Below are 144,179 nucleotides of genomic sequence, written 5' to 3' on the forward strand. Positions count from 1 at the left end.
GGAGGTGAAAGGTCCTCTGTAACATCTCAATATACTGTACATCACACTACAAGGATAAGACCTAACACAGCGTCCCACAGCCAAAAAGCGCTGCGGGAAAACCCTCGGCGGCAACACATCAGTTTTTCCTGCAGCGCTTTTTTCAGAAACTCCACAGAGGTTTGCGCTGAGGACTTTCTGTTTCCATTATACCTATACTGCAACACTACACACTCATACATATACATTCATATATACTAACATACACACACATATATATATATATATATATATATATATATATATATATATATAATTAGCATATACACATTTATGTACATTCATATACCATATATACTATATATACTCACATATATACATACACTCACACATTATTATAGCATACTGTATATACACACACATACCTGTATACAAACATACAGTCCTCACACAGTATACAAGTCACATGCTTTAACCCTTAAGTACTATCATGGTGTCTATCATAGTGATATGTGTATGGTAGTGGTGTATGATAGACACCATGATAGGACTTAATGGTTAAACAAATGTACACATATACATATTAAACATTACATTTTACTAAAAAAAAAGGAAAAAATATACTCACATTTGTGGATCATTGCAGCAGCACACTCCTCTGTCCCCACACGGGCCGATGTAAGCGATGACTCACTGCTGGGAGGGGGAGGGGAAGGAAGTCCGGGCTGCAGAGAGATCGCTTCTAAAGATTGCAGGGACAGCTGCAGCCCCTGGTGTGCTCCGTCCTCCGAATATATACTTTCCTTATATTAATAGGGAAAATATAGCACCGGCAGGAGGCCTCTCTGTGTAAGTGTCGGGGCCCTGGGAAACTGGCAGCCGGGCATCTTTAGTAATTACAGCGCTGCCGGCAGCCTGGGGCCCCGAGCTTACTGATCCGGCCCCTGCCACTATCAGTGCTCAGTTTATCAATGCAAATGCATTGGACAGGGGCCTGAACCTGCCCCTGACATCCCGATCGGGCCCCTGACCAGTGCTTCTGCATTGACGAAATGAGCACTGTCAGTCCAGGCTGGGGCCTACCGGGGGATTCCCCGGTACCCCGGCGGGCCAGTCCGACCCTGGGTTTCATTATGCTGTCTGATTATTGGAAAAAGTGGATACTTGCTGCATTTGTCTAGGCCAGGGGTGCCCAATACGTCCATCGCGATCTACCGGTCAATCGCAATGGACGTATGGGTCGATCGCAGCATGCAGCCAGGGATCCCGGGTGTCTGCTTGTTCACAGTGCAGGCTGAGAGTTGACTCTCAGCCTGCGCTGCGAACAAGCGCTCCGGGCACTTGCAGGCCACTCTTAGGGATGGAGGGGGCTCTCTCAGTACAGCGTAATAGGTGCTGCTGTGAAGAAGGGCGTCCATGACTGACTGTCAGAAACTCCCTTCTGACTGTAAAGAGCTACGGTACCGGGACCGATAGCGCTTTACCCAGGGCACAGATTGGGAAAGTCGATAGTGTGCTGAATTCAGCGCACTGTCGGCTTTCCAGCAGCATATAGAACTGCCTGTGCCCAATCTGATGAAAGGTCCTCATTAAATAAATATGATTGCAGTTCACAAGTAGGACACCAGATGTCAGTACAAAGCACAGCTGCACATGAGGAGAAGGCAATGCTATTGTAGTTTGTAGTGAAATGTGAACAATTGCAAAGTAAATATAAACTAAACCAGTATTTTCACACTGTGTTTGCAGTGTATGTTTATTGAATGACCGTATATAAAACAGACCCATAGGCTCCAATGATAGTGATGGACAATGTTCATTTGGAGTCAGGGGCACACGGCTAATGAGGCGAGGTGAGGTGGCCGCCTCAGACGGCACTTTTGGAGGGGCAGCAAAACTGAGCGGACCTCTCCTCGGCTGGCTTAGACCTCTGTGTCTCAGTGTAAGCAGCGATGATAAGATGTCATCACGCCTCCTGCACTGAGATGCAGACGTCTTATGCACGGCCGGGTGGAGAAGAGGCGGCAGCAGCAGCTCCATCAGCTCCATTTTGGGATTACAGGTAGGTGAGTGAGGATACTTTTTTTTTTAATAGGCCGCTACCTGGAGCGGCCTCCCCAGCAGGTATCGGCCTATTTACCTACTTCCCTGGGCCTGCTCATGGCCGCCCCCTGCTTCCCTTTCTGCTATAGGATGCAGAAGAGGGGAGCAGAAGCAGCTATGAGCAGGCCTGGGCCGCAAACCGCAACTACCGCTATTATTATACTATTATACTCGGGGGTCCACGTGATGTCTGAGTCATTACCATAAAGGCCCAAAGCCTGCTAGGAGTAACAATGGATCCAGGAGAGGTGAGTTAGGAACAGTGTTTATTATGTTTCTTCACCTCTCCTGGGTCTCTGATTATTATACTTGGGGGTCTGAAAAGATCCCAAAGTATAATAATAGTTCAGGAGTGGGCTAATATGGGGCATAATAGAGGTTGAGTGGGGTATAATGGAGGTGGCAGGGTATTCAGTCTGGAGAGGGAAGGTGTATTTCGATCATCCGCCTCATGCAGCAGAGAGGCTAGGTTCACCACTGTTTGGCGTGTGTTTTGTGTTATTCACTGGGGTTTCCATTCTGTTTGTTGCATAGAATAATGTAACAGACTCAATATATGTCTTGTTAATGACCTATTGGGTGCTGTGCTGCACCAGGACCGATTCTGGCTTTTCTGCTGTCCACTCAGCACTGAAGCTGCCTGAATGTCAGGACCCAGGAGCTTTGGCAAATGGGCCTCATGGTGTCACAGGCCCTGATACGGTGGTTTTTTCAATGGTGGTTATTGTGTTTATTATTGGCATGGTTGTTTTTTTGGTACTATTCCGTTATCGGGCCAGCAGCAGCGCAGTTCAGCAGCAGCTTTCGGGACAGCAGTTCAGCAGCGGGAATTACAATGACATCCGAGGACTGCTGGCCCGATGCTTGTGCCCAGTAACCAGTACATCGATGACCCCCCTCCCCCATCCTTCTCCTCCTGCCAGTGCTGCCCCCCAGCTCTCCTTACATCTTCCCCGTACCCTCTCCCCGCCACACGACTAGGCCTCACCTCAGCGCTAGTACCGAGACCGAAAGGAAAGACACCGGGGCTCAATCCAGGCCCTGACAAGAAACACGCCGACTATAGGAACGGTGAGCTACAGCGAGCCGGAGGGACAAACTTTCTGCAGCGTCCGGCGGCTATCTAGTAGCATTCATTGCTCAAGATTTACGGTGAGGCCTATTACAGGGAGAGGGTACGGGGCAGATGTAAGAAGAGCTGGGGGGCAGCACTGGAAGGAAGAGGAGGATGAGGGCATCGATCGATGTACTGCCTACTACACACAAGCACGGCCTCTATCATCGGGCCAGCATCGGCTTAGTCATGTGGCGGGGAGAGGGTACGGGGTAGATGTAAGGAGAGCTGGGGGGCAGCACTGGAAGGAGGAGGAGATGGAGGGGGGGTCATTGATGTACTGGCTACTGGGCACAAGCATCGGGCCAGCAGTCCTCGGATGTCATTGTAATTCCCGCTGCTGAACTGAACTGCTGTCCCGAAAGCTGGTGCTGAAATGCGCTGCTGCTGGCCCGATAACGGAATAGTACCGTTTTTTTTTGTGTTTTCCTCCCTATTTTATATTCCCAGTGGTCTTACCTGTGTGGAGGTCATCCTTGGGTCAGCTGTGTCGAGGCAGGAGAAGGTTCTGAAGGTTTCTTGAAGTCCGCCCAGCAGCAGAAGTCATCAGGTGATTGGTCAGCTGTGTCACTAAGGCACGAGCAGGTTCTGTGGTAATCTGCCTAGCAACAAATTCATCAGCTGATTGGACCGTTGGCTTCAGCGATGGGAAATTTGAACTTAAAAAGGAGCCCTCTTTAAGGTGTTCGTAGCAGTTTACCAGGATTCCCGATGGAGCAGCAAGACGCTCACGGGCAGTCACTTTGCAAATCCATTCAAGTGAATGAGTTTGAAAATTGACTGCTGGGTTTCTGTCTCCTGTCCAGTTTCTCGGGCAGAAGACGGAAACCTGCAAAGCGGAGACCGGGCGCAGGTGTGAACCCGCCCCACCCTCAGTCAGATAAAGAGAAACCATCAAAAACAACTGAGAAAAAGAGAAAATAAAATGCTTACAGTATCGTGAGCAGTTTGGAATAACTCATGTGTGTTATGTGTGGAATAACTCATGGAATAACTCCCTGCCTTGCACACTAGAAGTAGCCATGGACGCGGCTAACTATCCTGAGAGGGCGCAAACACCGCCAGAAAAATAACTCACCTATTAGAGAAACAGAAAACTGACTTGTTTCATATTAGAAGGGAGTCAGAGACAGCTTGAGTGAACTCAGTGACCGCTAAGGCCTCAGCAGTCCCTGACATCAGGCTGAAGTCCAGGAGAGGTGAGTAACATTTTTTATGTTTGATCACTTCTCCTGGGCCTCTGCTTATTATAGTCTGGTGTCTGAAGAGATCTCAGAGTATAATAATAGTAGTGTTGTGTTCGCCCAACCAAAACTGTCAGTGCCATCCCCTCAGGGACTCTGCAATTAGCTGCCTGATTGCAGTACAGTCTATGGAGTCATCGGCTTCCAGCTCTTTACAAAGTGCAGAAAACAGCTGATCAGTGGCGGTACAACTATAACATAGTACCATGCTGCAACTGCGTTTATTGACAGCCAATATCATTGTATCCATCCACTTTCTGAACCGTAGCTGTTCTTTATGACAATTCTTCATGGTTACATATGTGGGGAGTCGTGGTTGGGTATTATCACAGTGGGCCCAACTGGAGACATGTTCAACTATTAGTTTTGGTCAAATATGGTTGCAGTTGGCTACTGTTGTGATGACATGAGCAGTGTCGGTCACAATTCATGTAGATGTGGACTTTTTGATCCTGCTGAAGAGCACTGGTAACTGGTGAGTATAATTTTTTTTAAAAAAAAATTTCACTTCCCTTGGTCTATTTAAAATATAAAACTTTTGTCTGGACAACATCTTTAACGGATTATTAGAGCAAAGGGGGTCAAATCTAACACGGTAGTCTTGACAAGGCCCTCGCCTCCATCGTAGGTCCATACATTACATTCCGATTCTTGTGTCCAACAACACATAAGCCTGGCTGGGATTTCCAGTGGTTGGAATGAAACTTTATCATCACCTGATAACATTGGCACAATTTGTAAATGTAAATGTCACTGAGTGACGACTGCCAGATAAATGGCGTACAATCAGCATTAGTCTCATTGCCACATTATATAAGGTCTCTTGGGCCAGCATTTAAGAATTCAGGGACATTTATCCCTTTAAAAATATCCATCCTGTATTTTACATCCTTTGTCATCAGCAGGATCTTTGCCTATTCTGTGTATAGCATTGCTCTTCTGTTTTATCGCTCTCATTGATTATGTGATACATCGAGAACTTAGTGGAGTGCGGTAAATGCATTCATTGATGGATACATTACCCTCGTAATGAGAGTCACTGCTTTTACTTCCTTTAAGTTGCAGCTCATGAAAAATGTAATCTTTCACATACAAGGAAAATGGTAAACTTTGATGACACTGCATTACAAATATGGCAGAGAGCTAGTAAATAAAACTAGATTTCACTAAAGAAGTTCACTGTTGTCAACCGATCAGAGTATCTACAGAATCAGTCTGTCTCCTATGTATATCTTCTCATCTTTCTATCTAATATGTATCTATCAGCAAACTGTGTATTGCCTATCTATCTATGTAAGATGGGGAAACAGAATTGTTCTGAGCCGGGTTCGACCTGCCTATTCCAAATTGTTTGGTTTTAAATGAATCCAAATAAATGGTGATTCAGTTTGGATTAACTAGAATGGTTACCGTGACATATATTGAGTATTGAGAATACAAATATACATGTTTGTGAGTCACTGTGATCAGCGGATATCACCTGACAGCTCCTCAGCCAATCATCAGTGGTAGATGGATACCTTGCGGTGTGATGTCATTTACACAGGGCCGCCATCAGGAATTTTGGGGCCCCATACAGCCTAAGTGTCTGGGCCCCCCCTCCCGCTGCCGCCACTTTAAAACTACTTTATTTTGCGACATACCAATTCTTTATTACATTTACCTTTATTTAGCAGCTTTACAAGGCTTAATCAGGCCCCAGTTCCCTCTCAGCAGTGCCGCACACCCGATGCCCCAACAATCCCCCTTCCCCGCCCCCCGTCCACCTTCTAACATCTTTCCACTGCCCCCTGTACCCATACCTCCCAACTTTTGAAGAACCACCCACCGTTATGTTGACTCCACCCATTCTCATTAATTTTTCATGTGCCCGCACACAGTATCATCCTCCTACAGTCACCCGTACATTATATGTCCCCCCTCTATCTCTCCCCCAGCTTCATATACACCCTTCATCTGCCCCCAGTTTCATGTCCCCCCTCCATCTCTGCCCCCAGATTCATGTCCGCCCATCCATTTCTGCCCCCAGTTTCATGTTTCCCCCCTCCATCTCTGCCCCCAGATTCATGTCCCCTCCATCTCTGCCCCCAGATTCATGTCCCCTCCATCTCTGCCCCCAGTTTCATGTCCCCTCCATCTCTACCCCCAGATTCATGCCCTCCATCTCTGCCCCCATATACATGTCCCCTCCATCTCTGCCCCCATAGTCATGTCCCCTCCATCTCTGCCCCCATATTCATGTCCCCTCCATCTCTGCCCCCATATTCATGTCCCCTCCATCTCTGCCCCCATATTCATGTCCCCTCCATCTCTGCCCCCATATTCATGTCCCCTCCATCTCTGCCCCCATATTCATGTCCCCTCCATCTCTGCCCCCAGTGTCATGCCGTCCTCTCCATCTCTGCCCCCATATTCATGTCCCTCCATCTCTGCCCCCATATTCATGTCCCCTCCATCTCTGCCCCATATTCATGTCCCTCCATCTCTGCCCCCATTGTCATGTCGTCCTCTCCATCTCTGCCCCATATTCATGTCCCCTCCATCTCTGCCCCCATTGTCATGCCGTCCTCTCCATCTCTGCCCCCAGTGTCATGCCGTCCTCTCTCTGCCCCCAGTTTCACGTTCCACATTACACTAACTGACTTACCTTCTCCTTCGTTCCCTCGTAGCTCTCTGCGCGCCTCTCTCTCACTGGCGCACAGTTATAGACGCGATGTGACATCATCACATCGCGTCTACAAGCCAGTAGCGGAGGCGGCGAAGCGAGGAGCTGACACAGGTCAGTTCCTCGCTTCAGCCGCATATGTGACAGCGAGAGAGGCGCGCAGTGGCGAAGCAAGGAGCTGACCTGTGTCAGCTCCTCGCTTCGCCGCCGGCTACTGGCTTGTAGACGTGATGGCTGAAGCGGGGAGCTGACCTGTGTCAGCTCCTCGCTTCGCCGCTGCCGCCGGCTACTGGCTTTTAGACGCGATGTGATCACATCGCGTCTACAAGCCAGTAGCAGCGGCGGCGAAGCGAGGAGCTGACACAGGTCAGCTCCTCGCTTCTGCCGCATATGTGTCAGGGAGAGAGGCGCGCAGCGGCGAAGCGAGAAGCTGACCTGTGTCAGCTCCTTGCTTCAGCCGCGTATGTCTTCCACTCAGATCTGCGTCCTCTGGATGCAGATCTGAGTTGAAATAGGACATACACAATGACTGCTATGGGCGCCAGGGGGCCGGCACACGGTGGCGGGCCAAAACCGGGCCCCCTCATTTTTCAATTTGGCCGGGCCCCTGATGCCAGTACCAATAGTACTGGCCTATCGGCGGCCCTGCATTTACAGTATATAAGGTGCTGTGGGCTGGAATAAGAGGCATTTGAGTGATGGTGGAAGTTGGGGATCAATGTGTTATTCATCACTACTAGATCTGAAGCAAATACTCCATTTTCTCTGTGCAGCAAAGCTTGCAATAAACTAGAGAATCTTAGGGAGGGTTCACACGGTGTAACGTGCCGCGTGATGTGGCACGTCTACGCCGCGGGACCCTTTGCAGGTCGTACACGCTTCCATTGATTTCAATGGGAGCGGGAATCGTATGCGCCGCGCTAGTTTGCGGCCGTAATGTTGCGGCCGCATAATCACGGCCGCAAACTAGCGCGGCGCATACAATCCCCGCTCCCATTGAAATCAATGGGAGCGTGTACGGCCCGCAAAGGGTCCCGTGGCGTAGACGTGCCACATCACGCGGCACGCTACACTGTGTGAACCCTCCCTTAGGGGTAGAAGAGTTAGAACAAAGTTTATTCAGATTCAATCAACTGAAGGCAGATTGTGATACAAATGATAGATCAGAGTGAGGGAGATTGTCTCTGCTGTGTAAGCCAGACTGCCACCACTTAGCCAAATATGTCCTGTGGCCTGGTCCATCACATTCCCGTATAGCACTGCTGGCATAAGAAAATAAAAAAAATAATTTCACATCTTCTCTACTAAAGGGATCATTTTTGGTGGCTCACAATGAAAAATTTGTCTCCCAAATAACAAGCCTGTAGCACAGTCATCCAAATTTGGCTATTTATTCTACAAAACCATTGCTTTTTGTAATATAACCACCATGTGTGCCTAAGAAACCATGGGCAAACATCTTTCCTGATGTAAAGGGTAATAACTGGAGCATTTTCAATATTACAAAATGTAAAAGCGAGGTGCACAGGGCAGCATACTAAAGAGAAAGAGCGCCAGTGGGTGTTTGAAAAGCAGATTTTGCTGGAATAGTTTTCAGTTGTCATGTCTTATTTGTAGAGCTCCTAAAAGTGAGCATTTTGACTCCACAACTATTTCACAGATTTTATTAACATTGGCATGTGTTAAATGAAAAATTGCGAAAAAATCACTTTGTCCACAAATTTTTAATATTCACAAGGTTAAGGAGAAAAAGTAGCACACACTTTGTTACATAATTGCTCCTGAACATGACAATACCCCATATGTGTAATCTGCCTATGACAGGGCTTCAGAATGGAAAGAGTGCTATTTGGATTTTGATGGAATAGTTTTTGGGTGCCATGTTGCATTTGCAGAGCCCCTAGAGTACCAATCCAATAGAATACCCCCAAAAGTGACCCTATTTTGGAAACTACACCCCTCACAGAATTTATTAAGGGGTATATTACAAAATATGACCTAAAAGAAATGTGCAGTGCACAGAATGAAAATTTAAATCTTTAAAGGGGCTCTATCACTGGGAAAAGTCATTTTTAACTAATCACATGCTTGCATAGCCTTTTGAAATGCTATTCCACACCTACCTTTAGTATGTAAATTGCCTCAGTGGTTTCTGAATAAGTCCGTTTTTATTCATATGCTAATGAGCCTCCAGCCAGCTTAGGAAGTTCCCAGCAGCCTCCTCTCTTCTATTATCTCCTATATGTGTGAGGCAAACAGGAAGCTGAGTCATCAACAGCAGCAGTCTCCCATAGGAAACAACAAGAGAGGTGTGCACGATGTACCGTGCACCAGACTAATTAGCATATGAATAAAAACGGACTTATTCAGAAACCACTGAGGCAATCTACATACTAAAGGTAGGTGTGGAATAGCCTTTCTAAAGGCTATGCAAGGATGTGATTAGTTAAAAATGACTTTTCCTAGTGATAGAGCCCCTTTAAGTGTTTGTTATTTTTAATCACTTCCACGGGTCTCTACTTATTATACTCTGGGGTCTGAGGAGACGTCAGAGTATAACAATAGGACCGAAGTGGAGGGCAGTACCTCACAAATATTCATCGCATTTGGGGTTCACCTGAAGCATAATATACTGTGTGGGGGCCACTATGGAGCACATTATATTGTGTGGGGGCCACTTTGAAGCATATTATACTGTGTGGGGGCCACTATGGAGCACATTATACTGTGTGGGGGCCACTATAGAGCATATTATACTGTGTGGGAGCCACTTTGAAGCACATTATACTGTGTGGGGGCCACTATGGAGCACATTATACAGTGTGGGGGCCACTATGGAGCACATTATACTGTGTGGGGGCCACTATGGAGCACATTATACGCTGTGGGGGCCACTATGGAGCACATTATACTGTGTGGGGGCCACTATGGGGTATATTATACTGTGTGGGGGCCACTTTGAAGCATATTATACTGTGTGGGGGCCACTTTGAAGCACATTATACTGTGTGGGGGCCACTATGAAGCACATTATACTATGTGGGGGCCACTATGGAGCACATTATACTGTGTGGGGGCCACTTTGAAGCATATTATACTGTGTGTGAGCCACTTTGAAGCATATTATACTGTGTGGGGGCCACTGTTTAGAATATTATACTGTGTGGGGGCCACTGTGGAGCATATTACACTGTGTGGGGCTCCTTTACTATTCACATCACACATGATCTGTTTTATAGCAACCATGCTCTATTGCAGACTGTAATGACATTGCATGGTGATTATAAAACAGATACTGTGCAATGTAAATAGTGAAGGAGTTGCAAAAGCACCACAGTATCTTCAAACAGTTGATTAGCAGGGGCCCTGGTTGTTGGACCCTTACTGACTTCATAAATCTCTCGGACCCTGCAGATCCGCTGTTTCTCACAGTACATAGCTGCTCACTCACCATATATTTGATAACTGCTGTTGTGGGTACTAAAGTTGTATCCCTTTCAAGTATCTGAAATACCGCTGACTGTCACTATCAAGATTTCGCTGTACGAAGGTGGTAGGAGACACCAGACAAAAGTTTGCTTCGGGGCCCACAAGACTTTAGATACACCTCTGATCAAAATGTTTTACATCCCCCAAATTGGTCTTGGTAAAAACTAAAAACAAAAGGCCTGTCCGTACATGGAAATATAAACAGATAATAGGTGAAAAAAATTCTTATTTCTTTTGAATGTATTCATATTAAAACACAATACAAATTATATAAATATAGTATCACCTTAGGTAATGTGCCATTTTTACCATACAGTGAAATATGTAAAATTAAACCCAGTCCATTCAGAAATAATAATAAGCGCTGCCCATATCCATTTATCCACCCTTCGTTGTCCTTCCTATCAGTTTTACTATACTTCAATGATATTTGTCAGCCACTTGAGGGCAATAGTGTTCCACATATGCAAGATGTGAAGCTATTTGAGTGAGTTTGCTTTTCTGCAGAACATTGCACATTTATTCAGTTATTTTTATTCACAGGAGATATGCCTTATAATGTGGGAAATAGGAGCTATACAGGACGTGCAAATCTTATGTTCCACTTTAAACACAGTTTAACAGTTTCTATCGTATTAACTTGCATAAATTGAGCAGCCTTGTAAATACATTTCATTACTCTTGTAGTGTTCCTGAATTTCAGAGCTGCATTAGAAGAATATATCTACTAGCATTATGGTACTAGTTAGGCTGCTTTTACACTGTGTTGTTACGTCCATTATTCTGATCTATCATAGAATGACAGGATTGACAGCTACAGAAGAATCACAGCCTGCGTCAGTCGCCATTCACCATTCCATACCGATGACCTATCTAATGCAGAGGTCCTATTAGATGAGGAGCAGATTGCACACACTTCTCATTCCAATAGCGGCTTCTGGTACCTGGTACTGCTGGAATAGTTTACGGGGTCTGGGCGTCAGGTCCCCATACCATAGTGATGACCCATCTTGTGGATAGGCCACCAGTATGGAAAGTCTTTTTGGGGATGGAAAACCCCTTCTAAAGTATATTAAAAACTGTCATTCAGGATAACAGTAAGTAATGCAATGTATTTACATTTACTCCTTTATAGCTAGATAAATTCTATATGGAAATTTTATTAAAAGGTGACCAGCTCTGCTGCATGAGATAATGCTATATAATATAATATAGCATGGCAAGGGCATGTATTCTCTTCAATTTTATTAAAGGGAGTCCGTCACTGAATATCTGGGATCCACTTGAATAAGGCAAACTCCACTTAAAGGGGCCATGTTCCAAAAATTAACTGCAAGTACATCCACAGCAGTGCTAAATATTCACTGTTCTCTTGTGCAGCCTTTGCTTGGCTTCATTTTACTTGCTGCTCCTTGTATCATTGTTGCTTACATGTGAATATGTGGACAAACTACATTTCCCATGATTCATCTGCCTGCTCTCACTCTGTATACCATTCCTTTCTCTCCTGTGTCTCACTTCTTCAGTTCGTGCAGCATTGCTCTCCTGCATATCTGACCAGGCAATAAATAACACCCACGAGTGGCTTAAAGAGGCAAGAAGTTCACGTTCCGCTGCTGTGATGTTTCATTTGCTGGCTGAGCTGCTCAATAGGATGGGGGCTTGTGAACAAAACGTCACAGCTGTGGTTAAAGACCTGGAAATAAATCAGATACACAGTGACGAACTGAAAAATAATATATACTAAGAATTGTATGGATGTAATTATATTGAAGTGTATTCATGTATCCTGTTATTTGGACAGTAACTGAATAACCCTTTCATGCCAAAAAATCAGCGCACAACTTTTTGATCCAAAAATATTATATAAAATTAAGAAATATCTGTTTGATATTTCAAAACTAATTTTTTTTTTTTTTTTTTTTTTCTGGTGAGTTTTTAGCAGCAATCACAAAGTCCAGTTATAGTTATAGATGAATACGTCGGCATGTCCTTTCATTCTCAGTCCAGTATAGAGTTAAACACCATTTGTTCTCGAGTGCTGTATAGGACTGTAAGATGAGGAATAGTCATTAGTTGCATAGCAACAAAGATTGTGCACACATTTATCTTCTTGCATTAGAAATCTGATACAATAAAATCAATTAAAATAATTTACAAAGCTGAAGATCCATTTGTAGAAAAGTTTACTAGTACCGTATATACTGTAAATAGAATATCCATCAAAGGCTTCTATGGGGCCTGCTAGCTGAGGCTTGTCTCTATTTATAACATTGAGGGTGGCCTAGTAATGTTCGGGGATAATTGAGAGAAATATAGGGACAAGTGGTCAATTTTTAAGTCTCTGAAAGAAAAGAAAGAAAAACAGGGGGCACTCAGCAGAGAGTTATATCATAAAACTGAATTATTCTTCCATTTGTCCATAAAAACATTCTCAAAAAACATAGTAGAGAATAGATGCACAAAACAGGCCAGGCAACGAACGTTTCGTGCCAGACTGCACTTTTTCAAGCCTTACTTATTAGAGATGAGCGAACACTAAAATGTTCGAGGTTCGAAATTCGATTAGAACAGCCGCTCACTGTTCGAGTGTTCGAATGGGTTTCGAACCCCATTATAGTCTATGGGGAACATAAACTCGTTAAGGGGGAAACCCAAATTCGTGTCTGGAGGGTCACCAAGTCCACTATGACACCCCAGGAAATGATACCAACACCCTGGAATGACACTGGGACAGCAGGGGAAGCATGTCTGGGGGCATAAAAGTCACTTTATTTCATGGAAATCCCTGTCAGTTTGCGATTTTCGCAAGCTAACTTTTCCCCATAGAAATGCATTGGCCAGTGCTGATTGGCCAGAGTATGGAACTCGACCAATCAGCGCTGGCTCTGCTGGAGGAGGCGGAGTCTAAGATCGCTCCACACCAGTCTCCATTCAGGTCCGACCTTAGACTCCGCCTCCTCCGGCAGAGCCAGCGCTGATTGGCCGAAGGCTGGCCAATGCATTCCTATGCGAATGCAGAGACTTAGCAGTGCTGAGTCAGTTTTGCTCAACTACACATCTGATGCACACTCGGCACTGCTACATCAGATGTAGCAATCTGATGTAGCAGAGCCGAGGGTGCACTAGAACCCCTGTGCAAACTCAGTTCACGCTAATAGAATGCATTGGCCAGCGCTGATTGGCCAATGCATTCTATTAGCCCGATGAAGTAGAGCTGAATGTGTGTGTTAAGCACACACATTCAGCACTGCTTCATCACGCCAATACAATGCATTAGCCAGTGCTGATTGGCCAGAGTACGGAATTCGGCCAATCAGCGCTGGCTCTGCCGGAGGAGGCGGAGTCTAAGGTCGGACCTGAATGGAGACTGGTGTGGAGCGATCTTAGACTCCGCCTCCTCCAGCAGAGCCAGCGCTGATTGGCCGAATTCCGTACTCTGGCCAATCAGCGCTGGCCAATGCATTCTATTAGCCCGATGAAGTAGAGCTGAATGTGTGTGCTTAGCACACACATTCAGCTCTACTTCATCGGGCTAATAGAATGCATTGGCCAATCAGCGCTGGCCAATGCATTCTATTAGCTTGATGAAGCAGAGTGTGCACAAGGGTTCAAGCGCACCCTCGGCTCTGATGTAGCAGAGCCGAGGGTGCACAAGGGTTCAAGTGCACCCTCGGCTCTCCTACATCAGAGCCGAGGGTGCGCTTGAACCCTTGTGCAGCCTCGGCTCTGCTACATCAGAGCCGAGGGTGCGCTTGAACCCTTGTGCACACTCTGCTTCATCAAGCTAATAGAATGCATTGGCCAGCACTGATTGGCCAGAGTACGGAATTCGGCCAATCAGCGCTGGCCAATGCATCCCTATGGGAAAAAGTTTATCTCACAAAAATCACAATTACACACCCGATAGAGCCCCAAAAAGTTATTTTTAATAACATTCCCCCCTAAATAAAGGTTATCCCTAGCTATCCCTGCCTGTACAGCTATCCCTGTCTCATAGTCACAAAGTTCACATTCTCATATGACCCGGATTTGAAATCCACTATTCGTCTAAAATGGAGGTCACCTGATTTCGGCAGCCAATGACTTTTTCCAATTTTTTTCAATGCCCCCAGTGTCGTAGTTCCTGTCCCACCTCCCCTGCGCTGTTATTGGTGCAAAAAAGGCGCCAGGGAAGGTGGGAGGGGAATCGAATTTTGGCGCACTTTACCACGCGGTGTTCGATTCGATTCGAACATGGCGAACACCCTGATATCCGATCGAACATGTGTTCGATAGAACACTGTTCGCTCATCTCTATTACTTATGTATAGGTTAGGGCTTATCTGCAGAAAAATTCACCACCAGAGTGTAATAAGTCTACGGCTGAGCATACACAATAGATGGTCAAGTTAGCATAATGATCATCTGGCCATCATGTATTTCTACCGGGCCCCATGTACACTACACTACACTACAGTCATCTAACTACAGCATCTATGGCAACCCAGAGATGATTGACTATGGCTAGGGAATTACTTGAAAAATAACCAAAACCTACTGTCAATCTGCTTTACCCGATGGGATTTTATGCATATTGTTTATTTCAGTTCGGTTATTACAGTATTACCAAACTTCTACCAGCAGTTTAGTTTGGAACAAGCTGGAACTGTTAGGCCGCATTCACACGGTGTAACGTGCCGCGTGATGTGGCACGTGTATGCCGCGGGACGCTTTGCATGCCGTACACGCTCCCATTAATTTCAATGGGAGCGGGGATCGTATGCGCCACGCTAGTTTGCGGCCGTGCATTTATTCACGCGGCACGTTACACCGTGTGAACGAGGCCTTATACTCAGTTCTCTTCACAGCCCAGAGTATAACTAATGGTGCCCATGGAAGGTGAGCAAACATAAAAAAACAGTGTTAGGGTGAGTTCACACTGAGTATACGCCAGCTTATTCTGAACGTAAAACATGTTCAGAATCAGCGGCGTATAAAGCAGTTCCCATTTATTTCTATGGGAGCCGGCATATGAGCGCTCCCCATAGAAATGAATGGGCTGCTTTTTTCACTACGAGCACTCTCATTGAAGTGAATGGAAAGTGCCCGCGTGTACGGCTTGGCATGAGCAGAGCTTGCCGTACACGCGAGCACTTTCCATTCACTTCAATGAGAGTGCTCGTAGTGAAAAAAGCAGCCCATTCATTTCTATGGGGAGCGCTCATATGCCGGCTCCCATAGAAATAAATGGGAACTGCTTTATACGCCGCTGATTCTGAACGTGTTTTACGTTCAGAATAAGCTGGCGTATACTCAGTGTGAACTCACCCTTACTCACAACCTCTGGGCTCTGGCCAAGGTAGTCCATCCTCTTCAATGACGTCACGGCCATTGAGGTCTGTGATTGGTCCTCAGTAGTCACATGACTTCACAGGCAGTCCCTGAAGAGGACCAGGAGTACCACTGGATAGGTTGTAATGCTTTTTAAGTTTGCTCACCTCCGCTAATTATATTCCTTGGTCTGAATAGCAGCTCCCCACCTGTAGGCTCCCCATGCCTCACAATATTAATCAACTGTATGCCAATACCGTTGATTATGAGGTTGGATTATAAAGGTGCAATGGGCCCCAGGCTACAACCCGTGTCTCCTTTAACAAAAAAAAAACATGGCAGGGCACGCACCCAAAACGTCTCTCTAAAAGTTACAGAACTTTATTGAATCTTCATTAAAACATCGACAAACAGTGACGGAGGAATGCCAAAAAACGAAGCCGTGACCATCGTTTCATGCCATCAAGGCACTTTATCAAGCTTCCTCTGAGCCTCTCCTTGCATGTGTGACATCGGTCACCTCCCTTGGGCATGCATGGCTCACTACTTAACTAAGATTCCCAACAGGGGAGGTGACCGCTCTCCTTTTATAATCTGTCCCCGAATTTGGCCTAAAATAATCATCATTAAACGTAGTCTAGCTAAAATGCCCAATTAATCACGGTTCCATATTTGTCCACAGACACCACTCCAGAAGCCACAAACCATACACCATATATCACAACCACAAACCGTATTCATGTAGGTATTTGAAAGTTTATTATATAAATGTCTGCATTTTCTTTAGAAGATTACAAAACAGATTAAGAGAAATGTACAAGCAAGGAATACCATTAAGAATCGATCATAGTGGATACATAGTAACTGTTAAATTTATTTCAAGGAAGGTGGCGAGAGATATTCTTACATTAATTTTACTATGACATTGTATTTCAGTTTACTGCAATGGAAGCATTGAGAAGCATCTTCCAAAAAAAAAAAAAAAGATGGCAAAGGGAGAAAATTCAGGATTCTACTTCAAGTATCATAATTGTACTGACATGCCATGCAAAGTCTAATATAAAGAATGATTGTACATAACTGTAGAAAAATATTCTCTATGATTTGTATTAAAAAAAAAAAGTTACACAGCCCCTCCCACCAGAGATACAGTAACTGCAAAATAATTACATCCCTTTGTGTACAATGTCCCTTTATTCTGTGTTGGAGTAAAGTCATAATGCACATCATTTTCATGAGAAAACTCATCCGTTATACAACACAGTCTTATCCTGAATGACCCCCTTACAAGGCTTCTGCTTTGAGAAAATAATGAAAACGGAAAAATTCTATTAAAAAAAAAAGTCATATTGATGGGTTTAAAAAAAGCTATTTTAAAGTAGCCCTCTGATTTACAAAAAATTTCACAACAAATTTCGAATGCATAATTAAATTGCTTGGCGTCGCCCTCTTTTTTTTGGTGCTGTTCCTTTCATTCCCAGTTCTGTAAAATGGCCACCAGCCTGTCAGAATAGTCAATGCACACTGTTCTATGGTAGTCTGAGACAGCCCCCCTACCCCCCTCTTGACTGGTTCATTCAAGAATAGGGGGAAGAAGTGTCATAAAATTCCAAAGCACAGTGGGCGAAGTTTATCAAAGTATTCATGCCAGTTTTCTACCACAAGGTTCTTTGCACTAAAAATAGTGCCACTGTCAGTTTTGCAATTTGCTCACCCGTTTTGAAAAAAAAAATGGGCAGAGAGGGGAAGGCATCAAAGTAGACTGGGTATGGTTTGGCCCAAAAGATATACTATAACTTGTGCAAGAAATTGGTGCATATTTCAATTCTGGCTCAGAATGATTAAAAGGCCCTTAAAATAGTCTCAGGAAATGTCATCAGTACATCACCAGATGGGGTCCGACACCCAGGGACCTCACATAGATCAGAGGTTTTGACAGGCTCCAGCTGCTAGACGTTACAACACTGAACAGAGAGCATGGGCAGGCTCTCTCATCCTATGCCCTCCTCCACAACCACTGCTATACAGTGGACTGGGCTGCAGCATTGCTCCTATTTCTGCACATACGCTGCATCTACCGTTGTAACTTCCAGAGCCCAGAAGCCTGCAAAACAGCTGATCTGTGTGGGGGCCAGGTGTTGGACCCCTTTAATAATTCTGGCACATCTGCAGCCAATGCCCACAATATTAAGGCTGGTGCGCAATGTGCCAGTCTTACTGAAATTTCCCCAGTGCTCAGAATAGACTCTCCTCCTAGAGGAAGCAGCTGAAGTGCTATGGAGGTTTGGGGGGTTGGCATTTCAAGCCACTGAAATAGGATTCAGAGGATTGCGAGCAGCGCTGGGATATGGAGGAACTGCACAAAATACAATGAAAGAGATGACACCAGGTATTTTACATCTGTAATAAGTTTTTATTGCGAAATTAGTGAAACCAGAGGTTCGCTTTAAGTGCAAAACTGGAAGGAGGGGAAAGGAAAAAGCAATGGCAGGAAGACTCTTCACCACTGCATTAGATTTACTGGAGTTTAAGCAGCCGGGCTTAAGTATGCTGCTAAATAAATTAGATTACATCTCGGAATATCATCCGCTGACCGCCCCCCACTATGCCATCAGACCACAGTTCAGATATAACTCATTCTAAAGGCTTTGTGAGATCGGCATCTTTCATTATTTAAGAAAAAAAAAATATATATCTATATATATTTAAAAAAAAAAAAAAAAAAATCAATGACTGCTTATGTGGTCTATTGCTTACTTATGGTACTATGCAAAGGTGCAGTAGGACACAACATCTCTCTTGCTACTTTTAGGGTAGACAAGCTGTGGACACCCTGCACACTCAGTGGCTAAATATGAACCTTTTCTATTGGTTTATTTTACTAGCATTGCTCATGTATACAGAAGACGTGGATTACCCCTATGGCAGCCTGCACGGGAATTCTCACATCACAGATGTTATAAATAGCCTACAAGAACAGACCCAGCTCCTGTCATATGAAGCTTTGATCATTCCCTGCTAACACAACTGAGACACAGCATGGTTAAATCTGGATGCCCATTCATGTTATCTGCACGAGACTAAACGCAGAGAGTAGGGGGCGATGATAAGCCAAAGCTTTATGACACTGAAACCCAATATGTACAAATATAGAACTATAAAAAGGCAGTAAAGCATGAACTTAACAGGATAATGACAGACGCTGGCGATTCATGGCGTGCACACCAATCCACACCACTGACTGCCATTTCTCTAGAGGAGCAGGCTCATATTCTCCTGGAATTGTTGGATCATGTTACATTCAGATGCAGTGACATCCAAGTACACACCGTCACGCCAGTGGACCAGTGCACCTTCTCAGAACGTACAGGAATACATCTTGAAATCAATACAAGGCATAAGAAAAACTGAATAGAAAAAAAAAAAAAAAAAAAAAAAAAGGTAAATCAGAGCACAATAAGAAAAACAGGCAACAAATGAAACACAGAAAATGGCCATGAAATAAACTGAAACGTTTGCATGGCACAAAGTACAAGGATTTAAGGAACACAGCTTTGAAATCACGTAAGTGCTCAAAATAAAGAGTGTATCTACAACTCGCTGAGATGGGCGACTAAAAACTCTCCCTATAAAAAAAAAATATGGGTTGCCATTGTTTCAGTGTATTCTTCATGCTAGGGAGGAGGAAAGTCTTATTGCTCCGCTCTTTTGGAGGACCAGTCTTTTCACTTGTATCATATACTACAGACTGGTCATTCGAGTCAGTAAGGTAGAAGGCTTGCCATCAACAATGTAAGGAGAAAACAGACAAAAAGCAGCAGCATTGATGGTGAGCCGGCAGAGAGAAGGTGCCTGCCGGAGTGTCTCTTTTTGATATGTGCTATCTCTGTTGGCTTGGTTTTGTGCTGTGGATCTTCAGCTCTAACACTCTGTAGACATACGAGTTTGTGTTCACAGGGCGGTGGAGGTAATTTTCTTTATACCTCTTCTTTGAGCGAGAGTGGAACGGCCAACAGGTTCCAGCACTGGAGACAATGGATTGAGGTTCAAAGCAGAGTAGGTTGCAGCCATGGCTCCCTAAAGTGGAACAAAGAGCATATTAATAAAAACACACATGAAGAAACAGACACTACACATGTAGTGAGAGGTATGACCTGAAAAGAGAATCAGTAACATTATTATATATTACACTCTCTTTGCGTGCTAGCGCAGACTAGAGTGTGGAGGTTAAGTCTATGTACTAACACAGGCTTCAGCATGTACCCATGAAGGTATGTGAATTAATGGCCACAATATGCCTATAATAAGTCTGTCTGCCACAGAGTTGGGTCTTCCAGGTACATGCACATTTTTACATTGACGTAAACCTTGACTGTACTGCAGATAGACCAACTTCTAGTGCAAGTGCAGTGAAGCCAAGTTATAGTGCCCCAGACATACTGGAAACATACACATGTACCAGGAGCAACAAGAAGAGTCAGATGAGAATTTATTTGGTGGTTTTTTTTTTTTTTTTGTTGTAATGCTCCTGGGGTAGACAGGCCTACCATGGTATATTAAACCACCAGAACATACTGGCATGCTTGTGGTTTGGTGTTGTAAATTCTCCTCACATATATCTTTAAAGGCATATCCACCTTGCACATACACAGTACACTCAAAAACAAAAAATAAAACCAACCTGTGTAAGGACCAGACCTCAATGGCATATTAGCACCCATAATAGGGCTGCAGTACAAGAGACAGACATATAGCAGAGATATTTCCAGTAAGGTGTCCTTTTCCCATTATTTATTTACTATAGCATTTAGCACATAGACAGCACATGACAAAGATTAACACTGCAGTGCAGCAGGAGAGCATGAAGTCATTTCTAGGAGAATCTGCACTGCAGGATGTTTTGTCCTGTTCATCAGCCCATGTACAATGATGAGAGCACAGCTGGGACTTCTCCGCATTCACATTTACAGCTCTCTGCCATAATGAGACAGTGCTACATCGCAAGATTAAAACAGCTGCTTATTCTCAGTGTTGGGGTGCGGCAGCCATCTTACCCTGTTCTCAGTTGGTGGGGTGATGAATTTGGAGAGCAGTGTCAGATGTTCACAAGAACATGAAGATCCCTCTGTAGCGGTCACAGATATGAAAACCTAGTTTTGTCTAAACTTTCTTCTGAAGCTAGCACTGCTACCATCACTATTTCTAGAGAAATCACTTGTTGAAAATACCCTCGAGATTGGAATATTTGTATGCAGCTGCATATAAATAACTCCATCTCAGTTGTGTTTTCTGGTAATAATACCGGTAGAACTACACTTCGTCAGATGCTAGCTGATAATCTCCTCTTTCTGTATTTTACCCTGAGCAGCTATATAGATTGCGAGGCTGATGCACCAATACCAGAGCCATAGTATTCTCCTGTCCCAATTCTTATTAGCTGGCCAGCTTCCAGCTCTCCAAAAGGACTAAATGCATTGGGTAAAATACAAGGAAAGGGTCATCGAAACATAATATTTCCCAATTTTCAAATTACTAGCAAATTAGCTCAAATTTCCTCATCTGGTCATAGCCATCAGTCATTGATATATATATATAAAGCCTGGGCACTCTTGAATGGAAATCCTGTTATTAACACTGCTCTTCAGGATCAGAGGACCTAACCAAAAACGAATTGCATATACCGTGCAGAAATCCTCATAAATCTAATAGAACGCTATACATATGGACTTCTTTACCTTTACTAGGTGAGGAGCGTCCTGGCGGTTGAGCTGGAACTGAGGCAGCTGGTCACAGTGCACTATCCAGGGATGCTTTAGTACCTGGGCTGCTGTTAATCTTTGATGTGGATCCACATGAAGCATTTTTGACACCAAATCCTATCAAAACAAAGCAATCTTCTGGTTAATCATTCACATTTTCAGTAAGTGAGGTCAGGTAATCAGACAGTTACAGAATAATTTCATCACGTTACAGAATGGACTTCCATTTCAGTGAGGGATGCTGTCTATGTGTAAAGGGTATCTCAGCAGACTGACTGCTGTTAAAGTGCCCGACATTGAATCCTGAAAATAATGTTACCAGCCTGAAAAATGTACGAATAGTGAAGTCTGAGAAACTCCTTGTGCCTTCCTTGCAGAGTTGTATGCAAGCAATAGACCAATGCAGATTGGATGCTAACTTATACTGCAGCAATTCTTGGAACATACTTGGTTTCTTTGCTGAGAAACAACTGATGTAGGGATTCATACAAACTATACTCCCTCTAGCACAGGGGTAGGGAACCTTTGGCTCTCCAACTGCTGTGAAACTACAACTCCCAGCATGCTCCATTCACTTCCATGGGAGTTCCCAGAACAGCAGAGCCAGTATGTATGCTGGGAGTTGTAGTTTTGCAACAGCTGGAGAGCCGTACATTCCCTACCCCTGCTCTAGCAAGACAAAAAAACATCTCTCTAGTGCAAATTATAGGTATTTACCCTCAATGTTCCACCCATTATACAAACCAGAGTCACACCCATCTATAGACAGCACTGGTTCAGAGTTTTCGCTTTTCAGCAATACATGGCTGGCTCAGTGACAGAAATAAAGCAGTCTATGGATTGCACAGAATATGCCATGGGGGACTGTAAAATGTCCTGCTCTATTCTTAGATCTTTCCAGCTGATAATCGGAGCATTTACTACAATATTATTATAGTTTGATAGACAGTCCCTTTTGCTGTTCCTACACTGGAGTCCATTCGCTGTGACCACTCCATTCTTCTAAATGAGTGTATAGCAGTAATATGTGAAGCCAGCATGATACTTTCTGATCCCATTTGGAGAGAAAACAAAAAACACCACATAGAAAGAAATATACAGTATCTACTACTCAGAACATATTGATTTACAATAAGGGAGGAACAGTCAACAGACCTTAGCTATATCAGAAACGGAATTCCAGTAACCACCACTTAGAGAGAACTTTCCACTACCTATTCTTGCTAATATTTCTTCAGGAGTATCGTCAGGTCCATTTGCGAATGGCGTGTATCTGAAAATTAATACACAGAGTATATTAAAGTATATTGTTAAAGGATTATCTTATCTTATATTAAAGGAGCACTAAACACAAAAACTGTAGAAACTGTAGAAAAACTTAGCACTTCATCTCCTCCTTTCTCTTGGTTTCATTTTGTGTCACATTGCAATTAAGAATGAGAATTATAATACAGAAATCTACTGTGTGTCCCTGGAGCTCAGTCATGGCTCCACTTCACACTGTACTGTGTCTGGCTGCAGCTGAAACTTCCTTCCTCTACAGAGTTTGCAGTGGGACATAAGGCTCATTGAGCTCCAGCATATTGGGTAAGACCCACTCACTCAACTCATCATACAACAGATAAGCAATAGATTAACCCCTGTGATCTCTGTAAGGAGGAAAAGGTCGCGGAAACTTTTTCTGCTTTGTGAAAATTCTGCGCAGCATCGGCATTTCGTCGCGGCATCCCGCTCCCGATTAAGCCCGAATGAATGGACCTAATCAGGAGCGTGTCTCGAGCCGCGGACGCCGCAGCTGAATCAGCTGCAGAATCTGTGGCAAGATAGGGCATCTTGCTTCTTTTTTCCACTACTAGCTAGCAGAAAAAAAAGTGCGAGCGGTTTCCATTGAAGTCAATGGGAGCCGTTTTTTACAGGTGGACTTTGAGGCAGATTTCGCGTCAAAATCCACCTGCAAAAAAACTCTGTGTGAACTAGCCCTTAGTTTTCTACTGGACTGTTTCAGTAATAAAATGAAAATTCAGGAGACTGACAACTGATGAGGGTAAGATTATTTACTGATTACTCTTATCATTTATGGACCCTTTGTAAAGGGAATGTAAATTATACTGATAACCTATCCTTAGTATAGGTCATCAATATCACATCAGTGGGTGTTTGAGGGTGTCTAACACGTGGAACCCCCCTTAGCCCATGGATTAGTTGCTCTCACCAGCCACATTACAAAGATGAAAGTCGATGGCTTTTTTTCTTTTCTTTGCTATGGCAGCTCAGTTTTTGCTCACCTGTGTAGGAGGTGAGCTGTAGTAACTCAGTAACTCAGCACAACCATTACACAAAGAACAGTGTCTCTGTTCTCCATATAGTATCTGTTGATAGCTTATAGGCAAGGGTCTTGGGTGCCAGATACCTACTAATCTGATACTGATGATTTATTTTAAGGTACCGCTTCATGGTTAAAATGGGCTCAAAACTTTAACTATCTGTGTATGAAAATAACATTGCTAAGTAAACCACTGCTAACTGAATAAAATATACACACACATACACGCAAACATACACACACACACATACATACATATACACATACACATAAATACACTCACTTACCCAGTAAGCATAGTATAGAGGAGAACTCCCAGGCTCCAAATATCACATGCAGCATCATAACCCTGACGCTTTAAAACCTGAAAAAAAAAAAAAAAAAAAAAAAAAGTACAATTGTGTATGAACAAATACATTAAACAATGATTTACTGTAAGTATTTCATCTACTGTGCATATTGTGCAAGTATAATAACATCATCACATAGGAAGAAAGCAAGAAGCACAAAATAAAGCAATTCAATTCCTCCCTTGCTGAAGGCTCTTAAAATGAGAAATGTAATGTTAACAGATTAGTGCATTTCTGTATGGTAACTGCTTTGTGACATCACCTTCTAAATGGCCCTTTTGGGCACTTTTGACCAGCTGCTCCTCTAGTGACTTCTGCTTTACAACAGACTGCTGGAAGCTGATCATAAATAGAGATGAATAATAATATGGATCAGTATGTATTTCCTTGCTTTTCATCTCACTACAGATGCACTACATGGTGATCAAGCATTAATCGCTATGAGCACATGTATAAAAAAAAAATAATAATTTTACAACCCCCCCCCCCCAAAAAAAAAAAAAAAAAAAAAAATTATATATATATATATATATATATATATATATATATATATATATATTTATATATTTATACAGTATATATAGTTTTGCATGAATATGTACACACTGCTACTCCGCTATAAGATTTGTATCTATCTTGTGAGCTGCTATTGCTGATCTTGCCCACTGTGTTGTGAGCTGCTGTAGATGATCTTCCCTCTATAAGGTGCTGGCTGTGAGTTGCACATTGTAATAGTAGATGGCTGTGTGCTACAATAAACTAGACAACCTTCTAATACTCTACTGCAATGCTGAGAGTTGCTGTAGATCACCATCCCTCTATACTGTGCTGTGAGCTACTGTAGATCTCATCCTATGACATGCTGGTTGTGAGCTGTTATGTTTCGTAGAAGACCAACGATCTGCTCAGTGATTGGGTGGAAACTTCCCAAAAAAGGTCAACTTGTACACCTTATGACTGATGTGAGGATGGGTTTAACACAGAAGTTTTCATAAAACACCACTGCAGCTTTCATGTAGTCTTTTAAGCTACGGCTCTAGAGGTCCTCTTGGGAAAAATTTATACTGTGCGGGGCCACTATGGACAATTTAATACTGTGTGTGGGCCAATGTGGAGTATATTATACCGTGTGTGGGGCCACTGCCACTGTGGAGCATATTATGCTGTGTGGGGCCCAGTCACTATTCATATCATCTGTTTTATAGCAGCTGTGCACCATTAATACAGACTGTAATTAAATTGCACGATCATTATGAAACAGATACTGTGCAATGTAAACAGTGAAGGGGTCATGGCTCAAGTACCACAGAACATTCAAACAGCTGATCAGCAGGGATTCCTGGGTGTTGGACTCCTATTGATCTCATAGACTGTTTGGACCCCACAGATCAGATGTTTCCCAGAACACGCAGTTTCCAGTATTGTTTACATGTCAGGCGCTGATCACTCAGCATATTCTTGATAACTGCAGTTTTGGGTGCTATAGTTGTATCCCCTTCAAGTATCTGAAATACCTCTGAAGAACCAATAACTGTTACTATCAAGAATACGCTGTAGGGAGGGAGTGGTGTGTGCCGTTCAAAGTTTGCACCAAGACAGCGATATCTAAAGAGATTCAAATTTCAAGAGGAAAACCCAGTTTGATTCAGGTGTTCTCGTGATGGACTCCCTTTGGAAAAAAGGGAAAAAAAAAGTAGCTTTTCGCCCCAATCAGCATAAAATCTCTAGGGCAAGGTTTGCTTTGAAAATGTCAAGCTTTCACACTGTTGCAGTTTGGTTAAACTGAATGGCAGTATGTTACTTTAACACACAACAAAGTCTGTAAAACAGTAAATGGAGAACACTGCGCTCCCGACACTTCAAGCTGAGAATCTGTTAACCAGCTGTGTACGCTGAACTGTGGAGTCAACACATGGCAAGGTCCCTGAGGTGTTTCTTAGAGGACTGACGTGCAGCATGTAATTTAGAAGGTCAGCAAATACAGAGCCAACACTAACAGAAAGAACCGCTTCAGCTACAAGTAATTTCTTATGTGTATTTGTCGTGGAGGTGATTTAAAGACACATATCACTAAAATTGTTGAAGTTGCAGTCTTAAGGAAGACCCATTACAGTATGACCCCATGTGTTCCTGCATTAGGAGTGCAAAAACCAGTTTATCTGCATGTCTCTTATACATAATGGATCACTCCTTGGGTGGGTTGCAGAGTTACTGTACATTCCAAGAATATGACTCAAGATAACTTTGTAGCTAAGAAAGTAAAACCTATAATACAAAGCCACAGGACTGTATATGATATACTGATCATATAGAGACAAGAATAGAGATTTCTTGAAAAAAAAGATAACACCTAGACTTTTACCTCAGGAGCAACAAAGTTAGCCGTGTAACAAGGAGTCATCAGCAAGCCATTTTCTGCCCTGAGTTGCTTTGCAAACCCAAAGTCACAGATTCTAATAGACTCCGGATTTCCAGACTCATCCACATAAAGAATATTGCTGGGTTTTAAATCTCTATGGACCACCTGCAAAACACAAAGTGTGCACTGTAAGAACTTACCGTACCTTATAAGATATATTACCTTAAACTATAAAAACACTCACCAAGTCTAGAACATAAGAGACTGTGGTATAAGGATGAATGAAATAATGTACAGCTACACAAATAGGCTAATATGGAGGACATTTACATTGTATTACAGATACACGTTTGTAGAACTGCATAACATGACTAAGTCATTCACTAAAGCTACAGTGCCTACAAGTAGTATTCACCCCCCTGCAGATTTAACAGGTTTACACATTCTGAAGTAACTTGGCATTGTGACATTTGGACTGTAGATCAGCCTGGAAGTGTGAAATGCACTGCAGAAAAAAGAATGTTATTTCTTTGTTAATTTTTTTTTTTAAATTGTGAAAAGTTTATTCAGAGGGTCATTTATTATTCAACCCCTCAAACCACCAGAATTCTGTTTGGTTCCCCTAAAGTATTAAGAAGTAGTTCAGGCACAAAGAACAATGAGCTTCACATGTTTGGATTAATTATCTCTTTTTCCAGCCTTTTCTGACTATTTAAGACCCTCCCCAAACTTGTGAACAGCACTCATACATGGTTAACATGGGAAAGACAAAGGAGCATTCCAAGGCCATCAGAGACAAGATCGTGGAGGGTCACAAGGCTGGCAAGGGGTACAAAACCCTTTCAAAGGAGTTGGGCCTACCTGTCTCCACTGTTGGGAGCATCATTCGGAAGTGGAAAGCTTATGGAACTACGGTTAGCCTTCCACGGCCTGGACAGCCTTTCAAAGTTTCCTCCCGTGCCGAGGCCAGGCTTGTCCGAAGAGTCAAGGCTAACCCAAGGACAACAAGGAAGGAGCTCTGGGAAGATCTCATGGCAGTGGGGACATTGGTTTCAGTCAATAACATAAGTAACGTACTCCACCGCAATGGTCTCCGTTCCAGACGAGCCAGTAAGGTACCTTTACTTTCAAAGCGTCATGTCAAGGCTCGTCTACAGTTTGCTCATGATCACTTGGAGGACTCTGAGACAGACTGGTTCAAGGTTCTCTGGTCTGATGAGACCAAGATCGAGATCTTTGGTGCCAACCACACACGTGACGTTTGGAGACTGGATGGCACTGCATACGACCCCAAGAATACTATCCCTACAGTCAAGCATGGTGGTGGCTTCATCATGCTGTGGGACTGCTTCTCAGCCAAGGGGCCTGGCCATCTGGTCCGTATCCATGGGAAGATGGATAGCACGGCCTACCTGGAGATTTTGGCCAAGAACCTCCACTCCTCCATCAAGGATCTTAAGATGGGTCGTCATTTCATGTTCCAACAAGACAACGACCCAAAGCACACAGCCAAGAAAACCAAGGCCTGGTTCAAGAGGGAAAAAATCAAGGTGTTGCAGTGACCTAGTCAGTCTACTGACCTTAACCCAATTGAAAACTTGTGGAAGGAGCTCAAGATTAAAGTCCACATGAGACACCCAAAGAACCTAGATAACTTGAAGAAGATCTGCATGGAGGAGTGGGCCAAGATAACTCCAGAGACCTGTGCCGGCCTGATCAGGTCTTATAAAAGACGATTATTAGCTGTAATTGCAAACAAGGGTTATTCCACAAAATATTAAACCTAGGGGTTGAATAATAATTGACCCACACTTTTATGTTTAAAATTTATTAAAATTTAACAGAGCAACATAACTTTTTGGTTTGTAAGATTTATGCATCTGTTAATAAATCCTGCTCTTGTTTGAAGTTTGAAGGCTCTAACTTATTTGCATCTTATCAAACCTGCTAAATCGGCAGGGGGTTGAATACTACTTGTAGGCACTGTATGTTCACATCTGTCCTGAACCGTCAAATTGCTGGATGAAAAAGTGCTGTGAACCCGACTTTTTCGTTTACGATTTCAATTTAACACCCCCCCCCCCCCCAAAAAAAAACAAAACAAAACAAAAAAAAAAAACACATAACAACACTACTCAACATATTCCATTCCCCCTACGCCCAAACAGCAGCACAAGATGGGGTATTCCTGCCCCTGTGTACTGTTAGGACAGGTGGAACTTTTAATAAACTAACAAGTTGCCCTCCCATAAAAGGCCCAGGAGACCTCCCCCTCCCTGTGTTTTTTTCTGTCCTGTTACCAGGACAGGTGGAGGGAGAGGTCTCCTCTCCCATCTGAATTAGGTTGGCCTCCGCTCCCCTTTTGGACTTACCTGGGGTAGTGGAGGTCGCCTTCTGGGGGAGTGCAGGGTCGGTCCCGCGCTGTCGGCTCCATCCTGTGCTCTCCGGCGCCGCTCCCAGCCGCCTAGGAACATATCTTCCTTCTGGCGGAGTGGGGAACCTTGCGCCTCTGTCTTGCCGGGCGCGGACACTGTGTGTGCGCCGCGGCCTTCCGGCACCTACCGCGCATGCGCGGGGGCCCGAATCGCGCATGCGCAGCTTTCCGTCCGGCGCATGCGCACCAGAGTTTCAGCGCGCCGGACGGGGATTTTAAAAGCCCATGGAGATGGGCTCGTTAGGGGGATGTTTTCCCCAGCTAAAGAGGCCAGGAAGGCTCTCTTTATTAGGTAGGGAAGCCCAGAGTGCCCCCTTTTTTTGTATGGCTTAGGCGGAAGTGGCAGGGGACGTGGTTAAGACTAGCCCCCCCCCCCCTCCGCCCTATTTAGAGCTGGCTTGCCCATTGTAGTTTGCCTGTCAGCTCGTGCTTACAGGTTGCTACTGCTCTTGGGCAACCAGAAAAGCAGTTAGTCAGAACCCTTGTCAAGAGATTCCTGAAGGAATAAGGTGATGTATTCCCCCTAGTGGGGCCTCAGGGTAAAGCAGAAGGTAAGAGATTAATTGATGGTATATCTCTCCTTAGATGTCGTCTTCCTCCTCTGTACCAGAAAATCCTAGGAGGAAAGCTCCTGCCAAACGCCGCCACCTAGCCTGCATCAAGTGCGAGGTGCCTCTTCCGGACGGCTATGCATATCAGTGCTGCCGTGGGTGCCGTGGCCCCCCGTCAGAGGACACGTCCGTCCGAGATGTAGTTGGCTGGGTGAGAGAGTTTGTGGAGGAGTCAATGAGGGAGATGAAAGTTTCAATCTCCCAACTATCTAAAAAGCCTCGCTTGGAGTCATCCCCTACTTCTCTCCCCCCTATGGAGGCTCTACAGATCCTAGATGAGGTTTCCTCTGAAGAGGACATCTTGGAACCCGTTAAACCTGTCTTTTCAGTAGACAGAATGCCCAAACTACTAAAAGTTGTACGGGCCAAAGAAGTGGGAGAAGCTACTGAGGAGGCTCCATCTACCTCCCTTAAGTCTTTTAAGGCCAATGCTGAGATGGTTAAGAGGATGGAAGCTGAATGGAGGTTTCCGGAACGTCCATTCAACGCTTCCAGGCGTTTCAGGGCGCTGTTTCCCTTAGCTGAAGCCCAGTCCAGCTCATGGGGCCCTCCGCCTAAAGTTGATATAGCGGTCTCTAAGCTATCTAAGCGCACCGTGGTACCAGCGGAGGATGGTTCGAACCTCCAGGATGTGATGGACCGCAGGGCGGAGGGGTCCCTTAGGCGCATCTATGCCTCCTCTGCAGCGCAGGCCTCGGTGGGCATTGCGGCTAGTGAGGTAGTCACCAGGCTGCGGGCGGAGGTCTCGAATCTTGAAAGAGACATCGACTCAGGTGTCCACAGAGACGATCTGCTGACAGCCATGACGAGCATCAGTCTAATGTCCGACTACCTCTCTGAGGCGGCTTTCTACCAGGTCAAGCTGGCAGCAAGGGCTATGGCTTTGTCTACTGCCGCGAGGCGTCCCCTCTGGCTCAAGCCCTGGAGGGCAGACAATGCCTCAAAGTTTAATTTGTGCGCCTTACCATTTGAGCCGGGCAGATTATTCGGAAGTGAACTCGACTGCATAATGGAGGGGCTGGCCGACTCGAAGGGCAAGAGCCTCCCCCAGTCTGCAGGGTCCAGGCAACGGTCCTTTCGGGGCTATGCGGCCTCCAGAAGCATTTCAAGAGGCCAATTTCGGAGGCGCCCTGGTGGCCAACCAAGAGGCAGTCGAGGTTCCTCCCGTGGAGGTGAAAAAAGATCCACCTTCTGACTATTACGATCCCCTCGCCTGCAGGGCCGTGGTGGGGGGTCGCCTTTCTTTACATCTAGCCGCTTGGCATCAATATATCCAAGATCCATGGGTTCTCCAACTTATACAGGATGGCTACAAAATAAGCTTTTTTTCCCCCCCTCCAGACAGATACAGAGGACCCGCCCTCTTCAGGGCACCAAGCAGCTTCATCTTCAAAGATCCGTGCAAGAGTATGTGGACAAGGCTGCATTGGAACCAGTCCCTCTAGACGAGCAGGGTCAAGGCGTCTATTTGCCCGTATTTCTGGTGCCAAAGTCGACCGGAGGGTGGCGCATGATTATCGACCTAAGGTATGTAAATCAATTCATCTGCAAGGTCCGGTTCCGGATAGAGACCATAAGGTCGGTTCTCCCTTTTTTGCAGCCAGGAGATCTATTCGTCACCTTGGATCTGAGGGACGCATACCTCCACATTCCCATTTATGCTCCGCACAGGAAGTATCTAAGAATTGCCATACATCTAAACGGAAGATTACATCACTTTCAGTTTACGGCTCTCCCGTTCGGTATATCTTCGGCCCCCCACACCTTTACAAATGTAGTGGCTCCGGTCGTAGCCGCCCTGCGCCTCCAGGGGATATTTATTGTCCCGTATCTAGAAGACTGGCTATTAAAGGCCCAGTCAAGAGAGGCTCTTGCCACACAGTTGGGTACCACAGTGGCATTCATAAGCGAGCTGGGCTGGCTGGTAAACTGGCAGAAGTCAGTAGTGGTTCCATCAACCCGGATTCAGTTCCTGGGCTTCAATTTGGATTCTCTCAGTATGATGATCTCCCTGCCCTCTCCTCGAAAGGAGAAGATTGGTCAAGCGGTCCACCACCTATCCCGAACCAGGAAGGTTACAATCAGGACAGCTATGAAGGTCCTAGGACTTATGTCCGCGGCCATCGAGGCAGTTCCCTGGGCACTATGGCATATGCGCCCTTTACAGCTCGAGATCCTGAGAGAATGGAACCACAGTCCTTCTGGACTTCAGAAGCCTATCCAGTTATCCATCAGTACCCGTCGATCACTGGAATGGTGGTCCCAACTCAAGGACGGGAGGTCCACGGTCCAGACTTCCTGGACCCTGTTGACCACAGATGCCTCCCTCACAGGTTGGGGAGCACATCTGGGGGAGACCCTGATACGAGGAACCTGGAGCCAAGAGGAGAGAACTCGCTCCACCAACTGGCGAGAGCTTACCGCAATATATCTGGCACTTCAGAATCTGACTCCCCATGTGCAGGGGAAGGCGGTCAGAGTGAGAACAGACAACATAACGGCCGTGCAGTATGTCAATAAACAGGGAGGCACCAGGTCTCCCTCCCTGATGCGGGTGACCAACCAAATTTTTTTCCTGAGCAGAAAGGAACTTATCCCGGTTGTCAGCGGTGCATATCAAGGGCCACCTCAATGTCCTGGCGGATCAGCTAAGCAGGGGCCTAGTAACAACAGCTGAGTGGTCCCTGAGCCAAAAGATCTTCCAACAACTCACCAAGATGTGGGGTCTACCCGAGGTGGATCTGATGGCCACCCAACACAACGCCAAGGTGGGAGTCTTTTGCTCCCTATATCGGGACGGCAATCCCTTGGCGATCGATGCCCTGTCAATACCCTGGAGCTTCAAACTAGAATACGTTTTCCCTCCGATTCCGATGATTCCCAGGGTATTGGCAAAACTCAGGCAGGAACAGACGTCGGCCATTGTCATCATGCCGTTCTGGCCAAAAAGGGCATGGTTTACCCACCTCATGTTAATGAGTCGAGGGACCTACTGGAGGCTTCCGCGTGTCCAAAACCTGGTAACTCTAAACAGTCAGCTCTGCCAGGATCTGGACAGGTTCAACCTCACTGCCTGGAGGTTGACCGCACCATACGTGGAGACAGAGGATTGTCCCAGGCCGTCTTAAGGACGTTGGCCCACTCTAGAGCGGATTCAACCAATCGCAGTTACCAGAGGATTGCTCAGGTATTTAAGGACTGGGGGGCCAGGAGACAGTGTGACACATCATCCATTGAGGCAGTCCTGGAGTTCTTACAGGAAGGATTGGACAAGGGATTGTCCCCAGCCACCTTAAGGGTGCAAGGGGGCACTATCCGCTCTATTAGGGACCAGATTATCTCAGAATCCTCTCATAAGGCAATTCCAGAAAGGGGCCTCTAGGCTCCGATTCCCGGTACGGCCCCCGGCTCCCCAATGGGACCTAGCTGCGGTCCTACAAGGGCTATGTGCCCCGCCATTTGAGCCCTTGACAGAGGTAGAGTTCAAATACCTCTCTTGTAAGGTAACCTTTTTGCTGGCAATCACATCGGCCAAGCGAGTAGGGGAGCTTCAGGCCCTGGCGGCCTCAGAACCATATAAAACCTTTTTCCCGGACAGAGTCCAGCTCAGATTTATCCAAGGATTTCTGCCGAAGGTTCCCACGATGGAAAATATTAACCAAACAATAACCTTACCAGCGTTCTTCCCCTCTCCCTCCTCCGAGTGGGAGGAGAGAATGCACAGCCTGGATCTTGTGCGAACACTGCGGATATACTTAGATCAGACGAGCCCATTCCGCAGAGCAGATAATTTGCTCATTAATTTCTTTGGTCACAACAGGGGAAGGAAAGCATCTAAAACCACACTATCGAGGTGGATTAAAGAAGCCCAGGGTCTGCCGGTCCCGGAGTTTTTGCGTGCCCATGCTACTAGGGCAGTAGCCGCGTCTTGGGCAGAGAGACAATCCCTCTCGGTGGACCAAATCTGTGAGGCTGCATCTTGGTCTTCACACTTAACTTTTGCAAGGCACTACAGACTGGACTTGCACACCACTAAAGCAAAATCCTTTGGTTACTCGATCCTGTCCTCTGCTTGCCAGGATCGCCCTCCCTAGAAGGGGTATTACTCGTTAAATCCCCATCTTGTGCTGCTGTTTGGGCGTAGGGGGAATGGAAGATTATGTAGATAATCTGTTTTCCCTTAGCCCAAACAGCAGTACAAAGCTCCCTCCCTTCTGACTTATGTTGATTATACACGGTTATATTCTGTATGATGCTTGGAGACTAACACAGGGAGGGGGAGGTCTCCTGGGCCTTTTATGGGAGGGCAACTTGTTAGTTTATTAAAAGTTCCACCTGTCCTAACAGTACACAGGGGCAGGAATACCCCATCTTGTGCTGCAGTTTGGGCTAAGGGAAAACAGATTATCTAAATAATCTTCCATTATAGTCAGTGGGATTCCTTGATCTCTGTTCATTTTTGGGAACCGTTGTTGTTAGTTTGTCCTCATTCAGACCAGAAGAATGGAGATCAAAGTGCAGATGAGAAAATAATGTCAGTGATGTAATCTTCTATCCATTGTCTACACCTTCTGGTCGAAAACGAAAAACCTTTGGGCAAACGTATTGTCTTTGTATTTGGGAGTCCGTATGATAGCTCTGCAACCTGGCCAGACAGCAAGTCTACTATCTAATAACTTAGAGCATCATGTTTACCCATGATGCTTCAAAGGGAAGCTGTAAAATAAATTTTGGACACTAAACCACCCACAAGTCTTTATATTAAATCTCCCCATACAAAAAGTATAAATTAAAACCGCCCTCTCAGGAGTGGGGACTTCTTTAAAAGTTAATGTTTACTGATAAATAATTTTTTAGTGGCATTTTTCCTACATATGAGTGCTATGCCTGCAGACCTTTTGATAAATGAGCTCTAGAGTAATGAAAAAGTAAGGGGGCGTTCACACTACCGTCGGTGTCCGACAGCTAGTGTCTGCTGCTAATGTCCGTAAAAAATCTTGCGCGGACATTAGCATCGGACACTAGCTGTGTCCGTGACATTTTGCATTCATTTAAACGGACATCGGGTGCGTCCTTTTACATTCCGTGTCTGTCCTTAACTGTCCGTTCCCAAAGATGTCCGACTTTTCAAGTGGACAGCAAAAACCTACATGTCGGGTTTTGCTGTCCGCTTGAAAAGACGGACATCTTTGGGAACGGACAGTTAAGGACAGACACGAACTGTAAAACAATGCACCCGATGTCCGTTTAAATGAATGCAAAATGTCACGGACACAGCTAGTGTCCGACGCTAATGTCCGCGCAAGATTTTTCGCGGACACTAGCTGTCGGACACCGACGGTAGTTTGAACGCTCTGTAACAGTGCAAGCAGGGAATTGTATCACTCCAGTCTAAACCTTAACATTGAAGTCTTATGCTAATGAGGCAGTTGGTGCACTGGGGGTGGACCTACAGCCCTGGGAGCAGTGTCCTTGCTGGTCAAGTGGGATGAGAGATGCCACAGCAAATGGGGAGGGAGAGAGGAGAGAGAATCAACTCTTACTGCATGGAGTGGTGCAGACAGAAAATGGCAGGTGTCTGAGTAACAAGGGCTGCAGTGTCAGGGCCGAAGGCCTACCCCAAAACAGCCTCCTTTGCATAATAAATCAAAATTGTTTTATTTTCCAAATCTACAAACAAAACATAACAGAGGTATAGTATTTATCACTATAATGTGCTCCGTAACACGGTGACCAATGAACATGTTTGGCGGAGGTGATAAACTCCCTATCAAAGCAATCATTACAGTCTCCGAAGAATCACTACAATTAGATTTCTATTCCTTACCCATTGTGAATGGAGGTATTCAACGGTTTTGGTTATAGTGTGCAGCACGGCACTTGCTTCCCTTTCTGAGAAGAACTTCTGTCGTAGGATTTTGTCTAAAAGTTCCCCTCCTTTCATTAGTTCAGTTACTAAATATACATACTTCCCATCATCATACACCTGAAACACATAAGACAATAATACATTATTGTTCACACTACCATTCATAAAAACATGTGCTGCAAAAGTAGCATAGTGGGGTAGGTGCAATCTATCAGACTTTCCATATAGTCTGACAGCAGCTAGTCTATTTCTCCTTTATTAAACAGATATGTAGACAGAGGATACTTTCTCAAACTCAACATGGAGAAAACAGAGTTTATCATCTTCAGCCCACCCTGTATGGCCCCACCACCTGACCCATCTATCAAAGTTAATGGAACCACAATAACCCCTGTCCCACAGGCCCGATGCCTTGGGGTAACCCTGGACTCTGAACTATCCTTCAAGCCACATATTCAAACCCTCAACACCTCCTGCCGCCTCCAACTCAAGAACATCCACTGAATTCGCCCCTTCCTCACCCAGGAAACTACCAAGATGCTCATCCAGGCCCTCATAATCTCCCGCTTAGACTACTGCAACACCCTTCTCCATGGACTCCCAGCCAACACCCTCGCCCCCCTCCAGTCCACCCTAAACTGCGCTGCTCGCTTAATCCACATCACCCCCCGATCTTCATCAGCTGCTCCCCTCTGCCAGTCCCTCCACTGGTTACCCATAGCCCAGCGAATTGAGTTCAAGCTACTAACACTAACATACAAAGCCATCCACACCCTGTCCCCTCCATATATCTCTGACCTCATCTCCCGCTACCTGCCCACACGTAACCTCAGATCCTCCAATGACCTCCTACTCTGCTCTGCTCTCATCCACTCCTCACACAACCGTCTCCAAGATTTCTCCCGTGCATCCCCCATACTCTGGAACTCCTTACCACGACACATAAGACTGACCCCCACAATCACAGGATTCAAGAAGGCGCTGAAGACTCATCTATTCAGGAAGGCCTACAACCTCCAATAACACTATCACCGCACTGCCATCTGTACAGTCTCCCCCTCTCCTTCTGTCTCTACCCCCTTCCCTCATAGATTGTAAGCCCTCGCGGGCAGGGCCCTCTACCCCACTGTGCCAGTCAGTCATTGTTAGTATTATATCTACCTGTATATTCTGTGTATTGTATGTAACCCCCAAATGTAAAGCACCATGGAATTAATGGTGCTATATAAATAAATAATAATAATAATAATAATAATTAATCTCACCCATTACCCTACTTTCTTATTGTGGGGCAGAATAATATACACAAACCCCCATGTTTGGATACAAAAACTAAGAGTGGTGTGACAGGCTTCACAAATAGTTTACACGTTGTTAGGGTGAAGAACAATGACAATGCTACTACCAAATCTGGTCTTATATAATTCAATGTACACTGAAATTATACAAATCTGAGGCTGACAGGGGTTAAAATAGCGTCAAATATTTCTCTCCTGAACCATAACGTTACAATAGAAAATAATCTTTGGTTATGTAAACCTATTTGTTTTGTGTGGGCATAAATAATAAAAGCCACCTACTAGTAAATTCTGTGCTACAGAAATAAATATACAATGAAAAAGAGCGCACCATTGTATAACGAAATCCTACAGAGATTCACTTACATCTTTCAATGTGATAATGTTCGGATGCTGTCCATAACGTAGCAAAATCTCAATTTCTTCTGTTGGATCTCGCTTGCTCTTATCGATAATCTTTGAGATAAATAGAAAAAAAACTTAAATAAAAAAAAAAAACCCTCAAAAAACAAAAATCCCCAACTTTTGTTTCTAGTATCTAATAATGCTTGTTCCCAAGTAATGTGACAATAAAGGGAGTATTGCCATTTTGTTAAAGTGATGGCACATTGCTCTGGTATGGCACACTGTCAGGATCTGTGGAGAGCCAATTTCTGGTACTCCACGATCATGAGAATGAAGTACTAATGTAGCACTGTGTCCCCGAGGCTGTTGTGTGGGTGCGGTTTGTACCCACACAACAACCTCATTCAAATAGTCTATGAACAGTCAGGTAGTCAGGGCACCAATGTGCAGCAAACCTGAGGGGCCAATTCACGTGGTGGAAAATTAAAAGGACATATACTTCAGACTCCTCTTCATTTGCTCACCTCCAGCATTCCTATCAAAAACAATGAGGGCTAGAATCTGCTGCTAACTTCTCAAAATCACCTAATCCACCTCAAAATCAGCGCCAGATTCTGCTGTGTGAGAGGATTTCAGAGCCACACACAAGCCCTGTGAACCACTTCATGCTTAGAATTGTCAGGGATCCCAGAACTCAAACCACAAGAGAACATAATGTAACAACACATCCTATGGATATATTATCATGGCTTAATATTTTAGTTTTGAGGCACCCACATAAGACGAGAACAGCACTATATGTGATACTGATCACACATCATATGGCGCTCACCATATGAAAACTCATCCAACCTGAAGAGGCAAATGGTAACTTTTCGTTTCAGGTCAGCACCACCCTGACATGTAAACCTAATGGCTTCATTATTCACATAACTGCCACACTGCAGGGAGGTTACAGAGGTTATCCAAGATTAAAAAACATGGCAGCTTTTTCCAGAAAGAACTCCACTTTCTCTTTGCAGACAGTGACATCATGTCTTTTGCATGACCAAAAGATGCAATGTCATTGACAAAGAGGAGGACGTTGGTCTTTCCATGCTTTCTACTCCATGATAGCCGTCACCAGTTTGGTATATATGTATAGGGCTTTGCATTTGGGCACATGAACTTCCAGCAACACCCTCTTGCATCTCATATGGTAAAGCAACAGGTTCCTGCTTGAGGTCCCTTGAAAGGAGTGGCCACGACTAGTTTATTGCTAAAGTTGACGGCTAGGAAAAACACAAGTGGTCACATACAGCGAGGAACTGGTAGGTGGCAATGCTGTTATAACATCCTAGCACCGTCTGATAGGTTTTTGGTGGTAATACACTTTTTGCATGGCTGATTTTTGATTTATTGCTCTTTATTGTGTTGAGGTGTCAGCTAAGCCTATTTGCGAAACAGGAACTGCTTAAAGAGGACAAGCTCATTAAATACATAAAAATTAATCTACAGCCATATACCATGTTGCTGGTATATGCCCACGTTGTATTATTAGTAACTTACCTTTACTGCATACTCCATATTGGTGGCCTTATGAATGCACCTTTTACATATGGAGTAAGAGCCAACCCCAATATCTTCCTTCAACTCATAACCGTCAGTAAACTGGATGCTATTTCTGTGAAGCTGAAATATAAAATATCAATATTAATAATCCTCATAAAACACTGGCAACAGCAATGTAACCTGAGCACTCTACAGACAACATAACCGCTGGTCATACAGCATAGGACACAACATTATAGAAACCCTACAGTTTGATTCAGGCAATTGAAATGGACATTAAAAATTGTATAGATGACTAAACTGTATTACACTCACAAGACCTATATCTCACAGAGGCTATGGATCAATTATTATAGAAAGGAATCTAGGTAGCAGTGGACAGAGCTGGACAAATCCCAAAAGCCTAGACCATACAGACGGTAAAGAAGCAATCTACTAGTTTTAGATTTAATTCAATATGTAACCATTTCCTATCATTCAGTCGAGCAACTTGTTTAGTTGTTTCTACCTGAATGCTTCTTTTCAGAATCACTTTGATAAAGACAAGATAAAATGTATAGGAGTTAAAGGGGTTGCCCACAAAGTAAAGTATGAAGGACCCCTCTCATGCTCCACACGTGGGTGGGGCTGGGGGAATCGGAACGTCAGGCATAGACAGTGAAACAAACCCTTTAATGCACAGGTAGCTAACATCCTGTATGATGGGCTGTACCACACAGACCCTCCACAGGGGGAGACAGACGTCTGCCACTAACTATTGATGAACTGATGGTTCCTAGAACACAGTTATAACTCAGCCTTCCCGACCGTACACTTGTAGAATAGTATACAGAGAGAAGGATAACTGCCCTCCCCCTCCCAGCCGGTAGATACAGCACACACCCTACGTGCCTAGTGTTTTTTCAAAAATTATATATATATATATATATATATATATATATATATATATTTTATTTTTATTTTTTTTCCCCTTCTCCAAATTCTGTCTGCATACTGCATGCTTGGTTGTCCACTCAGCATGAACTAGGTTTTCCAAACTGCATATTTGAAAGCATAATGTAGTGTTTACATCCACAGCATGCTGTATTAAGAGAACTACCAGTGGAAATGGAGCAGCTTTTGGGCATTGCACTAAACTTTGCATCAAAAACATAAAAAACAACAACCCTCGACAACTGAATTTTTAAGTCAAGCTGTGAAAAGAACCAATAGGGTGTGAACATGCCCCAACATAGAATTTCAACACTAATTCAATAGATCCATCTATGAGGCTATTCCCTTTTATAGCCGCTATCTAGCTTTGGGATTTGTCGTTCCCGGCTGAGAGGTAAACTACAGACCTGTCATGCATGAAATAAAATATCCAATTTTTTTTCCAGTAGAAAATCTGACATCTGTTTGCTCTAGGAACATTTGCTTATGCTTCACATCCACACACATATGCAGCTATTTTTCTCGCTGACATAACACATTGCTTCGGCAGTTGTGAAGATGCAGAATCATTAATATTTGGTATATTTCCTATCACAACAGTAATAACCTGTTCTGAATTGTAAATCCTTAAGTAGGCAGCTCATTTATTGTGCAGCACAGGGTGTGTGCAGGAGGTGAGGCGTGGGGGCCCACATTCCTGGCTGCAGGTATATCACATCTAACACATTTTTGGGCCGAACTGGAGATCATTCATATTGACACATCATGTTGTTACCAATGTATGTTCAGTGGGGATCTTTCATTTCCCTCAGTTGGATGGCAGAAATGTACCAGCAGTCTCACTATTACTTTCTGAGAAGCTTCATTGTGACTTGCCCATTACAGATTATTTCAGTCTCAGATCTCTGTATCCTATAAATTTGATCTAGAACTTGGTGCAGACTGTTCATGTTTTTTTTCTCCTTTTAACAAGGCCACAGAGGGAAATATAATGAACGCTACTGTGACTTATGTCCTTGATCTTTGTACATCTATTTTCACGACGTTGTTAACAACTTAAAGTTGACATTTGTTTCTTAACTACAAGACCAGGGAAAGATATAGAAAAGCAAATGTAAGAGGGCCTGTCAGGTCTCATGATGTGTCCCTTTTAGTAAATACTTGGATTCCCCATAATATAAGAATTCTGGATCACGCCGCCTTTGCATTGTGCAGTTCTTCTGTTGATAAAACTAAAAATGCTCCAATGAAATAACAGTGTGTGACATTGGCCAATCACATATGACAATATCAATCCATGTACGGACAAAAGGAAATGATAACCAGGTCTGTAGAGTCAGGGCCAATTTAGGGTGGTGTCGAAAAAAACTTACAGACTGTGGCTTCAAAATGAAATAATATTCATTATAATACACGTCAATATTAGATAATTAATCAGATATCTGATTTGTTACATATTTGCTTTCATAAGGATCAATCACTGTCTTGTTAATGAGTTACAGGAACTTTACTGCTTCTCTCTGACGGTGGATTAAGGAGTCGGAGCAGCAGCAGTGTGGGAAAATAGGAGTCAGAATTGGTGGTTTATTCCAACCAGCTCCACTGCCCTGAAGATAACCAATTATTAAAGGGGTTTTCTGAGCTAAAAATATTCATGACTTATCTAAAGGATAGGCTGTCATTACCAGATGGGTGAGGTTACAGCACCTAACACCCATACCGATCAGCTGTTCTCAACAGCTGAAACAGAGAATGGAACAGTACGCAGCTTGCATTCACTTCAACGGGAGCTAAGTTTCAGGGACTCTGTTCCGCCATGATCCATCCATCTATTGTTCATAGCCTATCCTCTAAATAGTCCATCAATTTTTTTTAGTCCAGAAAAACCCTATAATAAGTTCAGATGTTTCTAGGAGGAATAACTGATGAATAGCACAACACAGAGTTGTAAGAAAAGAGGCTCTAAAATTGGCATTTAATGGGGAATACAAGCATTTAATCACAGGACTGGTGATGGGGTCTCGTGGTGGAGAAGGTTCTCGCAATTTTAATACTTATGAAGTGTATCTATAACCAATGATAGGAGTTAAGCCGATCTAGGCAGAAAGCTCTACAAAGCATATGCTTACCGGAACAATGCCATGAACTCCAACTGTTTGTATAGCCTGGTTTTCTTCCTCAGAAGAAATAGCCACAAAGCTAAATCCACGGAAGAGCTGGTGTGCATTGGCACTTGCTGGAATACCAGGAGAGTCTAAAAGCAAAAACGGAGAGTAAGAGCCAGTAGTGAATACAAGTGACATTACGTCAACCTTTGTTTTGTGTAAGTAGATGACATAATTTGATTTTTTTTTTTTTTTTTTTTTTGTATTAAAGAGAAAGAAAAAAAAAGTGAAAATTATGAAAATCATGTGATGTGAATATTACATTCACAAACAACTCAGACAGTTTATGTATCCTGAAATGTCTGGCAGACTTACACTTAACTTGTAGTAACCTTACAACACAATTGTTATACTGATGAATTGTTTTAGAATTGTTCTAATGAATACAAGTATTTACTAAAACAGACAAGTCAAGAGGAGTGACAGGTCCTTAAAATAGACTGTAAATATCACACCATGTCTCGTCATCAATCCAAATCTTCCTTGAACTAGTTATGTTTCAATAGAAATCTACAGTGACAATGATTCACACTCTTTGCAGCTAGACACCGCACAATGGAGGCGAACAAAAAAAAGTCTTACCTTTGGGTGTTTTTGCAGTGAACTCTGGATCAAAGTAAAATGTGTCTTCGGGACCACCTGTGGCTGGCTTGAATGGAGGCTGAATTTCTCTTCTGTACAATTTCTGCAAACAGAAAAGAAAAGCTATTTATATATGCAGGCACACTAGAAGAGGCATGTAAAATACTAAGCCCCTGACTGACTGCATCTATGGGAGATAGTTTAATGCCGCAACACAAAATATTCATGTACTTACATTCCAATCAATAGTTGCAAAGAAAGGATGCCTTTTAATTTCTTCAACACCGTCAGGTCCAGCCCCTGTAAAAGTAATGGTGAAATTATACAGTACTGTAAGCACGACTGTATTAGGCTCTAGTCACCTGAATGATGGTAAATGCAATCACACAGATTTAATAAAGTAAATTCAGGACCCAAGACAAGATACTCAGAAGGAAATTACGAAAAAGGATGCAGCAGAGCACAATCTGAAATGTTTTTACACAAACGCACAAAGCATGGGAAACAAACAAGGAGAAATAGAGCTGATGATACACAAGGAAAACTATGACGTCATCGGCATTACAGAAACCTGGTGGAACGACATGCATGATTGGAACATACAGATGGAAGGATACAACTTATTCAAAAAGAATAGAACTAATAAAAGAGGGGGTGGAGTTGCATTGTATGTTAAAAAAGAACACATCTCCACAGAAATTACAGTTTTACAGAATGATAATCTACTGGAAATTATTTGGGTAGTAATTCAAGGGAAAAACAATGATAAGGACATCATACTAGGCGTTTATTACAGACCACCAGGACAGACAGAAGACATGGATGAGATTTTTTCACAGCAAATGACCACGCTCTCAAAGAAACATGAAATAGTGATCATGGGAGACTTCAATTACCCTGACATTCATTGGGAAACCCATACAGCCAAGAGTAAAGGCTCCATCAAATTTTTATCCTCTCTAGCAGACAACTTCATTGCCCAGCTAGTAGAAGAAAACACGAGAGGAACATCCATTTTGGACCTAGTCCTAACCAACAAAGAGCACATGGTTAAGGGACTACGGGTAGCAGGGACACTGGGATTCAGCGATCATGCCATACTTGAGTTTGGGGTTGCAAGAAGAAGACGACCTGAGAAGACACAGACTTCAATGCTCGACTTTAGCAGGGCAGACTTCAAGAGCCTGAAGGCAAGGGTTAGCAGAATTCCATGGTGCAAAATTCTTAAGCACAAAAATGCACATGAAGGGTGGGAAATCTTCCGTAGGGAAATCATTAAAGCACAGGAACTAACAATACCTAGAAGGAAGAAAAATGGGAAGCACCTAAAAATATCAGGATGGATGACCAAAAAATTACATAACCTGCTAAAAAGGAAAAAGGAAACATACAAAAAGTGGAAGATGGGAACTATACCTAAGGAAGAGTACACAGCAGTCTGCAGACTCTGCAAGACAAGCATCAAAGGAGCTAAGGCTGAACACGAATTGAAGCTTGCAAAAGAGGCAAAGAGTAAGGTAAAAGGATTTTGGGGATATGTTAAAAGCAAAAGAAAAGTGAAGGAGACCATTGGAGTCCTGAAGAATGACAAAGGAGAAACAGTTAACATGGTGGAACAGCAGGTGGAGCTACTAAATTCATATTTTGTATCCGTCTTCTCCCAAGAAACTAATGGAAATATCGACATTAATGGTGATGGAGATGAGGGGAAGGAGGACTCCAAGCTGACTATAAGCGAAGGTCTGGTAAGAGAGCACTTAGCCAAGTTACAGGAAACCAAGTCCCCAGGACCAGATGATTTACACCCTAGAGTCCTGAAAGAGATAGCAGAGGAAATAACAGAACCCCTTGCTATAATCTTCGGTAAGTCATGGGAAACAGGAGTGGTCCCTTTAGATTGGAAAAGGGCAAATGTTGTCCCCATCTACAAAAAGGGGAAAAGGGACGATCCAGGAAATTACAGGCCGGTAAGTCTGACCTCGATAGCAGGAAAAATCTTTGAGCAAATTGTCAAGGAACATTTACTTCGGTACCTGGATGGGAAGGCATTAATTAACCAGAGCCAGCACGGCTTTATGACCAATAAATCTTGTCAGACTAACCTGATTTCCTTCTACAACAAAATCACTGAATGGTTGGACCAAGGGAATGCCGTGGACATAGTATATCTTGACTTCAGTAAGGCATTTGATAAAGTATCACATAACCTTCTTATTGAAAAAATGATTAAGTATGGCTTTGACAAAAAATCAGTTAGGTGGATTCACAACTGGCTTAATGATCGGGCACAACGAGTAATACTAAATGGCTACACATCGAACTGGAAGAAAGTCAAAAGCGGGGTGCCGCAGGGCTCTGTTCTGGGCCCAGTACTTTTTAATATCTTTATAAATGATCTAGACAATGGAATTATTGGGGAACTCATAAAATTTGCAGATGATACGAAGATAGGAGGAATAGCCAACACTAGAGAGGAGAGAGAGTGTATTCAAAAGGACTTAGACACACTGGAACAATGGGCGGAGGCGAACAAAATGGTATTTAACAGGGACAAATGCAAAGTTCTACATCTGGGTAACAGAAATGTAAAAAACATATATAGTATGGGAGGAATAGAACTAAGTGATAGCATAGGGGAAAAGGACTTGGGCATAATAGTAGATCAAAAATTCAACATGAGCCAACAGTGCGGTGCTGCTGCAAAAAAGGCTAATAAAATTCTGGGATGTATTAAGACAAGCATTGAATCTAGATCAGGAGAGGTCATTATTCCGCTGTACTCTTCCCTGGTCAGACCACACCTGGAATACTGTGTACAGTTCTGGGCGCCTCAATTCAAGAAAGACATCGATATATTGGAGCAAGTCCAGAGAAGAGCAACCAAAATGGTGGAAGGTCTGCAAACCATGTCCTATGAGGAGCGGCTAAAAGAACTGGGATTGTTTAGTTTGCAGAAGAGAAGGCTGAGGGGAGATTTAATAGCAGTCTACAAATATCTGAAAGGTAGTCACAGTGCAGAGGGATCTACCCTATTCTCATTAGCACAAGGAAGTACAAGAAGCAATGGGATGAAACTAAAGGGAAAGAGATACAGATTAGACATTAGGAAAAACTTTCTGACAGTGAGGGTAGTGAGAGAGTGGAATAGGCTGCCACGGGAGGTGGTGGGCGCTCCATCAATGGAAATCTTCAAGCGGAATCTGGATAAACATATAGCTGGGATGATTTAGGAAAACCTGCACTCGCAGGGGGTTGGACCCGATGGCCCTTGAGGTCCCTTCCAACTCTACCATAAGATAAGATAAGACATGTTCCATCCCCTCCCCTCCCCCATTTTCACAAATTTCTCAATAGACTGTAGTCTATAAGGTATAGATGAAGATAGGTGCCATCAGAGATAAGCAAGCTGTAAAAAAATGTCTCTTTTGCATTTTGGGTCATGTGAACAGAACCATACTACTACTCTGTAGATCGATATACTATATCGACTCTCAAAATAGCCCATTGTATAAGGAACATTGCAATATACTGCTATACTCATGTATGCATAGAAAAGTGTACTGGTAGGACATAACAGGCCTTTAAAAGAAATGTACTGATACAAATAACCATTACTAAGAAGGATTCCCAGAGATCTTTCTTCTTATAGCTCACCTAATCTGTTGGTAGGGTTTCTCTTAAAAAGCATACGGAGGAGAGACTGAGCTTCTGGAGTTAGAAACTGAGGCATGCCCAGCTTGGCCCTAAAATGGACAAACAAAGCACAGATATAAGATGATGTGACAGCAAAAGAATGTTGAAATATCAGATGTGTTATATTGTAAGTCACTAAACCTTAGATGCACATCTAAATGACTAGGCATTCCTTACTATTCCTCATGGTCTTTATATGCAATGATCTGCTGTATATACATATGCCTACTGCAGCCAGGTCAGTATCCGCAGGGCTGAATCATGCTGGTTATGTACGGCACAAGACTGCTGACCCCAGTGATTGGCTGTAGTAGTCATGTGATTGGCATGATGCCATCTCTGCTGGTGAAAGTAAAGAAAGACCAGCAGGAATTACCAAAGCATCAGAGCAAGTGGGTGGGTAATGGACCAGTCTACCACCCCTCTCCTAAATATCACAGCTTTGTTTTATATCTCCCATTGGTAGATTTGGAGATAATCAACATTGAAGCCTTATGAGGCAGATGGTGCACTGGGGGCTGGCTCTTGTCTCCCTGGAGCAGTGCTCTTGCTACTCAACCCCCTACCATCTTCTGCCTGAGCTGATCCTCCTCATGTCATAAAATCATCTTTCCTACTTGAGCAGGAAAATAAGTTTTGAAAGTCCGCCCCCAGTGCACCAACTGCCTCATTTGAATAAGACTTCAACATTGGTTTTTCTCAATCCACTATAGTAACAAAACAGGAGTATGATGTTTATGATAATGGGGTGTTAACACTTGAATATACTTGGTGGAGATGGCAGATTCACTTTCAAGGGGCTCTATCAGCAAAATTATGCTGTATGAGCCCCACATATGCCTGAATAGCCTTTAAAAGGGCTATTCAGCCACCACTAATCTTATTTTAACCCCCCCCCATATTTTACCTTAAAAACAAATATGAAAATGATACTTCCCGTGCACAGTGGGCGGTCGTGCACTGTCCGACATCATCTGCTGTCACGTCTTCCTCTTCTTTCTTCTTCCAGCGATTCCCTCCTGTCCTGGCTCTTTCCCGCCTTGATCTTCTGTTCTTTCGGCAGGTTTGGTTCAAATCCCGGGCGTGCGCAGTAGCAGGGCCATTTTTGTAGTAGTTTTAAGTTCCCCTTAGAACTATGCAAGCGTGCTGCACATGCGCACCTCGCGAACCTCTTCATTCCGGAAGAACAGAAGATCAAGGCATGGAAAAGCCAGGACAGGAGGGCGTTGCTGGAAGAAGAAAGAAGAGGAAGGCGTGACAACAAGATGACATCGGACAGTGCACGTCCACCCATTTTGCTGATAGAGCCCCTTTAATTCTACAATACAACATTGATCCTGCTCATAAGAGGAAGATCCCAGTAGCAAATATATCAATCAAAAGGTAAATCTTTGCATTAAAATGTCATGTTCTTCTTTTTCAGTGTGAGGACAAGATAGTATAAGAGCACAACCATTAAATTGTATTTAGGAGAATTACATGGCAGGGCGCCATCATTCACCCATTGTTCCGTTTTATTGGAAATATTAAAATAACATTTTTTTTTTTAAAAGAAACTGTAATTAGTGCCGGCGTCCACATGACACACTACTCACTTCAGAATCATGGTCATCGTTTCTTTTCTGTCCTTTCCTTGAAATGGTAAGGTACCCGTCAGCATCTCAAACTGTGGGCGAATGACATAGAGAAACTGTATTAGATGACTGCAATGCTTCTATCTGTAGGGCTTCATGCCGCAGTGGAAAACACTTTCCCTCCTCAATACATTTAGGATAGGACAATTTTCGTGTTCTTTTCCGAGCCCCATTTGACAGTGCACTAAATCGTCTCTGTGCGCGCGGTTTTAATCAGTAGCTGCTCACTGTACATTTACTAGAGTTATTTTTATATCTTCTGGGTGAGCAAGATAAGGAGGTGCAGGCGGTGAGAACAGAACGTAGCCCTGGATACAAAAGAGCACTTGTCCATGAAGGGTCACATGAATGAAATAAATTGTGCATGGCTATAATTTATAGCCAAGATCTTGTAACCTTGAGGTTTAGGACAATAAAGCAGTAGTTTCACCAAGGAGGGGGAACCTCCTCAGGCACATGACACAAGTGAGCTGACCGCCACAGCTGCCATTACTTCATGTTATAATCAAGATCTACATTATAGCCCATTAGTTGTATGGAGAATGGTTATTGTGCTGTCTCAGTCACATGATGGATGTGGTGAACTATAACAGAAAGCCATTTATCTATAGTTAGATCAAGATCCAGTTCTGTCTTGGAGGAAAATGCTGCATTCAATAGTGAATGTACTACTAAGTAAAGCTAGATAGCTAGAAGTCGGACGCTTGACCTGCTATCTGCCATCTGTGCAAATTCTACGATGTATATTTCCTGCAAGGAGAGGGAGGAGAAAGCTTCAGATGTATATCACACATGGTAACAAGGGATAGGGCCTTCTGAAATCCACGGGACTATTGCTTTCTAACCTTACAGCAGACAGCTGAGGTGCACGCATACAGTTATTACTGTCAGGTTCGGTTTAACAAAACCAACTTTATATACCACAGATTCTAATAATGCTTTATTCACATTATCAAGCTGTCTATCAGGTAAGTTTTTCACAGATCCATACATGATACATTTTGTTCACTGACCCATTCATCTCTATGGAGGAACTAGTCCAGACCGGGGAGGCAGACTTGTGAATAACAACAAAACAAAACAATGCACCTAAAAATTCCTACAAGAAGCAACGTGATAAGTTGTGTATTCATATACATAGATATTCACTTCATTGCCTTATATTTACTGTATTTTTTTTTTTCTAGAAAATACTCCGTAAATGCTAAACACTAACCAATGTTGATGATTTGATGCTTGGCAAGTCCTACAGACCCTCTCTCAATCTATGCATCATAAGCAGATGGTTGATACCAGCATGTACACTAAAGGATTTAGGATCATTTCCTCACATACTGTTAATGCCATCTGCAAATTCTTTCATAAAGTTGGAAATGTGTACGTTGGATATAAAACTCATAGATCAATTTAACCACAGACCTGAAAGTTGACATCCTATAGTTAATACCATTACCAGGTTCTACAGGTCTCCGCCAATCTTATGTTTATTAGTAGAGATGAGCGAAGACTATTCAAAACTGCAGTTTCGAATAGCACGCTCCTATAGGAATGAATGGAAGCGGCCGGCACACAGACTTTGCCGGCGGCTGGCCGCTTAACCCTCTGCGTGCCAGCTGCGTCCATTCGTTGCTATGGGTGTGTGCTATTCGAAACGGCAGTTTCGAATAGTGTTCACTCATCTCTATTTATTAGGTTTGGTAGACCCTCTTTAAAGAGCTGTAAAGGAGGAAATGAAGATTGGAAAGGGGAACGTATTCCCTATCCTGTCACTTAGGGTTTTGTGGAGATAAGTGATGTCAAAGTTGTCACGGATTCATTTACCCCAATGAAATAATGCCCTGTCCAGGGTCTAAAATAACAGGGCTTCAAGCAGCCCTATTTTGCACATACAAGGCCCAAGGTTTTGCTGTGAGTGACATTATTATATGAAATTATATTTTAACAAAACATTAATCCACCAGGACTAGTGCTGAGAAAGTTAATAAACACGATATTGTAATGAAAGTATAATGAGTAAAAACACCCACCATGAGGACACCAAAAGACCACCAGTCAGCACTCTGTGTATGGCCCCGTCTATTTACAACCTCAGGCGCCATGTACTCCACTGTCCCGCAGAAAGAGTATGCTTTCTTCTCGTGATCTATAGACTCTTTGCTGAGACCAAAATCTATTAAAATATAAAGACAGATAAAGTTACAAAAATGTTTTTACATTACCAACTGAGAAATAAAAGGTGAAGAGTATTATCAAATAGATCAATCTTTTTTTCAAAATCAAATATATTAATAAATCTTTCTGCTTTTTTTTTTTTTTTTTTCAGAAGCCGAGTCAGAGGGCTGAACATACACTTTAGATTTCGGGCGGCTTCCTGCAACTTCTACATCAACAATACAATAACTCCCAATTAGAAAGAAGCAATATACTAATAAATATATATTTTTTTTAAAAAACCAATAGATTCATTTAATATACCTAAAATGAAAATATTCCAATATAATTCCCTTACCTGTTAACTTGATGTGACCCTCCTCATCAAGCAATATACTAGGAAATAAAAAGACAAAAGCATTTAATAAGATTTTAATTTGCTGTGGAAAAAAAAAAAAAAAAAAAAAAAAAAAAAATCAAGAAACACAATGTGTAAAACCAGGTATCTAGGGCAGGATTTAGATACTGTACAACTGCAGGCGACTTCTCCTCACAACAAACCTATTCTATCCGTCTGCTTGGTAAGATTTATCACAAGGCTACAATAAATCTTGAACAAATAGGTAACAATGGATAGAACAAAAATCAATAGCTTTTACATGAAGAACAACGGGTGACATTGTATGTTTCTTAAAATTTCAGAGACAAAAAAAAGGCCTCTCAAGGCAAAAGGTTCCCGCACCATTAAATCTAGCCATATTACCAAGTACTTACTTTTCTGGCTTAAGGTCCCGATATATTATACCAAGAGTATGAAGATGGTCTAAAGCAAGTGCCAATTCTGCCAGGTAGTATTTCACATCTTCTTCAGTGAACATTACCTGTCAGCAGAAAACATCCATCAGCACAAGCATATATACTGTATGTCCGTCACTATAAAACTCACTGCTGTATACAGGAGTCTGAATAAGGCTCTATTGATATGGAGTGAAACAAGGAGGCAGATCTCTACTTTGCCTACCTGACCCAAACTATCAGTCCTTTACGGCATATTCTAATGCGCAGATGAGCATTTACTTCTCATTCACATGCTTCAGATGGAAAAACTAATATACTGTAGATTTTTGATTAATACTTTCTTCTATGGAAGGGTCTATGTGGGAAGGGCATAGCTAACGGCAAGTTGCCTTGGCAAGATTAGCAGTTTGCGCTTTTTAAGGGGTTGTACAGTTCCTATTTTTATTATTTAATGCTCCTGCAGGGGGTGTAAACATAAGATACGAGTATACCTCTCCCCAGGTCTAGGTTTCCATCACTGGCAGCTCTGTTCAATGTATACAGGTCACATGCCATTTCTGCAAGGGGACCAGCAGAGGCATGTAATCGACTGCAGAGGTCCCCTCGCACAAATGGCATAGGACCTGTATACAATGTACAAAGCCATGGGCGATGAAAGCCGAGGTGTGGGAGAAGCAAGTCTCTGTTTTCTAAGTTAACATCCTCTGCAGCAACAGTATCATTATAGAACATAAAAAGGAATTAGACAACCCCTTTGTCTGAAGTTCTCTTACAATTCTCAATCAGCAGCAGATGTTGGAGGAGATAAGGATCAGAAAGCTGTATTTCATCTACCTGATCCTTTTCTGGGGGAGATAAGACATGTCTGGCAGTGCCTGCACCCCTCTCCCTATTCAGGAAAAGTGCACTGCTTCGCTAAGCGGAGTGTACAAGTGCACGTGGGAAGAGATAGCTGTCGGCTGAACAAGTTTCTGAAGTGTATGGACAGCTTTAGGGATAATGCAGACATTTTAAAGAATAAACACCTTATTCATTGTATATTTACTACATAAAAATAGAATAGATCATTTTAGGAAGAAGAAAAAAAAAATTACCTCTTTGGATAAGCGTGTAAACAAATCCCCACCCCTGAGAAAATCCAAAATTAAGTATAGTTTGCCTTCTGTTTGGAAAGCTGAAATAAAATATTACAAATGATATAAAGATTTTAGAACAAGATAAAAATTTTAAGAGCATACAGTAGGTCATACAAGCTGGTGTGTTATTACACAAATCTTTCCAGAGCATTAAATTACTTTTTTTTTTTTTTGTTGAACATTTAGTAGTGCCTTTGTAAATTAATTTATATTGTGATAATTCTAAATGGTTTCTAAGGCTATGGTTCACATCTGCAGTGGAGTCTCCAATAGGGAATTCCATTGCAGTGTCCACCTGAAGCCAGCTGACAAAAAGTCAGATTTTTAAAGTGAAAGTGCCCGATGAAAAATGTACTGAGAGGGGAATGTGAGCTGCAGGGTGGAGTGTGTCCGTGTCTGTCTGTGTGTGTCCGTGTCTGTCTGCCTGTGTGTGTCCGTGTCCCTCTGCCTGTGTGTGTCCATGTCTGTCTGTCTGTGTGTCTCCGTGTCTGTCTTCCTGTGTGTGTCCGTGTCTGTCTGTCTTCCCGTTTGTGTCCGTGTCTGTCTGTCTGTGTGTGTGTCCGTGTCTGTCTGAGTAATCTAGGGGCAGAGATGGAAGGGGAATGTTATACTAGGGAAGAGATGGCAGATGGAGGGGGGGGGGGGGGACATGAAGTGGGCGCAGATTGAGGGGGGACCAGAAACTGGGGGAGAGATGGAGGGGGGACATGAAATGGGGCAGATGAAGGGAGATATGAAACTGAGGGAGAAATGGAGGGGGGGCATGAAACTGGGGGTAGATGAAGGGGGCACTTAAACTGAGGGACATTAAACTGGGGACAACTGGAGGGGGCATTAAACAGTGGAGGTATCTTGAGGGGGACCTGTCTGCCTCTAGTTGCCCCCAGTTTAATGTCACCCTCCAGCTACCCCTACGGTTTAATGTCTGCTTCCAGCTGCCCGATTTTAATGTTCCCCTCTAGTTGCCCCCAGTTTCATGTCCCGCTTCAGTTGTCATTAATTTATTGCCCCCCCTCCAACTACCCCCACTGTTTAATGTCCCCCTCCAGCTGCTCTAGTTTCATGTCCCCTCTAGTTTCCCCCAATTTAAACTGGGGCACCAGGAGAGGGACTTAATACTGTGGGGCATTTGGAAGGGAACATTATAATGTGGGGACAATATAGTGTACGGGTAACTGTAGGAGGATTATACTTTGTGGGGGCACATGGAAAGATTATTGTGAATGGGTGGAGTCAACATAGAAGTGGGTGGAGCTAAATTTGCCACAGCGCGGCCCTCTAGCATAGTTTCAAATTCTTATGCAATCCCATGGGAAAATTAATTGCCCACCCCTGCTCTATAGCCTCATTAAGAATGCTTATAAAGAATGTGGCCAAATGTATGCCAAATTCTAAACACCTCATAGACCATTTTATCTATTTTCATTCTTTCTTTCTCTCTCTGTATATATAGACATATATGTGAGTGTTATATATTAACTTTAACATTTTAGATACAATTATATACATACACATTTTACATTTAGGGAGAGAAAGAAATAACTACATACATACACAAATAGGTCCCCCCTATGAAAGTGTTCAGTGAGTGGACAGCGCCTCTATAAATAAGACTACATGACGATTTCTGTTACATATCAAGCACCTTCTTATTTTTGTTTTAATGTGGTACATTCCTTCCAGTTTGCAAACAAGCAGTAACCGAAACATAAATGATATTTTATGCAAAGTACCATCTGCATAAAACTGTAATTAAAAAGATGTGAAGGAAAATCTAGGCAGCCTTTATTTCTACTCACAGAACAGCATTCACATTGAAGTGGCAACTGTGTGAAATCTAAGAGGAGTTCAAAGCCTTTATAATGTGAGAGACATAGAAGGTTTGGTTAAGTTACTCTTGCTTAAAAAAAAGGAACAAAAAAAAAAAAAAAAAGTGTACTTCGAGTAAATATCAGACAGAACATGTTCCTGTGGGCTAATAGACGATGATCATTCTAACATTTGCAGAGAGTGTAACTGCTAACAAGCAGCGGAGGGATTATGTGCGAGGAGATGTGACATTCTACCAGCTGGTGCCATTCTATCAGCAGTCACAAATCTATTACTCACCATAGTGCAATTTGACAATAAACGGATGATTAACTTCCACTAAAATATCACGCTCCATTTTTGTTCTGACACGATCTCGAACTGTAGGTTGGAAAAAAAAATAAAATGATGTCAAAGTTTGACTACCACCTCCGCTATTCCACCCAGAAATCTTCTCCACGTAAAATATGTTGTCTAGCAGGCATATAGATCTTATTCTGTCGTCTCATACATAGATCTTTGTGCTTTGACAGGCAAAGTGCCGAGTCAATGATGAACCAACAACATGCCCCTCTCACTTTCTTTGTGTAGGGTGGAATTTATAAAAAATAAAACCTTGAAAAAAACCTGAAATTTAGGAGAGACGTCTTACTGACAGATGCGCAATAAGACAGACTGTGGTTAAATGGGTTCTCCCTCACGCTAGGTTATCACTAGCTTTTGTGTTTCTGTACTTCGGGTCAGCATGGGAACCTGAAACCCATGGACAACACGGGAACCCGAAACCCATGGACAACACAGACACCCTTGCAGGACTTTTATCTCCGTTAATTTTAAGTGGATTTTGTAGCGGAGACTCCAACTCACAAGTGTGAATCCAGCCTTACCCTCAGGATAAGGGATAAATATCTGATAAATATCCAGGCCTCACTGAATTATTGATACATTCATGAAATTACTCTACTGAACCAAGACAGACAACTCACTACAATCGGCTTATTTGTACTTTTTTTTAAGTTTTTTTTTTTTTTGTTAAAATTTCAAAAAACAGGCAAATCTGGTATATCGGGCCCCGCTTTGGATGTACTTTCAGGCTGATTTGCAAATCCATAAAATAAGAATTTCTCAGCATTGCTACACCATTTGCCACCACAAAGTTGTGTTAGGTTTAAAGGACCTACTTGGCACACTTATTGGTTTGGTAGGCATTTAGAACGCAAGAGAGTCCCTTTAATGCGAGTCTATATTTATTATGCAGCAATTTTTGAGTCATCTCTTGAACACTGGTCAGTTCATTACAGTTGTCTATGCTGCATAGTAAACCATGTTCTTTTATTGACAATCCATTATCATTCATGGGTGAAATTTCCAGAATTACTTCCAAGGCTGATAAAGCTGAAATGATGCAACATGCAACGTCAATGCAATAGCGGAGAAAGTCAGCACTACATTCAGTTGTGAGGACTACAATCTTTCATATAAAGGACCAATGAGATTATTTTACTGATGAATCACATCATAGAGATTTTGGAAACTTTCCTGAAGATGACGGCTAATGTGTCGGTGGTTCCACCCAGAGACATATCACATGAATAACACCCAATTTAACATCTAGATAACTAGACGAAAGATTGACCAGCACACAACACATTTCTTGAAAACATGAGGAATTTGGTTTAGAAATTTGCCAGCTAACTTACAGTCATGGTTTCTTAAAGAGGACCTTTCACCTCCTGGGGCACATGCGGTGTAATACACTGCCAGAAAGCCAACAGTGCGCTGTATTCGGCACACTATCTGCTTTCCTGTTCTGTGCCCCCCGATGAAGAGCTATTGGTGCCTGTGCTGTAGCTCTTCACTGTCAGAAGGGCATTTCTGTCAGTCAGTAGCGCCCTTCCTCACAGTAGTGTCCATTGCGCTGTACTGTCAGGGCGGCGAGGAACACCTCCCTCCCCTCCTCATGACAGTACTCGTCCATAGACGAATACTGGGGGTGTGTTCCTCACTGCTCTGTGTCATCTCTGGGCGTTAAGAAATGTTCCCCCTCTCACAGTACAGCGCTATAGACGCTACTGTGAGGAAGGGTGTTCCTGACTGACTGTCAGAAATGCCCTTCTGACAGTGAAGAGCTACAGCACAGGCACCAATAGCTCTTCATCGGGGGGCACAGAACAGGAAAGCAGATAGTGTGCCGAATACAGCGCACTGTCTGCTTTCTAGCAGTGTATTACACTGCATGTGCCCCAGGAGATGAAAGCTCTGCTTTAAACCATAATGTGGGCTACATAGCAGAGGGGCCCCCAAGTTACTACAGTGTGTTATCTGGTGCCACTTGGTGCTGATGGAGGGTATTGAAGGGTTCAGAACTTTGGTCAAAAGATCCTTTGCTAACACTATGTGTTGCATCACCCCACAAGTGCCTTCAGGATTAGCTGATGGAGGTGCAGGTCTGGTGTCACAAGAAACAATATGAAGTTGCTTCCTTCTTTAATACCCTCCATCAACCCCAAGTGGACCAATTCGTTTTTGAGTTTCTTTTGAATCTGCTGAATAGAATTATCCAGTTACAACTCTGACACACAGGTTCAGCAATAGTGGATTTTATAAGGAGTATCTCCAGGAGTATGAAAGGACTTTGACCATTGTAAGATCAAGTTGACACCACATTCCGGATGTTGGGTCTCAGTAGAAAAAGTCTATGAAGAACACTGGCAAAGATCATGAGCATTTTTATTTGTTTATTCAATTTTTTAATTTGGCTGCTACCTTCTAGATTATTCCAACTGGTAGCAGGTGCTAATTTACTTATCCGTCTCAGATCCTGTTCACGTTCGCTAAGCTTTGGCCTCCATGGGGCGCTACACATCATGTTCAGAAATCACATCCTGATGTTGTTCAGTACCCAGACAGAGCACAATGCCCCCTGTAGTCCAAAGCAGAGGCAGCCCTTGACAGGAGCGGGGCTGTAATCTAATATGGGGTTCTTAAAAAGCGGCAATGTACTGTGCAAGGGTCATAAAAGGGGGCAATGTAGTATTTGAGGGACTGTTTAGGGAGTAATATCCTGTGGCGGCCAGTTAAAGGGAATTTTTTCCCTAAAAATTTTGATTGCGGAGCCCCAAAGACAGCTTTGCTTAGGACTCTCAAAATGACTAACACTGTACTGACTTTGGGAAATCAGGGATGATACTGGCACTGCTACCAAATGGTAAATTTAGAAGTATACCAATAAGATGGAGGCAAACCCTGAAATGTCAAAGTCAAAATCCAATATGAGGTGTCCATCCGAACTCTTGCCGACATACTTGTGTACATATATGCCAAATATAATGCAGCAAATATGTGACTATTTCCCATATAGTAGCTTGGGATGATACATCTTGGTGGCTATTAGGTAAGGTGAGGATAATGGGTGTGGGCTGTCAAATTATTTCCATTGGAGTTGTACAGCTCCAACTGGTCAATATAATATGAATTGTAAACTGACTGATAAGTTGTGTTTCCAAGCATTATGGCTATCGTGGAAGTCTAAACTTGTTAAAGGCATCCAGGGTTGTATGAGGAATGAAACAATGACAAGATATATTTACCTTTAAGAGTGGCTTTTTTTAATACTTTCATTGCATATAGTTGCCCAGCATCAGATCCTGAGATTTTTCGCACAAGAAACACCTGCATTAAAAGATATAATACTACGGTTATTAAAAGTAAATAGAAAAGTGCAAAGATTCATTTTCTAATATTGCAAGGCCAAGGCATCGGCCCTTAGGGGACCAGCAGTGCAGTACTTAAGGCTTATTTTATTTGCTGAACTCAACTCTTTTTTTCTGCAGGCAAAAGGTCCATTTCAGTCTTCTTGAGGCATGTAACCACAGCCAGAACTGGTCACAAACGGACTTGAATATATTCCTTGTGTCCTGTTAGCAGACCTAATTTGATATCTGACAACGAACTATTTGTTCTTTGCAAGTCTACAATTATTAAAGTAGAGTCTTGGGAATAGAGGACACATTTTAGCTATAATGCCTACAGCTAATATAATCTGAGATAGACAGATTGACAGACAGAGAGACAGACAGACACGCAGCTTCAAACCTTAACTCATATGTACAGCTTAAAGGGGCTCTATCAGCAAAATCATGCTGATAGAGCCCCACATATGCATGAATAGCCTTTAAAAAGGCTATTCAGGCACCGTAAATGTTATATTAAACTATCCCCCCCCCCCCCCCCGTTTTAAAATAATACCCTAAAACAGAATGTGATAAACTTACCGAATGTGCATGGTGGGCGGGCATTCAGGGTGCGCCATCTTCTTCATCCACGCCTCTTCTTCCTCCGATGTCCTCGGGTCCCGTCTTCCTCCGGCGCTCGCAAACTGACATTGCTTATAAAAAATGGCCTGGGCACATGCGCAGTAGCATGCTGTTTCTACTACGGCTACTGCGCATGCGCCCAGGCCATTTTTTTTAAGCAATGTCAGTTTGCGAGCGCCGGAGGAAGACGGGACCCGAGGACATCGGAGGAAGAGGAGGCGTGGATGAAGAAGATGGCGCGCCCTGAATGCCCGCCCACCGTGCACGTTCGGTAAGTTTATCACATTTGTTTTAGGGTTTTATTTTAAAATGGGGGGGGGGGGTAGTTCAATATAACATTTATGGTGCCTGAATAGCCTTTTTAAAGGCTATTCACGCATATGTGGGGCTCTATCAGCATGATTTTGCTGATAGAGCCCCTTGAAATAGCAAGATAAACTTGACACTTACCTTTCCAAAAGAGCCTTGTCCAAGTACCTTGAGAAGCTCAAACTGTGAGGGGTCAGCTTTCTCATGTCCTTCCTTAACATGGTGCGTAATTGCAATTTCATTTATACTTCCTTCATCCTGTAGAAATAAAACGCACAAAAATCATAAAGATCAAAACAGGAAAATAAAATGTAGCAATACAAACTGCGCATGACTATTCCATATACAATTCCTGAATGATCAAAAAGGACCAGCATTGCATTTATCACCCAAATTATCAATAATATACCATTACAACACTGAAAGGTTTTCCTGACCCAAACTGATTTTTCAGTGGCCAGAGCTGCTGTGCCACCCCTATTACTTGAATAGGAGCAGTGCTGCATGCCCTGCCTGTCCGCTAGCAGTTCCTGGAATCTAGAAGCTGCCCCAACATCTGATCTGTGTGGGGTCCGTGTTTCAGATCTATACAGATCACTATCATGTGGCTAGGTCATCAGTATGAAAAATCGATTTGTGTCAGGGGTGCAACGAATCGTGGATTTTGACAAATGCAACTCAGCACTGTAAAGCCCTTGCACTCTAGGCATAGATTTTGCAATATTTTACAACCTACTTGCAGGATACTGAATGGACAATGGATACCATACATAGTCATCAGAGCTCTGTTCTAGTGAAGAGCATTTCCTGCTGATACATGCAGGAAAATAAAAATAATACTTCCATGGTAATGAGAGTTGACCGTGTACAGCTGTCATTAGAATAATTACACTGCATTTTACTTGTATCAAATTGTCAAAATAATTTTACCAAACTGGCCTCACTATAAATGGCAATTTCCATAGTCTGTCACCATAGTACAGTCTCACATTAACTGGTTATAATACTGGCTTATGTGTAGACATTAAAGGAGATGGTGATTTTGGACCCATATTATGCCCCTACAATAACAATGTACAAGACAGAAACCAGAAATGTCTTGAGCCATCTTAGGTGTTACAGGCCACAAACCTGCATCTGCTCTCCCTAACACTGGAAAATAATGACATGAAGCTCGTGAAGTTTGCATGCTAAAATGAGAACATTATGAGGACCGTCTGCCCAATACTGTGTGCATCCCCCTATATTGAGCAAAACAGCTCCAACCTTTTAAGACATGGACTCCGAGGCTGTCCTGTGGTATATTGAACCACTGCCATACTTGCTAAGTTTTGCTGGTCAAGATCCAGGAGTCCCACTGTTCATATCACTATCCTCCTTTTACTAAACCCAAAACACTTTTGGTGGTGCCAATGATTCACCTGTGGTTCATAACCCTAAAACCATTCCCAACAAGTTTTCAGGGTGATAGAACATTTCCCTAGTGAAAGAAGTCACTGCCATTTGGGAATACTATTGTCATAAAGAGGCGTACTTGGGCGGAAATAATGTTTAGGCAGATGGTACATGTCAAAGTAATCTCCACACACACGACACAAGACCAAAGGTTTCCTGGCAGATATTGCATGAAAAATCACCATTCCGTCACTGACTTGCTTTCTTCTCATAGAGCATCGAGGTGCCATCTCTTCCCCAAGTCAGTGGTGCACACACCATCAGCTGTCTGCCAGACCAGCCCATTGCTCTATAGTCCCTCAATCTTATATGGAGCAGTATCACGTTTTTATTGAGGGTCCAGGATTAACTTTCCAATTCTTGCCATCAAAAACTACCCCGAATCTTTGCCTGAAAGCACAATAACAGGAGGCCGAGATTTAACGGAGTCTGAGATGGTTATATCTTTTAGTCAGCTTACTTTGAGCCAATATTATATCATACCATATTGGTGTATCTAAGTCACGCCCACATGACAAACAAGTTGGAAAATCTTTAGCTCAAACTAAATGCACATAGAAGTGCCAGAAATGCACCACATTTATGTCAGTGTCTCGTCATTGGCAGGTATGTGAAGTCAGTAGGCCAGACTCAGACTCTATTATTCCATAGTCCCACTCAGACTCCTTCATAAATGGCGACCACTCTCATTCAGGAGCAGTAAAAGATTCCTTAACTCAGTGAAAAGCAAATGAGCAACAAACTATACATCTAATTATAATAGAATTAAAGATAATTAAGTCTGAGTCAGGGTCTGTAACTTTTTTCCAACTCCACAAATCAGGAAATAACTGCAATAGAAAATAGGGGCCTGAGGGTCTTGTTAAATTCTCACATTTCCTTAGAACTTTGCATTGGACCATTACTCTGCAATCCCTCTGGAAATGTATGAAGAAACTGACAACCTGGAGTTGCCCCTCCTCCCCCTGAAGGTTTCCTTTTGCACCCCATTATTGTCCAAGTAGTATATATATATATATATATATATATATATATATATATATATATATATATATGATAATGTTCATCTTTCCATGTAGTTCTACATTACCAGGAAGAATAACCAAGGAACAGGCAATATGTTCCACAAATGTGTAATACCGGGGTTTACAAAAACAGACTTGAGAATCTGAGCGTTGACTAATCCTTCTTAAAAGGTTACTGGTACAGAAACCTCAGACTATTAACAATAGCGACAAGATAGTCTTAAAGAACTTTGCCCCAGTGTATCTAAGTGTCTGGATCACGCATTACGATAAAGCCTCCTGTGAATTATACGTCACAGTATAATCAAAGCCTATTCCATTTCCTTCACATTCGTCACGACCTTCAGAACGTATGGCATTACAACACACCATCTGCCAAGAGGAGGTAGAAAAACATAATATCCAAAAAGCGTCTGCTGGGTGTTACCACCTGCTAACCAGGCCAGTTTACAAGTAGCCTGAATGCTAGTATATACACACAGCTGAGAAGCTATATGCCGCAGAGTTCTCCTGAGCCATATATACAGTAACGGGACGCTTTGCTTTTAATCATTGCAGCGTTTGATTATTTTTCTCTCCCGGTGATTTCAGTGGATTATGCGGCACATTGCTTGTGCATGGTCACAGTGTCTAGCTCCATAGTGTCTCTGGCTAGTCGGGTTTCTGATTTAATGAAACATGGAAACCCTGCAGAGCTCAAAAGTTTTACAGTGGGGAAAAAAAGTATTTAGTCTGCCACCAAATGTGCAAGTTCTCACTTAAAAAGATGAGAGGCGCCTGTAAGTGACATCATAGGTAGACCTCACCTATGAGAGACAAAATGAGAAAACAGATCCAGAAAATCACATTGACTGATTTGGAAATTATTTATTTGCAAATTATAGTGAAAAATAAGTATTTGGTCACCTACAAACAAGCTAAATTTTTGGCTCTCACAGGCCTGTATGTATTTGGTCAATAACCAAAGTTCATCTCTCCCCTTGTCGAGTTCATATATATCCAAGTCTTCCCCTCTGGCTTCCTCTATCTTCTGGGGGCCGGTAGCACCTATTCCCACACTTTTTGAGAGGCTTTGTAAGACTAGTGCTGGGATGCAGGCATTGATTTTGGATATATACCGCCTCCTCTCAGACCCCACTCCTCATGTTTTACCAAAACACCTCTATATGTCACGATGGGAGACCTACAGTATCTGGGGGAGCCTATCTTGAGCACTGATTGGTCCCTTATTTGGAACAGGGTGCCTAAGGGCTAGTTCACACGGGGACAAAGAGGCGGATTTTGACGGCGGATTTCGCTCAAAATCAGCCTCATTACAATAGTGGTCTATGTAGACCACTAGCTTTTTTTTTTTTCTGCTAGCAGTTTTTCACCGCTAGCAGAAAAAAGAAGCGACATGACCTTTCTGCCTGAAGAAAGCAATAGAAGTGAAAGGGAGGCGAAAAACACAACGTGTTTTTTGCGGCCCATTCATCTTTCGGGAGGGGAAAACAGCCTGGTGTTTTTTGAAGCGGTTTTTACAAAAAAACGCTCCAAAAGAAGCTCCAAAAAGCGCAGCAAAGTCCAAAAAACGCTTCCTAATTAGGAAGCAGTTTTTTTCAGGACCAAAATAAGCCACACGTAATTTACGTGTGAACTAGTCCTAAGACTTTGGGATGCCTCGTCCACAAGGAGAATTTCTTTAAGATGAAAATGCACTTGTACCACACGCCGGCTCCCCTCCACTCTTTAGACAGGTCAGTCTCGGACTGCTGCTGGCATTGTGGTACCCGTCCTGAGCATAGTTTTCATCTTTTTTGGACCTGCCCTTCTCTTCAGCCTTTTTGGTGCCAGGTCCGTGACATTTTGGAATGAGCATTGGGGGTCAGTCTCACAGGACCTACCTCCTTAATCCCCCCCCCCCCATTAAATTGTGCAAGCATGCATTGCGTCTACTGATACTTCTCCTCACTTCCACTAGGTGTTTGATAGCCAAGCATTGGGATCATCTCCAGATTACATATATCACAATACATTTAACTATCGGGAGTGCAGAGTTCCTTTTAGTGCACATTACCGTAATAGGACCCTACTCAAGCACCTCATAGATACATAGAGTGACACATACATCCATAAATGGTTTTTAGGTTTAAAGGGGTATTCCCATCACGCTTGTTCACCAACCTGTAGGCTCTGTGCTCTCTTCACTTCCTGGTTTTCTCAGCAAATTGGTGGGCGGGGTTTCACTTGCTCTGCTATCTGCTATGTTTGCAGTCAGTAATGAGGGATTGGTTGTAAATGAATTACCACAGTATGAAGCTGATGTAGAGGATGATGTAGCAGAGCTGGATTTGAGTCAGTTTGTAATACATACAGAGGTACCGGACTCCCTATCTCTGCCCTTATCAGCAAAATTCAATTAAACCGGCTGATAAGTGGAAAAGCAGGAGATAAGAGCTCAGAAATCCTGGAGCTCTCACCTCCCCTCCCCTATCTGAGGAGCTCCATTGCTTGCCTGTGGCAGAGACATACACAGCTCAGAGCTGCTCCCAGCACTCAGCCACTCCCTCCCCCCCCTGAGAGCAGACAGCTAAGTCACTTGGGGACTGAGCAGATAAGCTCAGAACAGCCGTGGTCATAGAAACGAATGTAAACAATGAAGTGAATAAATTAAGATAGCGGACAAACAAAGCAATTTTGATAAAGCAATGTATTTAGAAAAAGTTTTATATCCACATAAACTAGCAGTATACACTCACCGGCCACTTTATTAGGTACACCATGCTAGTAACGGGTTGGACCCCCTTTTGCCTTCAGAACTGCCTCAATTCTTCGTGGCATAGATTCAACAAGGTGCTGGAAGCATTCCTCAGAGATTTTGGTCCATATTGACATGATGGCATCACACAGTTGCCGCAGATTTGTCGGCTGCACATCCATGATGCGAATCTCCCGTTCCACCACATCCCAAAGATGCTCTATTGGATTGAGATCTGGTGACTGTGGAGGCCATTGGAGTAGAGTGAACTCATTGTCATGTTCAAGAAACCAGTCTGAGATGATTCCAGCTTTATGACATGGCGCATTATCCTGCTGAAAGTAGCCATCAGATGTTGGGTACATTGTGGTCATAAAGGGATGGACATGGTCAGCAACAATACTCAGGTAGGCTTTGGCTTTGCAACGATGCTCAATTGGTACCAAGGGGCCCAAAGAGTGCCAAGAAAATATTCCCCACACCATGACACCACCACCACCAGCCTGAACCGTTGATACAAGGCAGGATGGATCCATGCTTTCATGTTGACGCCAAATTCTGACCCTACCATCCGAATGTCGCAGCAGAAATCGAGACTCATCAGACCAGGCAACGTTTTTCCAATCTTCAATTGTCCAATTTCGATGAGCTTGTGCAAATTGTAGCCTCAGTTTCCTGTTCTTAGCTGAAAGGAGTGGCACCCGGTGTGGTCTTCTGCTGCTGTAGCCCATCTGCCTCAAAGTTCGACGTACTGTGCGTTCAGAGATGCTCTTCTGGCTACCTTGGTTGTAACGGGTGGCTATTTGAGTCACTGTTGCCTTTCTATCAGCTCGAACCAGTCTGGCCATTCTCCTCTGACCTCTGGCATCAACAACGCATTTCCGCCCACAGAACTGCCGCTCACTGGATGTTTTTTCTTTTTCGGACCGTTCTCTGTAAACCCTAGAGATGGTTGTGCGTGAAAATCCCAGTAGATCAGCAGTTTCTGAAATACTCAGACCAGCCCTTCTGGCACCAACAACCATGCCACGTTCAAAGGCACTCAAATCACCTTTCTTCCCCATACTGATGCTCGGTTTGAACTGCAGGAGATTGTCTTGACCATGTCTACATGCCTAAATGCACTGAGTTGCCGCCATGTGATTGGCTGATTAGAAATTAAGTGTTAACGAGCAGTTGGACAGGTGTACCTAATAAAGTGGCCGGTGAGTGTAGATAGGATCCTAGTTATGGGACAACCCCTTTAATGTTCATGTTTGGGAAAAACACATCACAGAATAGTTCAAAAACCATATAAAACATATTACAATGCTCACCGAGCCCTTAGGGGGCGTTCACACTACCGTCATTGTCCGACAGGTAGTGTCCGTTGCTAGTGTCCGTTCAAAATCTCGCACGGACATTAGGAGCGGACACTAGCTGTGTCCGTGACACTTTTTCATTCATTTAAATGGCGATCGGATGCGTTATTTTGCACTCCGTGCTTGTCCTTAACTGTCCGTTTGTAAAGATGTCCGACTTTTCAAGCGGACAGAAAAAACCTACATGTCGGACATCTTTACAAACAGACAGCTAAGGACAGGCGCAGAGTGCAAAAGAATGCACCCGATCGCCATTTAAATGAATGAAAAGTGTCACGGACATAGCTAGTGTCCGTGCGAGATTTTGAACGGACACTAGGAGCGGACACTACCTGTCGGACAATGTGAACGCTCCCTTACTATTCTTTTATATAGACACTGTTCTATTTCCATATATTGTAATTCTAGTCACAAAGCTTCTGTCAATCTGTGACATATGTAATAATAATAACTTTATATAGCGCCAACATAATCCGCCGCACTTTACAAAGCAATATGTAATATGTGAGTCTATATGAGATGTGCAGAATGATCCTACAAATACTCCCTACTCTACAATTAGCCATATCATTTCCAAGCGGATTTCCTCCAGCGTGCCAGAATGTTTTATTCATCTTACAAGCAATGCTTTTACAGTCAGAGTCACTAGATGCCCATTCATTGTACAATACATCTGATTACTCAGAGCAGGGATGCGGCCCACAAGTTACTATGCCTACCTTTATTTTATTGTATTCTTTGTATGGCAGCATTGTGTTCACAATCTCATTTTAATCTCACAATACCCCCTTGGTGGCCAATATCTATTAGCATGTACCATGCATTGCAGATATAGAATATATTTTCCAGAAAAAGCTTTATTTGATTTTCAAATGCATTTTAATTTTCCTGGAAATGTGGCCAGAAAATACGTAGGCTCATGCAGGTTTGCAAATTCTAATAGGTCATTTGTTGTAGATTTTAGTCTAGGTGCATGGACTGGCAAAGGATACACAAGATTTGTAAGGCGGTGTGTACATCAGCGTAAATTAAGCACATCCTCTAATAGCGAATGGGATAGAGCAGGGGTAGGGAACGTATGGCTCTCCAGCTGTTGCAAAACTACAACTCCCAGCATACAGACTTGCTCTGCTGTTTCTGGAACTCACATGGAAGTGAATGGAGCATGTTGGGAGTTGTAGTCCCACAGCAGCTGGAGAGCCGAAGGTTCCCTACCCCTGGGATAGAGCATGCCAGTCTTGATAAATCACCCCACCCCCATTGGTCCAGTTCAAATAGATATGAGCTGATCTGCAGTACTGGGCCTGGCCACTATATTGAGACTTCCGCTGTCTGCCACCTGCCCCATTCTCTGAGTATCAGCCGCTATCAAGACTGGCATGCTCTATCCCAATCGCCATTAGAGGATGTTCTTAATATATGCTGATATACACACTGCCTTACAAATCTGGTGTATCCTCAGGTTAGAACAACTGATACCAAAGGGTCATCAATAATGCCCAGAAAACCCTTTTAACTACTGAACCACCAAAACACAAGAATGGTCTTCGCTAGTTCCATTTGTCCACCATTTACATTTAGAAATGTAATTTACCTGGTTACACTTGAAGTCAATGTCCCACTGCAGAAGCAGAATGAGAGCTGATCTGCAGTACCTGGTCTGCCACTACACAGAGGATAGCGCAGTCTGCTTCCTGCTCCATTCTCTGTGTATACACTGCTGAGAACATGAGATTGGTGGAAATGTCAGATCCTTAAGATAAGGTATCAATATTTTTAACCCAGAAAACCCCTTTAACAAACTACGAATTCTCATTTATGAACACACTTTGGTGGGCTTTTCAGACTACATCAGTACAGTGCAAAATTCACAAACTGCATTTTCTCTGTGGAAATGTTTTCCACTGATGATCAAATTTTATAAGGAAAAATCACAGCACTGAATGAAGTATACAAAAGCATAAAGCTCCATTCGCATGGCCATGTGCTTTGTCAGTTTGCTAGCCGTGTATTTAGCGCACACCCTTGTATTATCAGTCCTATTCCTGTCCGTTCTGCAGCCCAGGCTTACTACAGGAACTGAATGGGATTATAGTGATAATAAAAGAGTGCAAGGATGAACACAGCAATGCAACCGCACAGAGATCAAACACATAGTACTATATAACAGACCGATAACGTGCATGGTAATGTCAAAGTGCAAAGGGGGGGGGGGGGGATGTGATTACCGATGCACTGCATTCAATCCAAGGAGACTGCTAGGTTTCTTGTGCCAAACCTGCGCCACAACCCCGTCCCATGCCTCCATTGCACAATGTGCATTCTATCTATGTGTCTAGAGTGAGTCAATATATTCATTGTAACGTGCCAAAAACTTATATGGATTTCCGTTCTGGTGATGGGACATCCAGCAGATTTACGAAGAGTCCGGAGCCTATTCCTAAAACCCCGTTTCCCTGCGCCAGTTGGAGCCTTTATTAAGACTGGTGTACAATACGGTCTCTATTTCTCTTAAACAGCGCCATAGAGAAGAATGGAGTGACAGCGAGACGTTGTGACCTGCTGCTCCATCCATATGGAACCTCCATTCCTGTGAATGTTGGGGATCCTAGTGATCAGACCCCCACTGAACTAGTAATTACCTATCTAGCCTGTTCACATGAATACAGAGGGGGCTGATTATGGCGCAGAATACACATCATAATCCACGCCCACACAACGGTGGTCTATGGATGCATGTTGCCGCTAGCGGAAAAGAGAAGCGAGCTGACCTTTCTTCAGGTGGATTCCGCAGCTCGTCGAGCCGTGGCGTCCGCCTCGCTGCAGCAACTTCCAGAATTGGCCCATTCATTTGAGCCTACTCTGGAAGGAAAAGCCGCGACAGTTGTGGCAGACGGATTTTGGCCCGAGAGTGACGCGTCTCCCCGCGTCATCCACCGTGCCAAAATCCACCCTTCTGCTCCCCGTGTGAACGGAGCCAAACAATACCCCTTTTAATTTCACCATCTTCTTTGGAGACCGAAATCAACCAATTATAGTATAGATCTTCAAGAAATATGCCTTATAGGAGGTCTAGAACAAAATAAATACAAACTAACAAAAAAAGGAACAAAAATGTAGGATGTAGAACAAATAGCCTAATATAGTGTAATAAACTTCCAGCATTCAAGAGGACGGATGGCGACATTATCCATGCATGAAGTCACACTGGTGATCTACAAGTCACAAGGACTGATGTGTACTGCGCATACAATTTTACATAACCACAAGAAATTATGACAGCTATGTGCAACTAAAGCAAGAACAAAGCAGTTCATTCCTTGGTATGACCTCAGACTAACTGTGACCAAGACATTGTGACTCTTGACCGCGCGGGTCTTGTGACAGCACTTCCTTCTCTTAACACTGAACCTCTGCATGACATTGCAACTAAACACGTGTTTCCCGAAGCTAAAATTCTTAATTTACACTTAGAATAATTTAACAATGGCATTTCAGACGAGGGAGCAAATTCTGTAGACATTAGAGCCGGTTCAGGCAACTCAAGAGTCAGTTTGACAAAAATATCTGGTAAAAGATTACCTCAGTTCAAGAAATTTACCTCAGACAAAGGTTATCAACTTTTTTTTTTCTTTGTAAACCTGTTCAGAGCAAGTTTAGGAAATATTCACACGCAGGAATTTGGCTTTGATTTTCGCACGTATTCTGCCCTGAAATTGACTTCTATTGTATTCATTGGGATGCAGAGATTGAAGCAGCAGCAGCAGAACCTGCGGTGCGAGAGGGAGGCGTCGCGCTGCAGAATCCGCAACAAGAAAGGGCAAGTAAAGCCAAGAAAAAGAAATGGGAAATACGAAAGAATCTCTAAGGGAGCCTTCACACGGAGTTACGCTCCGCTCATTCTGAACGTAAAACTCGTTCAGAATGAGCTCGTTAAAACCAGCTCCCATTGATTTCTATGGGTGCCGGCATACGAGCGCTTTTTTCCCTATTGCTTTCTTTTTTCCGCTCGTGGTTTTGTGCCGCTCACGGAAAAAAGAAGCAACCTGCCCTTTCTTGTCGCAGAAACCGCACCACGACACCTCCCTCCCGACTAGCCCCATTCATTCTGGACTAATCCGGAGCGGAATGCCGCCACTGGATGCTGGTGCACTGCATCTGAACAGGCCCTTATGCTCCAAAATCATCCTCTGAGGTATAATATGCCTAAAGTTTGGTATAGGTTTGAGGGGTGTGCATAGTCAATCATTCTTATTACCACCAACGGATAATAAAATTGGAATGATTGGAGGTTTCCTATATGGAAATAAGATATGGGAGCTGGAGTGAAGCATAAAAACAAGTCAGCAAGTTTCACTGGTTAGTTTTCAGTGTGAAGCCATATAAAGATGGAAAAGTTATATGATCCGAGTGATTGTGAATGAAGCATGGTGATCAGTAATACACTATCCGGGGCCCATATTCAAAAACTGCCAACTCTGTGGGCTTGTCCGAGGAGAAGGTCAAGATTTGTTGTTTAGGTTAGGTGGGGAGCAGTCAAGAAGTTTGCAGGAGAATAGAATAATGACACTTCAACTGAGATTTTTTTTTTTTTTTTTTTTTGGGGGGGGGGGGTTGGGGAATAAACAAAGAGCATAATTGCAGCAGCACCAGCAAATCTGGGGATTATCCCACAAATTGCACGGCAGAAACCCCTCTCCAGGCAAAAGGGTTTGCAATAGAAAAAACAATCCGGTCTGTCAGCAACTTGTATGGATGGAAATTGTCCTTTTATTGGAAAAAGCAGTACACCACGTATCGGTCCACACTGGCACTTGAGAAACGTCCCAGTGTGGACCGATACGTGGTGTACTGCTTTTTCCAATAAATGGACAATTTCCATCCATACAAGTTGCTGACAGACCGGATTGTGTGTGTGTGTGTATATATATATATATATATATATATATATATATATATATATATATATATATATATATATATATATATATTATGCCACAGTCTGAACTTTTCTTTCAGACAAATATGCAAGAAGGGATAACAGAAACCCCAACACAAGCTTAGGACAGTCGTGTGAATGGTGCCTTTAATAACATGTTTTTGACCACATTATGAACCTTTCATTCCCTCCCAACCCCCCCGATGGAGAAAAATTCTAGGTGTCATTTATTAATAAGGTAAAATGCCAAAATTCCCTGGAAGACTGCCTATAAGATACTACATTGTCCATCCTTACTGCAAGCCAATCATTAAAAAAAAAAAAAAGGTCTCACCAACTTTTCATGTCACGCTGACTTGAAGTCTATTATACCTGCTCAGCCGCATTCTAGAACTAACCTTTGCTCTAGTCGTAAAAGAAAGTGCTGTCTGTATTGGATAAACAAATCAGACAGGAAGACAAGAAAGGTTGGTCTAAGAAAAGCCTATTAAAAGTGTACAAACAACGGGGCAAGTTTATGTTCCAACAACAGCTAGAGCAGTAGTTGGACTCTTCCGACGGGGCCTCCTAATAGTTTGACGCGGCCATTGGTGAAATTCTGTGAATGTCAATCCTGTGAAAGTCAATCCAGTTTCTTTACAATACAATATCTCATTAAGGAGACATCTACTTACAGTACAGTATACAGAGACCTATTAGACTATGCATGCCCTGCTAAGAGTTCTGGAAAATGAATACGCAAATAAGTCTTATGCTGAGTTCACACTGAGTTTTTTGGCAGCAGGATTTTAACGCGGAAGCCGCCTCAAAATCCGCTGCCAAAACAGAATGCCATGGGAGCCACTTGCTTCTTTTGTCCGCTAGCTAGTAGCGGAAGAAAAAAGCGAGATGACCCTTCCTGCCGCAGATTCTAAATCAGCCGCAGCGTCCGCGGCCCAAGGCTCCATCCCGATTAGGCCCATTCATTTGGGCCTAATCTGAAGCGAAATGCCACGATGGGATGCCAGTGGACAGCAAATGCAAATTTCTCCGTCTGAACATACTCTTATGCTACTAAGCTTCAAGAAAAACAAGTATTGACCTATAAGGAGCTACCTGCCAAAAGGTAGCACTAGAGCAAGTTCTCCTTTTCTGCTATGGAGGACTTATTTGCATATTTTTTCACAGTATTCTTAGCAGGGCATGCATGGCTTAGTACAGGGGTTCTCAAACTACAGCCCACAGAGGATATTTTTCCGGCCCGCCGCATGTCGATCGTGCACTAACGAGGAATCCGCTACAGGATGAATATGCACATACAGCTGAAAGCAGTCAGTGTAGGGCACAGTCTGCACGACTGAGTGTGACCTCTGCCCCAACGCAGGCTCGACGACATAAGTCATCAGCTCCGGCAAAAGAAGGAGGAGGATGCACAGCGGCTCTTCATGGATAATATAATAGTGTGTGTGTGTGTGTGTGTAGAACATATAATACTGTGTAGTTTTTTTTTTTTTTTTTTTTTTTTTTTTGGGGGGGGAGGGGTATACTGAGGATTATATAATACTGTGGGGGGGGGGAGCACTGAGGAGCATATAATACAGTGTGTGTGTGTGTGTGTGTGTGTGTGTTACTGAGGAGCATATACTACAGTGGGGGGTGTACAGAGGAGCATATAATACTGTGGGGGGGAGCACTGAGGAGCATATAATACAGAGTGTGTGGGGGGATACTGAAGAGCATATAATATTGTGGGGGGGGCGTACTGAGGAACATATAATACAATGGGGGGTGTATAGAGGCGCATATAATACTGTGGGGGGGGGGGTGTACTGAGGAACATATACTGTGGGGGGAGCCTGCTGTGGAGCATATAATACTGTGGGGGGAGCGTATAATCAATTTTTTTTTAAACTATATTTCGGCCCTCCAATGCTCTAAGGTACAGTGAACTGGCCCTCTATTTAAAAGTTTGAGGACCCCTGGTCTAGTAAGTCCCTGTAAACCATGACATGATTGCTCCCTAGTGACACATAGCACCTCTACTGACCCACATCTAGGACTTCTCACCCAGCTTTCCACAGGTGAGCCTCAAAGCAGCAGTCTGCGGATGGGTCCTTCTTCCATCTGGAGCAGGTAATCTGGCTTGGCATTATTCCCAGATTATGCCACTAGGTTCCCAGAAAATCAGGCACCGATTCATAGGGAGCAATCTAACAAACTGGGCGCTAGATCAAGATTTACATTCTACAAAGGAGGACATATTTGCCTATTTTTATGACAGCTGGGCACAGACATCACATGCAAGAGCCTTGTATTACTATCGCTATTCTACATATAGACTGAGCCTTGCTATCACACCTTGTGAGTGCTCTACATGATAGCATTAAGTGTTATCACATAATACAAAGGATTTTACATAACAGACAGATGTGTCAACACACTCATCATCACACATGCGCCTAAAATGGGACAGACACTTCTATGTATTCCCAGATAACATTATTGTGCTCCAGTGCCGTGCTGTATATTAAAGATAATGGCGCCTCGTCTTAAAGTGTCTTTACTATTATTTTCTTCACAGATCAGGCAACACAAATGGGTTCTGTTACAACACTGTCAACCTGCTAATGATGGGAACAAGTGCAAGTGTATTCCCTTCATAAGAAATGGAAATGGCTGTCACTTCTAAAGCATGAACAGCTCAGCCCCACTTATTTCTGCTCCAGAACGTCCCCGTCCACTAGATGGAGGTGCAACATGTTATAAAGAAAGCTCTATAACCAGGTCACCTATATAGCAGGTATAGTTTCTGCAACAAAACAGCTCTATTATTTTGGTGGTATTGAATTGATGGTAATGGATAAGGCTCTGAAGATTTGGACCTAGTGTGAATATAACCACAGTACCCCTCTATCAATATTTCGGTACCTTCCAGCTTGACTTTTCAGTTATACAATACATAAGGGACAAGTATAAAGAACTTGACAAAAATATCAAGGCAGCAAAAACAGAACACTGAAACAATGGAAAGAAAATTAGCAAAAAAAATGACAAAATCTCTGTAGTGAAATGCTGTAATATACAGTACGCACAACAGTGACAAAAGGTAAACCGCCCAACTGCACAAAATATACGATCTTTTCCTATTACCAGATCAGCAGCTTTGTAAAGGATCTATGCAGAACACAATAGTTATAAATAAGTCTCGGTTCACATCTACATTTGGGATTCCCTCTCCGCCTGAAAAAGGCAAGCAGCACTTTTCTCTCCACATTTTTCATGAGGAAACCATACGGACCCCATTATAGTTCATGTGGTCTGCGGGTTTCTTAAGGTAACTGTTTTTTTTATGCGGATTAGGTTTCCGTTCAGAGGGTCCCCAAGTGAACCTCCTGAACAGAAATCTATGCACAAGTGTGAATCAAGCCCCAGTAATACTAATGTAAAGGGGAGCCCAGCATAACAAGCTAGGCCCACCTGAATGACATTCTGTATTCCCGCTGTGTATTGCTGTTGACGTGATCAAGAAGAGACCTTTTTTGCAAATGAGCGCAGCAATGATGGTATTAATGTTGCACCAAAGAGATAAGAGGAAATGCCCTCGGTGTTCGAGGAGCTCATTTGCGTCGTAAATAAAATCGCGATATCTTGTGAAAAGGTACCAATTCACAAGTGAGAAAATACCATTTGAATCAGGTGACCCTATGTGATCTATCTGCGGGGCTAGGCTGATATGCTGGGTTCTGCTGACGCTGGGTTCACACGAGCGTTCGGCACTCCGTTCTCAGGTTTCCGTCTTCTGCATGCAGAAGACGGAAACCTGTTATGCTGAGTCCGGTTGTGAGTGCCGGTGAGCGTTTTATGCTCTCCGCGGCGAAACAGGTTTTTTTTTAACCGGACACAGAGTACTACATGTCCGACTGTGTCCGGTTTAAAAAGAAAAAATCGGTTTCGCCGCGGAGAGCATAAAATGCTCACCGGCGCTCACAGCTGGACACTTTTCAAACCCATTCAAATTAATGGGTTTAAAAGATGTCTGCAGGTTTCCGTCTCCTGGGAAACCTGCAGAACGGACTCCTGGGCGCAAATGTGAATGACCCTGACAGACTCCTCACTTTAAAGTAGACCACTCTGCTCTTGTGGCATTTCTGTATAGTAAATACTTGAATCCTCCATGTAACAATTCTGTTGGATCTTTTCTTAGCGTTGTATTGTGCTATTTCTCCTAAAAATGTATGAATATGGGCATTACCGTTAACACTACATGGTCTGGCATGGTCACCAATGACTGGACAGTTTTTAGACTGTGTGGGATATACCCAAAATGAAACACCCAGTTAGAGTCCATTCAGATTGTGTTTTTTAAAAAAAAAAAAAAAAAAAAAAAATTATATCCGTTTAACAGATGAAAAAGAAAAAAAAAAACATTAAAAAAAAACAGACAGCCGTCCGATTCCATAAACATCAATGTTATACATACATACTGTACAAATTTCTCATAATATACATACAGGTACTTCAGCTCCTTTACTTATAAGTTTGTGCTGTCTTTTTCAGGGTCCATTCAGATCATGTTTTTTGCATCAATTTAACGTATGCAATGGAAACGGATGACTATCTGTTTGTAGCCATTTGGGTCTGTTTTTTTAATCCGTTGAATTGATGCAAAAAACATGATCATCTGAATGGACCCTGAAAAAGACAGCACAAAGTTATAAGTAAAGATGCTGAAGTACCTGTATGTATATTATGAGAAATATGGATATATCATGGGAAATGCAAGTATTTAGCGAAGTTCCAAATGAACCCTGCCTATATACTTATACGTAGTTAGCGACTGTTAGGTCTCAGATATATGACTGTGAGCTAGCTGTTTTTTTGTTGTGTGTTGTGTTTTTGTCAAGGCTAGCACATGGACCCATTCATTCTATGGCCCCATATTTACAAAACTAAAGACAAGTCCTACTCCCATCCATTTTGCGGACCGTGCTCACTGGCCCTAATGAGTGGCGCTGCGGAAGTACAGTCGGTGCAAGGAGAGATCCGTGTGTCATCCGTGCTGTTCAATCACAGTATGGCGTCACGCACACGTGCATGTCATGCGTATGTCGCCTAAGCCCAGCATTACTGTAGTAGCTTTTAACCATCTCTTACTTTATTGTTCTCATCGAGCTTGTTAAAATTTTATAAAATAGTAGAATGCAGGTAAAATAAAAAAAAAATGCTATTAAACTAAATGTACCTAACTAGAAGTGGCCTTTGTGTTACAGTGACTTCTGTGCACATTTCCACATATATCACACAGCCACCCCTATTATTCTCACGACTCCCAGCCATAGGACAGCAGAAAATAAACTACATGAAACGAAAAATCCTAATATTTCGAGTGCTAGACAAATTCCAGTCACTTGGTTGTCATAGTGACTAAGAACAGTGCTCTGAAAACGAAGGCCTGCCCTTCCTGTGTCAGAATATCTACCGTAACGTCCGAACTTTTACAGATAACCTCTTCTCTGGTGTATCAAGGCGACCATTACTGTACAATAGACTAGTAATAGCATCCAGAAACGCTGCCAAACACAGAGATCAGAGGAACGGGAATGTCTGCAGAAAAGTGGCTCAGAGAGAAGATGGAATACAGGGAATGATCACTAATAACCAGAATACGTGGAGGCCGAGGAAAAATAACCCTACATAAAAATAATCATGATGGAAGTAATGAAGTCTACTGAATACTAAGAGAAAAAAATACAAAAACCCCACAAGCATGAAGGCAGCCGAAGGTTAGTTTCAGACGGGTGAAATACAGACAGTATTTGACAGACTGAAGATCTGCCATGCCGTGAGTCACACGCACGGCAATGGCTCCCAACACGTAAATGTTCAGGAGCAGCTGATCTACAGGGTCCCAGTGCCAGGCCATCAATATTAGAAATTGGATAACCCCTTTAATAAAGTATATTACAAGAAAATTAAAAAAATAAGAAAGAAGTAAAACCGCACTGCAAATATCCCACCACAGTCATATGCAATACATGATGACTGGTTGACACTAGCCCCATGGTGGACCAAAATGACGGGAAGCCAGGCCAATAAAACAGCAAATAGACACGAACATCAATGGACCCAGCTGGCTATAGTGGAATCTGCCGGGTGTCTGCCATTTTAAAACAGAAAGCAGCCGCAGGAAACAAAAAAAAAAAAAAAAAAAGTCCTCCAGCGCAAATGTGAACCCATCCTGAGGGAAGTGATGATAGGCTGCATCAGTGAGCAATGAATGTCACATCACTGCTGCTGGGTCAGCAAGAAAAGACGCACAGGGTGAGTTATGGTTATTTAATAGCTAAATATTAATTCTAACCACATTGCAGTAAGCTGTCCTACATTGTGGTGGACATCCAGTATTGAGGACCGACCATGGCAGGTTCCATTGGATTAATGTATGGACGTATGCGTCACTCTGTTACTACAGGTACAGATACAAATGACATATCTAGTTACATGATACGCCAGCCTCCTGGTGTCCGCATACACGACCAGACTATAATGTGTCTGTTCTTTATGATATTGACTTACATCAGCAATGTAAAATGTATGGTTACTTTCGGGAAGAGACACGAAATGATAGCCCTCTACCTGTAATACCTGATAATTGTATACGCTTGGTGTACTCACCTATTTTCTGGTCTACAGTAAGAAACCTACATATTAAATGCTGCAGTTACATCTGTGGCCAGGTCCCCATCTAAGCAATGCCCAGAATGTGAACCGATGATGCCCAATAAATCATACCAACTACAATACGGTTGTGTAGCCTGCTGTGCCATTTTATCCAGATTTTATGAACGAATCTCTGACACTGGTGTGAACCTAACCCATCGCTGTTACTCCAAAGAACATAACCAATTGTACAGATTATTTCTTTTTACATATACAACACATATAATGTTTTTCAACGTTTAATGACCTGTATAACATGGTTTACGGCGACAAAGTATATTAAAGCAAATTTTATTCACAAAAATAGAATCCCTCTATCATAAGGAAGTCTACTTCCCTCACAACTCAGGTTTAGGTACAGATCAGAGATGCAAGTGGTTGTAGAGCACAACATCAGTCTCAAGGTTCCTACTGCGTATAGTCAGGTGCTTTACAGTACAAATGTATTGGTAATATATCGTAAAGACCTAGGATTTCGGCCATGTGAAATATGCTCCTATGTATAATCAAACATATGAAATGCAGCATGGCCATACATTACACACACCATACATAGAGTACCATTACCATACAGGTATCCTCTAAGACAGCAAGACACCTATTACAATCCTACACTACATAAGGAATGCACACAAATAAAACTAAAGTTCAAGTAGCTGCGGAAACTTTTCCTGAGTAAGAATATACCGTATAACATGTTCCTAACCCAGCCACCACTTACACGCAGAACAAGCAGCAACATGTCACCTTACAGTAAGCACGACCGTCCTTACACACACAAGGAGGGGAGGAGGGATTTACAAAAAAATCTTACCCTTAAAGAACGTATCCGTAGACCCCAGAACTTTAACATGGCCATGAAACCATAATGTTAAGACTGTCCCGCACAGACATCTGACAAGTTAAAGAGGAAGGCCAAACCCCTCAAGTTCTTGCTGCTACCAGCTGTTCCGGCAATTAGAAAATTTCCTGTGAGGGGAGAGTCAGAGATTGCTAGCAAAGGACTCTTGATCCTTTTCCTCTGACAAAGGGAAAAAGAAAAAAAAAAGGCTCAGTGCACAAACTGAGAGATTGCAGGACATGAGATCCAGGCAGGAAGCTTGAATCTTACAATGGCTGACAGCGATATGATCCCACAGATGCTGCTGCTTTGTGGTTTTCAGAGACACGTAAGACAGCTCACTAAGGGCAAACAAACAAGACGTCTTACGCTTAATCACTAAGGAGGTAAATACACGTGTTCCTAAATGCACTCTATTCAGGTCAGCAAAGCGCATCTGCTCCTAGGGTAAAGGGTGATGGTGCGGACAGAGGTCAAGGCTTTGCCCAAGTGCTCCTCTAACTGTATTATCCTACAAAGTGGTCTGGTTAAACATACACTGACTTATATAGAGGATGTGGGATACATGGAAATCCATCTAAAGCACAGTGAGTAATATTCTTGTCTTCTAGACATATTAAGCGCATAGTCTAAGTGAATGGTTTTATTTCTTACTCCACCGCTACCACAAAGTGCATAAATGCAGTCCTGGAGACAACTCAGAATCTGCAAGTCAGACCACTGCTGGCACAAGGGAGCCTGCTGGGAGCAATTACCCAGTAAATAGGGGGCACTGGAGCCCGCATGGAAGCCAGCACAGGAGAAGTGGACCTTTTAAGATGGGGAAGCACTAAACTTAAATTAGAGAGACAGAAAATCTGCTTACAAATTTAGCCTGACACACCCTGACATCGGAGCGGGACGGACACAATGACACGATTACAGGATTCCAGCAAACTAATTGACTTCTACAGCTACATGATCACATAGTACCTACCCGCCCCGACCAAAACTCAGGATGAAATGGCAAGAAAAACACAACATCCAATTAAAGGGACCCCGTCATATTCTACATACAGTCTATCAATGAGGTACAGGTATTCGATATATACTTGAGTATATGACTGCTTAAGAGTCCAGCGGGAGGTCTTACTTAGCAATAGCCCACCATCTCTGTTCAGTCATACAAGGAAACGGTCACCGATTAACACCTCCCACTGGACTCCTAAGAATAGAATGGAAGACATACAAATGCTACTGAGTTTTACTCACATAACTATATATAAATCTTCTCAGCTCTGCCTGCTATAGAACATATTGTTTGACAAGTTTCCTCTAAATTAGCTCCCAGGCATCCTAATTCATGTATAAAATAACAGATACATTATTTTATAAGCAGGGCAATTAAAAATGACATCAGTATTAAAGATCACCAGAAAAGTCCCTATTGAAGTATAACCAGTTAGATAGCTGGGGCTGACATGAATAAAGTACTTGTCAGATATGAGGCGAGATATTCGCCTTTCCCTGATATGCTAATGAGCTATTTGGTGCAATGAGGGTGTCACCATTTCTCACACTGTATGCTTTCCATAAACCAGCACCTCCATCCCTGCTATTATTGACATGTAATGTGCCGTGAGTGGGGAGGTTGTTATTTGGTGCAAGCAGAGCAAAAAGTTATATCCTTGTTGCACCAGTCAGGAAAAAAAAGCCAATATCTTAGCAATGGAGGCACCAATCAAAAAGTAATCAAAAAATAGTATTTTAATCATGTGAACTCCGGCTATCTGGCTTATAGCTCAATAGGGACTGTACTAATGACAGACTCACAACATGTATGGAGATTGGCTGCTACCTACAATTTACAGCAGTAATACATATATATTACTACAGACAGGTGCTAGACAGCAAACATTCAGAGTTAATAGACAGTCTGTAAGGATCTGTCATCACTCTGAACAAGGCTGTTTTAGCATATTTGTATCTTTCCTCATAACTCTACTTTGTGCTGTTCCTCCTGCAATTTCCCCTAGAAATGTTATCAATTGTCAAACTGTCAAAGGGGAGTGTCCCTGCAGTCCTAATAGATTGGACAGGATCAGACTCTGCAAGGACCCAGCTGTTTTCAATTAACTTACAAATTTCTAGTAGGAATAACAGAGGAACAGGGCAAAATACTTATCAAAGTTTGCAAAGTGACCACCCGTGAGCGTCTTTTGCCTCTCCGCGGCAAAAGTTGTTTTTTAAAAAAAAAAAAAAAAAATTTTAAACCGGACACAAAGGCCTGCATGTCCAACTTTGTGTCCGGTTAAAAAAAAAAAAAAAAAAAAAAAAAGGTTTTGCCGCGGAGATGCAGAAGACGTTCATGGGTGGTCATACTGCAAACCCATTCAAGTGAATGGGATTGAAAACTGACCGCCGGGTTTCTGTCTCCTGTCCAGTTTCTCTCGACAGAAGACGGAAACCCAAAAGCGGAGACCGAGTGCAGGTGTGAACCCGCCCTAACTAAGCTTTTGGACAACTTTTGATTTGCTGCCAGTTTTTGTATCATTAATACATTTTCTAATATGCTTTAAGAAAAAAAAAATTTGGCTCTGTTCTGTGAAATCCTGAATTTCCCTTGCTTTTCTATTAGGAGCTTTCCCCTACTTTTCACCGTGTATGGCCATTTATGTAATGAAGGGAAAACGTAGAAACGGGATTCTGGTGTCATACGGGAGAGGATATGCTCATCATTTATAAGGTTGCAGCTGCAAATACTTTTCACATTTTTCCCTGGCTTCTCTATGGTGAGCCTTCTCCTGCTACTCACTGTGTATAATTGAAGAGGAAATTATGGTTGGGGGGAGTCAATTCATAACAGTTCTATCCCATGAATTATAAAATGTAGAATTGTGTTTCTAGTGTCATATGAAGGATTATTTTTATCTGTCACATGACACTAAGATTACAATTCTACCTGTATTTCCAAAGACGACATCAGTTTCAAACATAGTTGGGATCGGGATTTTTATATGCCGTAGAAACCTTATTGCCATATGAATGATACAGTATATGACAGGCTTCTACATTTTAGAATGCCAGAGACATCATTTTTCGAAGTGACTCTTCCCCTCCATTACAACCACAAGCCCATACAGTGACTAGCTGGGTAGAGCACTCAAAAAATGAAGGGAAAGAATAAAGAAACTCAGGATTTCACAGAAAGGAGACAAAGTGTGTTAATAAAGTATAGTACTAGAGATGAGCGAATATGCTCGATCGAATCCCTCGGCCGCATAGCTCCTGGAGCAAAAGCACTTCCAGGCTTCAAATTTTTACTGCCCCTCCCACCTTCCCTGCCGCCGGGAGCTATACGGCCGAGGTATTCGATCAAGCATATTCGCTCATCTCTATATATTACAATTTTTTTTTTTTTTATTGACACAAATATTAGCAGAAAATCAAAAACTTGGAAGGTTTAGTTACACTTTAAAGAGAAACTAAATCTGCCGACCTTCACTATAAAAATCCCCATTCAAAAAAAATAAATAAAAAATCTGCACAACAATCCTTAAAGCAAATTCTTTTCTTTGTGGACATAGCCTTGACAACCCAATATTTGCAACAGGATGTCAGGAGATTTATTTAGACACATTACAAGATGGCAGGATACATAGGTTTCCTCCTTAAAAATAAAACACTGCTTGATGTTCTCACTTAAAGGGAAGCGAGAGCGCTGAATGCCGAATCAGCAGTCTGGAAACAGACCTATTTCTAGTAGTGTCTTAATGGAATAAGCTGTCGTTTGCTAAAGGCCTAATGGCTGCGTATTGATCTGTACCGCTGCATTAGCCACCAATGAGGAGCTTGCTAAAATCCTGACATCAAATGGCCTCCTTCCACCAAACTCACAGAAAAGTAGATAGAAGTTATCTTCCTGAAAACCGACAAAGCAAAAGCCGTAATTCTGTTATATAATCTAAGCAGTAGAGCAGCGAGCTGGAAAACTACGGCTACAACAGGATTACTTGTTATGGGTGATACTATTGTATTCTAAAATTCTTTTGAATAGTTTTCTGATCTTTAAAAACAGGAACTAAAACTATATCATCGAAATCCAAAGGAGAATATTATACCTTGTGGAGAAGGCTTTACGAGAGTCAGAAATGTGTTATTGAGCAGACGTCTTCAGCTCCGTTAGCATTGTGAATTCTGTTATAAGTGGAAGTCAAGGTACATTGCCAGATTGGTAAAAGAAAGCAGCACCTAACAGGCCCCACTTACTGAAAATGGGGTCCAACACTGTTACTGCATGTTGAGCCATTCTTCTATCAATATCACGGTGGCTTCCTATGCCATCTTCAACGGATGTGGCCTATTATATCCTAAAAGTAGATTTACGCAAGTCAATTTCACTTTGGTGTTCGCAGAGATTTTTGTTCTTGTAGCAATACTACTGTGGTTGTGCAACGGTTATGTAACGACATGAGTTACATCACAAAGTACAATAGTACACTGTGCATTTCTGAGCCCCCTGTTTTATCCAGTGTCTTATTTGAAACAAGGAATCGATTTGATACTGAATATATTATTAGGTGGTGTAACCATGCAAAAGAAAAACCCACAGAGATGCCACATTACTGCACGGATACCAATGTTAGACCATTCCTTAGCCTGCTGTGAAGCGTCTCAAGAGATTCTGATGGTTGGAGGCAATGTAACTATTTGGGGCTTCCATGTAGGACTTGTTTAATCACTCTGCAAAGGAAGAACGTACAAGGAGCATGAACTAGAGGAACGTTCATTGTCAAGGCACTGAGCAGGCAACAGGAAGAGATGCCTTCATCCAAAAATAAAACACAAAAACAGACTATATTTTCCCAGTTACTTCCCTGCACAAAACTCAGAGGAAGGGGCTACTACAAGGCAGTATGGCATAAATAGTTGGGTGGAGGGTGCAAGAAAAGTTATTTTATCATGCACATTTAAGGTTTGTTATTTCATTTTCCATCCTCCATTTACTAACATGCACCGCAACTACAAGTATTACATTTTAACATTATATACCGGGGGGCAGATTTACTTTTGAAAATCCACCAACATATTTGGGCAAAAATTGCACTTTTTTGGCTCAAAGGATGCTGTGACCTTGTGTAGATTTAAGTTAAGCTCATGGTCTGGTGAAGGACGCATCTACATTATGATGAGACCTATGCCTCGCCTCTCCTCACACACCAAGACCCAACCCCCACCGACCTGCAGTCAACTGCAATCTGACTATCTGATCCTCAAGGAGTCTCAAGTGTGTACGGAAATCAAGAGGATGAAAGCAGACAAGGCCGGAGGACCTGATGGTTTAAAGAGGACCTTTCACCATTTTGCCCACAGGCAGTTCTATATACTGCCGGAAAGCTGACAGTGCGCTGAGTTCAGCGCACTGTCGGCTTTCCCGATCTGGGCCCAGTGTGAAGAGCTTACGGTCTCGGTACCGTAGCTCTTCTATGGTCAGAAGGGTGTTTCTGACACTCAGTCAGAGACGTCCTTCTTCACAGCACAGCCAATCGCGCTGTACTGTGAGAGCCGGGAGGAACACCCCCTCCATCTGCTCGCAGTACTCGTCCATAGACAAGCATTACCAGGAGCGGGAGGGGGGAGTTCCTCCCGGCTCTCACAGCACAGCGCGATTGGCTGTGCTGTGAAGAAGGACGTCTCTGACTGAGTGTCAGAAACGCCCTTCTGACCATAGAAGAGCTACGGTACCGGACCGTAAGCTCTTCACACTGGGCACAGATCGGGAAAGCCGACAGTGTGCTGAACTCAGGTGAAAGGTCCTCTTTAAGCGCAAGGGTTCTTAAAATGTGCAGTGACCACCTGGGTGGTATTATTACGCACATGTACAATATGAGTCTAAAACTGGGAGTGGTACGTCAACTGTGGAAAACATCTTGTGTGGTACCAGTCCCAAAGAAACCCAACCCAATGGGCTACAATGACTACCGACCTGTAGCACTGACATCCCACCTGATGAAGGTCCTAGAGAAACTGGTCCTGACACACCTACGCCCACTAGTGAGCTTGTCTCTGGACCCCCCCAGTTTGCCTATCGGTCGGGCATTGGGATAGATGACGCCATCATCCACCTTCTTCACAGAGCTCTCTCTCACCTGGAGAAACCCAGGAACACTGTGAGAATAATGTTCTTTGATTTCTCCAGTGTGTTCAACACCATTCAGCCAGAGCTACTGAGGGAGAAGCTGAGCCTTGGTGGAGTGGACCACCACCTGTCCAACTGGATCCTAGACTACCTGACAACCTGCCCTCAGTATGTGAGAGCTCGGGACTGTGTGTCTGACACTGTGATCTGTAGTACGGGGGCACCACAAGGTACAGCTCTTGCCCTATTTCTCTTCACACTGGACACTGCTGACTTTAGGCACAACTCATCCAGCTGTTACTTACAGAAGTACTCCGATGACTCTGCTATAGTAGGCCTTATCACTGATGGTGACGATAGGGGGTACAGAGACAAACTGGGATTTTGTTGAATGGTGCCAACAGAACCAGCTCAGGATTAATGCTGGGAAGACCAAGGAGATGGTGGTGGACTTTAGTAAACGGAGAAGTGCTCTGACCCCGCTGGAGTTCCAAGGAACATGCATTGAGATAGTCAGGACCTATAAGTATCTGGGTGTGCTCCTCCATAATAAATTAGACTGGGCTGATCACCTGGAGGTGCTGCACAGAAATGGCTACAGCAGACTCTACCTGCACAGGAGGCTGAGGGTCTTCGGAGTCCAGGGGCCACTTCTTAGGGCCTTTTTCAACACAGTGGTTGCTTCAGCCATCTTTTTCAGTGCGGCCTGCTGGGGGAGCAGTATATCAACCAGGGACAGAAATAGACTTGACAGGCTGATCAGAAGGGCCAGCTCTGTCCTGGGGAGCCCCCTGGACCCAGTACAGGTGGTGGGTGACAGAAGGTTACTGTCCGTGGTGACCTCCATGTGGGAGAATAAATCCCACCCCATGTATGGGACCTTGATGGCACTTGGCAGCACTGTAAGTGACCATCTGCTTCACCCCAAGTGTGAGAAGGAGCTATCGCAAGTCCTTCCTTCCAACCGTGACCAGGCTGTATAATCTACATCAGACCAAGCGAAGACACTCCGCACAGGAAACTAATGATTATGACTATGAAGTCTTCCTTCTTTCTCTTCTCTTCCTAAGCTGCTATGGACTCCTAGTATATCTTCTCTTCTCAGCTTATGTGTGCCTAAGTCTGTAATATATTACCGTGTATTATCCTGTATCTGTATTACTATGCTGCTGTAACATACTAACATTTTCCCACTGTGGGACTATTAAAGGATTATCTTATCTTATATCGGACTCAGGTTTCGAGGCGGTTCAAGACCAGTGTACATTTCCTTACAAAGCACATCAAAAAATGCTGCATATTTTTGCCACTTTTATGTCACAAATGAAGCCAATAAGTAGGTGGTGAAAACACAGACTAGACAGTCTAGAGAGATTTATCATCCGGCACATCATAAAGTTATCCATCTTTGTAATAGCAATGGCCTATCCATATGATAGAGCATCAATATAAGATTTGTGGGGGTCCAACAGCCAGGACCCCCGCCGATCAGCTGTTCTAAGATGGCACGACTGCTGGCAATGATTATATAGCAGGAGCCACGCTTTGTAAATATTACAAAGCCGGATAACCCCTATAAGACTGTCTAGTCCAAGTCTGTACAGTCTAAAACCGTGAGTAATTCTGCCCCATTATATCTTAAAGCGGCATCCTGAAAATCCTATTAATATTATAAATGTGAAAGTTTGTGAGTTTGGATGTTTGTGGGTTTGTGTGTTCGAATGTTTGTTAGTCAATCACACAAAACCTGCTCGACCGATTTGGCTGAAATTTTCCACAAACATAGTTAATACACCCCATTGCGCAATAGGCTACTTTTCATCACAATAGCGCACATACGTTTTTCCCAGGACCCCCACAAACCCCAAACTCACACCACCATCTCTGCAATCTCACACACTTTGGACCATAGCAAGCCACAAAATTCATATTCCCCTCTACAGCCTCGCCCCTAACCCCACACAATCACATATACATATACTTTACCACTTTGCCCCTCACCTTAACGATACTCCAGGAGGCTCTCTTTAACGCTCCGGAGCAGCCATGTTTGCCAACCCCCACCGCTCTTACAATCCGCGACACCGCCCACCCATGTCAATACCCCTAGGCGATCTAATAAATGCAAAAAAAAAAAAAAAGTTTAAAAAAAGTAAAAAAAAATATAAAAACAAATAAAAAGGATTAAAAATTCAAATCACCCCCCTTTCCCTAGAACACATATAAAAGTAGTTAAAAACTGTGAAACACATACATGTTAGGTATCCCCGCGTCCAAAATCGCCCGCTCTACAAAGCTATACAAATATTTTTCCTGTTCCGTAAACGCCGTAGCGGGAAAAATGGTCAAAAGTGCCAAACCGCTGTATTTTCACTGTTTTGATTCTGATAAAAATTTGAATAAAAAGTGATCAAAGCAATAACATTTCCTGAAAATGGTAGAACTACAAAGTACACCCAGTCCCGCAAAAAAAGACGCCATATACATCCCCGTACACGCACGTATAAAAATGTTACGGCTGTCGGAATATGGCGACTTTTCAAAAAAAAATTTTTTAACAGTTTTGGATTTGTTTTTAAGGGGTCAAAATGTAAATAAAACCATATAAATTTGGTATCCCCGGAATCGTAAGGAAACACAATACAGGGGACATGTCATTTTGGTTGCACAGTGAATGCCGTACAACCAAAGCCCGTAAGAAAGTCGCAGAAATGCATTTTTTCTTGAAATCCACCCCATTTTGAATTTTTTCCCTGCTTCCCAGTACATTATATAGAATAATTAATGGTGGCATCATGAAGAAAAATTTGTCCCGCAAAAATTAAGACCTCACATGACTCTGGGAGCAGAGAAATAAAAAAGTTATGAGGTTTAGAAGGAGGGGAGTCAAAAACGAAAATCAAAAAATGCCATCGGCGGGAAAGGGTTAACTTCAAATACTTCTGTCCCAAAGTCACTATGTAAAGTTTCTCACAACACCGTATATATAGCAGCTCAAATACAAATTAACTTCAACACAAAAGTCTCACGTATTCTCTGAATTACAGAAAAAACAAGATACAAACTTACATTTCATATCCCATACCTTATACACACACTACGAAAACCTTACCCACGCCTGTATATACCCACTTCTACAATCACCGCAGACGAAGTCGCGGGTACCAGCTAGTAACATATATGGGTAAAAACTAATAAGTAGAACAACACTTCAGCATAAGTAATTTTTATTTTTTTTTCATTTCACTCTAAAAAGTGTGGAAAAAAAAATAAAAACGAATTTCAAGTTAAGCTAATAAAGCAAACTATCTTCCCCTATACAAAAACAGAGATTTAATAAAAGCCAAACTTAAAAAAAAAAAAATCAGTGTCTAGTGGCCACGAAGCGCTTCCTCTCTGCACACTTCAAAACATTCCTGAAATTACACAACCTTTTGTGAACAAAAATGCCTTCGCAGATTGAAAGTGCTAGTCAAAAAGCTAAAACGCAACATCAAACATAACAGAATACTAAAAAGCATTAGAAACAGGCAGCAAAGAGTGATTTCAACCTAAGGAGCTTCCTGAACAGAACCGAAACTTCAATCTAAAGGAGGATGGAGCAAATTTTTTAAATATAAAAGTTAATATTTTCCTTTACTCTACTTGATATAATTTAAAGGGTTATTCCTATAACTCTTGTTCTGCAGCCTGCAGGGCTCTGTGCTCTCTTCACTTCCTGGATTTCTCGGCACATTGGTGGGCGGGGTTTCACTTGCTCTGCTATGTTTGCAGTCATTAATGAGGGATTGGTTGTAAATGCATTACCACAGTAGAAAGCTGATGTGGAAACTGATGTAGCAGAGCTGGATTTGAGGCAACTTGCATTACATACAGAGGTAAGGACTCCTTATCTCAGCCCTTATCAGCCAAATTCAATTAAACCGGCTGATAAGTGGAAAAACTGCAGAAAGACAGCACAGTAATCCCGCTGCTCTCACCTCCCCCCTCCCCTACCTGAGAGCAGGCAGCTAAGTCACTTGGGAATTGAGCAGATAAGCCCCATTGCCATAGAAACACAGTGTCAACAATGAAGTGAATAAATTAAGATAGCGGCCAAACAAAGCAGTTTTGATAAAGCAATGTATTTAGGAAAAGTCTTAAATCCACATAAACTAGCAGTATAGATAGGATGCTTTTCATGGGACAACCCCTTTAACTCTGTACTTACCAGTTGTTTGAAACCAAGAGTACTGTATAAAACATGTAAAAAGGCTCAGAGACTGTAAATCACAATCCACTCACAAACCAGATGTTTATCAGCACCGGTGGAAAATTTGAGACACTTTATAAAGACTGCTCCAAGAAAACTACTTGTGGTTTTGTCACTCAGCCTATTCTTGCTCTCCCTGTATCACCATAATCTGGATTATTTATTTCAGGAGCCTCATGCTAACCATCGATGCAATGCACATGCAATCATGCCCATAAGAACTAGAATTAACAGGGTAGTCCAACTGTAAATGCTACATAACAAAAAAACTACAGTAACAATGGTATTCAGTGCCTTAAAAAAACATAAAATCCAGTGCTGAAGTTCCAGCAGTCCTCTTGTGGGCCTTGTGGCCATGAAATCAGTGTACCAAGTGACTGCTGTGGCCACTTATAAAAGACTGGGAGGGCTTCTGGAGCTTCAGTGCCGGATCACTGATGAGAAAGAGGAGGTTAATATTTTTTTTCATTTATAACATTTACACCAATTTTAAAATGTCTCGGATTAACCTTTCAAGCTAAGGATATATGGGACAAGATCAGCTGGTCTTCGTCACAGCTTTCAGCCACGATTCTCAGGCATTGCAAAATAAGCAACAGGCAGTCCGTGGTCATTACATGTAGCGCATTACAAAATAGATGTCTTATTGGGACTGCAACGTGCCGTGCGCCTGTGTGTATCACATGACCATGGACTGACCTTTATGCACTAGACGTAAACTGTAAATCATAACAAGTAGGGATCTAGAAAACCCATGAGGAATTCATACAGAAAATATATTGGGAAATTGCACCACTTCTCCTTGTGAAAACAATAGCATTTATTAGCTGAAATTTGACAATCCCTTAAAATATTAACATTAAATCTGGGAGGTAGCGAGGCCGAGCCCATAAACACAGCATATAAGAACTGAAATGTAATTGGGAAAACCTGGTTTTCGATTTTAACATAGCTTGACCTTAGCAATAGGAGTCAGAAAATGTTAACACAAATGCTTAAAAAATAAATAATAATAATAATAATGCAATGATGTGTTAGGGTATGTTCACACTGTTTTTTTGCAGGTGGATTCTGATGCGTAATCTACCTCAAAATCCACCTTAAAAAATGCCTCCCAATCATTTCAATGGGAGTCGCTAACGCAAAATAAAAGCGACATGACCTACCTTCACTCGGATTCCGCAGCTCGAGACTCCCTCCCAATTAGACTCATTCATCTGGGCACAATTCAGTACCCACACCTACCACCGAGGTGTGGGGAAAAGCGGTTTTCACTGCTGTTATCAGGGAAATGGGCAGTTATATTGATATCTGACCAGCTAAACAGCAATAGTCTCCTGAGGAGCTCTGCCAATGCAAAGCGAAACACGTTGAGACGTAGTTGTGGGTGGCGTGGTGGCATTATATCATTACGGTGCTGTAGTGACAACAGGGAGAGGTTAAGTCTATGACACCCCTGTATATATGTCCTCTAGTCTATTTATCTGCATAACCATAGCGGTATCTAGTTGGTCAAGTGATAGTTTGTTGCAGAGGGCGTCTCTAGTTCATCAATAGAGGGTCCATCTGTTATTATGTTGCAACAGGCTTTCTACTACAACACAAAACATTGATTGAGTTGGTTTACAGCTGTGGGATAGGTAGCAGCTACGGTATTTTTTGCATCAATGTAATAGGCCATAAGTCATCTCTTTGCCATTTGAGATACAGGCAGCCGTTGGTGCAATATTAATCATCTCTCCTAGGGCAAATTTTAGGACTTGGGAATACTAAAGATTTAGGATACCAAGTATATGTTGCTTTTGGGTTTTGGAGGTCTTTTTGGAATGGGAATAGCAGAATAATATGTCATTCCAAACATCGACCAAAAAAAAAAAAAAAAAAAAGACACCAGTACACTATCTGGAGAGAATATTTTAATAAATTTAATATATTTATACCCAGGATATACATTTTTAACGCATATCAATAAAAAAAAAATATTTTATTATTTTTGCCATTTTTCACATAGAATTGTATAGTTTTTTTCATTCATCTGGGCCTAATCAGGAGCAGGATGCTGCGACAGAATGCCGATGCACTGTATTGGCTTGCCGTTCGAAAAAGTCGGCAGCGGAAAGTGAAGAGGAGTTTCCTCTTTCATTTTCCCCGATGTGAACCTTATAGAATTCATGGCCTTTACATTTTTCCTAAAACAGAGCCACCCCTTTCAATTTACGTGGTTCTAAAATGTATGATCTGGAGAAAAATATTAAGCGATGTATTTTCTTTTCATATGAAACACAAACTAACATAAGAAGGGAACGATTGACAAATTCCCTGCACCCATCCAAAACAAAAGGATTTTAATCAATCGCAAAGTTACACTCTGCCAGTAGTAACAAAGGGAAAATAAAGGGCAAGCAAATTCATTTCGGCCATCAATAGTCAGTGACTTTGTTGTTACACTGAAAATTGAACATTTTACCTGGATTACAATTAATGAACGATTATTTTAGGACAATGCTCTGCCATGACACCAATAATTTTATGTATATAGTGCCTGCATATTCCGCAGCACTTTACAAAGCAGTGACTTTTAGTCTCGGTTACTCAGGTATTCGCAATACTGATTTAGTAGTGTACAGGTAGTGACGTATCCTTTAGCCAATGGCAGTGTGAGATGCAGAATATCGGAAATAATGTGAACAACTTCCCATCCATTAAATGAGATTGAAATTTCAGTTACGCTGTGATTAATTGGCCGGCCATACATCAAATAAACAAACAACATATTGTCATGTTACAGACGCAAGACAACACAAAGTTCTCAAATTTATGCTCACATGTATGACATCTGCTAGAAGTTTGTATGTTCTCCCCGTTTTTGCGTGGGTTTCCTCTGGGTACTCCGGATGCCTCTCACACTCCAAAGACATACTGATAGGGAATTTAGATTGTGAGCCCTATAAGGGACAGTAATTGACAATATCTGTAAAGCGCTGCGGAACAGGCGCCATATAAGTAAGCAAAATAAATATGTACTAGTATATTACATGTCAACATCTGCACCATGTATAACGGCAGCATTATACTGTCATTTCTGGTTGATTTTAGATCCAAAATCCAAACCCACTATATAAAACATGGTCTGATCAAACCCAAATATTAAAACTGTCAGCTTTTGCTTCAGTCGCCATTTATAGTTCATCCTTTTTCCGTAACATCTTCCATAAGCGTACACGGGAACTTTGAGATAAATTCTCGGCAATGTAAAAAGTGATGCTATTTTAGGCTGCGTATGACTGACATGTTTGTGTGTGTTTTCTCAACAATTTTAACCAAACTTGTATATACATTCTGTCTGCAGTAAATATGTTCTCGTATAACAATATTTACAACCCAGATCAAACATATCCCACAGTACGGGAAACAAGTGATGGAGAAACTGAAGCAGAGAGGCACTGAATGCGTTACACCAAGGATGACTCCTGCACATCTGCTTACAGGCCAAAAATGCACATAAAATTTATTATTTAAATGGGCCAGGGGCAGTGAAGGGGGGGGGGGGGGGGGGAATTATACTCTCCTCTTCCTGATGTTCCGGTCTTCTTGGTCCAGTGTTGAAGAGTAGCGGAATTCCCAGCCAATCTGCGGCCTCAGCGAAGGGCATGAGATGTCACTACCTGTGACATGGGTTTCTTGCTGTGGGACTGCTGAGGTCATGTATGTGACCGCAGAGGCAATCAGCAGCATTAGTGGAAGGGATCTGGGACGTCACAGACGGCGAACAGTTTCACTTTGAGAAGACTCTGGAGCACCGAGGACAGGCAAGTAGGGGTTTTTTTTTTGTCACTTCTCCCTGGCATGTATAAAATAATTTTCCTCCAAATCTAGAGAAAGAGTAAGTTACTCTAGGTTCACACTATTGCTTGGGTCTCTGTTCTTTGAGTCTGCTTGGGGTCCTGAAAATTCGGAAATCTGCAGACCCCATAGACTATAATGGTGTCCAATGGGATTCCACCTGGATTCGGGGATAGGATCCCTGAAAGGAAACCAAGCATTGGTGTGAACACAGCCTTAGTCCTCGTTTAATTCTGATTTTATAGAGCTGGTGATTCTGGACAAAAACGTAATGCACTTTAAGCTATAAGTCTGCTTTCAGAATGGAAACGTTCTCTAAAGTTCCTATCACTAGGTGTATCGATTCTAGATAGCTACATTAAATAAGAAAGATGTCCTCACAGAGTGTGTGTGTATACATATATGTGTATGTGGTCTTTTTGCATAGTTACGGTAGGTTCCGTTCTCACAGAGTAACGCGCCGCTCATTTAGACACGTCTACACGTGTCAGAGCGAGGCACTGCAAAACAGATCCCATTGATTTCAATGGGTACCAGCTTATGCGCGCTACACATTGAAATCAATGGGAGGCTTTGTAACCCATTGATTTCAATGTATAGCGCGCGTAAGCTGGCACCCATTGAAATCAATGGGATCGGTTTTGAAGCGCCGCGCTCTGACACGTGCAGACGTGTCTAAATGAGCAGCGCTTTACTCCGCCTTAGTATGGGCCGATTCACCTCACAGGCTCCACTACAGCTTGGCGACTATGACCTAAATCAAAAATTGCGATTAATTTACCATTTTACCTTGATTAGAATTAATGGATGATTATTTTAGGACACTCCCCTTTTCTCATTCCATGACTTTTGGTCTTGGTTATTCACATATCAACAATCCGGATCCAATAGACATATGAAGGACGACACAGAGGCAAAGTAATTGAAATAATCAATGTCGGCAAGTTCACAAAGATTAATTGGGCCGACTTTCAACTTTGATTTATTTTCAATTAATTGACCAGCCCTATGCGCCACACAGGTTTACAAACTGCTGAGACTGAACACTGTGCACATCTCTCAGCTTATGACTCTGCTCATAGGTTGCTCTTATAGGTTCCATCATGCCTGCATACATTTGCAGTCAAATATTCCAAGACCTCCCATATAATACTCAGACTTTTCTCATCTATTTCGTTGCTATTGCACAATTATTTCTTGTAGAATTGCATGTAAACCCCCCCAAAAACAGCATAAATAACAATGGATAGGGGAGGGGCATATTGATTATTATTGTACACACACCCAGAGACAAATGCAAAATGTGCTGCAGCCATAATGTGATTATTAGAAGCTGAAAAACTGATAGGACATAATGTACTATTTAAAATTTTCTTGAAAGCTCAGGTACCCTTTAAAACAATCTACTGTTTTATTGGCCATAGTTCTGTTTTAAACAGAAGCCATGATGTTAGTGTGAACAGGACGTGAGAATTAAATTGGTTATATAATGCATTCTGTTCATAGTAAGCACTAGAACACTTGTAGTTTTAATAATATAAAAAAATAATAATTTTTGCACACAAACAAGGAGATTCAGTAAAAGTCGCTTGTTCCTTCTCTCTGTCTAATAATAAGAATAAATCAGGCAGCGTCTGGCACTTGCAAGAATCCTGCAGCCTCCAGACAGGAGACATGTCTATGAGAATGCCTTTCCATGTCTTTTCTGTTTAGAATTCCACATCTCAAGATTACAGAAGACTCTGGCCAGGTTCCAGGCACTAGAAACTTCCCCAAGACATCCATTACCTAATGCAAGGCCCGACATCCCAGTTCACAATACTACAGAAATAGTACGAGAAATCATCCAGCAATGAAACGAAAGTTCCTCCAATAAAAAGCTTTGCTTTATTTCATGTCCACAGGATAAAATATAAACACGCAGTCACAGGAAAAGACAAAAAAGGCTAGCGTCAGACGACGCGTTTCGGATCTTATATCCTTCTTCAAGGTCTGATATAAGATCCGAAACGCGTCGTCTGACGCTAGCCTTTTTTGTCTTTTCCTGTGACTGCGTGTTTATATTTTATCCTGTGGACATGAAATAAAGCAAAGCTTTTTATTGGAGGAACTTTCGTTTCATTGCTGGATGATTTCTCGTACTATTTCTGGACTTCACTCCCAGCCAAGGGAGACAGGCATCCGGGCAAGTCCAAGGATATGCATTCAAATCGGATAACATACACTTGAAGATTTCTGCAGGAGAGCTGAGTATAATCCTTCCCTTTTTCCCTTTTCCAGTCTGTGACACAATACTACAGGTGACACAAAGTAAATTCATCCTACAATATAAGAATTTTTTTCAGCTTCTCCACACAGCTAAGATTTCTAAGATGTCCAAAATAAGTCTGGAAATATATGAACGGAAATGTAAGGATAAGAGATGTATATATCTAAAATATACAAGATAAGAGATATGTAAGTAAGAGGGTGCTGAAGTAGGGGTGATCTCTATATCCTGGTGCCTGAGGTTTTCCAAAGGACCTTTGGCTTTTACGAAGACATCCATGAAGTGCCCTGGATTTTGACCTGGACTTACAGACAGGGAGGGATTTACTATCAAAGAAGGGGTCCATCTTTGGCTCAGTTTGCGCCAAAGATTTATCATTTCTTTACCATCCTGCTGCTCACTTTTCAAAGACAGTGAGCGGCATGGGATAAGGATCAATGGGAACAGAGGGGAAAAATATGGCTAATCACATTTACTATACCTCACTACCTAGATTCCAATATTATGGGGATAACGTCCATCCTTAGGGAGAGACCACCTATTAGGTGTGTGGAGACTTATACAGCCATAGTTGCTCCACTGCAAGGGATTATGGGAGGAATACGCAAATCTGTCTCCCAAGATGTAAATAGGGAGACTGCCTCTGTTATTCCGCCCTCTACGGGTAGCACCCTGAACATCATGCCCGACTTTCCCAGAAGCCTTTACTGCATAATGTGGGTTTTATACCAAGACAGTTTCTCAGCTACGGACGGCTGTTTCGGTCTGGTTGGACTTCGTCAGTGCAGCGTAGAGAGAACTAACTTGGTAGAAAAGAGAGGCTGAGAGACCAGATTATGGGGATAACGTCCATCCTTATGAAGAGACAACCTATTAGGTGTGCGGAGACTTATACAGCCATAGTTGCTCCACTGCAAGGGATTATGGGGTAAAGGCTTCTGGGAAAGTTGGGCATGATGTTCAGGGTGCTCCCTATAGAGGGAAGCATAACAGAGGCACTATCTCCCTATTTACATCTTGGGAGACAAAGTTATAGATTCCAATAGTGACACATAGAAAATCCTGAGTTGTGGGGAATATATTAAAGGGGCCAGGACCCTCTTAATACTGGTGCATCTTGTCTGTCTGAACAAATTGCACCCATAGTGTCTAACTAACTATAATGGGTCAGCAAGTTAGCAGTGAAAACTACAGCTAGCAAACCGATAAGTCAGACATAGAGCCTAAGGCTGAGGACATGTTGTGGAAAATACTTTTTTGTAGACTTTTCAGGGTTTTTTGAGCCAATGCAATGAGAGGCTTCAAAGGGAATGGAAAATATAAAGGAAACACTGATAACGTCTCCTTTCTACAGTGTTTCAGGGGACTGCTGCTTTTTAAGTTTCTCTGTAGGACTTAAAAAAAAAATGTATGAAAAATACTTGAAATTCATGAAATTTCTTACTGAGTTTTTTTTTTAAAAAAAAACCTATATGTGTAAATGAGGTCTATGGGGGGTACTCTTGTCCCCAGTATAAAGGAAGACAAAATCCAGCTGTCCAAAAAAGCGAGACACCTCATGATGAATCTGCAGGGGAACAGTGGGGCATTAAAATCCTGCAGAGTTATTATAAGATCATCCCTGCATGTGTAGGGGATTACTCTGATAATACGTATGTATCAGAGAATGGCTACGTATGCTATTATATTAGATTGATTTAAAATACTCCAAAATCAAGGTGAACGTGCAGCAAAACAATGGGAACTTCTCATTTTACAAAACCCTAGCAGTCCTGTATGAGAAAAGGTCTCAACGCCAAGGTTAACATCAAAGTGCTGGCTGTAGAGAAATTCAGAATAAAGGATTTCATTAAAAAAAAAAAAAAGTAAATGTCTTTATCAAAGATCTTACCTGATCTGAGAAATTAATGCGTGAGAAGCAAAAAGATGCCAAAGGGGTTTGCTATGTACCAAACTGCAGGTCGCATGCTAACCATAAACTATATTGACATAAAGCAGGGATATGGAGGTATACACTTGTCTGCGAGACTATACTATCCTATACATCGACAAAAAGCAGGGATGAGTAGGTATGCACATGAGGGACTATACTGTCCTATACCTCGACAAAGAGCAGGGAGAAGGAGGTATATACGAGCCTGAGACACTATACTGTCCTATACAGGGACAAAGGGCATGGATGAGGAGGTATACACATATACGTGAGAGACTATGCTGTCCTATACAACAACACAGATCAGGGATGAGGAGGGATACACTTGTCCATGAGAGGAAATACTGTCCTATACATCAATGCAAAACAAGGAGGAAGTACCGTATATACTCGAGTATAAGCCGACTTTCCAGCACATTTTTCATGCTGAAAAAGCTCTCCTCGGCTTATACACGAGTCAGGGTCCACGAAGCACAGAACACAGGAAGGACCTGGAAGGAGGAGGTCCTTTAGTGCTACTGCTCTGTGATTGGCTTGTCATGAGGTCACATGACCATGATGTCATCAAAGGTCCTGAAGCCACTGGTATGTAACATCTGCAGATAAGGTTGAGTCGAAATCCTAGTAGCTCCGCCCACACCAGAGTCCGATCACATGGTCATGACGTCATCAGAGGTCCTTTAGCTCACTAGGATTTAGCACAGACCTGGGCAAAGTCCGGCCCCCGGGCCATATCCGGCCCTCTGACTGATTCAGTCCGGCCCGCACAGCTTTGACTAGGGAGGCGTGTCTAGGGAGGCGTGTCTAGGGGGGGGCGTGTCTTAGTGTCGGCCGAAGATGGAGATGTGGAGCATGTCATGAAGTACTGAGAGATGTAAGGTGAGCTGCAGGGTGGAGAGAGAGTGTGTGTCTATAGGTGTGCCTGTCTATAGGTGTGCCTGTCTATAGGTGTGCCTGTCTATAGGTGTGCCTGTCTATAGGTGTGCCTGTCTATAGGTGTGCCTGTCTATAGGTGTGCCTGTCTATAGGTGTGCCTGTCTATAGGTGTGCCTGTCTATAGGTGTGCCTGTCTATAGGTGTGCCTGTCTATAGGTGTGCCTGTCTATAGGTATGCCTGTCTATAGGTGTGCCTGTCTATAGGTGTGCCTGTCTATAGGTGTGCCTGTCTATAGGTGTGCCTGTCTGTCTATATATGTGTATGTGTGTGTGTGTGTGTGTGTCTCAGTAACCTAGGGGCAGAGATGGAAGGGGAATGTTATACTAGGGCAGAGATGGCAGATGGAGGGGGGGGGGGACATGAAACTGGGGGTAGATGAAGAGGGCACAGACTGGGGGGACATTAAACCGTGGAGGAAGCTGTAGGGGGACCTGTCTGCCTCTAGTTGCCCCCAGTTTAATGTCACCCTCCAGCTACCCCTGCAGTTTAATGTCTGTTTCCAGCTTCCCGATTTTAATGTCCCCCTCTAGTTGCCCCCAGTTTCATGTCCCGCTCCAGCTGTCAATTTATTGCCGCCCTCCAACTACCCCCACTGTTTAATGTCCCCCTCCAGCTGCTCCAGTTTCATGTCCCCTCTAGTTTCCACCAGTTTATACTGGGGCACCAGGAGAGGGTGCTAATACTGTGGGGCAGTTGGAAGGGAACATTACAATGTGGAGGCATATAATGTACGGGTGACTGTAGCAGGATTATACTGTGTGGGGGCACATGGAAAGATGATTGGGAATGGGCGGAGTCAACGTAGAAGTGGGTGGAGCTAAATTTGTCGTGGCACGGCCCTCTAGCATAGTTTCAATTTCTTATACGGCCCCATGGGAAAATTAATTGCCCACCCCTGATTTAGCATCTACCCTGCAGATGAGTGGCCAGGATTCACTGTGTCTTATGGAAGATGTCTGTTGTATGGAGGAGAGGAAGCTACAGTAACGTGACACACACAGGGACCTTCCTTTAGTTACTCTGCCTATTAATGTCAGGATTTTGGGGTTATTCATTTAGTTTCAGTAACTCCATGTGCCTCACATTAATAAGTTAACCCCATCATGTCCCTCATATTAACACCTGTGTGCCCCATATAAGGGTTACTAATATGTGAGACATATGGAGGTACTAATGAAGGACCTTAATTATGAAGATACCTAATAATTACCTCCATATGTCCCACATATCAGTAACTCTTATGTGAGGCACACAGGGGGTTAATGTGAGGGATATGATGGGGTTAACTGCTATTACTATGATCCCCATGGAGTTACTAAGCTGCAATGCACATGACCAGACTTTTTATCTGCGATGGTGGATTTCCCCTCCCTCGCCTTATACTTAAGTCAATAAGTTTTCCCAGTTTTTTGTGGTAAAATTAGGGGTCTCCGCTTATATTCGGGTTGGCTTATACTCGAGTATATACAGTAAGCATGTACCGGAGAGACTATACTGTCACAGAACAGGAAGGAGGAGGTAAACATGAGACACCTAACTATAGGAGACGAGATGGATTACTGGAAGTGGTTTATTAGTAACAGTTTAATACTATTCACTGGTTATTCAATGTCCCCCTCCCCCATAAAATCACCACAGACGGACTTGCTGATTTTCCCTGTAACTGGGGTTAATACAATAGCCCCAGTTACAGGAAGAATACAACAACTACAGTGGTATCCCTGCAGGCACATGGCTGCTTGGTCCAGAGCAAGAAGTGTCATGGCCACTTCCTGCATTGTACACATGGAGATAATAAAGAGTCTCTACCTTCTATATGGGGAATCGCACAGCTGCAAAGTTTGCAAGGATGTTTAAAAACTTGAGGGGAAAAAACAAAAAAAAACAAAAATTTGTTTTCTATCTGGAGGTATACTTTAAGCCATTGTAACCTGAGAGACCAATTTATAAGGAACAGTCAAAGGAGGGGGGGGGAATATGAGGTAGATCAAAGTAGCAAGAATTTTGTATCCCTCTACTGATCCAGATTCCCATAATCGATGGCATAATTTTATGTTGAGAAATTGCCCAAGCCTTTCCTGAAGCCATGAATTGTTTCTGCTAAACGGACTATTCCTCAGCTTCGCTGCTCTTACACTGGAGATTGAGCATTTTTCTCTCCGGATGTAGGGAGCTACATTTTTCACAAAATAATTTTTTAGCGCCTTTCAATAAAGCCATCTCTTCTCAAGACTGAATCATCTTTAGTCATAAGCAAGCCCAGTCACATTCTTCATTCCGACTCCAAGGCATCCTTTATATGAACCAGTGACCAGAAATGAACTCATTACAATAAAAATATAGAAGATTCAAATATTACAATATGACGTAAGAGAAACATGAAAAAGTGTGTCAAAAAGGACCTTTCACCGCCTCCGCCAAGTGCAGTTCTTTGTTTCCTTTACTAGGCATTGTTCCACTCATTCCAGATCAGTGTCTAATATGTTATTCAGGTTCTCTACTGTCAAGTAGACTTAGGCCTCAGCAGACAAGGGGGGCACGATACAGTCTGCATCTGATAGGACAGTGTTAGACAGCTCCGAATCAATCCCCTTTGCCTGCTACCACTTGATATTATACAAGCCTTATTATTCAAATTAGCTAGCAAAACTACCAGCACAGATTGCTCAGGTATGGCGAGTACTATATAAAAAATTCCAACTGTGCTGGAATCAGAGAACAGCATATTAAAGGATGCAAAGAACTGAAGTTAGTGGAAGTAATAAAAGGTCCTCAGAGGTTTCACTCACTGCCACAAGTCCCAAAATACCAATGTCTGTATGGTGGAAAAAAAAAATCCCTAATCCCATTTCCCAAAGTATGTCTATTGCAGTCAAATAGGTAGTTTTATTCTCGCTGATATTTTAGTTACTTATATCATATATCTTTGACATGGAACCGAGTTCTTCAAGAATTGACTTCCTAGCAGGCTTTAGTATGAAAGAAAAAAATTTGGGAATCCGAAGTTTCAAAGACTTTTATTCACTGCAATAGTCAAAGAAAACTTACATTGTTCTCATTGTCTTCTTCACACATCGACTCCTCTGCAAACTGCTGCCCATTCTGAAATACAAATGAAGAAAGGAAATGTTAATAGTCTAGATTTTACAACATTTCATTAAAAAGTTATAAAATTACAAGAGAGAAATTCAGCTAATCTAGTCCCAACCTATTTCATTGTGAAAACTGACATTTTTAAAACCTGTTAGGCCTCATGCACATGACTAAATGCGGGGGCCGAGGGGTTCAGATTTTTAAGCAGAACGCACTTGGATGACATCAGAGATCCTTTCATTGCTCTTCTGTCTTCAATGGAGGATTTTTACATTTTGATGTCATGAAGCAGGATAGGACCTGCTCTATACTTTTCAGAATAAAATGGAGCATCGGAAGCCCCCCCTGATACAGCACACTCAGTTGTGCACCTCACTGTGTCTGCGTCACAAATGATGCTCCCTCTCCATAGCTTCAACTGCACATGGCGCTTGCACCAAAGCGGTCAGGTGCGTCATGACTCTTGGAGGTCATCAATATTGACACTTGACTCTCTAAGTACTATCCTCAAGAGGTTATCTAATGTTTACATATTGGTGTCCCATTCTATAGATACTATAATCTGAATGAATGCAAGGCATCATGAAAAGAGTGGAAAAAAGTAATACAAGAGAAAAAAGTCACACGTACTTCTAAATAGAAAACGTCCTTAAACTTTGTAGTGTGCCATGCTTATCCAGCGGGAATAAGCCCCTGCATATGACTCGGTATACCCACATGATCAGGAGTGCCAATGTCAATCAGACGATGTCACTTTAGTAGCGATATCAGAGAACCACAAGTTCAATTCTTTCTAAGGTGATGCCCCTTTGAGACTATGAAAGAGATTGCTTGTACAGTCGAGTTTATTCATGGAACCCAAGCCTAGCTTTCAGTATTTCCTGCAGGGCTATAGCATCAGTAGGTGAAATCATCGACTTTCCTGCCGCCCTGCTCTGACTCCAAATTTTTCATAAATGGCCAAAAGCCATAGTAACAATATCACAAAAACTGTAAATATTCTCAAATTTGCGAGAGAAAAAAAATATTTCCTATTGATATAATAGTTAGGGAAATCCTCTGCAACTATTTTCAATCCTAGTTATTCATTCTTCTCTAACGCAAATTATTCCCGTGTCTGCACATCTGACCGTTCTTATCCTATGGTTGCTGTTGAATTTACAATCTTTATGTTTTCAATAAGTAATTGATCTGTTATATATTATTTCTCACTTTCTGCATTCCATCCGAAATAATCATGATAGTTACGCTATGTTCACATTTGCGTCCAAATATCCGTTGTTCAGGTTCATTGGAGGACTGCTAAAATAGACCAATAAATCAATAGACACCAACAGCGTCCGACAGACCCCAGTGACTATAATGGGATCTGCTGGGTGTCCGTTGTTTTAAACTGAGCCCGCCAGATGAAAAATTCAGATCTGCAGCGCTTCTTTGGTGATTTTTTGGCAGTTGCTGCAACGGAGACTCCGGCACAGATGTGAATCCAGCCTTGCCGTTATGTAAAACTTGTTTCAAAATTTTATGTTTTTTTTTTTTTTTTTTTTTTTTTGAACAGGAGTAGGGAACTAATTTCTTTCCAAATCTGACTGCACCCAAAACTGAATCCAACTCCAGATTCACATTCTGATTTACAGCTGCTAGGATATACTTCTTGATGCACAAGTGACTGCCAGAGTATTCAGCTATATACAGGGTGATATACTAGCATACACTGTGCATATATATTAGCATGTTGCAACATTTTTAAACATTTCCATGCATTTTCACCACATATTTGTAAAAATTAAACACTTTTACAACATAAGCTGCAACAAAATACAATTGGTCCAGAAAAAAAGACAAATGAAGTTCTGAGTAAGCAGATTGATATACCGTATATTGATTTGTAAGAAAACATTGATTATAACTGGTAACTTTTTGATGTTCTTATTCCAGTTAAGCATCTGAATCCACTGGGTGGACCGGCCCAGCACAATAATAAAGGGACGGCTGCATATCACTGATAGGACCGCCTACTGGACTCCTGAGCCAAAAATAAACAAATATTGATAGCAATATCACAAGTTATCCTAAATCTTTTTACATAAAACTTTCCATTTATCTTCTCTGTTCTTTCTGCTCTGGGTTCACATTATAGTCCATTGTAAGAATAGAATAACGAACTAAACAGTAAAGACTGATCTGTCTAATGACTAGCAACAACGCGCCGCCCCCCCCCCCCCCCAAGAGACCCCGCTGAATATAATAGGGTATGTTATGCAGATGTTATTTTCTCCGTCATTTTGCAGGTCTGTGATTTCAGACATGCTCTAAAAGACATATTTAACACAATTATGTTAATAGTACCGCAGAAGGATCACCATAGCACCTACAATGAACTAACCACCATATGCGTTTCACAGAAGGCAAATCCTGTTACTCTACATGTAAGATTTACATTTTATCTACATTGTAATCTAACACATATATACATACATAGTTACATAGTAGATGAGGTTGGATAAAGACATCAGTCCATCAAGTCCAACCTATAACCCTACAATCCCTACAGTGTTGATCCAGGGGAAGGCAAAAAACCCCTAAAAGCACAGAAACAATAGTAACGATTCAGTAAAAATGTAGCCAAACAACATTACAATAGACAAAGCCTGATACTATCATACCGGCACTGTATACTTGCGCTTCTGGCCACGACTGGATGGCGAAATGTTGCACCTACGTTCACGATAAATCTTACAGTGAAATAACGTAACGTACCTTAAACAGGTTAGGAACTGCACTGATAAAGACACTCACCAGATGTTCGTGAAAATATCCGCGGAACAACATTTTTAAGAACTTCCCTTTTCTGTGAAAGCATGTGCTTGACTAAATCTGCTCTCTACATGGGCCACACATTGCCTCACATGCTCAGTCTATATAAAGACTAAGTAACGAAAATGATGCAAGAGCTCGTACAATAACCAAGATGCATATTGATATAGTAGAGGGTAAAGGATCATCTGTTTCCATGGTAGCCTTCGGGAAGAAAGAATAGTTGAAAATAGATCTATTTCCTGGACGTTTCCCCATGGCAGCAGGAGGTATGAGATTTACCATAGCAATACATTAAAGATAGCATGCAGCTACAAGGTCTGGGCCTCATAAAGAAGCCATCAAATGGTTAACAAGAAAACAATAAGAATCTAATGTGTAAGCTTAGTAGGGGGATCCAGGATTAGAAAGTATCCGAAAGAGCTCCGCTTCCTCTACTCAGTGACATCACGATTCTCATCAACTCTGGGACGGAGCTGTAGTATGGTCATGTGACCAACGGAGGTGATGTCACTGTCTGAAGGGAAGCAGTGGAGCACGGACATGGGAGTGAATGGGAATGGATATAGACGGAGGGGGCTCCCACCAATAGGCCGTCATAGTCCAGTAATATATGTGATATGTCATCGCTGTATTAAAGGGGTTTTCTGGGACTGGGACGCTGATTGACTTTACTTAGAAAATGTCATAAATATTAGATTTGTGGATATCTGACACCCACAACGATCAGCTGATTGAAAGTGCTTCACTGTCAACTCTTACCAAGCACAGCGCCATACATTAAATATGGCTGTGCTTGGTATTGCAGCTCCATTCCACTCATCTCAATGGAATGGAAAAGAAGTATGGCCATGGACCAAAGGAGGTGTGAGAAGAGAAAGTACAGCACCACAAGCTCTCCAGGGTGTAAGATTTTACCTCTCCAATATTGATTGTCTAACCTAAGAGTAGGTCATCCATTTATTCCTGGAAAGCCTGGCTTCTTAAGTGGCTTGGATTTCTCATAAACTTTTGTTGTCCCCCCCCTTTCCCTTCCCATGTTCTTCATCATATGTACATAAGTGGCAGCATGGACTTGTAGGGTTATTCCCATCTTGGTAAATTGCTGCTAAGATGGTAATAACAGATCACAAGTCTCGGTCACCAGGACAAGACTTGAGGAAAGAGTGAAATGGCGCAGCTCTGGACAGTTTTCTGTAATTCTCAGACGTGAATGGGACCAATCGCAGCAGCATCGCACATTTATCTAGGCTGTCCCCGTTCTTGTGTAACTTAGCTGTGCTACGCTGTTTTCGTATCTTTCATTTACTTATATGGGAATTACCCACCTTTCATATGTTTCGGTTAACCCCACCATGGTGGTTGGGAATTGCAATCAATTATGGCAAGTGATTTGCTGATATGGGAATAACCCTTTAAAATGGCCATACACAAGAAATGGTCGATAAGTCAGATGTGTATGAAAACTCGAACGACATTTGGCATATGACATAAGAAAGCTTTGGACGTGTTTATTTTCAATGTCCAACACTGCGATCTAAAGAAGACAGGACCCCTTCTCCCCGAGATGGCTGCCAGCCCGCACCACTATGAGCAGCCGTTTATGGTCAGTACCCATCGAAGTGGCGGTCTAGAAAAAGCAATGCTGAGCTGACAAGGCAAGCGCTTTCTTAGCAGTACTGTCACTTCTTCTAGCAACTGTCGGGGCCACAAAGCTATATGCCACAAATATCTATGATGAGACAACCCCTATGACATGTTCTTACTACAAGGCCGTGTCATTAGAAGCTTCTCCTGCACATATGAGCGCAGTGTCACTGACATATTAAAGGCTCAGCTCCAGCTTTCTACAGTGAGGATTTTCCAATTATACTTTGCGTCCTTAGGTTGAAGAAGTATGGTGATCGTATCAAGATCCATCCTACATATTTGCCACCTCCGAATGAATCAGAAACTGCCTGGAAGAAGGGCAAGTTTTATTTAACCCTTCTAGCTACATTCTATAACAAGGGCGACGCAGGCTGAAGCTTTCCGCTCATCAATGAAGCCCAGACTGACTTCTCGCATTCCTTTCTTTTTTTATATTATTTTCTTGGATCGATTACTTCTTTCTCGCGGAAACCTTTCAATGCATTTCGTGAATTCAGCTTCAACATCTGGTAATTCTTCATGAATATAAGGCACTAGTCTGAACAGAACGAATATTTGCCTAATTCTACTATGTTCTTTGATAGCACAGAGGAACTCCATTACCACAGAATAATTATTAAAAATTATAGTAATTAATAAAGGTAATAAAGGCAGAGACGGGCTGAAATAAAGGAGCAGCACAAGGGACTATTAATAAAACACTTACCTCCTCACTGCTGTATTTGGGCCAAAGCCCAAGTTTCCCTAGGTCACATGATCAGAACCAGAACTTGCGTCAATATGCCTCCTCTCCCATGTTCATGGGTATTGACCTGTACAATAACGTAGTCTGCCATAATACACATAACTACCATAAGGGAGGATCAACTCAGATGCTGTTTTGGATCGTCCACCTGCAAACCCAAATACAACCTAGAGGAAGTAAGTTTATAAACAGTCCCTGTATAGACCCTATGAGTGGGAATGGGAATGAGGGGGGTCAAGGATAAGTTATTGATCATATAGTTAAGATACCACAATGTAGATTGGGAACCCAATATGGGACAGTGACTGCAGAATATGATGGCGCTATATAAGTAAGCTACATAAATAGCAGCCTTTTATAGCTAATACACAGTGTACTGAGCGGTCTGCTTCTATAGCTCAGTATATGTTGCAAATCCACTGACAACAGCTACTAGGTGGAGCTCGGTGTCTTGCCCTTACCGACCTACTATCAGTAATCTAGTCTAAGGATAGGCCATCAGTATCTTAATCCTAGATAATGTTCTAAATGTTCATAAATGTCCTTACATAAAATGTTTCATTTCAGTTATTCCGGAGTAAAGTCTGAGCTGTAATATTTCTAATAAATCATATTCTATTTCTCAGTCTAGCTGGTGTATGCACCTTTGGAGCCTGGTGTGTAGAACTAGTTTTACACTTAAAGGGGCATTGACACTTGAGCCTGGCGTCCGTCTGTCGTGAATCTGCTTTAATGTAAAAAAAAAAAAACAGATTGGGAATGGTTTGGAAATGGTCTGTTTAAAAACCCATTCAATTCAATGCATTCCACACGTGCCCGTTTGCAGCTTCTCCGCCGTGTATCTACTTTTTTTTGGACGGATACAAAGTCCTGCATGTCCGACTTTGTGTCTGTCCAAAAAAATAAATTCCAACCAGAAAGCCCTGGCCACCGAACGTACCTTTTAGTTCCCACTTAATCCATGTGCAACAGTTAAGGCCAACCATCTCTTCAATAATGCCAATGACTTAAGTAGAGGAAAAAAGACCCCCAGACATAACACATAAAACCTAACTCCTAACTACGTATACGGTGACTGATTCTGAACGTTAAAACACGTTCAGAATCAGCGCGTATAAAGTACATCCCATTCATTTCAATGGGAGCCGGCATACGAGCACTCCCCATTGAAATGAATGGGCTGCTTTTTACTCTACGAGTGCTCCCATTGAAGTGAATGGGAAGCGATCGCGTGTATGGCTCGGAATGTATGGCACCGGGCCCCTTCACACGGCGAGCACTTCCCATTCACTTCAATAACGCGGCGTTTACGTATACAGCCCGCAAAATCTCACACGGCGTATACGTGCCACATCACGCGGCACGTTACTCCGTGTGAACTTCCCCTTAGGGTGCAGACAAGCAACTTTGACTTCCCATGATGTTGACCATGGCAATACCAAGACTACATAAAATAACGGCGTTTTGCAAATATGAGTGTGCGGTCCTATCCCAAGTACTGCATCACGGTCACCATGTGCAAACAACTAGGACAAAATAACATATTGCACCTAAATTTTTGTGCCTACATTCTACGTTTACAGCATACCTGTGAAAACAATAGGCTCTTTTATCTGAAAGGCACATCCGGGTTGCTCTAGATCCTGTACATTCCTAAGAAATGTTTGGAGTCTGTAGATTTTGTCTTTCCCAGGAGATGGCTGAAGTCTTACACCCTACTGCTGGCTTATCCACACAAATGCGCATTGACTACAGCTGCTGCAAACAATTTCACATCCTGCAGTTAGACAATGTTCACACATCATGTACAGCATTCTCTTCAGATAAGCTGGTGTTCTCTTTGCTATGAACATTGCTCAAGATGCCATGACATAAATGCGTATTATCCGGCCTAAAGACTATGTTAGAACCAAAGTCAAGTAAGCTGCTCATTCCAGTGTACTGTAGTGTGCTAGGAAACAATGAGATGACAATGGCGAATACGTCAGGCTAAAAATCTATTTAACCCTGAATTCAAGTAACACAAGTCAGACCACAGGGGCCGCCTCAATAGATCAGGAAACTCTGCCAAAAAATAAATGCTAAAGTTAGTATTCTGACATCTCTCTATAGACCACGGAAATGAATACAATCCATTGGGGAGCATTTTTCGGTACCATAATGTATAAGTATGTGCCATGACTAGTGCAGTGAATCGGGCATACATTCTGCGCTTACCGTGCAATAAGCAGTAACTGCTCTCCTAGGAGGACGTAGGAAGCTAGAAATATACAAAGATGCTAGAAGCTGTAAACACTATAAATCCCTGTTTATGACACATAATGCTCTATGAGAAGCCATACAGGGCCTCCACATTTTATGTCTGGCAGTTACATACGTGTGTGTTCACACACAGCAGTAATGGTAAAATGCAAGGCCAGACTAAAATTGCATGTAACATTGTTTTGAACAAATGAAATTAATTTATGTGCACCATAAATATCATACGGCACCGTAAGGCCTCTGGAACGGGGGGTGAAAATCCAGTCTGTACATCGGCCAGATTCTCCAGCCTGAACCAATTTAGGAAATGGGACTCCTTGGATCTTGATCTGTGATGCTTGGAGTCCCTGTCTCCTTGTGTCTCCTTGTACAATACAGAGCAGCTGTGAGAATGAAGGGGCTCCCACCATTATACATCTCTATGGCCTGATTCACATATGTGTTGGGATTCCGTTTGGGGACCTATCCGCATAAAGCAGTTACCTAAGGACACCTGCAGATCTCATACACTATAATGGGGTCCATGTAGTTTCTTTTCTCTCCGCCTACTTCATGTGGATAGGGGAACAGAATGGCCCGAACGCAGATGTGACCCGAGCCTATGAGGTAGAAAGTCCCACATTCAGTCCAGGAAACGTGGCAATACACATGTAGATTTTCCATATTGCAATTGTCTGTGTGCATGGAACCTAAAGCCATATCCATAGAATGCAAGTTGGAATCAGAAGCTGAAAGTTCAGATAAAAGTACTGGATCCAGTGCTAGTTTTGGTTTAATAAAAGCTTGAAAATCTGCACTGTGTGAATATGGTCATGAGACAATCCATCAGCTCTATAGTTAAGGGTGCTCAAAGTAAGATTAGTAACACAAGAGACGTTTGCAGTCAGAAAAGTCACATGCCCTTACAAAAGAACGTGCTCCAGAAATATTTCTATGAAATGCTATGTAGTGAGGCTCCCACGCAGGGTCACGTTGGCGGTACATACACAGTCTAGTATAAACACGAATACTGCAGGTCTTTTTTTAACGCACTTGCTTGAAACATAAACAGGAAGACCCTGTCAAACAAGCTAAGTAGCGATCTACAGAGACATGGGGAGAGACACAACCTTACATGTATGGCAGCCCCATATTACCCCTGAGCTGTATGCTATATACTGGGCCCTACTGCACCCCCATGTACAGTCTGACACTCCATTGACGGTCCTACTACAGAGGTATTTTTACCCTAAGAGGCTTAAAGTTGTTATCCAGGAATTTGGTAGAAGGGTTTCCTTTATATCTCCCATTCCTTTTGAAGGCTTTTTTGGCTTTGGCTCAAAAAAATGCCAGCAAATTGTTCAACAAAAGAAGCAGCATTACCACAACGTGAGGCCTAATAAATCTACTATGGAAAGAACTATTGAGGATACAAAAGGCAATTGGGACATTATTACTGGTAGCTTACCACATTACTAATGCAATCTGCACCGCATATATTCAATGTTTAGACCCTTTCTGCTGTAAGTGGGTGGGGGTTGCAATGTGATAGTATGTGCTAAAAATGCAATAAAATGCTGACATTTTTTTTTTTGTTGGAAAATAAGCCATCTCTTAGGTGGTGCAAACTGGGATTAAACCATCTCACAATATTTCGTCAAGCAGCATAAAAATATGTCTGAATGATCAAACCTTATCCTTTACAAGGGGTTTGTCGTCCCCAAACTGATTTTTTATATATATATATATATATATATATATATATATATATATATATATACTGATGACCTATCCACAGAAATGATCTGTCAGGATGTGACATGGGCATCCTCCAGTTGCCAGACACATCGTGCGAACAGGAAGCGCATGCAGCACCTACTCAAGTAATACGGGTGGCGCAGTAGCCCCATCCACTGTATGGCAGTGGTTTCAGGGATTATAGCTCCACTGCTATTACTTGGTGCATACGATCTACCGATCTATGAGCAGCTTCCAGAACAATTGATCAAGTGTTGAACCCGCACAGATCACATGTGCATAGATCATCAGTCCAGTTTTAAAGGGGTTCTCCCATCTCAGCCAGGCTGTATGCCGTACCTGCTTCTCACTTCCTGTATATCTCTCCCTCCCCCTGAAAGGGACACACAACACTTCTGCAAGTCATATAATCTGCAGATTCTTGTATAGAACAGACTCCATGTTATCTGTGTGTTTACTTAGAGATAACAGACTTTATCAGCAAAGTGCAATTATCTGAATGGATTATCCTGCAGGCACTGAGTAAGTGACATTACTTGTCCTATCTCCCAGGTCCTTGGTTATAGCAATGCACTGTAAACAATGGGAGGAATAAGTTCACATAGCAGGCAAACAAAGCAGAATTTCTAAAGCAATATATTTAGAAAAAGGCTTCAATTTACATAAGCTACCAGTATAGACAGGATCCTTGAGATGGGACAACCCCTTCATAAGTCCACAAAACCTCTTAAGGTTTCTGTGTTGCAGAAACACAGCGTTTTTTGTTGCAGATTTTGCTGCGGTTGAGCCAAAGTCTAGAGTGGATTTAACAGAAAGGAAATTTCTTAGAGTTTCCTTTATATTTTCCATTCCTTTCCAAAAACGTAGCTTTTCCACTGCAAATTCTTTTCTGCAATGTGTGGATGGGAGTTGCCACAGCCAAAACACTGCGTTTTCACAATGTGGGGCTCTACCATTAATACCATATAACCCTCCTTTGTGATAGGCAACTTGAAGGCAAAACCTATTTAGTCCTGACAGGGCGCAGTTCCTGGAGGTGACCAGACAGTAGATAGTGGCTTCCAGATGAAGATTGGCTTTTCAGATTCAGCTAGTCTATAAAAATGGCTCTATGGATGCAATAAGAAGATCGAGTGCTTCTGTACAACCAGATAAAAACTCTATTTTATAAAACTACAAGAAGACGGAAGAACAAAAAGCTGGAACAGAAGAATCTGGGACTTTAATAACCCCCAAGCTCAAAATAGCAGTGAAAGAATAGAAAAATGTGAATACTTGGGGTCATACTGATAAAATATGAGCATGCATTCACAAAACTGAGCCATTGCATAAAAGTCAAAGACGAACATTGTTATGATATCTCAATTATTTATTTTTATTTTTTTGGGTACAAGTTGAAAAGAAGTTATCCTGCTATAGAGCCCTATACACTTTCAACAGCTGTCAGCTAAAGACTCAGTCCCATTGAAAACCAGTGGGTTCAGCCAGGTTCTCTCTCCCTTTGTATGGGGAGCCTTTAGGTTACCTCTATATTCAGCCTTTTAGTGCTACCGATTACTTTTCATTGCTTTTATTGTAGAGCTGCAGTCCTAAGTGGTTGCAGGCAATATTGTGGCGTGCAGCCGTCACTCAATTGCAGCTCTACAGAAAGTTTCAGGCTGGGTTTATACAGCGTTTTTTTTTTGTTTTTTTTTACTAAAGGAATGTGTGCAGCTTTTATCCTGCAGTACTGAGTATCACATGTAATAGACAATTCTGCTGTATGTGGATAGTACACCAGAGGTTTTCAGTTTAATGGCCATTAGCATTCACAGTATTCACAGTATGTGATACTCATTGCTGCAATTAAAAACTGCATGCAGTTCTTCTATAAAGAAGCGTCATCTAAACACACTCTCAGGGTGATGCCAGACAGTGCCCCGGACAAATGCGTTTACCGCTAACTGATGGAAAGTACCTGTACTTTCCTATATCAAGCAATGACAAGTATCGGTACAACTTGCAATTAGCATACGGCTGTTAATTGCCTCGCCGGCCTACATCTGTATTTGCCATGGATAGTACGTGAGCGACCCATCAACTACTGTATACAGCATGCAGCCAGGAGAACCCTGAGACAGCACCCACAGCTTAGTCTTAAAGGGGTTGTCCCATCACAAGGATCCTATCTATACTGCTAGTTTATGTGGATTTAAGACTTTTCCTAAATGCATTGCTTTATCAAAACTGCTTTGTTTGGCCTCTATCTTAATTTATTCACTTCATCGTTTACACCTTGTTTCTATGGCCCTTGGGATTATCTGCTCATTTGTCAAGTGATGTAGCTGCCTGCTCTCAGAGGGGGAGGGAGGGGCTGGAAGCAGCTCTGAGCTGTTTGTGTCTGGTAAGTAGTGGAGCTTCTCAGATTGGGGAGGTGAGAGCTCCGGGATTTCTGAGCTCTTATCAGTCGGTTTAATTGAATTTGGCTGATAAGGGCTGAGATAGGGAGTCCTTTACCTCTGTATGTAATGCAAACTGACTCAAATCCAGCTCTGCTACATCAGCTTCACACTGTGGTAATTCGTTTACAACCAATCCCGTGCAAGTGAAACCCCGCCCACCTATGTGCTGAGAGAAGCAGGAAGTGAAGAGAGCACCACAGCCTGCAGGTTGGTGAACAAGCGTCATGGGAATACCCCTTTAACCTTAAGCTGGGTTCACACAGCGCCTTTTTTTTCTTGAACGGCAATATTTCTTGAACTGCAATAATGAGTATTACAGCTTCTATTCATTACTGACCGGGTAACCAAGCACTAGCCTTAAAGCATATTCACACGTATGAGTCTCAGCCATGGGTCTTGGTCCATTTTGTGCTGAATTTAGCAGCCTGAACAGTATGAGGCGACATGAACAACATGCAATATCCCTGTCCACTTGTGAAATACTATTCGGTACTGATCACAAGACAGTATTGCACAGGAAGGAAGGGACTCCTAGCATAGAATCTATCTCCCTGCACACTGTTCACGGCTTGACATGCAAGTAAAAAAAAAATATATATTCAACAAGATTCCATCTGGAAAACATGGTCCATAGTCCTAGTGGGCACCCCTAAGGGCTCGTTCACACGGGGCAAGAGGGGGCGGATTTTGGCGCCGAATCCTCCTCAAAATCCGCCCCCTCACAATAGAGGTCTATGTAGACCGCTAGTGTTCTTTTTTTCTGCGAGCGGTTTGTTCACGCTAGCGGAAAAAAGCTGCGAGCTGCCTTTTCTTCAGGCGGATTCCGCTGCAGATTCAGCCGCGGTGTTCACCTTGCAGCAGCACCCTCCGGACTAGGACCAGTCATTTGGGCCTACTTCGAGCGGGAAGCCGCAACAGGCGCATTTTGGTACTATTCTAACACGGCTTCCCGCATCAAAATCAGGACCAAAATACACCATCCCGTGCCCCATGTGAACGGGGCCTAACAGCCTAAACACTACCGTACAGTACAGATTCGGCCCTTTTGTGAGCTCACTACGTTATAACTCACTATGATGCGGTAAGTTCCATTACTCACAGCCATTTGCAGTCCAGGAAATACAGACCGCTCCCAGGCCGTTTCACGGACAGAACTTGGCCATGTGAATAAAGTTTAAACCCTTCCTCCTGCCACACATAGAAGAGGTTTGTTGCCAGATATAGCCAAATCTGCAGAGAATCTGATGTCTGAGGTGGTCATTCATATAAGATTAACAGCAGACTGAAGTGATGTAGGCTGCATTTGCCAATGATCTGCAGATAAATATCTCATGTCTATGTGTGCTGCCAATTTTGTTGAGGAGAATCTGTGAATAGTCTACAGATTTCACTCTATGCACTGAAAAAGGGTGAAATCCACAATGAAAATCTGCACTGCAGATCAATTTCCATATATGAAATATGATTAAAAACATATCTACTTTGCTTCTACTGTATAAAAATGTGGATTTTTAGTGCAGAAATTCTGCAACGTTTCAAAATCCTGTGCACATACCAATACACAGACCATTAACCAAAGCTTCGAGGCTAAGGTACCACGTAGCGAAACGCAGATTTAAAAAAACAACAAAAAAAACACACACACACTGGGTCCTTATTAGGCCTAAAGGGAAAACGCCAGTGCTTTCTGCAGGTATAATTGGCATGATGCAATTTCCAAAAATGCTGGAGTTTCTGAAACTTTTTTATTTTTTTTCTGCAATGTGTGGATGAGATTAATCAGAATCTCATTCACTTTGCAGGAACTATAGAACACAGCATTGTTTTTTTTCTTTTACATGGAGTTTCTGCAGCGGGAAAAAACCTTGTGTTTCCGCAAATTGGGACTACAGCCCAAGGGTGCGTTCACACGATGTAAAGTGGAGCGTGATCTGGCACATCTACGCCTGTCAGCATTTTGCGCGCTCAAAAAGATCAGCCGCAAAATTACGGGCGCAAAATAACGGTGTATACGCTCGTAACTCCCATTGAAATCAATGGGATCTTTTTGAGCATGCAAAATGCTGACAGGCGTAGACGTGCCAGCTTGCGCTCCATTTTACATCGTGTGAACGCACCCTAAGGCTGGGGCCCCACGTGGTGTAAGTGCCTTGGATGACCCACGGCAGGAAAGCTACGGAAAAAAAACCATGGTATTTTACAGTCAATGTATAGTGCAGGAAAACACTCCCAGCGGACATGCTGCGATTTCCAAAATGGTCACGGTTTTGGAATTCACAGCATTTCAATTATATCTACGGAAACACCGACGTTTTCTCTATAGGTATAATAGAAGCAGAAAGTAAACAGAGGAAACCTCTGCAGACTTGTCTGTAAAAAGAACTGCGGGAAAAACCATGAGGCATTGCGGCCACAGTTTTTCCCGCGGTGCTTTTTTGTTGTGGGATGTTATGTGGGGCCTTAGCCTAAAGGAGTTTTCTGGACAAAATATCGATACCATACTAGATCAGTAGAGATCCAACATCCCAACTAATCAGCTGTTCTCTGCAGCTAATGTACAGAGAATGCAGCAGGAAGCAAACAGCTCTGTTCTACGTATAGTGGCCAGATCAGGTACTGCAGATCAGCTCCCATCTATTTGAACTGGAGCTAAGACGCAGAAACTCAGGTTCCACCACTACACAGAGGACAGGGCTGTCTGTTTCCTGCTCCATTCTCAGTGTCAAACTGATCACAGGGTATCTGCTACTATGATTTTTTTCTAGAAAACATTGTAAATTATAGCACAAAGCAATGTCAAACTATAGCCGGTTTGCATCTCTGTCTCTAGTGCATAGACATTCTGATATGTGCCAATTGTATCCACAGGCGTGTTAAGAAATTTGGCGCATCTTCCTCCAGTGGGCTTCTATTTAAGTCTGGTATATGTAACACAAGTCTTCATATATTTCCGTAATGGCACCTATATAGTAAGTCTCAGTTTACGAATTAAGTTCGCTGTGTACGTTGCTTCTGGAATAGATAAAATAATTCACCAGTAAGCAAAATGAAGACGATACAAACCACAGAATGCAGACACACATGCCATTCCCTCTAATGTAAAGCAAAATAGAAAATTTTCGGTAAAGACGTGCAAAGTACATAGCAAAGTTTTACCCTGAATTATTATGCAAGAGTACTTCCTGTACACTAAAGAACAGGTCTGACCAGTTTATTATCAAGATCCTGAGGGCTTAGCTGTCCAACTAAGGAAGTATTTTCGGATACCCCTTTAAGCATGATCGGGCATACGCACCTACTTTAAGTAGTTGCAGTACATATGTGGCTTTCTTACATAATCTGCTTCTGATAAATGGACAGTTTAGTTCTAGTTGTAAGCCCACTTTAAGGGTTTCAGGTGTCTGTCATGAGAACTTAGATCCCTAAACTGCCAACAACCTGTTATCCAGGACGGGGATAGGTTTACACTCATGACCTTCGGCTGTTTTACAAGTTCACAATCACGCAGAATAAGAACTAGGAAAGTTGTATTCTTTTGGCTGTATACGATCACACGGCTCCAGAGAAGTCAAAGTGGCTGGTCCCCTTCTCACCAGACTGTCGCTACGTCATCAAAAGTCACATGCAAAGTGATGTGTGTAGGCTATACCTGCACATGTCATTGTGCGGACATATCTAGCCTGGGAAGAGAGGAACCTGCCGGCGTGACTTCTCAGAGAAAAGCTTCCCTTGCTAGAAAAGTACAGGAACATAATAGAGTTGCACAATGCATCGAGGCAAAACTGATCAATACCACGGTTTACTCAGGTCCTGCCCCACCCGACTGCCGGGATTCCGACACAGGAAAGGCCTCACTCCCCTTCTATGGAAACTCTATAATGTGTCTTTTTTCATTATCTCTTATACCTAGAGCCCTCTGTATGGGAGGCAGAAACCCTACTAGATCATCTGTTGTAAATGTGAGGATTTCCAATAATCTGACTAAACCTCAACATTGGGAATAATGTGCTTGGACACAGAGATACCTCGATATACCATCCTGGATTATGAAGTAAAAAAATAAATCTGTTTTTATATCTATTTTATATAAATTACTAAAACGTTTACACTGAAAATTACAATAATCCCAATTTTAGTCATTAAAACCTCAAATGTAAAGCACCATGGAATTAATGGTGCTATACAAACAATAATAATAATAATAATACACTATTAATTTAAAGGTCACAACATTAAATAACAGACGTATTTGCTATTGCTATAACAAAGCATATAATACAGTGTAATATATATATATATATATATATATATATATATATATATATATATATATATATATGTTACATGCCAAGAGGCCCAAACAAAAATGGCGTAATAATTGCTATTTATATTGTGGGCCGGCTCTATATTACAGTATTGTTTTGGTATCAAGAATCGCAACGCATTTGGTATTAGCACAGAACTCGGTGTTGCGACATCTCTAGAACATCGTATTCAAAGTTCTTTCTCTGCAGGATGTGGAAATTTCTAAGAAAAGAAAAAAAAATCATGTTTGGGATCCTGTGACTGTCCTCGACAAAGGGTTAGTGCAGGTTTGGGGTCCAGATTCTTCACGACAGGTTCCCGTTACAGTGTTGCACCTGTTTTGATAAATATAGAGTAGGTTTTTCAGTCATTTTTACTGGCCCATCTAACATTGCATGCTATGGGAAGATTTTATAAGTTCTTTGTAGGATATTTTTGACATTCTGCTAATGGTCCAGTATCAGACGTCAGTATGAGGTTACGCCATGTTTAGCAGAAATTCATGATGTTCTCCCCAGAGTTCTTATAAAGTGCACGCAGTCCATGTCTGCATTATAGCAGCAGGCACCACCAAACATCCTGGACACACTCCATCCTTCCCGCACACTCATTACCACCCACAGATGATGTAGCAAGATCAGAGGAGAATCTGAGTAACGTAGCCATGTCACAACTAAAACTACCCTGCAACCACACCCTCCTGACATAGTGAGATGAGCACATCCTCTACTAATTCACAAAACTGCAGGCCATTTCTACACGACTAGCAGACCTGGAGTGAACCTCCTGTCTGGTGGAGAAAATGAGAGAACAAAGGAGGCCAAACACCTCACTGCAGTGCCACATCCATCGTCCTCCCGGAACATGAGCTGAGAAATGTATGAGCCCAGAGGTCTCCATCCTCATAAATAATCCAGCGCCTCTCCCTGCCAGACTGACTTGTTTTAGGGGAGATGAATGCTAGAATGGTGGTCAAGTTACAGAAGAGCAGGGACTGGAATGACAGCAGCAGAGAATTTGCTTTCTGGCTCGCCTCCATAGTCTTCTAATGCCCAATTACTCAGCCAGGTTTAAAGGGTGAAAAGGACATCGGAAGTAGGGGCACAGTCCTCACCTAACAAAGGATCCCTGGCAAAGAGAAACATCTGTGCCATCTACACCGGGCAGACGCCTACAAACGCCAAAAGCTAATTCTTCACGTGTGGACTGCTTAGTGATGCTTGAGGAGCAATGGAGCATCCTAAAGTAAAGGGCTTTCTCCTGTCTGGTAATGAGAACCGATCGACGAGAACAGCAGGTCGATACCACGTTCACTTAGAAGTCCTGACATCTTATCAACGCGATCTAGAATAGAAACAGTCAGCAATCCTATTCTAGAAAAGCATAATAATCATGACGGGGTCACACAGCCCTTCACGGAGAAGGAATTAAGATTTTTAGACCATTTCCGATGTTATGCTTGAAAGAAGAAGTATGTCAATGGAGTGAGAAGGAAACGTTCATTAACCCTTACTGATCCAGAACTAGCTACAAAATCTGGTCAAATAATCAGGGAATAAGAAATAGTAATGGCCATTAAGAACACCAAGTATTAAATAGAATATGAGATATATAATCCAATAGTCACAGATATAGTAAAAATTACGAGATATAAGATGTAGAGTGAAATATATGTTAAAATGAATTCTATACCAATAAATATTATTATAGATATTATCCAAGCTACAGCTAGAGAGGAAATAAACAATTGCTCTGAATTATACAAATATTATTCAATAGATCAGACTGAATACTCTCCATAAAACCAACCAAATTTCTTGGGATTTCCCCTCCCATGACATATTATGCCTACTGGCCATCCGCTTTGATAAGATCGCCCCGTATTAGAGCAATTTTCAATACAATTTGGGGTGGTGGTCTGAAAGAGCTTCTACTGTACATAGCATAGACCAGCGAGAGAATACAGTACATGATGCCCACCTCCAGGGCTACTACCCCTCATACACTACACTTGCCATTCCTATAGGCTGCACCGCCTTGTCGTCAGCCGGCCCACGGTACTTAGTCATGTGCTGCCTGCATTGTGCTCTCCGGACAGCAGATTTCCCATCTTTTCTATGAATGAACGTAAAATTGAGAAGTGACACAGAGGTGCGGCTGGCACACAGGGATTATTAGGGACACAGAGGTGCGGTTGGCACACAGGGATTATTAGGGACACAGGGATTATGAGGGACACAGGGATTATGAGGGACACAGACCATCTATCTATGAGCAAACTTGTATCTAACACTGTTCTACTCCTGGCCAGTGATCAGTCACTGATTGTGAATACTGAGCCCTGATGACATGTGCCAAGCAGCTCCATCCTGATCCTGTCACCTGCAGCCTCTTGAGCTGTCACCTTTGTCCTCCTTGCAGGCACTGCCCTGTGCAGCACACCTGTAGCATGGGCACAGATATGACCTGGCACAGCCCAGTGATCGCCATATATAGTAAGTGGCTGAGCACAAACTTCTCGCAGCTCCATGCCATCACTTTATCTGCTCATTTCCTGCCAGTCCATAGCTGACAAGAGCTGACAAGCCCGCAGCGCTTCCTCCCTCTCCTTCCCCGGGCTCACCTCACTCTCCACTTTCTGCACCGGCAGTTTCTGCCACGGGTCTGCCAGCTGCGCCAGCGGCATCTTCCCCGGCGCCAAGCGAGCAGCAGTGTGCCCTTGGGCTTCCCGTACAGTTCTCAAAGAAGCAACAAAAGGACCCGACTCCCTCAGCTGGCTGCCCGCTCTATTGTTAGCTCCGTTGTCGGTTGTCCGGTAGCGGGCGAACGTGTACCGCTCCAGCGCAGCTCCTCTCCCTTCACTCACTCACACACACTGATTTCCACTTCCTCTCACAACATGGCGTCCCCAGCAGTACCTGCCGTTCGCAGCTAGGGTTCCCGACGTCATGGTGACGTCATCGAGTAGGCGTTGTTTTCCCCTCCTTCGGTCTGGGGCAACAGGTGACAAGGAGCAGAAAAATGGGGCGGGGAGGTAAGGAGGGCTGGCCACAAGGACGTCAAGTCGGCGGCCATCTTGGTTGTGGCAGGGCGCGCTTCGTTTTCGGAAGTAGATATTCTAGGGAGCGTTTTGCTTTAGAAGTTTTATTGCATTTACAGTGCGCCATGATATATGTTATGTGTTAAAATAGGTTAAAAGTGTGGGACCTTCATGTTATGTAATACACTTGTGTACATTTTATACAAACTTTGTAACTATTACACTGTACTAGACGTTAAATTTGGGTCCATGTGTGCCACATTGATGAAAATAGTTCTAAGAACGTAAAACCCTGTTCACATTTCAGTTGGCTACTTTAAAAACAAACTGACTAAGGCTGGGGCCCCATGGGACGTTAACGCCGCGATTTGCCCGCCGTGTCTAAAAATCACGGCATTGTACAGTGCAGGCAAAGTGGATGGGATTCATGCAAATCCCATCCCCACTTTGCGGAAAATACCGTAGCGCGGACACGCTGCGATTTGCAAAGCCGTTGCGTCTTTGCAATTGCGGCTTTGCAAATAGCAGCATGTCAATTATATCTATGGAAACGCCGGCGGCTTTCCCGTAGATATAATGTTAAGAGAAAATCCGCAGAGGAAAACTCTGTTAACTTTTTCTTAAAAGCGCTGCGAAAAGAACCACTATGCGTTCAGCGCTTTATCACTGCGTTTATGGCCCGTGGGGTGAGTTCACACAGAGTTTTTTGGTCTGGATTTTGACGCGGAATCCGCCTCCGAAAAACGCCTCCCAATTGACTTCTATAGGATAAAGTGAGTTAGGGAGGGTTCACACCTGCGCCTGTTCTCCGCTTTGTGGGTTTCCGTCTTCTGCCTGAGAAGCTGGACAGGAGACGGAAACCCAGCAGTCAGTGAGCACACGTAAGCATCTTCTGGTCTTCACGGTGAAAGTCCTGCATTTCCGACTTTGTGTCCAGTTAAAAAGAACGGTTTCGCCACGGAGAGGCACAAGACGCTCACGGGCGCACACTTTGCAAACCCATTCAAATGAATGGGTTTGAAAACTGACTGCCGGGTTTCCGTCTCCTGTCCAGTTTCTCGGGCAGAAGACGGAAATCCACAAAGCGGAGACCGGCGCAGGTGTGAACCCGCCCTAATAGATATTATATATCATGCATCTCCCACGCCTGTTACGCTTTATATCTGGCATCAAACCAATAGCAAATATGCAGTCTGTTGTGTACCATTCATATCCATTTTGAAACTGAAAAATGCAATGCTTCCATTATTAAGAAATTCTGACACAGATGTGAACAAAGACTAAGGCCTTATTAACAATAGTGGAAAAAAATGGCCAAGCCTCAGGTTTGCCATTTTTAAATACCAGTTGAAACATAAATTGTTGCAACTGTTGTTTTTGCACTACCCACGCTTCTTACACGACAGTTTATTATCTTTTATGGATACAAAACAGTAGAAAAAAAACCTTCCATTTTTCACAGCAGTTTTTTTAATCCCTATTCATATAAAAATAGTCCTTTTTTTTCTTTTTCTTTTTTTTTTTTTTTTTTTTTTTTTACAGTGGATTATTTATTATACTCACAGGTTCTGTACACAGAAATTAGTGCACAATTTTGTGCCCCAGTATGCTAGATAGACATACTCAAAATAGAAAGAGTACAAAGAAGGGCAATCAAAATAATTAGAGGTATGGGTGGACTGGAGTACAACGATAGATTAACAAACTTGGGGTTATTCAGTTTAGAGAAAATACGTCTACGGGGAGATCTAATAACAATGTACAAATACATGAAGGGACAATACAAAGAACTTTCTAAGGATATTTTTACTCCTAGGCCAGTGACAGTGACAAGAGGACATCCACTACGTCTGGAGGAGAGAAAGTTTCACCAACAATATAGAAGGGGATTCTTCACAGTAAGAACAGCGAGGCTCTGGAACTCTCTGCCCCAGGAAGTGGTGATGGTGGATTCATTGAACAAGTTCAAAGAGGTTCTTCTTGAAAAGAACAATAATACGGGTTATGAACTCTAGATTTTGTTAAGGACACATTGATCCAGGGTTTTATATTGACTGCCAGATTGGAGCTGGGAAGGAATTTTTTTTTCCACTGAAATGAGACTGTAGGGTTATAGGTTGGACTTGATGGACTGATGTCTTCATCCAACCTCATCTACTATGTAACTACTACTACACAACTACTATGTAACCATTTGGGATTCTGCTGGAAATTTCCATCAAGTTTCCCGATTTGATACAACTGAAAATAGATCCATAAATACCGTATATACTCGAGTATAAGCCGACCCGAATATAAGCCGACCCCCCTAATTTTACCACAAAAAACTGGGAAAACTTATTGACTCGGGTATAAGCCGAGGGGGGGAAATGCAGCAGCTACTGGAAAATTTCAAAAATTAAAATGGCGGGAGTTTTTGAGTGCAGTAGTTGCTGGGGAAGGGGAGGGGGTGTTTTGGTTGTCTGTCTGCCCCTTCCCTGAGCTTGAGGACTGGGTTTTTTCTTCCCCCCACTTGGAATTCAGTCTGGCTGAATATAGGGTATCTGCCGTGCTTCTATTAACCCCTTCCCGACGGAACAGGAGCACTGCAGATCCCCTATATTCAGTAGACCGGGCACTGTCAGACACAGGGAGACTTAATGTGTTTCACAGTCATTTTCTACTTTTGTATGTATTCTAGGAAAAGGAGTGTTTTAGAACTTTTATGTTTTTAAAATCTTCTTTTTTTTTTTCTTTTGCACTATTTTATGGGAGATTCTATACATTAATATTGTGGCTGATCATAGACCCTCCCTCCTAGAAAAAAAATATATATATATTTTTTTTTTTTTTTTTGCTGACTCGAGTATAAGCCGAGGGGGGCTTTTTCAGCACAAAAACTGGGCTGAAAAATTCGGCTTATACTCGAGTATATACGGTAGGTTATGGCTGTCATAGAAACCTCAGAAATTTGGCGAAGAAAAAAGTCCTGTAAGGAGGACTTTTCTCAACAATGGTCTCAGTATAAAAACATCAGACCCCGTTATAGTCTATGGAGTCTGCTGATTAACCACTGTTTTAGCGGTCCAGCTCTCTCTGTTATTATGGGTTCCCCTGCAAACCTGAAAGGGATTCTACCATTAAAACTTTTTTTTTGTGTGTGTGTGGATAAGACGTCGGAATAGCCTTTAGAAAGGCTATTCGTCTCTTACCTTTAGACGTGGTCTCTGCCGCGCCGTTCCTCAGAAATATCGGTTTTTACCGGTATGCAAATGAGTTCTCCCGCAGCGATGGAGGCGGGCCCCAGCGCTCAAACAGCGATGAGGGAGTCCCCACCGCTGCCAGAGAAGTGTCTCCAAGCACAGCCTCCTTCTTCATCCACTGCATCATGTTCAATGTCTTCTTCCACCGTAGGCTTGTAACCGAGCAGAGCAGACTGCGCAGGCGCACAGGTACGGGAAAATGGCCACCCCCCACCCCCCATCGCTGCGGGAGAACTCATTTGCATACCGGTAAAATCCGGTATTTCTACAGAATGGCGCGGTGGAGACCACGTCTAAAGGTAAGAGGCGAATAGCCTTTCTAAAGGTTATTCCGACGTCTTAGCCACAAAAACAAGGTTTTAATGGTAGAATTCCTTGAATGACAGAGAGGCCAATGCAAGGGTGAACTTAGCCTATTGTGAATGGCGGCTTACTCCACCTAGTGGCTGTTATGTATGTATGCTAGTTTTTAAACTAGGACTTCAAAGTGACTTTGACCACAAATCCTGTCGCATAACCAAAGATTGCCATGTCACCCATTTCACTAATGTAAGTGAGTAGACTCTCATTGCAACCCTGAGGATACTGCGTCTCAGCAAGAAGTTTCAGCAGTACCAAACTTGTATTAGTAGAGGCCTTTAAAGTGAGTACTAGCATACCTTTGTGAGCACAAACCAATGAAGCAATGCAGAGATAAGTATCTTTTTATGGATTTGCAGCAGGGGCGAGGCCTGATTTGGAATATTTGCATACAGACAGGCAGAAGCTGATAATGTCATTCACAGCTACAGGGGTGTTGTTGGGCGGCAAGTCCAGAGAAGAGCTGAAGCACTTACAGCTGTCTGCAGGTAATTCTGAGAAGTCAGTCCCTCCCTTGGTGCACTTGCAGGTTGATTTTCATATCTATAAAAACATGACCACTAAGGTATGTGTCTGCTCATAGTAAGTTACCTTACATGGCACTGGTTTTGGATTGTATTACATGTAGGATTTAGCTGTCCACTTGAAAAATCAGACATCTTTGTAAACAGACACTTAAGGACACACACGGACAGTAAAGGACACTACGTGATGTCCCGTTTAAAATAATGCAAATTGTAAATGGACACAGCTAGTGTCTAATGCTAGAATCTTGCGCGGACATTAGCATTGGACACCGGCGCTAGCGTGAACCCAGCCTAATTTTTACTATTTATTGGCCCTCTAGGGCTAATACAACTAATATGGGAGATTCGCTAGACTAATTTTGAGGCTGAATAGTAATATTTCTATGACAAGCTTGGGAGCCTTCATAAGTCTCCCGGCGTCATAGGAACAGGTCGGCTGCCTTATAAAATTTGAATAAGGTAAATCCCTCAAAAATTTTGTTATAGTCTTTACATCCACTATGCACCAACAAACTACTAAAAATACTGTGAAATTTGTTATATATTATATATATAAAAATATGTGTATAATATATCTAGATAGATAGATAAGTAGATATTATATATGTCATTGGTTTTCAGAACACTTTTGGTCCAAGCAGCATGACTAAAGTAATGTGATACATTCCTGAATTGTAATACTAAACTGTAGCACATTAATTCAGAACTCAGTGGTTTGGTATCTATGAGATAAGGTTGCAAAATCCATAATCCAGAGCTACTGGGTAGTGTGAGACGCTAAAGGAATATATTAAACCTAGAAACAGAAATAGAAACAAACTACTGCAGAGGAATAGGCATTTCTTGTATGTTCCCCCCCCCCCCCCATATTTTGGCTTGTGTGTTAAGGGGTAATGGTTAAAGGGGTTGTCCAGGCAAAGCTGGACTTTAAATTTAATCTTTAAATAGAACGGGAGCAATGGAAAAAAAAAATTCTGCTCACCTTTCCCCGGTGCCTCCTAGCCCAGTCTGGTCTTCTCAGTGCAGCGTTGACCTGTGGCAGAAGTCCCAAGCACATGTGATCACTGAGTCCAATCAGCCGCCTCAGTGAAAGGCCTGAGTTGTCACTACTTGTGACATCATGGGTTTCTTTCTGAGGTCGCTGATTGGCCTCAACGGTCACGTAACTGCTGAGCCCAATCGGTGGCTTCAGTGGAAAGGGTTCCGTGACGTCACAGACCACGAGCAGTTTTAGTTTGAGAAGATGTCGGATCAGCAGGACTGGAGGATACCGGAGCAGGTAAGTATGATGTTTTTTTGTTTTGTTTTTTACCTCCTTCGGCCTATATAAAATTTGCCTGAACAACCTATTTAATAATTGGGTAGAGGTGACTTGATTTGGCTTGCAGTCATTTGCAGTCTGACTAAGTAGATAGAGATTTCTACTACCTTCAAGGCATAGACATAAAGGTGTATTATAGTATTACTGACAATTTCTGTTATTTAGGGACACTCAATCTTTGACATTTCATTTCCATTACAAGGTCCCCAGATACTATTTTAATAACAAGGTGTCCAATAGTTGGTACCAGCAACCAGTTACTGTATAATCAGCTGAGCAACCCAACAGCAATGCTTCTAGGAAAAAATAGATTGTCATATGGCAGCACATGGAGTGCTCAGACTTTGAGAGGCTCCACACAGGTTTAATTAACATGGAAAAGGTGGCTGAGGCCATTTTCACACAAGCAGAATACAGGTGCAAAACCCTAGTTTACCATTGGTCTGAAAACCAAATAAGGCTAAGGCTCCACTGATGATGATGATGATGATGATGATGATTATTATTGTTTATTTATATAGCACCATTAATTCCATGGTGCTTTACATTTGGGGGTTATATACAATACACAAAATATACAGATAGATATAGTACTAACAATGACCGACTGGCACAGTGGGGTAGAGGGCCCTGCCCGCGAGGGCTTACAATCTATGAGGGAAGGAGGGGTAGAGATAGAAGGAGAGGGGGAGACTGTATAGATGGCGGTGTGGTGATAGTGTTATTGGAGGTTGTAGGCCTTCCTGAATAGGTGAGTCTTCAGGGCCTTCTTGAAGCCTGTGATTGTGGGGATCAGTCTCATGTGTCTTAATAAGTAGTTCCAGAGTATGGGAGAAATCTTGGAGACGGTTGTGTGAGGAGCGGATGAGAGCGGAGCGGAGTAGGAGGTCGTTGGAGGATCTGAGGTTACGTTTGCGCAGGTAGCGGGAGATTAGTTCAGAGATATATGGAGGGGACAGGTTGTGGATGGCTTTGTATGTTAATGTTAGTACCTTGAATTCAATTCGCTGGGCTATGGGTAACCAGTGAAGGGACTGGCAGAGGGGAGCAGCCGATGAGGATCGGGAGGTTAGGTGGATTAAACGAGCAGCACTGTTTAAGGTGTACTGGAGGGGGGCGAGGGTGTTTGCTGGGAGTCCACTGATGCTGGGTTCACACCAGCGTTCGGCTCTCCATTATCAGGTTTCCGTCTTCTGCATGCAGAAGATGGAAACCTGTCATGTCGAGTCTGGCTGTGAGCGCCGGTGAGCTTTTTATGCTCTCCGCGGCAAAACCGTTTTTTTTAAAACCGGACACAGAGTACTGCATGTCCGACTCTGTGTCCGGTTAAAAAAAAACGGTTTCACCACGGAGCGCATAAAACGCTCACTGACGCTCACGGCCGGACACTTTTCAAACCCATTCAAATGAATGGGTTTGAAAGACGCTTGCAGGTTTCCGTCTCCTGCCCTGTTTTGTGCAGGAAACGGAAACCTGCATAACAGAGTCCCGGGCGCAGATGTGAACGAGCCCTTAGCGGGCCGCAGGAAAAATGCGCTGCTGGAAAATAACACGGTGGCAATGCATTGTGTTTTTTCCTGCAGCGCTTTTCACAGAAAAATATGTACAAACGTATAAAAATATTTTTACCATACAGTGAATGCCATATCAGGAAAATAATCAAAATGGCTGAATCATCATCCTTATTTTGTTATTTCATCTAAAAAAGTTGAATAAGAAACAAATACAAAGTACATCTGGCCCAATGGTAACTTCATTAGTATATTTTGGTATGACTCTAATTGTAAAAACTGTGAGAAGGTGACAGGCAGAGTGTTGGAGTCCCAGTATATCTCCTCCAGATTTCTAACTTATGTGTGGTCCAGGGAGGGTCTTGAGTAGGCCTCAGCCCCAGGTGTGGGTCCCAGACTGATTACTGGGCCTTAAAACGCTGCAGAGTCTGCAACTCAAGGAAGATCGTGGAGTGAGAGCAGGTGCCTGGGTCTGTCCTGACAGTGTGAGACAGTATTGTGTTAATTTTGGTCCTTTCATCTGACTGGTAGCAAGCTCCACATACAGTTAGTATTTACGGTTATTTAGCGCTCAGACGAGCAGGATTTTGTTTCACACCGTCTTGCCTGAAGTTAAGGCTGTATTTTATTTTGCTTATTTTTTTGTGCCTGACATGAAGGTTTATTTATTTTGTTGGGTTCTTTTTATTAAATAAACCACTTTGCTACAGTTTTGTGTCCTTGTCTCTGACTGCTTGGGCCCGCACCATTGCTGCTTCCGAGCTACTTTCCCCATAGAATACAGCTAACACCATTAAGTCTGCACAGTGAACACTAAAAAAAAATGCAGCTTCCCAGTGCATCTTATGGAATATTAAATGGTACTGCTTCAAAGGACAGTCTGTACCGAAAAAAATAGGCTCTGTGAACAGACAAATGAAAAACGTATGTTTTTTAGAAGGAGATGTAAAGATGAGAATGGAAAAATGACTGCTGCAGGAAAGGGTTAAATGAGTTTCCTGGATGTTGATATTGATGACCTATTCCATGTTCAATATCAGATTGGCAGGAGGCCGACAAGGTTTTTTTTTTTTCCATGGTTTTTGATATTTATGACCTATCCTTAGGATAGGACATCAATATCATAAGTCCCAAAAAAAAGTCTGTTGTCAGTGATATGTCTTCTGCTGTGATGCAGTTTGTGTTATCTGCTTTGAGTTCTTGCTGAGTTGTGACATTGACCATTTTCTGCCATTATATGAAAGGGTAGATTATCAGATGAGATGAAGCTTTCATCCAGCTGTGGGCTGCTGGCAGTTCCTGTAAAATAAAATGCTCATCACTTTTTTATAAGTGTCTCCTGTTTAACAAAACCAGTGTGAAGCATGCAGTTTTCTCAAAGGAAGGGGTGATGCATACAGCCGACTTTTCTGCTTTATTCTTTTGTAAGCAATTTCTATGGATTCATAAATTAAAACAAAGAAAATTGTTAGCGATATACAGTAAGCTAAATAACAAAAAGAGCAGGGGAAAGAGTTAGTGAAGTCAGAAACAGCTGATGCTACAACTAGCGCAAAGTCAGATGTTTGGCAAATGGCCCCTAAATCCCTGCTAAGATATGTGGGAAACGGTTTGACATGATAGGGGATCAGCTGCATCCAATTGGGTGTGAATGATGTCGTTTCCAGCAGAGTAAAACATATTTTTTAAACTACTTAGTACATAGCTCAGGGCATGCTAAAGACTGCAGTTGGCGCTTTTATACTTAGCTTTTGGGCTGTAACTTGGTAAATACATTATACTATTATTAGAGTAAAACAGATGCCTAGGCACGTGAGGTCAGTGATCAATCTCAGCATATTAATAGGTCATATTGAACATTTACCTTCAGTAAATCTACCTATTTGTTAGTGAATAGCATAAATAGTTTCCTGATGCCTATTATCGAAGCAGCGCATTTTACAAGTGGAATGATTTAGCAACAGGTCTGAGAAGTTGTACAAAGTTAAAGGCTAAGGCCCTGCATTCTGGAGATGCAGCAGATAAAACCACTGCATTTTACAGTACCAGCACAGTGAAAAACCCAGCATGTTAATTTTGAGCCCTTACCAATAGAAGCCTTCCCAGGGGAGGTGTGTAAAAATAGCAAACATTACGCTCAGCTCTCTTGGTTGTCTGGTGTTGTCTTTTGGCCGTTTCTGGCCTGTTGCTGATCACGCATTCCAAATGTCACCACTAAAGCTTGTGATGGTGGCCTCAGCGTTTACGTGGGACATGCTTGAGTCATAGGCCTGTGACAGGTTCTGTCCAGGACACGTGACTTCAGCTGCAGACCTGAAGTGGAAGCTAGTGAAGACAGTGGGGCAACACTGGGGGAGCCCTTCGGAGAACATATTATACTGTGTGGGGGCCACTGTGGAGCATTATCCTGAGGAGGCACTGTAGGGAGCCTATTATAGTACATGTAGCTGCTGCGATTATATTATACTCTGTGGGACCACTATTGGGAGCCTATTAAACTGTGTGGGGCTGCTGGAGAGCCTATTATACTACATGGGGCCACTGGGGCATTATACTGTGTGGGATCATTACGTAGCATATTATATTGTATAGGGCATTATACCGGGTGGGACACTGTGAGGAGCATATTATACTTTGTGGAGCATTATATTGTGTGGGGGCCACTGTGGAGCATTATATTGTGGTGGGAGACGGGCACTGTAGAGAATTATATTGTGTGGGGGTTCCAGGGAGCATATTGTATTATGTGGGGCTACTGTGGAGCATTATACTGTGTTAGGGCTCTAGGGAGTATGTTATAATGTGCGGAGCATTATATACCATGTAAGGCCACTATCAAGGGCTCAGGGGAGGATTTTATCCTGTGTGACATCACTGTGTAGCATTATATAACATGTGAGGCCATTGTGGGGGGCTCAGGGGAACATTGTATACTGCGGAGGGCTTTGTGGAGCATTATATACCATGTGGAGTATTATACTATGTTCTATGCCTGCATGTTTTTCTTCAATTCCACCCCATTCTGAACTTTTTTTTTTCCAGCTTCCCAGTACATTGCACAGAATATTAAAGGGGACCATTATGAAGTATAATTTGTTCCACAATCATTAAGCCTTTATATGGCTAAAGTAAAAAGTTATAGGGTTTGGAAATAAAGGAGTCAAATACAAAAATTTAAAAATGTCTGTGGCGGGAAACGGGTTAATCAAGCTGTCCACCATCACTCCATCTATCTAGTAGTGGTGGGGTAGAGTATTGTAGATCCTGCAAACAGCTGATCAGTCAGAGGAATACATTGTACTTAGAGATGAGCGAGTATTATTCGAAATGGCAGTTTCGAATAGCACACACCCATAGGAATGAATGGATGCGAGAGATGAGCGAGTACTGTTCGGATCAGCCGATCCGAACAGCACGCACCATAGAAATTAATGGATGCACCTGGTACTTCCGCTTTGACGGCGGCCGGTAACCCCCCCGCGTGCCGGCTACGTCCATTCCTTTCTATGCGAGCGTGCTGTTCGGATCGGCTGATCCGAACAGTACTCGCTCATCTCTAGTACTCGCTCATCTCCAATTGTAAAGTAATTAAACAAACCTTCCATTTGTGCAATATCCTGGCATAGACTCAAAAGGTGGACCTATACTTTAAACCCGGTGATAGACAATTAGGTTTAGGCATCTATGCAGTCAAATAGATGCAAAGATACTTTTTATTGGTGGTATATGAAGCATTTATATTTGGCTGTACTCTCTGCATGCCGTCATTAAGATGTCCATATAAATCCAGCAGAACTGTGTGAAGAATGAGACTATTATGAAATTACATTTGTTCACTTGCAAAAAGCAACTGTTCTTAAATACTGCAGTGGCCAAACGGAAGTAAAATAGTGTTATCTTGTAGGGAAGCATGTACTGCCTGAGGCGTAACAACTCTTTGTCAAGAGAAACACCTCAAGAATGCTGGTTGCATTTTTCGGGCCCGAAGGACAGAAATGTATGAACCTAGCGATAGTTGACTGCTGTGCTGTGTGACAGACATAAAACAACTAGGAAGGGATCTTTTCTGTTTCCAAACTAAATGTGAGGCTCTGTTCATACTACATTTGCAGGATCCATTTGCCATATTTGCTTGGAACGTTCTTGATGCATACGTCAAACATTTCCACAGGCCGATAATCTGTGTATTGTTTTTTGAACCAGCTCAAGCTCTGTCTCCCTGGTACACAAGTGCCCAGAACTGTACACTATATTCCATGTGTGGTTTCACAAAGTGGCACAACTACAATATGTTCATGTCATGTGCATCCATTCCCCTTTTGATACGCCCCATGATCTTCTTTGTCTTGGCAGCAGCTGTCTGACGCTGGCTGACATAGTGCAGTTTACTGTCAATTAAAATTCCTAATTCCTTTTCTGTGTCAGTTTTAGCCAGCATTTTCCAATGTAGTAGGTAATCTGGGCTTGTATTTTCCTTTCCCAAACACATAACTTTACAATTATCAGTATTAAACCTCATTTTTCTCTTCTCTGCCCAAGCTTCTAACTTATCCAGAACCATTTGTAACAGTATACTGTCCTCTTTTGTGTTATCCACTTTATGCAATTTGGTATTACCCTACAAAATTAATATTTTACTATTCAAACTTTCTGTAAGATTTTTGCCCATGATTATATACATCTGGACGGTCTACTCTTAACTGGGGTTGAGCCGATCTTGAAATTTCAGGATTGTTTTTAAAATCCAATTTCCGATTATTTTCCATCTAAACCCAATCCCAATTCCGATCCTAATGCAAGTCAATGGGATTTTTTTTAATTATCGAAGATTGGGTTTTAAAAATGATCCTATTCACTACACAGCATGGAGTCCAAAAATTGTTTCAATTTTTGGATTCCACACTGTGTAGTGATTAAAAAAAAATCCCCCGGCTACTTAGTCCCCCCTGGTGTCTGCTTACATGAACAGATCTGCTTCTGCTCCCCGCTCTTCTCGGTCCGGTCCTCTTTCATTGACATGCCTTCAGAGCGCTGTGCACGCCCCCACCTCCCTAGGCTAGTGTTAGAGATGATGGGAGTAGACAGGGCTTATTGTGGCTTAGGAGACTCTCCTAAGCCACAAGCCCGGCCTTCTCCCAGCATGTCTAACACTAGTCTAGGGAGGCCGGGGGCGCAGGGCGCTCTGAAGGCATGTCAATGAGAGAGAAGAGGAGCGAGAAGAACAGGGAGCGGCAGCGGATCTGTACAGGTAATTTGAGCGATCGGGATCGGAATTCCGTTCCCAATCTTTTTAAGCGGGAACAGAACCCGATCCTGGTCGTGAAATTTACTCGATCGACGATCGGGATCCAATCTTTTCTGATCTCAATTGCTCAACTCTACTCTTAACAATCACTACACAGCATGGAGTCCAAGAATTGAAACCATTTTTGGACTCCATGCTGTGTAGCGAATAGGATCGTTTTTAAAATCTGATCTTCATTAATTTAAAATATCCCTTTGACTTGCATTAGGATTGGAATTGGGATCGGGTTCAGATGGAAAATAATCGGAAATCAGATTTTAAAAACGATCCTGAAATTTCAAGGGATGTACCCTTAACCTTTGAAAAAAGCCTCCCATTAACTTCAATGGGTTCCTTTTTCCGCGAGCGACTCCACCTAAATAGCATACATTGTAGAAAACATTGTAGGAAGGAGATACATTTTTGCTGCTAGTGTATTTAGCTAAAGCTGGATTCACATTTGCGTTGGAGTCTAAGTAAGAGATGGATCCATTTTTGGCTACGGGGTCCATGAGTTTCCAAATGTAACCGCTTTTTAAGTGGATAGGTTCTCCTTCATTTGGCTCTCCCTGCTTCAGCGAGGATTGTCCAGACTGGATATAATGACAATTTTATACAACAGATATCATATTTACAATTATGTTCCCTTTCACTGACAGCAAAATATGAAGAAGGTAAAGAACTGAAACATAAAGTATATTAGAAGTTAGGTAACCTTTCTGTATAACAGTGAATAAGCTTTATATACATAAATCCATGCATTATGGGTATAACATGAAGACTCAAATGGAAGGTAAATACATTTTGGATAAAACATAGTGTATATACTGTATGAGTTAAAATTCCATTCTATGGTGGTATACTATGTTTATCCTATAGTATTGTCTGGCTCCTGTATAAAATAGTTGACACGCTCACACAAAGTATTTTGTCCTTTATTAAAAGATAATTAGTCAGCCATGAGAATTCTCTCCATTCATCTCCCTCCCACATAGCATAATGTTCATATCAATGAAATGCTGCCGTCTCAATCCTTAAATAAATGCTTGATATCTTGTCTTGACATAATGATAGTAAATTGAATAAAATAATATTTATTGACAATGTTCTCACTGAGTATTCATACTTTGGATTTATTTCCATATCCGTGGCCTATTAGCCTGGAGTATGAATGCATAGAATATATAGGCTTAGCTATTATAGGTATATAAATTGCTTAATTGAGGATGACTCAATCCAAGAATTGCAAAATTCGTGCCTTTAATATAGTTTCAGGAAAGCACAGATAGAGTTTATATGTACATCCTGTTAATTCAGTATTCAGTGCTTGAAAGTTTGTGAACCTTTCAGAATTTTCTAGATTTCTGCATAATTTAACCTAAAACTGCATTAGATATTTGAATGCTAAACGTAGAGAAAAAGAGAACAAATCAAGAGAAGGAGTCAAAAATATTAGACTTGGTCACTTATATATAGAAGAAAATGATCTACTGTCCATCTAATCTATCTAATATCTGGAAGTGATAAAAGTAAGTGAACCTTTAGTTTCCGTATCTGGTGTGACCCCCTTGTACAGCAATAACTGCATCTAAATGTTTCCAGTAAGTGAAGTGACTAGCCCCACACTGCAACCTGGAGGAAGTCTAGCCCATTTTCCAATACAAAACAGCTGTAAAGCTTTTTCAGGTCCTCGGACACATGTTGTTTTATATACTGATAGAAAGCTGACAGTGCATTGAATTCCTGTTATGTGCCCCTGGTGAACAGCTATTGGTGCCGCTACTGTAGCTCTTCAGTTTCACAAGGGGGTTTCTGACAGTCTGTGAGGAACGCCCCTCCTGACAGTACTCGTCCGTAGACGAGTCTTCGGGGGTGGCGTTCCTTAATGCTCAGGGTCATCGCTGGGTGGTAAGGAATGCTCCTTACCACCCAGCGATGACCCTGAATGTTGAGGAACGCCCCTCCCCCAGCACTCTATGGACGAGTACTGTCAGGAGGGGCGTTCCTCACAGACTGTCAGAAACCCCTTGTGACACTGAAGAACTACAGTACTGGCACTGATAGCTCTTCACTGGGGGTACATAACGGGAAAGCACTGAATTAAGGACACTGTCGGCTTTCTAGTGGTGTAAAACCGCAGGTGCCCGAGGACATGAAAGGTCCTCTTTAACTCTGTTATGTTGATGAGTTTCCTCCCATCAACTTCTCATTTCAAGTCCTTCCACATTAGGGTCAGTACTTTGACTTGGCTATTCCAAAATTTTAGCTCTATTTTTTTTTTCAAAGGGATGTCAGACAAATATTTAGAGACAATTTTTTTTGTCTAATGAAAAGTTATACAATTTCCCAATATACCGTATTTTCCGGACTATAAGGCGCACATAAAATCCTACGATTTCCTCAGAAATCGTAAGTGCGCCTTATAGTCCGTATATATGGAAGCAGAGGCACACGAGGAGTTAAGCGGCGGCCGCCGGCAAAGTCTGCCTGCCGCTTCCATACATTGCAATGGGAGCGCGCTATTCAAATAGTATTCGTTCATCTCTAACTTCAATTGTAACTTCTTACAATTGAAGTTAGAGATGCGCGAATACTATTTGAATAGTGCGCTCCCATTGCAATGTATGGAAGCGACAGCCGCTGGCAAAGTCTGCCTGCCGCTTCAAACAATTCTACCATTAAAATAAGTTCTTTCCTCAGACCACGTCGGAATAGCCTTAAAGGCTATTCGTCTCCTACCTGTTGCCATAGCCAGCCGCCGCCTTCTTCCCGAGCTGCGTCCACCCCTTCTGTGTTGTCTTCTATGGGCCTCATGGATGACGCATGCGCAGTCAGCTCTGGCTGCGAGAGCCTGTTAGAGCCGACTGCGCATGTGTCATCCATGAGGCCCAAAGAAGACAACACAGAAGGGGCGGACGCAGCTCAGGAAGAAGGCGGCACTGGCTAAAGGTAGGAGACGAATAGCCTTTAAGGCTATTCCTGACGTGGTCAAGAGGACAGAACTTTTTAATGGTAGAATCCCTTTAACTCCTCGCGTGCCGAGCGCTTCCATTCATTTCAATGGAAGCGTGCCATTGAAATAAATAGAAGCGGCTGGCACGCGGGGGGTTAAGCGGCCGCCGGCAAAATCGGCGTGCCGCCGCTTTCCATCACATATAAGGCGCACCGGACAGCGCTGCGCCTTATAGTTCGGTGCGCCTTATAGTCCGGTACGCCTTATATATGGACCTAGGCAGGACTATAAGGCGCTCATGGGCAATGCGCCTTATAGTCCGGTGTGCCTTATAGTCCGCAAAATACGGTACTTTTTTAATTAAATCCTCACAGTTTTCTAGATCTCTGCTTGCTGTAATTCAATCTGCTTATTTCAAATGGATAAAAATCAGTCCATGGTCATGTGATGTACAGTCCATGGTCATGTGATGGACAGTCCATGGTCATGTGATGGACACACAGGAGCACAGCTCAGTAGTCAGATATCTGCATGGTAATGAGCTGAGCACCTGTGTGTGCATCACATGATCATGGACTGTATGTCACATGACCATGGCTGATTTTCATCCACTAGAAGTAAGCAGAATGACAGCAAGAAGAGATCTAGGCAACTGTGAGGCATTGATACAAAATATAAGAAAAATTGGAGAACATTTCATTAAACAAACAATATTATTTGTCTCCCAATATTTTTTTTTTTTCTTTTAAAATGTAGATTGTGAGCCCCACATAGAGCTCACAATGTACATTTTTCCCTATCAGTATGTCTTTTGGAATATGGGATGGAAATCCATGCAAACACGGGGAGAACATACAAACTCCTTGCAGATGGTTTTATGCCCTTGGTGGGATATGAACACCAGGACTATTTGTCTCCCAATATTTGCCTGGAACCAGACTTCCTCTTTAGCTATATTTTGTTAGAATGACTTTTGTACGTATGGTTTTTGTCTTACTACGTTACCCATGTTCTCTTCAGGTTAACAACAGATTTCCTGATAGCTTCCTATAGAATTTTCAGATATAATTGAGAATTCATTGTTTTATCAATGATGGCAAGAATTTTTGGTCCAGATACAACAAAACTGTCCCAAACCATAAGACTACCACCACCATGTTTCAAAGATCGTATGAGGTTAGAAAACCCCTTTGTTTTCTCTGTTATTCAGATTACACCCCAGCTACAAATGGTTGACCAGCATTCTGCTCATGAAACGAATTTTTTTGAGTTGCATGAGCATCTAGATCATGTGCTGTCTGTACATACTTCACAACAGGCAGTAAAATTTACCAGCAATAAAAGCATCATTAAGCCATTTTTAATTAAAAACTTGAATATAATAAGGGACAAATGTCTGTTAGTCTGTTATATCTATAGAATAAAAGTTTACACTGCACTGTCATCAAAGCCGGTCAACTCAGACAGCTTAATAAAGCTTATGAAAGCTATCAGATACTGTCCTCCAGATATTCTTCTTTCTTAATAAACACTAAAATAGAAGAATCACTGCTGGAGTTAAAGGGGTTGGCCACTTTCAGATCAATATTGCTAAACAAATGTACAATAAATAATGTGATTTACGGTCCATGGTCATGTGATGAGTACACAGGTGCACAGCTATTTACCAGGCAGATATCTGAATATTGTGCTGTGACTGTAAGGACCATGGACCGTAAATCACATGACCATGGTCAGACTTTTAGCCACTAGAAGTAACAGAATGAATGACAGCAAGCAGAGATCTAGAAAACCGAGAGGAATTGATACAGAAAGTATATTGGAAAATTGTATATCTTTTTATTATACATTTGTTTGTCCATATTGGTCTGAAAGTGGCCAACCCCTTTAAGCAGGTTTAACCTTCTAAACCAGCAAAGACAGATGATAATTATGAAGGCTAGAATATAAGCAGAAGTCAGAATTGAATGTGTGCACAAAAGCAGATCCTATCATGCCAAACATACTAAGCAGAGACATAGCTAGGGTTTCAGCACGGAACGGGGGAGCACAAGTCCAAGTGGGCCCCCAACTCAGGTGTACCAATATTATCACTATACGGTGAATGAATAGTGGTAGATACCGACTATACACTGGTATGTGAATTCCATTTAGATAAGTACAGTACAGGAAGAATGTAGTGACTTACAGGTGATGTCTCTGACTGTAATCGTTCTCTTCCATCTGGACGGTCGTGACCACTTCTTCCAGCTGTGACTTGTCTTTGTACGGCCCGTCATGCTGCTATCCCAGTTAATAATGCCCCTGACTGCCACCTAAAATTAATATTACCCAATTCCCCTATTATTAATTATACCCTCTTATATAAGCTTGTATAAATTAGGCCTTCTTAAACTAAAATTGCACTCTAATTTCCCCCTTGTATTAACAACGCCTAATAATAACCCTTCGCATTAAAGGGGTTGTTCAGGAATTGGACAAACCGCAGAGGTGGTTGGGGTAGGTGAAACATAAAACCCCCCCAAAAAACATTATAGTCACCTGTCAGGAACACCCTTCTGAGAGTGGGGAGATATCAGTGCCAAAACTAACGCAGCGATTTCTCCACTGCCAGAGCAGATACAATACCAGGAAAACCGACAGTATATATGCACTTTCATGAGGACATGAAGGGTCCTCTTTAAAGAACATTTAAGACTAGCTTATTTGGGTCAACCGTCAAAAGGAGTGAGAATGCTACTGCAAAATCTAAAGAATTAAGGAGCACTCGTATACAAATTGAGAGCTTAACCGCAATGGTGCAAGAATATGAGAATCCAAATAAGGAGTGTAAACCACATCCTCTAGTAAGTACTATGTATTTAGGAAAAAATACTGCAATTACAAAAATATAGAATTACCTTTGCTGTGTAGAAGTCTTCTTCCTGAACAGAGCAGAACTAGCCAGAGATTATAAAGCTACAAAGGGAATATATTGAGTTGATTTGGGACAATAAACCACCCATAGGTCCTTGTGTACTGGGGGTTTAGTGCCCAAAATCGCTCTGTTGTGTAGTCGTCTGTACCCGCATTTTAAAAAATAAACTTTTATACTTAGATGTTTTTTGTTCCCTGTATTCAATAGAGCTGTGGTCAGACAATACTCTGACTATCTCCAGCAGTTCCATTGAAATAACCCGATCAGTATTCAGAAGTTGGCAGTCACAGTATACAGAAGTATACAGAAGTTGGAATCTCTTGCAGTCACATTAAAATGAATGAAGAATGAAGCCAGGAGTAGCTTATCAGACCACCACACCATTCAGAACAGGGAGCAAATCACACCTGTTTCCTGTGGATAGAGGAAAACTCTTTAACTTACTTAGGGCGGGTTCACACCTGCGCCTGATCTCCGTTTTCAGGTTTCAATTTTTTGCTGACAGAAGACAGAAACCTGGCAGACAGTGTCTGGCCATGAGCGCCCGTGAGCGTTTTGTGCTCTCCATGGTGAAACTGTTTTGTTTTGTTTTAACAGGACACAAAGTCCTACAAGTACGACTTTGTGTCCGGTTAAAAAAAAACGGTTTTGCAGCGAAGAGCACAAAACGCTTACGGGCGCTCATGGCCAGGCACTTTCCAAACCCATTCAAATGAAAGGTTTCCGTCTCCTGTCCAGTTTCGGGCAGGAGACGGAAAACTGCAAAACGGAGAGCGGGGCGCAGATGTGAACCCGCCCTTAACAGGACACTAAAACAGACCAGAAATGAAAGACCACAATTTAGCAGTCATGAAAGGATTCTTCGGGGAGAATCATGCTAAACAAGCGCCACCTCTGAAAAAACAGGACCTCATACTGATACCTCTCTTTCTTAGGTGTATATCATCTACAAAAGTCAGGACAACCTGATTGTTATTTGATTCAAGTGCAAATTCCTCAATGGGCCCATGTAGCCAAAAACCTTATTGCATGATTGACTCGATTCAAAAAATAACCTGCAGACACACAGCAGGTTTTCATTGTTTTATTGTACAAGAAGACAATAGGAATCCTCTCCTATACCTATAGGCCTCATAACAGCAACTTGAAAAATGCTGAACTATAGAGAATCACATATCTTTGATAATAGCCCATTTTCTTCTACATAGATACGATAGATAGATAGATAGATAGATAGATAGATAGATAGTAAGAAGAAGAACAGAATAGTAATATGGTACATATAAATAAGGTACAGATATGAGACACTGTGTAGAAAGAAACTTCTGCGTAGGTGATACATTAAAATCCATGACAACAGATGAAGAAGCAATTTACGGTATGCCTTACATTATAGTCATTGAGAGAAGAGGCAAACAGAGGGGGCGCCGTCCATTGCTTTACTACCGTTAATGTCCGTTAAAGACCAGCAATGACACCGCATCAGAAGGGTAATTGATCTAAGAGAGGGCAATAAGTTTCATAAAGTGGAAGCAAGTGTTGCAAGTTTGCAAGGACTTTCACCTAATCTATTAAAGATTTTGGAATTCTGCAGTATCAAAATTGCAATACCAGTCTTTTTTTTTGTTCACCATTCCACATGGGGACTTGAACTTCTAATTGTTTGATCCCTTGTACCATATACTGCAATATTTCTGTATTTATTTTTTGGACTATAAGGCCCGGATCACATCTGCGTTCAGATTTCCGTTTGGGGGATCCCCAAATGGAAACCTAATCTGCATAAAAAAAGCGGTTACCTTAGGAAAACCGCAGACCCCATAGACTATAATGGGGTCCATGTGATTCCGCACAAAAATGCAGGGAGAAAAGTGCTGCTTCCTGCACTTTTCTCTCCACATTTTTCATGCAGAGAGGGGAACAGAATCCCCAAGTGCAGATGTGAACCGAGCCTTAGACACATTTTTTCCCAAAAATTTTTCCACCCACCTGTGGGGAGCATATTGTCTATGTGGGGGCCACTATGAAGAACATGTTGGACTGTGTGGGGGCGACTGTGGGGAGCGTATTGTACTGTGTGAGGGGTTGGGCAGCAGGTACATTAAGACAAGAAAGCCTATGTCACCCATATGTGCCTCCATCACATAGCTGGTTTGCTCCACATTAACATAGGAAAATTCCACCTTGGGCCCACCCGTCAATGTGGCCCTGCACCTGTTACAAAACTACAACTCCCATCAATCTTGAACAGGTTGGGATGATGGGAGTGGAAGTTTGTCAGAGCTTCACAGATTGTGCAATACTGCTGTCCCCATGCAAGAGTGTTGCACACCCTGTAGCCCCCCAGCAGTAGATCTCTGCCATCACAGTGTCAGCAGCAGATCCCCCCCTCCCCATCATTTCCTCCTCTAAAACTTGCGTCTTATAGTCCAAAAAATACGGTAGTACATTATTGTCTATGTGTACTAGGCTAAATCCTACTCATCTCAACAAAGCCAGGTGGCTGTTGACTGGTCTCTTGGCTGCTATGGCCAGGGTTCTAGGGGGTTGAAAAAAGGGACCCCCCCTCCCCAATCTCCCAAATGTCATGATTACAGAACATGAGACGTTAATCTGCTAGAGTTGGAGAATTGTTTCAGATTATGGCAGCTACCCCCAGGTCCCGGCTGTATAATACGGGTGGAAACCAGAAGCAATGTTGCAGGGACAGCTCCCGTACGTGTCAAAGATCTGATTCACACTATTATGGCGCTGAGCATTTACTGTATGCTCAGGGTAAAATAATAGTACAATATAGAGCTCCTAACTGTATGCACATTACCATTAGACTCTGTGGTCACATGAGACAGGAAGTTTAATCTCATTATTTGGAACATAAGTGGACATCACAAAGGAAGTGAATATGGCCACATTACATATTATGCTGTATCTGTATCTGTAAGTTACATTTTATTTTGTCACTATTCCTTATCTAGTTCCTACTATCATAAAATTAGTTTCAGAGAAGGTTATGTGTATTTGCCAGATATCTCTGATGCTGCATAAGAGAGGTAAACTATATTACATTTATTTTAGAAATATAAATGAAATATTTATATTTATTGATATTTTTATACTTTGATGTTTTATATTATTTTAAAATCAATGTAGTGAAAATTGGCGTAGTAATATAAACCTGGAATATTAGATTACACATCGCTCAATGTTTCCTATGAAAGAGTGTCTGCTGTGTTCCAGTTTCTTTCTGTATCCAATACTCATTATAGTACATCATTAAAGGATTCAATCACGTAGTTAGGCTAAATTTCCTAATTCAATCACTTAAAGCATTCTGTGTCACATATTGACCTTAACTAATTTGTGTCTTTAAGAGTTTTGCTGCTTTATAAGGAAAATGTACTTTAGCTAACTGAATCTGAAAAAATAGGCGGAGACACATGGTTGTACCAAGTTTCATGAATACTATGATATAAATCTTCTTTAAAGAGGACCTTTAATGTCCTCAGGCACATGCGGTTTTATATATCGGTAGAAAGCCAACAGTGCGCTAAATTCAGCGCACTGTTGGCTTTTCTGTTATGTGCCCTGGGGCTGGAGATATTGGTGCAGTTACCGATCTCTTCCCACTGTCAGAAAGGAATTACTGACAGACTAGCTGGGCTGTGATGAATGTCCCCCCCCCCGACTGTACTCATCCATAGCCCTGTACTGTCAGAGGGGGCAAGTGTTTCTCACAGCTAAGTAAGGAACCCCACCTCTGACACTACAGGGCTATAGATGGGTACTAGACTGTCAGTGGACAGAGATCAGTAACAACACCGATATCTCCAGTCCCAGGGCACATAACGGGAAAGCAGACTTCAGTGCACTGTCAGTTTTCTAGTGGTATATAAAACCACATGTGCCCGAGGACATGAGAGGTCCTCTTTAAAAAGAAGATTTATTTAGTCATAGTATTAATGAAACTTAGTACAACCATTATAATGGCAATATTAAAGAAACATTATCACCCTGTCCTCAAAAAAAGCAGAGATGGTATTTGCACTAGCTATACATGGGATGCTATTTTGAAGCATCCAGGGACTAATAGCTTATCACAAAGGAAAAGAAAACATTTTAATATCTCGTGATAATAGGCTTTGCATGCTGTAAGGATGGCATGACACATTTATAACATACTACATTCACGATATAAATAAAGCTGTAAGAGAGAAAATGACTTGCAATGTAGCATTTTTGAAAAACTTTTGTAGTTGCTTCAGATTTAATATAATCCATGCTATTTTTGTAAATGTGTACTTCTCATTCTAGCCAACTCGACATCAATAAACCTTTGACTTACAGTACTCCCACATCTTGTGTGGGTATGCTAAAAGGTTTAATCACTGAAAGCAGCCAAGAAGCAACTTTATTTGAGGAATAAATCACTACAGATTTTCAGAATTAAAGTTTTTCTTAAATCAATGGGGAATAAAATTACCTAAAATACATAATTTATTATGCTTACTTGTATAGCGCCATCATATTCCACAGCGCTTTACAGACATTGACAGTCACTGTCCCATATAGGGCTCACAATCTAAATTCCCTATTAGTATGTCTTTGATGTGTGGGAGGAAATCGGAGTACCTGGAGGAAACCCACGCAAACACGGGGAGAACATACAAACTCCTTGCAGATGTTGTCTTGGGCAGGACTTGAACCCAGGACTCCAGCACTGCATGGCTGCAGTGCTAACCACTGAGCCACCGTGCTGCTCCATGAAATGCAGGTGGTTGTGGAAAGGAAATCTAACCCCACCAAAATTTATTAAATAAATACCTGTAAAAAAAAACCCCAAAGGTCAGAACAGGTAGGTCCCCCTAAATAATAGTAATGTAGAGTTGGTTCCTGGGGATAAATTAAAAGCAAAGCTACTAAATGAGTTCTTTAGGTCTGTATATACAGAAGAACAGGGAGTAGTTGATGTAGGTGTCACCAATGCTGGTAATACATCAACCAATATACTGGATAAACATAGAAATGGTCTAAGCCAAGCTAAACAAAATAATTATGAGCAAGTCTCCCAGTCCAGATGAATTGCATCCAATTATCCAACCCACATATCATCAGGCTTCCTACACCAAACTTGCAGTTCCTTCAATTTCTCAATCCATTAGCCCCTTTTCCCTTGTTTCTTCCAGACCCATTTGCACCCATCAGAGACCAGTCTATTAACTTTCATCTCATTGCTCCAATCTTCTACTGTCCACTTTCATCCAAACTCGAGCCAATTCTTCTTATCATAATATTGAAGTTGAGGCTTCTCTGTGTTTTTGCGAGCTATCATTCCAGATGTGTGTTGCATGGTGACTAAATGGACATCTGTGTTCTGACTATTACTGTTTGTTGTGCTGGATCTGATAGACCTTATGATGAGCCGACTTGCTGATTCCGATATTTTGCCTGGACGAATGAATGGATGGACTACATTTCGTATTCTTCCAACTGTCCTTGCACTCACATTATGTAGTTGGGCAATTTTCTTGGCTGAGATACCGCTCTCAATGAACTGGATGATGCTGTTTGTCTTTTCTTAGGAAATCTTCTACATGGCTTTTACTTTGGTATCAACCTAATAACACACTGATATTTTAGGGAATGTGAGAACAGGGTGTAATTTGTAGTCTACAAGAAGAAAAAGGTTTTTTTCACCACCAGGAGCAAAACAGTAACAATGCAGTTACATGACAAGAATCTGCATAACTAATCACATGCTAAATAGTTGCAAGTCAAGTTTATGTATGAGATACCCAAGATGACTGTATATAAAATGATGGTAGTCTGATGTAGTAAATCAGGGGTCCTCAAACTACGGCCCGCGGGCCACATGCGGCCCGCCGAGCACATCTGTCCAGCCCGCCGGCACCACTGGCAGACGTACATTTATAATGAAGCTCCTGGGGAGCTCGGTCCATGCCATGTAGCACGCTTCACTTCACCTATTGGAGGGCACCGCTCCTGATGTCTGCGCGATTTGCTCTGCCTCCGGTGTCCGCCTGTGTCCTCCTGTCACATCGCATGTATGCGATGTAAGGAGGATACCGGTGATCTGCCTCCGGTATCCTCCTTACATCGCATACTTGCGATGTGACAGAAGGACACAGGCGGACACCGGAGACAGAGCAGATCGCGCAGACATCAGGAGTGGTGCCCTCCAATCAGTAAAGTGAAGCGCGCTGTCTCCATGGCCTGGCCCGGTATAGTCAATTGTACCCCTCCGCGTCATTTTGTCAGTCAGGTTACCATAGCAACGTGACCTGACCTGAGGCAGCCCAAATTACAGTGGGCAAAGCCACTCACTAGTTTGGTTTAGTGCCTGCTGACTTCCTGGATCCCAGACCCTACCTGTGCCCCCTGAAGTAAGCACTATAATATCTTACTGTAGGATTAATAACACCTCAGGGGGCATTCACACTTGTGTTTGGTGTTTGCATTCCACTGGGTCAGCTTTAAAGGGATTCTACAATTAAAAACTGTTTTTGTCGTTGACACGTTAGAAAGGCTATTCTTCTCCGCGCCACCGTTAAGTTAAAATTCCGTTTTCTGTCGGAATGCAAATGAGTTCTCTTGCAGCACTGGGAGCATCCCCAATGCTGCGAGAGAACTCTCCAGCGCCACCTCTATCTTCTTCTGGAATGTCATCTTCATGCGTCTTCTTCCGGCGCAGGCGGTGAAACTTGTACACCTTGGGCCTCGCTCAGAGTAAGTAAGCGTCCATTTTCTTGTGGCCTGTGGGCATGCTCAGTCGGCTCTGCCTGCACCAGAAGAAGACGCATAAAGACGACGTTCCAGAAGAAGTTGGAGGCGGTGCTGGAGAGTTCTCTCGCAGCATTGGGGATGCCCCCGGTGCTGCAAGATAACTCATTTGCATACCGACAGAAATCGGAATTTTAACCAAACAGCGGGGCAAAGAAGAAATCGAAAGGTAGGAGAAGAGGCTTTCTTAAGGCTATTCCTATGTGTTATCGAGAAAAAATGTGATTTTAATGGTAGAATCCCTTTAAACTATATTCCGGCCCTCCAATGGTCCGAGGGACAGTGACCTGGCCCACCTTTTAAAAAGTTTGAGGAACCCTGTAGTAGATGGTGAGATATGGAGCCTTAAAGTCAAAAGATCAAAACATTGTTACCCTTTTGCTTGTCAGTGTAATTGTTGATCCTGGCAAACAGAATGCTCCCTCCCTTTTTTTA

The 144,179-nt window shown here is 42.6% G+C and overlaps 1 protein-coding gene across 1 annotated transcript; it reads right to left on the reverse strand.

Moving 5' to 3' along the window:
• Positions 1 to 16,653: 16,653 nt before the first annotated feature.
• Positions 16,654 to 118,704, reverse strand: RPS6KA3 (ribosomal protein S6 kinase A3). The gene is made up of 23 exons (XM_075263827.1): positions 118,415 to 118,704; positions 99,790 to 99,843; positions 90,585 to 90,704; positions 58,474 to 58,590; positions 57,298 to 57,379; positions 54,008 to 54,088; positions 51,857 to 51,936; positions 50,739 to 50,845; positions 50,323 to 50,360; positions 49,841 to 49,983; positions 47,775 to 47,845; positions 46,141 to 46,229; positions 42,722 to 42,786; positions 42,487 to 42,589; positions 41,869 to 41,993; positions 38,804 to 38,926; positions 37,277 to 37,366; positions 35,571 to 35,729; positions 26,702 to 26,863; positions 24,277 to 24,353; positions 22,822 to 22,939; positions 21,643 to 21,783; positions 16,654 to 19,984 (listed from the first exon to the last, which is right to left on the reverse strand). Exons 1-23 carry the CDS (start codon positions 118,475 to 118,477, stop codon positions 19,859 to 19,861), a joined length of 2,334 nt encoding a protein of 777 aa, XP_075119928.1. The 5' UTR covers positions 118,478 to 118,704; the 3' UTR covers positions 16,654 to 19,858.
• Positions 118,705 to 144,179: the final 25,475 nt, after the last annotated feature.

The sequence above is a fragment of the Leptodactylus fuscus genome, chromosome 2 (genome assembly GCF_031893055.1).
Source record: "Leptodactylus fuscus isolate aLepFus1 chromosome 2, aLepFus1.hap2, whole genome shotgun sequence".
Lineage (NCBI taxonomy): Eukaryota > Metazoa > Chordata > Amphibia > Anura > Leptodactylidae > Leptodactylus > Leptodactylus fuscus.

Coding starts and splice junctions, on each gene's coding strand:
- RPS6KA3 (XM_075263827.1), bottom strand. CDS start 118,477: ATGCCGCTGGCGCAGCTGGCAGACCCGTGGCAGAAACTGCCGGTGCAG. Junction 37,367..38,803: donor ATATGGAGTATGCAGTAAAG/GTAAGTTACTAA, acceptor TTTATCTCAAAG/ATTATCGATAAGAGCAAGCG. Junction 19,985..21,642: donor ACGCTCCTCACCTAGTAAAG/GTAAAGAAGTCC, acceptor GTTCCACTTTAG/GGAGCCATGGCTGCAACCTA.